At 39.8% G+C, this 142,686-nt stretch overlaps 7 protein-coding genes across 29 annotated transcripts in view; 5 read left to right on the top strand and 2 right to left on the bottom strand.

The window, feature by feature from the left end:
- The window catches only part of LOC116064701 (serine/threonine-protein phosphatase 2B catalytic subunit alpha isoform-like), a 31,336-nt gene extending 1,646 nt beyond the window's left edge, over positions 1–29,690 (top strand). Inside the window, exons 2-14 of one of the 2 annotated variants that reach the window (XM_031319884.2) lie at positions 5,547–5,747; positions 13,234–13,358; positions 13,494–13,605; positions 14,011–14,156; positions 14,247–14,386; positions 21,866–21,943; positions 22,064–22,158; positions 23,479–23,604; positions 23,703–23,783; positions 24,333–24,417; positions 24,589–24,686; positions 25,219–25,269; positions 26,306–29,690. In XM_031319884.2, the coding sequence (XP_031175744.1) occupies positions 5,547–5,747; positions 13,234–13,358; positions 13,494–13,605; positions 14,011–14,156; positions 14,247–14,386; positions 21,866–21,943; positions 22,064–22,158; positions 23,479–23,604; positions 23,703–23,783; positions 24,333–24,417; positions 24,589–24,686; positions 25,219–25,269; positions 26,306–26,481 (1,514 nt within the window). In that variant the 3' untranslated portion in view covers positions 26,482–29,690. The remainder of the gene's footprint in view (positions 1–5,546; positions 5,748–13,233; positions 13,359–13,493; positions 13,606–14,010; positions 14,157–14,246; positions 14,387–21,865; positions 21,944–22,063; positions 22,159–23,478; positions 23,605–23,702; positions 23,784–24,332; positions 24,418–24,588; positions 24,687–25,218; positions 25,270–26,305) is intronic. The other variant, XM_031319885.2, reaches the window with a different exon arrangement.
- A 559-nt stretch (positions 29,691–30,249) lies between these two features.
- On the top strand, positions 30,250–36,160 carry dnajc18 (DnaJ (Hsp40) homolog, subfamily C, member 18). The gene is made up of 8 exons (XM_031319886.2): positions 30,250–30,960; positions 31,953–32,121; positions 32,433–32,578; positions 32,891–33,097; positions 33,354–33,466; positions 33,807–33,916; positions 34,034–34,206; positions 35,490–36,160. Exons 1-8 carry the CDS (start codon positions 30,834–30,836, stop codon positions 35,612–35,614), a joined length of 1,170 nt encoding a protein of 389 aa, XP_031175746.1. The 5' UTR covers positions 30,250–30,833; the 3' UTR covers positions 35,615–36,160.
- A 4,380-nt stretch (positions 36,161–40,540) lies between these two features.
- LOC116064699 (bromodomain-containing protein 8-like) lies at positions 40,541–57,317 on the bottom strand. 9 transcript variants are annotated; one of them, XR_004108589.2, is made up of 21 exons: positions 56,838–57,316; positions 56,327–56,423; positions 52,348–52,417; positions 52,168–52,217; positions 51,894–52,016; positions 51,706–51,786; positions 51,507–51,571; positions 50,439–50,581; positions 49,882–49,971; positions 48,050–48,241; positions 46,734–46,824; positions 46,229–46,372; positions 45,796–45,956; positions 45,084–45,564; positions 44,921–44,964; positions 44,518–44,786; positions 44,257–44,349; positions 43,265–43,333; positions 42,717–43,051; positions 41,375–41,419; positions 40,541–41,105 (listed from the first exon to the last, which is right to left on the bottom strand). XR_004108589.2 is itself a non-coding variant. In XM_031319876.2 (21 exons), exons 1-21 carry the CDS (start codon positions 56,878–56,880, stop codon positions 41,046–41,048), a joined length of 2,694 nt encoding a protein of 897 aa, XP_031175736.1. In that variant the 5' UTR covers positions 56,881–57,316; the 3' UTR covers positions 40,541–41,045. The 9 variants fall into 9 exon arrangements, 7 of the variants coding, with proteins under 7 accessions (XP_031175736.1, XP_031175737.1, XP_031175742.1 ...); XM_031319876.2 differs by having other exon boundaries at positions 42,769–43,051; XM_031319877.2 differs by having other exon boundaries at positions 42,769–43,051; positions 57,229–57,305.
- Positions 57,318–60,793: 3,476 nt separating this feature from the next.
- Positions 60,794–62,833, top strand: gng8 (guanine nucleotide binding protein (G protein), gamma 8). The gene is made up of 3 exons (XM_031320262.1): positions 60,794–61,124; positions 61,790–61,900; positions 62,353–62,833. Exons 2-3 carry the CDS (start codon positions 61,817–61,819, stop codon positions 62,479–62,481), a joined length of 213 nt encoding a protein of 70 aa, XP_031176122.1. The 5' UTR covers positions 60,794–61,124; positions 61,790–61,816; the 3' UTR covers positions 62,482–62,833.
- A 205-nt stretch (positions 62,834–63,038) lies between these two features.
- On the top strand, positions 63,039–67,257 carry tmem45b (transmembrane protein 45B). Of its 2 annotated transcripts, none has more exons than XM_031319971.2 (6): positions 63,039–63,188; positions 63,866–64,063; positions 64,151–64,363; positions 64,464–64,648; positions 65,102–65,244; positions 66,348–67,257. In XM_031319971.2, exons 2-6 carry the CDS (start codon positions 63,874–63,876, stop codon positions 66,457–66,459), a joined length of 843 nt encoding a protein of 280 aa, XP_031175831.1. In that variant the 5' UTR covers positions 63,039–63,188; positions 63,866–63,873; the 3' UTR covers positions 66,460–67,257. The 2 variants fall into 2 exon arrangements, with proteins under 2 accessions (XP_031175831.1, XP_031175830.1); XM_031319970.2 differs by having other exon boundaries at positions 63,083–63,188; positions 63,858–64,063.
- A 64-nt stretch (positions 67,258–67,321) lies between these two features.
- nfrkb (nuclear factor related to kappaB binding protein) lies at positions 67,322–81,400 on the bottom strand. 4 transcript variants are annotated; one of them, XM_035990892.1, is made up of 27 exons: positions 81,197–81,400; positions 80,627–80,725; positions 76,677–76,829; positions 76,350–76,551; positions 76,116–76,243; positions 75,873–76,044; positions 75,653–75,757; positions 75,488–75,561; positions 75,324–75,405; positions 75,040–75,235; positions 74,364–74,475; positions 74,137–74,263; positions 73,972–74,049; positions 73,803–73,879; positions 73,610–73,656; positions 73,234–73,294; positions 72,953–73,127; positions 72,741–72,847; positions 72,496–72,619; positions 72,014–72,093; positions 71,644–71,840; positions 71,255–71,525; positions 70,992–71,168; positions 69,811–70,539; positions 68,985–69,091; positions 68,448–68,586; positions 67,322–68,302 (listed from the first exon to the last, which is right to left on the bottom strand). In XM_035990892.1, the coding sequence occupies exons 3-27, from the start codon at positions 76,800–76,802 to the stop codon at positions 68,162–68,164; spliced, it is 3,834 nt and encodes a 1,277-aa protein (XP_035846785.1). In that variant the 5' UTR covers positions 76,803–76,829; positions 80,627–80,725; positions 81,197–81,400; the 3' UTR covers positions 67,322–68,161. The 4 variants fall into 4 exon arrangements, with proteins under 4 accessions (XP_035846785.1, XP_035846786.1, XP_031175828.1 ...); XM_035990893.1 differs by lacking the exons at positions 80,627–80,725; positions 81,197–81,400 and adding an exon at positions 78,361–78,379; XM_031319968.2 differs by lacking the exons at positions 80,627–80,725; positions 81,197–81,400 and adding an exon at positions 77,210–77,327.
- On the top strand, positions 78,439–131,908 carry ryr1a (ryanodine receptor 1a (skeletal)). Of its 10 annotated transcripts, none has more exons than XM_035990886.1 (108): positions 78,439–78,664; positions 83,080–83,199; positions 83,296–83,394; positions 83,538–83,558; positions 83,834–83,908; positions 84,053–84,131; positions 84,214–84,326; positions 84,414–84,513; positions 84,599–84,695; positions 85,246–85,320; positions 85,405–85,561; positions 85,658–85,822; positions 85,982–86,103; positions 86,209–86,395; positions 86,515–86,650; positions 86,787–86,882; positions 87,326–87,444; positions 87,607–87,740; positions 87,848–88,089; positions 88,251–88,443; positions 88,549–88,765; positions 88,833–88,937; positions 89,036–89,139; positions 89,223–89,306; positions 89,436–89,595; positions 89,699–89,846; positions 90,000–90,199; positions 90,280–90,454; positions 90,568–90,776; positions 90,889–91,247; positions 91,357–91,483; positions 91,752–91,912; positions 92,010–92,172; positions 92,258–92,344; positions 92,440–92,666; positions 92,771–93,209; positions 93,284–93,841; positions 93,926–94,126; positions 94,510–94,621; positions 94,723–94,866; positions 95,522–95,795; positions 95,939–96,053; positions 96,214–96,346; positions 96,441–96,535; positions 96,611–96,746; positions 96,850–97,036; positions 97,161–97,272; positions 97,394–97,514; positions 97,660–97,829; positions 97,947–98,167; positions 98,261–98,351; positions 98,440–98,580; positions 98,663–98,826; positions 98,922–99,000; positions 100,613–100,702; positions 100,797–100,937; positions 101,035–101,112; positions 101,195–101,270; positions 101,378–101,501; positions 101,854–101,969; positions 102,105–102,172; positions 102,295–102,416; positions 102,542–102,591; positions 102,793–102,853; positions 102,961–103,087; positions 103,217–103,328; positions 103,427–103,508; positions 103,594–103,724; positions 103,815–104,135; positions 104,276–104,516; positions 104,685–104,772; positions 104,867–104,959; positions 105,379–105,393; positions 108,131–108,301; positions 108,461–108,520; positions 108,644–108,778; positions 109,421–109,533; positions 109,659–109,755; positions 109,838–109,947; positions 110,057–110,108; positions 110,206–110,280; positions 113,811–113,910; positions 113,982–114,061; positions 114,148–114,224; positions 114,333–114,406; positions 117,427–117,444; positions 120,309–120,389; positions 120,509–120,597; positions 120,886–121,014; positions 121,091–121,195; positions 123,801–123,806; positions 125,931–126,012; positions 126,110–127,431; positions 127,702–127,784; positions 128,215–128,374; positions 128,488–128,574; positions 128,723–128,992; positions 129,503–129,633; positions 129,776–129,818; positions 129,900–130,033; positions 130,118–130,178; positions 130,303–130,449; positions 130,532–130,666; positions 130,773–130,929; positions 131,157–131,221; positions 131,300–131,400; positions 131,534–131,585; positions 131,739–131,908. In XM_035990886.1, exons 1-108 carry the CDS (start codon positions 78,617–78,619, stop codon positions 131,832–131,834), a joined length of 15,231 nt encoding a protein of 5,076 aa, XP_035846779.1. In that variant the 5' UTR covers positions 78,439–78,616; the 3' UTR covers positions 131,835–131,908. The 10 variants fall into 10 exon arrangements, with proteins under 10 accessions (XP_035846779.1, XP_035846776.1, XP_035846780.1 ...); XM_035990883.1 differs by having other exon boundaries at positions 110,206–110,298; XM_035990887.1 differs by lacking the exon at positions 105,379–105,393.
- Positions 131,909–142,686: the final 10,778 nt, after the last annotated feature.

Raw genomic sequence — 142,686 nt, 5'->3', positions numbered from 1 at the left:
CAAGATATAACTGTTGTTGTTTTTTTGGCAAAGCTTTACTGACATCCAGGCATTCAAAAATATGTCAAACAAAAGGTTTATATCAGCAAACGCTGCACAGACAAAAATTCTGACTCAGACTTTTGCTTTTGTAACATGGTCATGTAACATTTAGCATTTTCGTACACAGTTCTAAACACTCAAAGCATATTTTTCTGGTTCAGTAAAATAATATGCATTTGTTTAATTTTTGCTATTCTCGTAGCCTTAGGTCATTTAAAAACCTTTCTCAATAGCTTCACCTGTCTTCAAATCCCCATTCATTTGCTCTTTTGGACAATTGAAAATGGATAATTTCTCCGCACATGAATGTTCCTTGTCACTTCTATCCGCTCTACTATTCTTGTATTCCACTTTGAAAAAGTAGTAAAACCCAAGTTTTTTATAATCCCCAAAAGGCTGAAAAGTTAAAAAAAACTAGATGCAAGAAAATGAATCATGCATCCTTCAGGTGATCAAAGGCAGTTATCAAGACAATGGCGATTTTGATAAGTCAAGACTGACATTTCTGACAGTTATTGTATGTCGTATGTTGAAAACTTCCGAGCACTGATTCTTCAAGGTACTACTACAAGTTATTTTTAACTCTGTATAGATTTAGAACTTAAACCACAGCAAGTTTCTTAGCGCTTCTCTTTTATCTTACATGTTTTAACCTGACAGGATATATCTTAAAGGTCCCATGACATGGTGCTCTTTGGATGCTTTTATATAGGCCTTAGTGTCCCCTAATACTGTATCTGAAGTCTCTTTCCCGAAATTCAGCCTTGGTGCAGAATTACAGCCACTAGAGCCAGTCCCACAATGAGCTTTACTTAGGATGTGTCATTTCTGTGTCTGTAGCTATTGAGGAGGAGAGAGGGGGGGGCAAGGTGGAGGGTGGGGGTATGGCCTTGACCAACTGCCACTTTGCTCGTTTGAAAGCCATGATGTCTCTCTCTCTCATGGGTGGGCCAAATTATCTGGGCGGGCAAAGCAGAGAAAGGGGAGGTAACCTTGCTCCTTATGACCTCATAAAGGGAAGATTCCAGATTGGCCCATTTGAGCTTTCATTTTCTCAAAGGCAGAGCAGGATACCCAGGGTTCGGTTTACACCTATCGCCATTTCTAGCCACTGGGGGACCATAGGCAGGCTGGGGGAACACATATTAATGTTAAAAAACCTCATAAAGTGAAATTTTCATGCCATGGGACCTTTAAGAGATACAGTAAGTGCTGGTCTGTGCAGTTTGTTTTCCACGGCACTGTCACCGCCGTGCTGTGGGCATTGAGAGGCATATTCAGGTCAGTTATTTCAGGGAATGGGGCCTTTAGTACACCTGTGAACTATCTTACTTTATTATAGCACTGTAGAAAATAATTTTCTTCATGTCACAGTCACTGTATCTTAAAGAAATGCAGTATGTGAATTTGTAACTGTTTTTTCATTGTCTGAAGCTATAAAAGCAGTTTCTTTAAATAAGCAATTATGCAACAATATGAGAAGCACTGCACTGAGGCATGATATGTCAGCTTTAAACTCAACAGGCCTTGCATCAGGCTAAAACATTCACTCTAGCTTTCAGTAGCAAACATGCAAATTGGTTCACACTTATGTTGATAATAGTTTATCAATGGTTACGATGGCGCAATAGTTGGGTTTAGCAGAACAGGTCTGCTTCGATCTAAACATTTAACATTGGTCGGGAGGTACATAACCCTTCAAACATCTGCATAAAGCAGCTGGTGGAGCTGTAGGGGGTGGGTGGAAAGAAAGCAACACAACATATGCTAAAAGCTTGACACTTGGGTCTGTAGACTGTATGTTAATTGGACCTCTTATAAATGCACACTGTCTAGTTAGTCCAATCAGATGAAGCCATTTCCTGACTGAACCCAAGGTTGCTCATTAGCAACATAAAATGCGCTTTCATTTTTTTCGAGCTTGCAGTATGGAGATACCATTCCTAGGAAAATGTGTTTTGGCATAAAAAAGTGTACATTACAGGCTCATATTCATCAATGTGATCGGAAAAAATTGATGTGTGTCTACCGCATGAGCATTTCCAACAGCATCTCTGTGAATCTCTAATGCAAATTGCAGTTTTCCGTGGGGGCACTGGCTGTACTCCAACAGTCAGCTGCTGCTGCTGCTGCTGTTGCCCAGCAACATACTGTATTTCGTAGTTCAACTCTGCTCTGGTGCTGAGCAGAAGTCAGCTTTTCATCTCATCTCATCTCACCATACATCTATTTCAGTGGACTTGTACATTTGAGTCTACATATGTATGTGTCTGCAAAATGCATTGTTGAAGATCATTTGTCTAGTATCTGGGTTGCTTTTTGGATTGTTTTGTTATTAGTGGGCTTAATCCTTTGTTGCTCCATTCTGCATAAAGAAGCTAAGTGTTATGTCCTTTTCAAAGCATCTGGATGTGGCTCTATTTCAGTTCATGTTACTGGTAAAAAAGTGCCAGCAGTTTGAATAAAAAGTATAATCAGTTCATGTTGAATTAAGTTTCTGCATTTTACATTCATGTAATGTCAATTACAGTACATATAGCAATACATTTTGGCCTTCCAGTTCTGACTGTTTTAAGATACTTATTTTAGGCAGTGTTTTTATAGCTCACTGGCTCATCTACTTCCTCTCAATTTAAGGTAATTCATCACTGCATTTGAGATGTATTTTGCCAAGTTGTATCGCCATGCTGTCAGGCAGCCAAACATTGCCATTAACCTAACTAAAACTTGAATGGTGACAGTGCTGAGTTGATACTAGCTGGTGGTAAAGTGTCAAAGCACACATCGCCATCACAGATACACACTGCACACCGTGAACATTCTTTATACACTTGCTGGGGTCCGCCTCATTATCCCAGGAGCAGCGACTTTGAGGAGATTTCTCTAGTCAAGCATTCATTATTAAAGAGCATGTTGATCATGTTCGGTTTAAGCCTGAGCTTTGAGACTCTTCCTTTGTCTTCTCTTCATTTGGCACTGCTGAGTGGCCCTGTTTGCTATGCACTGCACAAATCTTGCAAGCATACCATTAGCCTACTCCTGAATATACTGCTGCTGATGTCTTGTTTCATGTGTACATAATATGTGCAGGGATGTACTAGTAAAGTACTAGAATATTTTACTAAAACTACTCAAATTAAAGTAAAAAGTCAGAGTAAACATTTCTGAGTTACGTTTTAAAAGGGGAGGGGGTGGTATAAGATGACGATAATGTTATATGATAGAACTATTAAATTAAAGACCACCTTTAGGCTACAAAATAAAGTGCATTAACATGCACAATATTGTCTCACAGTAGGGAAACAACCTCATGCCACCAAGCCCTTATATCTAAACAATAAATTCCTTACAGACAGAAATTTGCATCCTATGCATAGAACTCATTATCAATTTTAAATATACAACCACCTTTCTCAGTATAGCCTTAAAAGAGTTAACCAGAAAAGAGGACAAAATATCAGACAATTACACAAAAATGACCAACAATAAATAAAAAGAGCTATGGACACTGCGGCGGTTGCAACAAGCATTATAAGGCTTAATAGGATATTAAGTAACCTGCCACTTTAATAACAGAATAAAGCTTCAGCAAGGCAGCCAACACAGAGATGTAAACACAATATATTACAAAGTGCAACACACACAACAACACGTTTCTAGGCAACGCAGTGGTTGTTGACGTCCTCCTCTGAAGTGTTGTTGTTGTACCCTACTCACCTGGCTGAACATCATTCTGCAAGTCTTGTGCACTGCAAAGTCCTCCTCAATTTGCTCTCGGTGAAACTTCTCTGCTTGGTCATTCTCAAAGCATAATATTACAAGTCCACTCAGCGTCTCTGGTCCCATTGTGCTTCTCAAATTCAAAATGTTTTGATCTAAAGCAGTCACAGCTTTGACGGGGATTATTGTCACAAACAGCAGAAAGGCCTCAAACACCTAAATGAAGGTAAGAATTCCTAAGCAAATATAGAAGTCACCGCTGGAGGATCCACCATAAGTATTTTAGCATTTAGCATTTTAAGGTAGTCCCAGAATGCACCTGTTGGAAACACAACATATTCGTTTTATTTAGGCCACTTAGCGTGCTCGCTGGATGGTAAATCGGTATTTAAGGAAGATGCAACCTTTTTTTTAACTAAGCCGAGGTACAATAATGCTAACCTTAACCATAATCAATAATGATGTCATCCTTTGTTTTATTTCAATTTGGTGCATTTTTGTACTGTTTACTAACTGCAAACCCTGGCCTAGGTGCGACCACACCCCCCACGCACCCTTGACACTTGACTAGTGAATGTTTCAACATGTATGTTTACAGAGTGTCAGCTGACTACTGAGCATCTTCTGCTCTGCTGCAGCTGCTGATTTGGCACCATTCTTTTGTTCCTTTTCTCACACAGTTTATCGTGTGTGTGTTTGTGTGTGTGTGTGTGTGTGTGTGTGTGTCTTCTTATTCTAATGAATTTTGAAACTGGACTTTATGTGACTTATTTTTCCTTTCATCTGAATTATTTATAATTAGAAAGAGTTTTCTGTGTTAAGCCAGATGATCTGTAGATTAATGCCAATACATGGTCCTTCAAAGCTTGTAGTCACAGTACACAGAGATCAGCACCAGATCTAATAAATAACCTTTTCTGCCACTGAAGTAATGATCTGTGGTTGGATTTCACAGTTTCACAGGCAGTCTGTCGGGAAGGTAGCTGGTGCATTTTAATGGCCACGGGCTTTAGCAATCCAGGGAGAGTGCTGGATGAATAGAGTGCTTAGATGTTAGCTGAGTTTTATCCAGCACTCAGAAAATACTTAGCAAGTAACCACACATCTGTACTGGAATAACTGTTAGTAGCTGACAGTTTGTTGTGCGTCAATTCCAGTTACTGATCCAGCTGCTGTTTATATACAATTTAAATTTATATTTTAAGTAAGGTATGTTGTATTTAATTGTTTTCTTTACAAATAGATATTATTGACATAAAATAATATAAGAATTGACATGCAACACATGTAAAACACACTGCACAAATAACTGCGGAGTGATTAGCATCTCTGACCCACCATTTTAAAAAAAATAACTAATTTGTACATATAATCATCTGTAAGGAATAATAGTGTTTGACATATATTTCTGAATAAATTAAGGTATTCCTGCTAATATAAATTTGCAAATGGCTTCTCATACTTTATGCATATTAAGCAAAGCCATGTTTATGATAAAGGTTTTCATGCCAAAGACGTTTACTGTAAGTCAACAGAGATGGATGCAGCAGCAGCACAATAATGCCTGCAGGCAAAACATAGATGTGGTTTTCTCAAATAGAATTTCTGCATGAATTCCTTGATATGTTGTCTGTATCATTCCGGAGTGGTTTTTGCCATTATTCTTTCACATCAGTGCAAAACAACTATAATCAAGAATTGTATTCTTGATGGCATTAACAGCCATAGTTACCGTGATGTCCCCTCTGTTTAAATGTCACCATGTGCCTGTGCTCTGTCCTCAGCTGTCCCCTTCCCCCTGAGCCACCGCCTTACAATTAAGGAAGTGTTTGACTGCGAAGGGAAACCTCGTGTGGATCTCCTGAAGGCCCACCTCACCAAGGAGGGCCGTGTAGAAGAAGCTGTGGCACTTCGAATCGTCAGCGAGGGAGCAGCTATCCTGCGTCAGGAGAAAACTATACTGGACATTGAGGCACCAGTCACAGGTATTAACCCTATTACCAATATTTACCTGGCGCATCCGGGTGACGTAGCAGCGACAGTGGCATCAATGGGTTGCTGTGCTTTGGTGGCCGTCATGTTGAATGTAAACAAAAAGCTGCTCTGCCGTCGCTGCGCTATTGTCATCGTGTAAAGTCCACCTCAACGGTTGTGATTGGTGCCTCGATTTGGAAAAATTGGAAATGGTTATGAATGGGCTCTTGGCCAGACTGACTTGTGGAGCAAATCTCAAATTTGCCGAAAGTTCGTCAGGGTTTTCCCAGGCTAGGACTTTTATGCTAATGTAACTGACCATCTTAGAACATATAAACGTCAATATAAACTTAACACACCCAAATACATATCTATATTTCTACCAGTCTACTCACATTTATGAACGCACACATGGATGGACGACTCACAGACTAAAGCTAATACAATTTACAATATCTACGATGTATTCCTCTTAACCACTTTAACTGCTAACACCATAAACGCGTGTCAGCACGTTTATGTTTATTCTACAAATACATATATACATTATATACTATACTATAAAAAATTCACACCTAGCTAATATTAATGCAGCCTAATACAGCAGCCCTTATATGTATTCTACAAATATATATATATATATATATATATATATATATATATATATATATATATATATATATATATATACAGTATATATTATCTAAGGAAAACAAATTCACACCTAGCTAATATTAATGCAGCCTAATACAGCAGCCCTGTAATAAGTAATCTAATTTCTGATGTTTTTAATGTTCAGTTTGTTGTTTCGGAGAGGTGTTGATTCAACTCACAGGTCATTTTGAAGGCTGTGGTTTGTGGTGCTGTTGAATTGTATTGCATTATACTGAAAGGCGTTTCTGATATTTTCTCCACCCCATTTATATCAATGAGGATATAGAGTCTGGTCTGTGGTTGTGTGACCTTGCCTTACTGTTTGTCTGTTTGTTTTTTATGTTTGGACAATTGATAGAGACATACAGGAAACAAGTGAAGAGTATGACATAGACACAGACTAGACCTGAATAGAACTGGGGACATTGCGGTTATCAGCAAAATTCAGCATGTAGCACTGGTTGAAAAAAGTTTAGCAGCTACCTTGATACTGAAGTAGTCCCCAAGAGTGATATTTCAAAGATTTTTTTTTCAGAAGTGAATATTCAGAATGTTCAGAGACACGTCTCCAAATTAATGTTTGTGTTGCTCCATGTCTGCTGGATGTGTAAGAAGGTAATTGTTTGCCAACACTTTAGTCAGACTTTGATTGTGTCTCAAATCATGCACTTTTGTACTATCTACTTTTGCTACTTGCTATTATGAGTATATAGTGTAGGGCTGTCCTCGACTAAAGAAATTCTTAGTCGACTAACACTTATATGATTTTGTCGATTAATCGATTAGTTGATGTAATCGACAGAGCTGTGCTCTTTGAGAGATGATTAAGACTAGAAAAGCACAATATAAATGTAGTTAATTAACCATCTGTAAAACTGAGTTTCTCCACAATTAATCCTGCAAAAGCACCACTTTAAATCTTGTGTTTACCAGAAATGTGCTCATAAGTTTCTTGGAAATGAGTAATTAAGCATGAATAAGCATAAAAAATGCGTCATCAACTAAAGAAATCTTAGTCGACTAAGACCAAAACGACCGATTAGTCGACTAATCGACTAAGAGGTGGCAGCCCTAATATAGTGCGTGCACACTAACAAAGTATGGCCAAATGGAGTGTACTACGAGTACCTGGATGCTGCACTCAAAACATTGAGTGTGGAATGCTGGACACTACTCTCCCTCAACGGTCACCGTCTTTGCTATGTAGCAGAAGCTACGGCACCACCAACATATTTTTTAACTTGTGAATATGGCATGCAAGAAAGCTGCAGCGTTTACAATTGAAACGGCGAAAACCGAACTATACAAATGTAATTAATACTTGTGTTCTTTTCAAGAAGTCACCACTATTTTGTAGTCATATAGTGAGTAAACAAGCCGGTATATATTTTGTCTGGCAACAATAGGTGATATAATAGGTAATATAATGCTCCGCCTGGCTGCAATTTACCATTAAAGAGAAGAAGAAGAAGAAGAAGAAGAAGAAGAAGAGTGATTTCCAGTCATTGCATAACGGCCATGCGTGATTTGAGACAACACTACCATGTCAAAATGTACACACTACACAAGTGAGTACATAGTGTACACAGTGTACTCACAAAAGTATCCAAATTGATACAAAACCTTGTGGGTTTGTTAGCTTGTTGTGGAGTTTGTTTGCTCCTAAGTGGCCAACAAATCAAGTACTGCAGCTTTAAAATAATAGTTTAGTTTTCTACGTTGAATTTGCAGCTGACTTTATTGGACTAATGTGACCCTTTAATCTGTGAGTAAATGCTCTTTATTATTACAAAATGTTGACTTTTGTGTAACAAGGTGGGACAGTAAAGCCCTGCTTAGAGAAAAGTCATGGTCATGTGTATAATTGCTTTGTATCATTTACCTTAATAAGTGAGTCTACAGCCATGCTTGCAGCAATGATAATGTTAACATGATGACGTAAAACAGGTATGATTATAATATTTACCATCTCAATTTAGCGTGTTGCATGCTAACATTTGCTAATTAGCACTAACCAAAGGTGGAGCAGGTGAAGGTAAAGATAATGTTCTTAGTTTTGCAGGTATTTGGTCATAAACTAAAGTATTAGACAACTTAAAATGTTGACCTGATGGTGGCACTAGATGAAAAAGTTAGGGTATAGTCAGGATAAAATACAATTTATCCTAAGGGGGAAATGAATGCCTGAACCAAATGATGCTTTTGTTTGTACCTGTAGTACAAAAATAAACAGGGCACCTGACTGGAGCACAAGCAAAGATGAAATCACATAAGAGATACTGTATCCATATGAATGTAAGTTCTTACAGCAGGAAACTGTCACTTTCAGGTAGAATCATCATTATCTTGTCATATAAGTGAAATAGACCAACAGCATTTCAGTATACTGAATCTCTTATACTGAATCTCTCATTATAAGTCCTCTCATCAAACACTAAATCACTGGTTCCTTTTTGGGTGAGGCTTTTCAAGTAGAGTGTACTACTGTGGTGCTTTGACTCCGAGGAGAGCATTATTGGGTCTTTCTTTTTAAGTTAACTAAAGAAACCACATTCTGGCTAATCCTGCTCAACACTTGTGTAACTTAGTAAAAGACCCAGTTTTATTTTAGTGAACCAGCAACATAAACATAAATCAAGGTAAAAGGTAAGTAAAAAGAAAAATATGAATTAAAATTATGAATGAAGATTCTGCACTGTTATCCCAAATTAGTTGCCTTTACTAGAAATTTGCGTGGAAACCCGTTACCTTAAAGTTTTTACACAAGGTGAAACTTAACAGGTCAAGTTGTATTAACACAGAGCGGTTAGTTGATGCACTAGACAAATCAAGTTTACATTAGTAGTCATTACTAAAAATCATTAGTAAACATACATTATTTTTTTCTGGAGCCATGTTGTCTAAAATAAGCATGTTAAAGCTTTAGTGTGTAAATTTTTTATATTAATAAACGTCCGTTACATTCAAGCTATTGCCAAATGAGTTGCTACAAAGCTAATTAAGACCTCAGCTCAACAAAACTCTCTCTGTATTTCTCAGTATGTCTATGTTCAGAAACTGGTGTCGTCTGGCAACTTTTGCGCTCAGAAAACCGAGTGAAGATAATGACCTCTTCTGAAGAGTCCATCATGTTTTTTTAATCCTCTGTGTCCTCCTTGGCTACTAGCAGCTGCGTGGAGGAGGGGTGATGCGCGATCACAGAAGGCTTGTACCATGTGGATGCGCCGACAGTTTTGTTCTCATTACTTAGAATTTCTCATGGGGGAGACCAAAACTACACACTATAGCTTTAAACATGCAAAGAAACATAACAATTAAAAACCTTAGGCTCATTAAGTCATCACTAACTAAGGAATATATAACTATTGTTTTTCCTTTATGACAGCCTGATTTTAAAAACAATGTATCCAATTCATTTGTTCCATTAAATAAAAGGACACAATATGGAAGAACTATTGTAGTTTTTCACTGCAATGTCTTGAATAGACAATTCCACTCAAGATACAAGTTACAATCTGTATATAATCTCTACCATGTCTCACTGCCCAGACCTCATCAGCCCCCATCTGGGTCTCAGTCATGGTGCAACAATAAATGTAGCTAAACATGAACACTAAATCAAACATACAAAACTAAAACCCAGATAACATAAATGAACACCCAAAACATTAACAGAACCTTATTAAAACACACTTTAAATAGGACAAAAACATTCAGAACATTCTTTTACCCATGAGCCTTTGCTTCGCTTTAGCGCAGAACAGTTAAAATGATTCCGCCCCTCCCATACAGAAACGTAAAGCCTCTGAACACCCACACAGGTGTTTTCAGATATTCTGGCTGATGTGACTCTGCTCAGGTTGAAGGTGGGCCTGAGCTTTGATGGGAACTTCAAAGATAAATTCTTTCTACCAATAAGAATTATACAGCTGTCATTTGTCCCACCCTAACAGGTGCAACAGCACTAACAGGGGACTCATGAAGATGTCACTCAATCAGTCTAACCACACCCACACAGTCCTGGGAAGAGGCCCAATCAGCCACATTAACTGAAAACACCTGTATGGGTGTTCAGGGCCTTTAACATCCTTAGTTATCTCTGTTTTTTATGACCTGTGCCTTGCTCAGTGTGTTTTAGTTATGTTCTTAAACCAGACACAAAATAATTCTATCCCGAGTATTTAAAAACTTTAAAAACAAAAATACATATTTAGCCAATACTAAGCTAATGAATTGAGAAAATTGGCAAACTAAAAGGTGCTAGTAGGTATTGGTATAAAATGTTAATAAATTTTTTTTTTTATACCGAGTGAAATGCTTATCTATTTGAGTGTCAAAAACTCAAATTGATTTTATTCAAATTGAAGCTTTGTCAATTTTAGGTTGCACACTTTTATGGCTGCTTGTGTTTCAGCAACATTTAGGCTTACACGCTTCTTTTGTTAAATTAATGAAAGAGTTTCATTGGGGTGTCCTGTGGTAAAAGTAAGAAGAAAAAAAACTGGGTTGTCCTGGCAGTGGTTGGACTTTATACAATGTAGCCACGATGTTCCATGGTTTGATTCCAACATGGACTTTTGGTGAATGTCGAAACTCTTTCCCTCCCATGTTTATTGGCTGTCGGTCTCACTGTTGCTAATCAAGAAATCTTAAAAAAGAATTCAAAATATATACAATCCTGGCCATTTTGCTCAAATCAAAGTAACATATTTCTATTCTTTGATACATTCATGAAATTCCCATAAATACTTTGCACTGTGGACATTTGATTTTGGTGCATTATGAGGCCACAATCATATGTTCTGTTTATTTTTATCATGTCATTCAGCTTCACCCAAAACTGTGTGATATTAAATATACATGTAATTAGCTTCCCATCAGCTTAATTGTCTTGATTGAAAGCAAGTACAGTGTTTAGCTAAAAGAAAGGTGATAAATGGATGAAATGCACATTGACCTGAAGAGACGTCTCAGGCTTCTCATCTTGACTGGTATCGGGAAAATGAAGGCTATATGTATTAAGCATGAAATATGGATGATGAACTGAGTATTGTGTACGGGCATTTGTGAGTGTAGAGGTCTGTTTCATGTCTTTGTGAGCTTGAGTTGTGTTTGAATGTCTCTGCAGCTGTGTGTGTGTGTGTGTGTGTGTGTGTGTGTGTGTGTAGTCATATATTATGAAGAATTTATGCACTTGTGAATCTTTACTTGCATGGATGTGTTCCATGGGTGTTTGCGTGTGTGTGTGTGTGTGTGTGTGTGTGTGTGTGTGTGTGTGTGTGTGTTTGTGTGTGTGTGCGTGTGTGTGTGTGCGCATGTGTGTTTGATTGCTTTAGTCACACAAGCAGTCTCCCACTCACATTGCTCTAAGCTTTGAGTGGGCGAAGGCCACTGTGGAGCTGATAGGGGAGACAGAAAAGAGAGAGGAGATGGAGGATGAGTAGGAGAGAAGGAGACAGAGGAAGATGATAATGAAAAATTGAAGGCAGTAAGGAAATGAGATGTAGTTTGCACTCCAGGGCCATGGTGTTCACTGCGAAAAAAGTATGTATCTCCCCTGCGGGCTTGAGCTTTTTCTACCTCTTTGAGGTGAGAGCTTCTCAGTTCTCTGTGGAGGACAAAGGCCTTTCAGCCAAAGACCGTAGCAATATCTCAATAAGATGAGGACAAGAAATATTCATACCATTATATTCCTCTTTAGATGTTTTAATACTGGCAGTGTGGCTGTAATTGTAGATTAAATATATATTCTTGCTGTAGGAATATGAATATGCAGGAATATTATTTTCATAGTCTTTTCTGTTGCTCTGCTGACTGTTAAAAGTGAAGTCCATCTTGGTCCTACTTGACACAATGTATAGACATATTGGAGGGGCCAAAGACTCAGCAGATAATAGAATAACAAATGCTTTTCTTAATAGTGACAATGTTACCTTCTCCATTAAAGGAGTTGTGAAGTGTGTTGGGGCAGGGTTAGCCTGTTATTACAATAATCCAGAGTAATAATGAAGAAATGTTGACATGCAAATAGCTGTAACGTGTTTAAACTAGCATACAATATGCTCTTTTTTATTGTGTATAACATATGTAGCTTTTGTTATTTATGGCATGCGTTTATGGTTACATAACATCTACAATTCACTGGACATTGTACTTGATTGTAAGTTTACTACTTTGATATCCTGATAGTAGCAACAGCAGTTATGATCACAATATGTCACCTTTAAACAATATAAATTAACTGACTGTTGAGATACAGATATTAACACAAACATCTCCATGTAGTTGCACTGCCTGCCCACCTGTCTATTTATAAAGCTAACCTGTGAGCATGAGAAGAAGATAGACACCTCTGATAGAAAGTGATACCTCTGATACTACTCTGTACTGCCATGCCATCCTGCCAGAATATTCTCTACTGTCTCTTTTGTTTTCTGTCTTCGAACCAATAGATAAAAGAAATGGATCTCTGGCTCTCCTTACAAATGCAGGCGCCTTTTATTGGAAGAAAAACATTGTTGATTTTTAGCTTCATAACAATACAACTGTATCCAATTATTTGTGAGTGTGTTTCATAAGCTACAAGAGGTTTGAGAGTTGTATCAACCCATAGTGAGGCTATTGTAATTGTTTCACTGAATGGAATAGGTCAAAATAGCCAAATGATACTACAGACCTGTGCTGAACATGAGAAATGTGTTGGGGGTTTTTTCCGCCATCACACATGCAAAAAACAAGAAGATGGATGTGCACACTTACATGCAAAACACCGAGATGCAGACAAAGATGGTGAATCAAATTCTTTGATTCCGTAACGTTTGCTGTCCTTTCGTTGTTTTCCAGTCTGTGGTGACATCCATGGGCAATTCTTTGATCTGATGAAGCTGTTTGAAGTGGGAGGATCACCAGCCACAACACGGTACCTGTTCCTTGGGGACTACGTGGACCGTGGCTACTTCAGTATTGAGGTAAAACCATCAGAATATCATTAAGTATGTCATGGGGGAAATAAACTGCAGAAAGCTTTATATACTATCACTATAACATAAGTTATACAGCTTGTTGCATGGAATAATACTTTGTTCATGTGTGTGTTTTGACAGTGTGTTTTATACCTCTGGTCGCTGAAAATCCTCTATCCAAAGACACTATTTTTACTTCGTGGAAATCATGAATGTAGACATTTGACAGAGTATTTCACCTTCAAACAAGAATGTGAGTACATATAAGTGTTTATCATATTGTTTTTTATTGTTTATATATCTTTCTCTCTGTGTCTTGCTAATTTCATGTGTAGCCTGGAGCACTTTTGGTAATGCACCTTTCTGTTGACTGTCAAGTTAATTCTGTATGATGGCACAAAAAAAGTTGAATGGATTTGTCTGTGAACAATTGAAAATTTAGATCTAGCAAAATGCATCTACTTTCTCCTTACTGTACTAGTTTTGTAATTTTGTGTAGTTCTATAAAGATGTCTCACAAGAACAAACCAACATGCAATATTTAATTTTATGTGCAAACATATTTGTCCAGTAAAACTGTTTCTGATTCTTTTGATGTACATATTGTGTTATATCTGAGAGAATTGATGCCGCTGATTACACGTCTGTCTTCTGTCAGGTAAAATCAAGTACTCAGAGCAGGTGTACGACTCGTGTATGGATGCATTTGACTGCCTTCCCCTGGCTGCACTCATGAACCAACAGTTTCTGTGTGTCCATGGTGGGCTCTCACCTGAAATACACACCTTAGATGACATTAAAAAGGTAACAACATACTGCCACCAAGCCTTACTGTACGTTGGTTGTTTTAAAAAAAAGTTGTTAAAACTGGCATTTCTGCTTTTTTATGTTAAGTTGGATCGGTTCAAGGAGCCGCCGGCTTTTGGGCCCATGTGTGACCTGCTATGGTCTGATCCTCTGGAGGATTTTGGCAATGAGAAAACCCAGGAATATTTCAGCCACAACACAGTGCGAGGCTGCTCTTACTTCTACAGGTGAGCAGTTTCTTTTTCTACTTCTTTCCTGCAGCAACTTCAGTCATTCTGGATTATAATAACTTTATAACACTGTTATTGTCCATACTTAGATACTTAACTGCATTAAAATCCAAATTTACTAAATGATACATTGCAGAGTTGCTTTAATGCATTCAGTGGTCTGAAATTTTGTGTTTATGCCATCTTGCATTGCGAGCAATCACCCACATCAAGTGCCTATCATACACTGCACTGATCCCATTAGCTTGACCCATGTGGCTCGTTACAGGTCTAGTAGTAGTAGGAAAATAAATGAAAGCTTGCTACTCACACTGTGTATACTTTAACAATAAATGCTCATATATACGGTAAGCTAAAAAAAATGAATCCTGTATTGGTTGATCATGAACTAGGTGGTTTCTTCTTCACACCTCTTCTGCTTCATTAAGCTGTGTATTTAAGAGAAAGGAGAAGATAGGGGAACGGGAATGACATGCATTACAGTAAAAGGTCTCGATGAGATCTAATTTAATCCTTCAAGAGAATTGCTGGAGTACAGGGTGAAATGTGGCTGTTACACAGAAGCCTCGCAACCAAAACTCTTAATATCAAAAATAGATGTTAAGATTAGAAATTATTAATAGATATCAAACATGTTTTGCTACCTGAGCAAAACCACAAAGAACAAAACAAACAATAGACACACACTTAACCCTGCATAATGGGATAGCATGGGAAAGGAGGATGTGATTAAACCCCTTGTTGCAGGGTTTATTTTCTAATGAATTTGTGCAATTTGCTTGTTGGTAATAAACATTTAAACTGTTACCCAACAACATCAAATACAATGGATATCACAAAACGGAATAAAATACGAAAAAGTAGTACTATTGTTAGTAGTACTAACAGCGGTTTGCAATGATTCTCTTTTCCCCCACAATGCATTGCACTACGTCACGTTGGGGAGACGACAGACGAAAGTCTATGCGAAAGCCCCGTCTCTGTTCACTGTCTATGTGCCACTGGGGTTGCAAAATATGGCTTTTGGTCTCGACCGAGTCCATGTGTCTTTATTATGTGTTACATACAAAGCTAACTGGCTATAGTTAGCCTGTATGCTAGCGGAATTAGCTAACGTTGCGTAACCAGCCAGCAACTTCGGCAATCGGTAGTAGTTTCGGTAAGCTAACCACGACAGTATTGTCGCCCACAATCAACCTCTGCTGCTAAAAGCAGTCAATCTGCAGTGATGTTTGAAATAGAGACGCTTGTGGATGTGTTAGCTGTCGTGGTTAGCTCGCCGGAACTACTGCCGAAGCTGCTGGCTGGCTACGCAACGTTAGCTAATTCCGCTAGCACAGGCTAACTATAGCCAGTTAACTTTGTGTGTAACGTAGCTAACAAAAACCCACCCATCTCGTAGGAGCGAAGCTTAACATTTCTTTCAATACAATTATGGTACAAAAGGAGCACTAACGCCACATGTCTTATGTTGACAACGTGGACGCAGATATAGGAAACAATGAAGGCAGTCGTAATATTTACCTAGCCGTCTAGGCTAACGCTGTTGCGCTAACGTTAGCAAAACGTCGGCGTAGCTTTAGCTAGCTGTCTAAACTTTTGAAAAGCCGAACAGCATCCCCATCCAAGTAATAAATGAACACTAGGCAAATATGTTGTTACTGGAGCTAGTATGGTCCATCAAAACGTGAGATATCTAATCAAAAATGTGGTTACAACGTCGGGGGATTTCACAGGTAGGACTGACTGGCAAGTTAGCCCATAGCTAGCATGATGCCTTCTATTTCTAGATCTAGCTAGATTACCAGTACTTATCTGAACTAGCTAACGACATGATCACTGTCACTAAATATAAAGAAAACATTGACTTTCACTCGGTGCTATTCACTGACAGTAAAAACACCTCTTCCACCTCTTCCTCCTCCCAGTCAGTCACCATAGTTCTAGTACTAGGCTGAGGCACGTCCCCCCAACGTGACGTCATCACCGAATTGCGTTAAAAAACCCACTAAACGACTAAAACGGCGAAAACTGGCCTTTAACACTATTTGGTGACATTTTTAACAATGATATACATATGTTGAGTACTTTATGTACCCATTAATCAACAGTGGTGGTTAACCTGCAACATGGGCTTTAAGAAGACTGAATGATTCAATGAATGAATAGATAAACATATCTTTAAAGCCTATAGATAGTGTGTGTGTGTGTGTGTGTGTGTGTGTGTGTGTGTGTGTGTGTGTGTGTGTGTGTGTGTGTGTGTGTGTGTATAAATAAATGGGCCACATTGCCTTGTGGTTAACAACGTTTTTTGAGAAGAGGTTATCTTTTTGACTTACAGAGCAGATTGTTACAGACAAAGGATTAGCTGGGTGAACCTGGAGTCAAATAAAAATAGAGGCAGAGAGAGAGGAGTAAAATATAATAGCGAGACAAATTGGGAACGGGTTTGTGATGCAACTATTCAAGCTCCATGAGCATGTAAAAGAAGGAGGAGCACTGTCCTAATATTGCTGGGAGATGGAAGAGAGGCTGTGGAAGTAGGTGGTGGTAGTGAGGAGAAGATAAATTATTAGCTGGCAGTTGTTGTGAGAGTTTTCTTAATGAAGTTTCAGAACAATACAGACCCCTCTGCGTGGGAGCTGCAGTTCTGCTCATATCACGAAAAAGTAAAGTCAGGAAGATTTACTCCTCCACCAAAGACAAAATGACTGACAGTATGTGCAGAATAATTGCAGTTCAGATTTACATTATAACACATGTAGTTCTCATTTCGGTGTGTTTGTGGGTGCACAGAAGTGTCAAAGGTGACCTTTGCTTCAACTAATATCAGAAATAGTTACACTAAAGTGCAGACGTTTCTGTTTTCATGATATATTTCCACAGATAAGATCACCTTGTTACTTTGAGTTTACAAGCACCCGTGGAGAGTATCTGACACAGAAAAATAAAAGCAGGTGATGGGTCTTAACTTCCCTTTCACTGCTGTTAAATGGTCACCGGTGAGAAACCATCTTCTAACAGTGAGAGAGGAGCTTAGTGAGGATTATTCTGTAGATGTGTGGAGGATGCTGCTATAATAGTCATCTAACTCCCCATGGCTTTGTTCTGCCTTCACTCTCAAATTTACCTCTCCATCATTATGACTCTTGCCGACTATACAGTATGTATGCAGCACAGAGAACCACATTCTCCTGGGAAATGCAAGAAAATCTCTATCTGAAATAGAAGTATGTATAAGCAGGTTAAGAAAAAAATGGTGTACATTAAAATGCAATCACATATAGTGCAGTTATTTGACTTTAAGCCAGTTATTTGACTTTAAGCTACATACTGACAATGACTGATTGTTTTCAATACATGAACTGTGCACACAAACACACATTGGGCTGCATTATGTGACTCCCTATACAGGTGTTCCATAAAATCAATACTGAGCATTTTCCTCTCAAGTAGTCATGCAATTGCTTGCTCCTTAGAGCTAAGAAGAATTTTTGTAATAGATGTAACTTATTGTAGAAGATCCCATGTGTACAGAGTTTTGAACAGTAAATGCCATGCATGCCTGCTCTTGGTTCTCCTTTGATATTAAATCAAACTTTTATGTTAACAACGACCAAATGGATGCATTGTAGAACACCGATTCCCTCTTGTCAGAATGTAAAATGTTCGTGCCCCCTCTTTTGATTAAAAAAAATCAAATCCTCCAGAATTTTAAAGAGGTTTTACAAAAAGCTTCATATATCCTTTTTATCTGGAGACAGCGACACAACTGATCCATTTCAATAATGTGATGTTGTAATGCTTTAACACAAGGGTTTGTATTAAGTCAATTGTCATATAATACTAGCTACACGTTCTGTTACATTTTGCAACCTTGTCAGAACTATACTATTATCAATATCGAAGCACCAACTAACCAAGTTTAATTTTTTGTGCAGTGATTGTAATTAGGAAAATGTGATTCTGCCCAGTGATTAGGAATATGGTTATAAACTGTTTTTATATTGGGGGATTATGAATGTGATGCCCGACAGATGGATTTTTTTTAAGGGAAAGAAAAAAAAAACTCTCAGTTTCACACTCACAACACAGCACTTCCATCTCTCTCTCTCTCTCTCTCTCTCTCTCTCTCTCTCACACTCACAGGCTCACCAACACATACTTGTGTGTTTTCACAAAGGGGAGAGAAGGAATGTGAGCCGCAGGCAAGCAATGTGTGTGTACTGTGTTCCATCGCAGTAATCAATAAATATCGTTGGAGCGGACAAAAGATAAATTAGTACATAGTGTACTGTTGGATCTTTACTTTTATGTTATTATGTGACATTTGTGCCAGTACTGTACACAAGAAACAAAAAAAAAATCTTTAACGAGTGTGATGCAAAAAAATATATTTCTAAGTTAGAAATGTATTGTACATGTGTTTTTAATAGAAAGACTTACATAACATTTTACAGTTCTATTAGGATGTACTGTCAGCCATAGTGGAAAGAGTTACAGCATATCCATGTTAGTGTGTAACACAGCTATTCCTGTAATTTATATATTGGCCACCAAGGGAATGTTAGCCATGTGTCCTAGATATACTAGGATGACACAGTTTCGCCAGGTGCTCAGGATACAGCAGTCTCCTTGTTTTTCTTCCGGCACAAACCTTTGAGCACTTAAATATTTTAAACACTTCTGAAAGTTTGATGGGTGCATCGATGGCAGTGACTGTAAGAAAAATGCCGGAAGAGAGGATTGTAGCTTAGGGAGGATGTACTGTAGGTTACTGGTCTGGAAAAAATTGTTGATGGTCACAAAACTCAACCATTATGATTGATCATTTAAAAAGAGTTGGTTTCTCAGATTCGATTATCACTGTAAATTTAATATCTGACTGTTGGTCAGACAAACCAGGAATTTGAAGACGTCACCTTGGGCCCTGGGAAATTGTGATGGACGTTTTAAATATTGTCTGACATTTTAACAGCTAAAGCGTAATAGATTAATCCAAAATAATAATAATTGGCAGATTAATTGATAACAAAAATAGTTGTTAGTTACAGCGCTGTACGAATAGGTTACTCTCAGTGTATCTCTGTTTTTTACTGCGTCAGTCTTCAAAAGGGGATTACACAATGTGGAGTCTAAGTTTGAAAATACAGTCCATGTGGATCATTGCAAACAGTAATTAGCAGATTTAGACTATAAGAAAGTTTTTAAATATCTAAATGCCTGTGCAGAAACTTGGCTTGCACCAACAACCAACAAAATCTGGGGTGTTTGCAGTGAAGTCAAGGATGTGTCTGATTTATATTTTACATTTGGTACTTTTGGCTAATGCTTTCACCAAGAGCATCTGTGAGTGCTGTCTTCATTAGTGCTTTATTCAGCAAATATTTTGTTCATTCGACTTCATTAGCAATTATCAAAGTCATTAAAGAATACATTTCTTAGAAAGATAGCTAAAACAGATTAAAAACCAATCAAGGTAATGTTTGATAGCAACATAATTTAACAGGTCTGTACTTACGACTGATGGATCTAAGGATAATCTATATATATATATATATATATATATATATATATATATATATATATATATATATATATATATTATACACACACACTGTATATCTGGAATACAGCAGCTTGAAGAAACAAAGGAATCACAAAGGACTTTTCAAAACTAAGACTGATTGAGGTGTTGCTAAATTGAGGCCATTAAAATTTGAAAAGAGCTAATTAAACTGTAATCTATAATCTTTTTTTCTAACCCAGGAGACACAGTTTGGAGGGATGATACAGTCTCTGAATGACATAACACAACCTTCTAGGTATTACATAACAACTGTGGCGAGAGCTACTAAATGGAAAGCTACATTCACACTGCAGCTGAAGTGTCCCAATTCTGATAACACGTCTCTCCTGTGTGACACAGGTCTGATGTTTTCTGGGCAGTCTTATGTTTTCATTTTTTCTTTGGAGACAAATTCAGGTCCTACATCTGCTAACCCTAATCCTAACCTTAACCCTAACCCTTGGCTGCAATCTGCCATCTCTCCAGGACCTGTACGCCTCCCGGACGCTGAGGCGGGCAGGAAAGATTGCAGCTGATCCCTCTCACCCAGACACAAACTGTTTGAACCTCTCCCCTCTGGCATGAGGCTGCGGCCCATCAGGACCAAAACCTCACACCATAAAAACAGTTTCTTCCCCTCTGCAGTCAGCCTCACAAACAAGGCCCTGTTCCCCCCCCAGCCGCTACACTTTGCACTAACCTCCATCCTGTCTATACATCTGCCCATTGCACACAGTGCTTAAACTACTTAAACAAATATTTTGTATTTATTTGTCTCTGTTTCGGTATTTATTGTTTATTCTTATTAATTTTTAATGTGTTTGTTTGTTTATATGTATGCACCCAATCACCAAGGCAAATGCCATGTAGTTCCACTATTGTGGCAATAAACTGCTTTCTGAATCTGATTCTGCTCCATATCTGCTCCATGACTATGCAACTATAGTCTGAACTGTCAGATAGGAGTTCATGTGGTTTTTATCATCTTTCCCCATGGGGCAGCTCATTGTCCATCTGGCCAGAACAACACGGAGGAAGACTTCAGAATGCAGCCAGTGGAGAAATAACAATCCCAATCCAAAAACAAATCTCGATAAAAAAAATTCACAAAAGAAGATTTTATGAAACTCAAAAGATCAAAATCATAAACTGAGAGGATCAAAATCATAGGAAGACCCAAAACAATTGCAACAACATAGGGTGAAATATGAATTTCAAAAAACAATTCAGCCCCTAACAGTCAAATTAGTAGTATTTATATTTCACCATAAACAGTACCAATCATCAACTAAAAGAAAAATGGCAGCTGAAGGGAGCTGTGAAATTTGGGCAGCAGCAGCAGGAAAAGTGGGACAAACAATATTATTTCTCCAAAACGTTGTCCTGAGGCAACATCAGACTTGACAGCTTAAAGTGACTGTCTTGTTGCAAAGGGTGCATTGGATTTTATAGAGCATATCTTATGCCATGTGTGAGTGAAGCATCACACTCAGTTTGCTTGAGCTACCTCGCAGCTTCCTTTCCTTTCAGGCACATTTCCTGTCAGGTTAGAGCTGGGGGCCAGGAAGCTCTGACTGCCGCTTATACTGGGTTAGTTTGTTTTTAACTGCAACAGGTAGCTGTTGGATTAGTTTTTCACACCATTGCATCATCCTCAGCAAGGCTTCCATAAATGCATTTATGAGTGATAACTCTTTGTTCATTTTCTGGTGAGTGAAACTGTATGTGAAATTAGTAACCTGCAGCTTAAATGAAGTTCGGTTGTGTGATTGGAAAAAAATTGAAAGTGATGGTGAGATTGTGTGCTTAACTGAATTGATTTGTACTTTGTCATAACTTTTATTTTATAGCCCGATAAGCATTTTCAGAGACGTCTCTAAACCCAATTTTGATTTACTCTTTTCCAGTTATCCAGCTGTATGTGAGTTCCTACAGAGCAATAACCTATTATCAATTATCCGAGCGCATGAAGCACAAGATGCAGGGTATGTTATCCCCACAACACACATTAAAAGACACACATATCCACACAAACACAAAAAAAACATATTTACATATATAAGAACAAGCTCTGCCTTTTTTACCTCCCCCTGACCGCCTTGAAGCTACCGGATGTACCGTAAAAGTCAGACCACTGGATTCCCATCCCTCATTACCATCTTCTCAGCACCAAACTACCTGGATGTTTACAACAACAAAGGTCAGAAAATATCTCTGTTCCTTTTATACCCATCTTTGATTCAGTTTCTGTTTGCATCTGTATCATATTTTTGCACAGTAACAATGTTGTTTTTTTTATCGCAGAAATGGGTCTGAGACTAGGTCCAAGTATATGGCTGGACCGTGTATGATCAATGTGCTAAATTGTGGCGGTAGTAAACATCCACAGTCACTCTCTCCCTCTCGATCGACCACACACTTGCTAAGCCCACACTACGCACTGAGCTTTTCCTTAAAGCAGCTTCGCTACTCTTATAACATTATGCATCCAACTGTGTCAACACCCTACAAATATAGGATTGAAACTAAACTATGAATATAAATATATACAGAAAATTACAGTGGCTGCTGCGGTCCAGCCAATACATATATTCCTGTTTAAAACCCCATATATTATATCATTTCTATGGCTATGTTAAGTGGGCAGGCAAGCCTTGAGACATGAATTTACTGTTTAATTAAATGTTACGTACGTACGTACGTACGTACGTATGTTAGTAAAACCTGGTGTCATGAAAGAGAGGTGCCCCAATTCCATTTTAACTGCATCTGGGTTAGATTTGAAGAAAAACACTTCACTTCTGACAAAATGACTACCATGGGCTACAACAGCTCCATGACTTCCCTATTAAAATGGTTTCAACAGCACAAACTGGAGTGTATGGGTTAATGTATCTGCATTTAGCTTGTGAGAATGCATCAGGGAGCCCCCGTTTGTTTGTGTTCTCAGATCTGTGTCTTGGTTGCTATGGGCTATGGGAGATGGGGAGCGTGGGAGGGACTGTCGGCATCGCTGACTATCTCCATGTGGCTTTATCCCTCTTGATGTAACAGTGTCAGCAATCCCTAGCCTCAGCTAGGCCATCTAGTGGTTAAATGTCTCATTTTTTGCTGTCTCTGTTCTCAAACATACAGTACTGTATGTACAAAAAATATTAAACTGCGTAGCATCACGGAACATGAGTACTAGTAATTTGAAGAGAGTATATAAAACATTGTTGTGCATATGGCTATGACAGTATGCAATGAAAATATTCTGCACAGTGCACCCGATAAAACAAAATGACAGTTTGAGTACTGTGCTGCGATTGCTCTGAAGGTTTTTTGTTATGTAAGCATAGATTTGTGTAGCACATTATAACTTTTCTTTTAAGCAAATGTCATAAATACAACCTAACCCTTAAACCCTAATCTGATTCTATTCAATATTTCTTTAAGTAGCATAATCATCTTGGAGCAAACTATTAACAGGACAGGATGGGTTAAATTTTACTCTGTCTCTCTTCTGCTTCCCCAACAGCTGCTGTACTGAAATATGAAAATAATGTCATGAACATCCGACAGTTCAACTGTTCACCCCATCCCTACTGGCTGCCCAACTTCATGGATGTCTTCACCTGGTCTCTGCCATTTGTTGGCGAGAAAGGTATTAAGTGTTTCAAGAGCAAAGTATTCTAATCTGTCGTCTTCGTGGCTTGTTGCTCAATGACTTCACCTCGTTTCTACACTCTGTTTCTTCCCCAGTCACAGAAATGCTGGTGAATGTGCTGAGCATCTGCTCTGATGATGAACTCATGATGAATGATGAAGATGAGATATTTGATGGTAAGACATTTTGTAAATAGTGATTTAATAATGTATTTATATTTATCAATAGTGAATTGTGGGTTAAATTCAGACTCCATACAGAGAACCAGGTCTTTCATGGAAGGAGATCTGCACACTTGATAAATGCAGTTAATTATCATGTGATTTTGTTAATTATGTAAAACTATAACAGTTCATCAGAAAAAAAAGATAAAGATGTGTGCTGTATTGCATTTCAAAACAAAGACAATGATTTTCTGCATCAGATAGACAATAAACACAATTTCTGATTTCTCATCACTACATACAAGCTATGACGACAGAATCTATAGTATAGAGTCACATTGCAGAGCATTACAGTATCTAATGCATTACAATGGCCTCTGATAACAGTGTGTATTGCAATATGGGGGACTTTTATCACAGTATCCTATGCATCAAGAAACATATTGTATGTGTCATAGAACCCTACAGCAAGTTTCTCATGCAATACATGGGCTTATAATGACAGCATCTATTGTATCAGAGAAGCCTATTATGACAGGGTGTGTATGTATTTTTTTGCAGCCAATGCAGCTGCAGCACGCAAGGAGGTGATCAGAAACAAGATCCGTGCTATTGGGAAAATGGCCAAAATGTTCTCAGTTCTCAGGTAGACTTTGTTTGTAAAGTACAAAACAGTATCAAGTGTTTCTGTGTACGTGTGTAGAGTGAGTCTATGTATACACTGTTGTCAAAATGGGGGCATCAAGTTTTTTCTTCAGTTTGATCAGGGTTCAGTGAAGTTTTGTGACCTCAATGCCTGCCTCTGTGTTTCCTGCAGAGAGGAGAGTGAAAATGTGTTGACGCTTAAAGGCCTGACGCCCACTGGCATGCTGCCAAGCGGGGTTCTCTCTGGAGGCAAACAGACACTGCAGAGTGGTGAGTTAATACGAAGCTCAGCATAAGCCTTTTTCTCTACCCTTTACTCCATCTTTTTTTTTTATTTCTTCATCAACAAACTCAGTCCCACCATTCTCTCTCTCTCTCTCTCTCTCTCTCTCTCTGACTTAAATATAGAGCAGCCAGCCAGCTTTGTTTTTTGGCCTCTTAGCGATGCTCTGAACACATCTAAGCTAGGACAGAAGAACCTAAGTCCCGACCAAAACTGCTTTTCAATATTTCTGTCCTCTTACCTAAAATCTATTACAGTTTCAGCTCAACCTCTTTCTGTTTCAATATATCTGTCCCGCTCTCTCTCTATGGATCCATCTTTTTTATTTTTTACATATCTAACCAGAGATTGACACCAATTATCTCAGTATTGATGCATGGCATTCCTTGGAGTTTGGCTGCATTGCCAGTGAACATGTATATCTCATCTGGCCTAACATGAGCCACCTTTCCGCTGGGGCTGCATTTTACATTTGCATGGCTTTATCAGGAGTAACCTGCTCCCCTCCTCCCCCCTCAGCCACCATTGAAGCCATCGAAGCCATCGAGACGACTGATGAGGACGGAGAAGGTAAACCTGTGTCCCATCTTCAACCCCTCTCAACATATTGTCAGGGCTTCCTGCTGCAGAGGCCACCTGCCACTAACATGGCATGCACACAACAGCTCACACAATAATAACTCCATCAAGTGACATTTCAGAGGAAGGTTTAAGGCACTTTACTTTGCAGTACCATTGATTCAAGCAGGAATACAACTGGATGATTGCATTTTAAGAGGGGAAAACATTGTTATTTGTAATGTAGGGTGAGGATTTTTTTAATTAATTGTTTTCTAATGTGTGCCTGAGTGGTGAAGAGAAAAAAACATCTCACAATTACCAGTATTTGCAGGGTGGGAAGCTAGTGATGGATTGTGTTCTTGTCACTGTTTGGTCAGGGTACATGTACCAAGGGGGAGGGAATCTGTTCATGGAGATAGCATGAATTGTTGCACACTTAATGCACTCCTGTCCCAGGATTCTCTATGTGTATCAATCTACCAACATAGAGAGGCTTAGCACCAGCAATGACTGTAGAACACATTTGGAATTGGTCATCACAAACTGGGAGAAAAGGGGGGGGAAATAGCTAAATAAAAAAAGGAACATCTTTTTCTGGCAAGTCCATGGTCATTTAAAACACTGGGACTGCAAAGGCAAGTGCTGCTAAGAGATGCATGACTACAATACTTCATTGTTTTTGGTTTGGCTTATAAATGGCCACCATCTGGTACTAAAAAAAGTGCTGCATGCTCAAGAAACAGACCAGAGCATCGACATGAAATATACATCCTGAAGCCTCAATTCCTCGTGATATGTCAAAGGTAATCATTGCTCCCTAACCAAGAAGCTTCGGTACAAACAGCAATGTACAGTACAGAAATCTTTTTATTTACATGTACAGTTTATCTTATTTGAAATAACTAGCAGGGCGGTAGACATTTGTAGACATTGATTGTTTAGAAATTTGTTTTGATAAATTACATTTTGGGGGAAATACATAATATGACATGACATGCCATTACAAGGTGAGCCTGATATGTTTATATGTGTTTTCTCTTTTTAGCTATCCGTGGGTTCTCCCCCCAGCACAAGATTGCCAGCTTTGAGGAGGCCAAGGGCCTCGACCGCATCAACGAGCGCATGCCACCTCGCAAGGACGGGGTGAACCATGTGGGTCACTCCATGGGAAAGATGAATATGTCAGAGGCAAACGGAACGGATGACAACAGCAACATTTAGTGATGTGCTGTCGGAGCCTCAGAACCGTTCTGCTGTTGCTCTGTGCAGCAAGACATTGCCAAATTGGGAATTCAGGCCTCAGAACAGAGAAATAAACCAGGCCCACTGACAGAACATGAAAATCTGCAGCAAAACTAAAACGGGCGAAAAAGGTCATTTTTTTCATGACAGTATGTCATCGCACAGTTGGGGGGGGGGGGGGGGGGGGGGCTGGGGTTCACAGCAGAGTGCAGGGATAAGAAGAGGCCAGAAGGCTGCAGCCTGACAGAAAAAGTGTGGTTGAAAGTTGTTTCTGTCTGTTGTTCCCTTTCTCAGTTCAATTACAGACTGATATGTTGGGGGTTGTGTTGTTCTGAGTGCTGACAAATGTCTGCTCCTTCATTACAGGGCCTGACAGAAGACATAATTGCAGTATCCATGCCACACAAATCATGTTACTGTTTCATAAAGTGTTTATTATGAATGACTCACAAATTCACTTCATGAGGAAAACAATCTTGTTTACCTACATGTTTTGTTAGTATTACCAAGTCACACCACTAAATGTGAACCTCTTAAAACTTGCAGTGTGATCTTAGCAGTGGACTTAAATTTATTAATTTACCTTGTAGAAGATGCCGTCATCCTGCAGGGAAAAGAGGACAGGGTACTCACCAAATCCACTGCAGTCTGAGATCAAACTCCTCTTGGGCACGTTTCAATACTATCCTGCACTGCTCCTTTCCTCACCTCCCTCATTATCAGTCATCTCCTAGCAAGAAGTAACTTGGAGGGGATGAGGGAAGAAAGGGAGGGGATGAAAAGAGCATTTGTAAAATTTGGTTCCACTGTAGGTACTTCAGCATCACAGATTAAACACCAAGATTTGACATCGGGAAATGCAAAAGGAGCACACTATCCCATATAAAACTGAAACTTCATCAACGTCCGTAGGGGAATCTCAAAGGGTTATATTTTTGTCCAGACCATCCCTACAATATTTTTCTTCCTCTAGTAAATGTTTAAGTAGTTCACGTCAGAGAAGCATGACTTTTTGATCAAGCTATACCTCACACACTTTCTGAAAAGTATACACTTGAGCATCCTCCACTGAAAGAGGCTTTTCTCATCTCTTCTGCATTTACTATGACTGGCAACAAAGCTGCATTATCACCTGTTTCTGGACCACAAAAGAAGAAGAAGAGAAGAAGTAATTTTGAACTTTGGGACATACTCTGCTGTCACACACTACCCGATTATTTCTCACCTGCTTGTTGCTAAAGAGAAAGTAAAACAATACGTGCAGTAACTCAAGTATACATTAGCGCCCTTTGAGTTTTTGCACTTTTTGCTGTGCTGCAAATTCACGCATAAGAGCTGCACAAAGTACTATATCAAAATGAGAAGGAAATTCTACAAATTTGTGAATGCATACAATTGAAACATCTTTGTTTAAAGAGTATTTAACAACCACACACCATTGTGTCATTAGGAATAAGCTGGCTTAGATGTATTTAAGGTATTTGAAGAATGTATCCTGGCCAGAATTGAGTTAATTAATTCTTATTTTTAGGACAAATTTCTTTTTCATTAAAATTAATCTTAGATTAATTTAAAAATGTAATGTAAAAGTAGTTCCTTTATTAAAACTGAGCACAGTGTAGGCCAGGCATTTGGTTTATGAATCCACCCATCTTGCATCAAAGTGTGTTAATCACATATTTCTTGTTTTTCAAACCTTTTTTCCTGATCTAATCTGATTTTACTGTGCAGTACAGTGGAGAAACAGGCTTAGAGAAACTTCACTGACAAGTGCACACACACTGTGATCCAAATTAAACATCAATTCCCATGTCCAAATTAGGGCTGGGTATCGTTAAAAAAATTCCGATACCGGTACCGATAACAATACCGTGAATTTGATACCAGTTCCTGAACGATACTTTTTTTCAATGCCAATTTTATAAAATCCATTTAAAAAACAACATTACACATAATGGCACAAATCTTTTTATTTTTTCAGCTCCTACTACATGAGCCCCATCTCTGTGTGTAACGTAGAGCTTTTCCTGCGAGTCTCTACAACGAGTAACAGCCAATCACCAGCATTATTAGATCTTGGTAGAAGCATGCTGCGTGCTTATTGGCTCACTGACGCTGATGAGATTTACTCCTTAGGTAGTGGAATTTGGTATTGAATGACGTGGCATTTTTCGAGGAGGCAATTCGGTTGGCGACTAAAAAGTATTGAATTCGGTACCCAGCCCTAGTCCAAATGGCCGATAGAAGAAGAGAAACTAAACAAAATTCAAACTAAAACAGGAAACATTCTGGGTTTTTCAAAATAAATAATTTACGAAAGTCGATACCAGTGAAGCCACAACCTCAAGCGATACTTAGTATCACATACATTTCTAGAATTTCCTGTCATACATTAATATTTTTTCTACTTTATATTTCATCTTTCTATTTAATGATAAAAGTATGTGAATTAAGGATGGACAAAAAGTGATTTTTAACACAGCATCTATGGTATGGAACGCATCAATGCATGCAATTAAGTTCCTAATTGTTATGTGAGATTATAATTGTGATAGTTGTGTTTCAAATAGTAAACTTGAATTTTTTTATTTTTGAATTACATTTATAGTTTTATTTGTCTTGTTTTATAAATTTTATAAATAGGCTTCCTTTGATAGTTTTTGTCCATTTTTTCATTATGTTACTTATTACCACTGCTTTTAATTTTATATTGATTTATTGTATGCAGAGATGCCCTTCTAAGGTGTGAAGCCTTGTTTATTTTTTTTCTGTTGTACTGATGTACAGAAAATGTTCAATTGTGTGAATGAATATAATCTCAGTGAAAAGCAACTTTCAGGCTGCCAAAGCATGATAGCATGGTTTTCAAATGTTAAATTAAATGAACACAAAGAAAATCATGTGTCGCACTTCAATTTAACAGGAAACATTGTACTCTGGTTATATTTACTGCTGATATTATTATTGTTACAATTTAGCTTATGGTTATTTTTCTTCCTCTGTTTCTGGTTCTTGTAGGGTTTACATGCATATTTCAACAAACAAATATAATGGATTTTATCTTGCAACATTTTTTATTATCTATGGAAATATGTTTTGGCATTTGACTTCTTAAATGATACACATATTGTAAGCATGCCCTATGGGACAAATCACATTTTTTTACTCTTGAATAAAATATGCATGAATAAAAATGTGTTGCATAGTCTCTAACTCACTGATGGAAATATTCATGCTATTTTAAACTTTGACCCTGACTTACATCCAGATAGGCTACAACTCCAAAATAAATATGTCGTAGGCCTACATGTATTAGCCATGTATGTAGCCAACCATGAATATTAACTACACTTAAAGTTGATTTCTGTATCAGAATCATCACACTACAGTAACTTACATCTAACTACATCTGCCTTAAATGTGCCTAAACATGTCAATGACCGATTGTTACAGAGATGTAGACAGTTTGCCATTTTATGTAATGTTACCATACTCCATATTAGCTAGGCTAAATACATTTTTGACGGTTGATTGGTTGGTTAATTAAAAATATCCAATACCTGCTGAACTTCTTATTCTGCCACTGCAGGCAAAGGCAGCAATGTACCACTCGATGGATAACACCTAAAAAAGCATTCACCAAAAAAATAAATAAAATCGTAGCTCCATTTTCCTCCTTCACGGGCACTTGAATGCACCACAAGTAGGTTTCGGATGTAGCTACGTCTTTAAATGAAGTGCTGCAGCAGCATCATGCTACACCTGCTGATGTTACTCAACCGTCTGTTGTTGTTTTTTTTAAGTACAGTTAGTTAATTGACAGGGAAAGCAATGGGATGGACAACACTAATTGCACAAGTTGCGAACATAAAGATAACAAAGTAAATAATATTTTGACTCAAGATCAGGGCGATTTTCTACAGATTGCAGAACTCACTCCACAGGATATGACGTATTGCCTCATCTTGTCCATCACAGCTCAGGGAGTCCAGTTTATTAACAGGGCGGCCCGTTAAACACCGCTAAAACAAACAGACAGCAAAAACAGTCCATCTTTAGGCCTTCAGCTTAAAAAAAATGGCCCGGCTGCAGGCCTGTTTGCAGCATGACAACAACCGCCCTTGTCTGTTTATCGGATAGTGCGAAGGACTTTGGGTGGCTACAGGCTTGCACCTAGCTAACGTTACGCAGCTGTCTGAAACCAAAGCTAATCGGCTATCTAACGTTAGCTGCAGCGGCTCGCTTTGCCATATGATATTGACGCACATTGCAAAGGCACAGACCTCTACAGAAAGCGATTGGATCAGCAAAACAACATCCGCAACGTTGAAATGGACAAAGAAGAAGCAGACCGGCTGATAGAGAAGGCGAAGCTGTGTTTACGGTCAGGAAGGAAAGATCGGGCGCTGCAGCTGCTATATGAAGCCCAGAATATTTATCCCAGCACCCGGGCCAGAGGTAAAATTAGCCGACGCACATTCTGCAATTGCAGTCTGACTAGCTAGCTAACGTTGCTCAACTAATGTTAGCTATTTTACCCGACTGTATTAACTGTAGGAAATGTATTAACAGATTTCAGGATGGGTGCACTAAATTGCTATTTTTAGAAGCAGAAAGCATCTAGCTATCTGGCTTTAATACTTAATGTCTGTGTAGGCTGCATGCTGAAATGTAGGGCTGTTAAGGGCTCCCTCCCCCCTTGCAGTTCACAGACAGCACTGTGATTGTGTGAGGCGCAGTGCTGTTTTAAAATCTGACTGTGTCTCCAGTTGCCTAATAGCTTTTGCAGTAATGGCATCATCAGGGAATAATGAAGTTGTCATAGAGCTCTTTGGGCACAACGTGCATGGGGCAGTTAAATCCCACAGGGTCCATTTTACAGCAGTTTTCACATGTAGTGCAAGTAGTGAAAAACTTTTGGTGCACAGTCAATATCACTCTGCAGTGATAAATGAAAGGAAAAGTCTGAATAAATCAGTGGAGAAACATGATCAACCGCTTATACACACAGCAAAAGGAATCGTTGAATGGTTTGAGTATGAAAATTATGTGAATCAAATACTTTGGCCTTCAAATTCACGTGATCTTAACACTAAAAACATTTTGAGAGCAATATATGTTTGACAGCGCCCTCCACCAGCAGCATCAAAACACCAAAAGGTGTTCATCCATCCATCCATCTATGTCAAGGGACATCTGGCAGCTGTTCTGGAGGCTTTAGTGGTGGTCATACACCTTACTAAAAGTCTTAGTTTGTTTTCCCTTTTAATTATTTAACCCATCTGTATTCATCATGGCCAACAATATAGATTTTTGTTGGCCGGTAACCATAATTTCTATTGTGATTTTTACTGATACCAATACTTGTCGTGTTTAAGCTTTCTCGATAATATTTCCCCATTTATATCTGAATTGTCAGTTGACCTCAGACACTGTGTTCTTGTTCGTAGTGCTGATAGATGCCATAGTAAGGAATGGAGGCACCACTGCTCCACAAGCAAACAACGTGCCCCCTCCAACAGGCTGGAGAGATGAAGACATTAGAAACAATGAAACAAGTAATGCGAGTAGTGATGACAAGAAGAGCTACACCGAGGATCAACGCCAGGGGGTTCTCAGGTGCACAGTGACTCGACTTTTACATTTGTTTTTCACATTGTTACGCAGCAACAGACTGACCACAGCAATTGTTCCTTACTCTATAACTTTGGCTGTGTTAAATGCTCTGAATAACCTGTATTTAGGTCAAACACTGGTTAAAATCAACGTTTGCTTGTATCTATGTAGACATAACATTGACTGTCGGATGGAGCTCCCTGTAAATGTACATGTAGCTAACTGTTGTGGAAGAGTATACATACTTAACCTCATATGAGTTTGAGATAGAGTTCAGGCTTGTGTTGACATCCATTATGTTTTTTATATTGCAGGATAAAGAATTGCAAGGACTTCTATGAAATTCTCGGTGTTTCCAAAGATGCCAGCGATGAAGATTTGAAGAAGGCGTACAGGAAGTTGGCCCTCAAGTTTCATCCTGACAAGAACTTTGCTCCAGGAGCCACGGATGCTTTCAAAGGTACAACTTTTAACAGAGGTGAAAGGAAAATCAGTTTTTTTCCCCCAGTGAGAATGGTGACAATATATGTTTATTGTCCATTGTTATTGTATCTTCAAAAAGAAATAACATAACCTCCTTGGCGGAGGTAATGATACAAGGATGCTCCTTATAGCTCCAGAACCACCCTCTGGTTCTCAAACCAAGCCCCCATGGACTGAGCTACAGCCGCCCCCAATTTTATTTAATTTTAAGGGATGCGTCCCAGCATATTATATTTTTGTTTGAACTTAAATTATGTCGCAACCAAATGTTTACCTCCTCTCCCAACAGCAATAGGCAATGCGTATGCAGTACTGAGCAATCCAGAGAAGAGGCAGCAGTACGATCAATACGGCGATCAGTCTGCAGCTTCGAACGCACCCCAACCATCCAGCCACAGTCGCCATGGATATTACAGAAGCTTTAACAGGGACTTCGAGGCTGACATTTCCCCTGAGGAACTCTTCAACATTTTCTTTGGAGGAAGGTTTCCCACCGGTGAGCGGTTGTGTTTGAGTGTTTGGTTGGATGAAGTGTTAGGTCAACAAAGACCACATTGCATGAGCTCCATAGACGGTATGTTAAAAGAAGAAGACCAAAACCACTGCCAGGTGGTTTCAAACAGCTCGCATGTTAGAATTAATTTCATGGAAAAATCAAATGAAAGCCCAGTGGGTCATTGGTGATGAAATAGACATGTTACAGCTTTTTTAATTTCGTCTTAAATTCTCTAAAATGGTGTCTCTCTCTACAGGAAATATCCACGTGTACACCAACCAGGGAGCCTCCTACTCTCAGTTCTATCAGCCTCGTCGTCGACGTGCTTATGAGAGGCGCGAGGAGGTGGTGGAGGACAACCAGACTCAGGTCAGTGACTCACAAAACATAAAGACAAATCCCTGTTAAACAACCACAGTCTTATGTTGTGATCTTCTTGTAGCGATATGGTATCATTCGAATCATTAACATGCACTGGAGAAATGACACTTTTTGGAGATGCATTTTTAACATGGCTGCAGCCCTCCATCCTCAGTTTCTCATAATGATTGATTTTGATGTCATTCATTTACTTTCCTCACAACTGAAGTGCCTTCATTGCTTCATGGTTTGCTTCTAAGACACAGAAGTAGTGTGCTGGCATGAATCGGTGCAGCCTACATACAGTATTATATGCTTTGTAATCTGTGCTGATTTTATCTTCCCACAGAACACCTTCACAGCGTTCCTGCAGCTTCTCCCTGTGCTGGTGCTAATCCTCATATCAGTGTTTACTCAGATGATGGCTACTAACCCGCCCTACAGTCTCTTCTATAAGCCGTGAGTCTGTCGTGCCATTAACCTTCCTACAGTGACATTTTAGCCAATCCCTGGGTTCCACCATGGTTGACGCCATAGTTTCACTGAATACATATTAATCATGTGTTTGGGTTTCAGGGCCATGGGGCTGGTGGTGTCCAGGGAAACGCAGCACATGGGTGTACCATACTATGTGGATAAAAGTTTTGAGAAGGAGTACCGTGGAGGTGCGCTGGATGAACTAGAGAAAACAATTGAGAGCGACTATATCGAACACCTGCAGAGCAGCTGCTGGAAAGAGAAACAGCAAAGTAAGGGAGCAGCTCATTCGGCTTAGATGGAGGGGAGTCTGTTTTAGTTACGGTGCAGAGGTGACTTAGATAACTCTAAAATCTTCATTCATATGAAGTATTTTATATTGTTTTCTGTCCAGACCCTCAAATTCACATTGCATTCAGTTGGTCACTGTTAAAGGATAAGTGCAACATTTTGGAAAATTTGAGATTTGGATGATAAGATTGATACTACATTAAATATAAGGCTACAGCTGTTTCCAGTCTTTATGCTAAGCTAAGCTAACTGGCTGCTGGCTGTAGCTTCATATGTACCATAGAGACATGAGGGTGGCATTGATCGTTTCATCTAACTCTGCCAGAAAGCTAAAAAGTGTATTCCCCTAACATGTTGCACTCTTCAAATCAAATCAACTTTATTTATATAGCACTTTACACACAACACAGTTGATCCAAAGTGCTTTACAGAACACACAGAAAAACAAAAAGAAGGAAACAAACACAATAGAAGAGAAGTAAAACAGAGTGATGATAAGGAGTAATGATGATAATAATAATAGTAAAGGCACAGGTCACACAGAAGCTATAGTAACACAACACAGACTTTTAAGAGAATTACCTGAGCTGGTTAGGCACAGTTTAAAGCTAATGAGTAGAGGTGTGTTTTTAAGATGGCTCTTGGAAGTTCTCAATACGGGGGGAAAGATTTCCACAGTTTGGGGCAGCGATAGAGAAAGCCCTATCCCCATAACAGTTAGTCCTGGATCTCGGGACAGACAGAAGTCTTTGGTCAGACGATCTCAGATCTCTGACAGTGAGTTATGGGGACTGGAGTTCTGTAATGTAAGAGGGGGGCGAAACCATTTAACTCCTTCAAAACAAACATTAGGATTTTAAAAACAATTCTGTAGCTAACAGGCAGCCAGTGTAGGGAGACAAGAATGGGAGAAATATACTCCCTCTCATTTGACCTTGTCAAAACTCTTGCTGCTGCATTTGGAACTATTTGGAGACAGGATAAACAAGACTGGGTGATACCAAAATAACGAGTTGCAATAATAATACAGGCGGGAGGATATGAAGACATGGATGACTTTCTCCAGGTCAGTACAGAGAATTGACCTGAGTTTGGAGTTGATGCGGAGCTGCATGAAGCTTCATTTTACTACCTGATTGGTCACATGCTGTGGTCCAAATAAAATAACTTCAGTTTTATAATCATATTCCTTTAAGTATAATATACTATATACAGTATATAACATGTTGTAATGCATCTTACTTTTGTCATCCTGTCTTTTCAGAATCTGACTTGGCAAACCTTGGACAACTGTACCGAGATGAACGGTTAAAGCAGAAGGCAGAGTCAATGAGGCTGGACAACTGTGAGAAACTGCATCGATTGGTGGGGCGTCAGAGAGGCAAATGAGGACTGTTTGAGAGGAGAACATGTTTCTTTACAGACTTCACAATAATGCATTTGATTGGAGTGTCTAATTTATCCAATCTGGCCACTTTGTAAAGAAATCTTTTTTTTAAGGTACAGCGCAGTCAGTGGGAGATTATGCCACTGGAAACAATGTGCCTTCTCTCCTCTTTGATGGTAGAAAATAGAGTTGCATGTTAGCTGCCAACCCTGGCTGTGGTGGTAGCAGCATCAAGTGCAAACTCACTGTGGCAGTGTGTTCGATGTCTCAAGAGCCTTTAAACTTTCTTATAGAAATGGCATGACATAAAGGATCTCCCTTTGGGGTTATGAAGGCAGTAGTATGTTCACACATACAATTTTGTTTGTTCAGGTTTTGTAGTTTACCTGTATTTATTTTTGAATGTTTTTGTGTCCTCGCTGAAATTTTAGGTGTATTTATATAGTTAATAGAGTGAATGTTACTTGAGATTCCTGGCTCCTTATTGTTTTGTTTTTTTTCTGTAGGAAGTAATAAAACACAGTGGCTTGAATCATACTGTAGTCTTTTGACAAATCTGAGAACTTCTGTACTGAAATGTCAGAGGGCCTTTTATTTATTATTAAAACAAAGACGAATCGGGCGCCTGGTTAGCTCACCTGGTAGAGCGGGCGCCCACATATGGAGGTTTACTCCGCGATGCAGCGGCTGCAGGTTTGACTCCGACCTGCGGCCCTTTGCTGCATGTCATTCCCCTTCTCTCTCCCCTTTCATGTCTAAGCTGTCCTATACAAATAAAGGCCTGAAAAAAATCCCCAAAAATTATCTTAAAAAAACAAACGAAGACAAATCAGACACTAGAAAGGACTGCAACATTTATACTGTGGTTAATTAGGCAATTTGACCTCTGGCACTATAGCAATAGGAGGCACAGTAAATCTATTACAAACCGTGTCCACTTTTTCTGATTGTGTTATCATAAAAGTAGAGCAGAGCTCCAGTAGAGCTTTTCTCAGTAATTTTGAATTGTCACCAGCAGTGAGTCCAGTTCAATCAAAAAGCCCATTAACAGTCCTGCACTGTGTTCTGCTGTACCTGCACAATCATTTTTTTTTTGGCCCATGTTTTATAACTGTTTTATAAAGAAGACACATTTTGTTTTGAAAATCTCATCTTCAAGAGAATTAACAATTACAATTGTGTTTAGAAATTCTATTAAATATCCGTGGACCTGAACAACTTTCTCCCACAGCTAGGAACCAGAATTTGACTTTTGTCTTGTCAGTTCTAGTCATGAGTAGGATGCTAACTTTATGGAGTTAACTTTAATTGTTTTTACCATTCACAGATGATTCAAACTCTACAGACATCAACATTTGTTCCTGTGCACTAAGACTGCCAAACTGCCTTAGCTGTTCTCATACTTGCGAAATATTCAGATTCATCTCAAGCACTTTTAAGTTAATATTTAATCCTGTGTTCCCTGTTACTGTTGCATGCACCCTAGTGAGAGAGTGTTTTATTAGTTGCATATTTATTTTTCAGCGGACACATCTTCATGACTACTGACACACTAAAAATGATAACTGATTAGAATATTGAAGTCCACACTGTAACTCACCAACATGTAAAACTTTTAATGTGACATGCAAAAATCAGGTTTGGGTATCATTTGGTGTGGTAGTACACTTGAGCAACACTGCGGAATTCAGTTTTCAGCCAAATGTACCTAGAAATTAAAGATGTAACCAGAATAGGTTTTGGCCTGTCTGATTTGTTCATTCATGATTTGATGTTGGTTTGACTGAACGCTTCGTTTTGTCACATTATTAGGAAAGCAAATGCAGGTGACAGATATGTGATGTGCAACATATTTAGTGATTATTGTTCAATATATTAGAAGACTACATTATCCCACTTAGGGCATAAGAATCAAATTGTCTTTATTTCAAGTTGATCAGGCAGTAGTCTTGCATTGCCAGACCTATCTCCACAGCACTGTGGAGTAAAGTCAGTAAATCGGACAGTGAGACGCATAAATATTTGGGTTATTTATCTTCAAAAAATGTAATTAAATAATGTAAAATATCACACAAAAGCTGAACCAAACATTTACACTGTTGAAACCACTCACTAGTGCCTTTGGAAAAACATCACACATACAGTAGTGTGCTCGAAGGCTTTAATGTTTCTGTACATTCACGCTGTCACCTTCATGTGATCTGTCCAGCTGCTTCCTCGAATATAAGAGTAGGTTTGACTTACTTCACACACTGCATGTACAACTTGACGTAGTATCTTACCATTTCTGTTTGACAGTACATTTGAGCTATCAAGCTAATATATGTTTATATTGTTTCTGATGATGCCAGTTAGAGATGTCTGGATTTAACAAAAATTTAAGAAAAAAAAACTTTGTTTACTTAAGTCAGTGGACACGGTCATAATGAAAACATAAACACGATGTATTTGCATGCTCAACAGAAATGTGCAAGGACAAAGTGGTAGTTGACAACAGCAACAATGTGGTATCCTGTACACAAGTGAGCTCTGGTTTAATAAACAAATATGAATATGTTTTATTAATCAGGCCAATTGACATAACAATAAACATGACTAAACAAAAGCCAAATGCAAAACCCTTCCTTATCACCGGTCCTATACCAGAGTGGGAGCTTTGTAAAAGATGGTGTTTCCTGTCTGTGTGTAGCCATCGCTATGTAAAACAGTTACAGAGGTTAGGAAACACAACACTGTTTAACATATTATTTATCTTGTAATGCTTGCGTTATTCTTAACAGCTTCATGCCATGTTGCCACTGCTGCTTAAACTCATTCCTGAAAAGATCTGCATGCTTTTCACTACTGACACACATTACATTAAACATCAATTTAATGAATTAGGAAAAGCAGACAGATTTTGAAAAATAAGGATATGAAATGCTATTTAAATTTCCCATGGGAAAGTCAAGCCATGAACGTTTTTGATTTGACAGCTCTTCAGCAGCAAGATTTCAGCAAACTGTCATGGTTACTGCTGTGCTGTGTTTTGTGTTGGAATCGTAGAAAACTTGCAAATTCAAGCTGAACATGGTGGGTTGGTGGTTCTATGAAGATTTATTGTTTAAACATTTCCACCAAACAGTTTAATAACATGACGTTTTCTCAAAAATACTGAAATTGACTAAGAATATGCATGTCGGTACTGGTTCACAGGAAGTCTAGCCTAGGTAAAATCAATTAGGCACAAACAATACAGTGCCTGACAAAAGTCTTGTCTCTTATCTAAGTTGTAGGAACAACAAATAATAACTTGACTTGTAGTTGATCAATTGGAATCAGAAATGGTTTATATGAAAGGCAAAGGCTTCTGGATTATGCTTATTATACCAAAATAAAGTTTTGTATCATTCATTGAGTTTTATCATTGAATTAGGACAGAAAGGTCAGATTTGGCTTGGACAAAAGTCTTGTCGTGTCTTTATATGATTCAACCAATCACAGATTAGAGTTTCACCTGTGACAAATACTGTAATTAACACATTCCTGGGTGTGTATAAAAAGAACTCCAGCACACCAGACCTTCATGTGAAGTGCAACCTGACCTCTCACAACATGCCAAAGATTCAACCACAGACCAAAGTGCTGATCATCAAGAGCCTGAAGACCAAGTCTGCTGCTGAGGTGGCAGACATCTTCAATGTATCCAAACGTCAAGTGGAAAGGATAAGAAAAAGATTTGAAGAAACTGCTGAAGTTCATGACAAGTCCAGGTCAGGCAGACCCCGTAAGACAACTGTTCGAGAGGACCGTTTGTTGCTTCGACAGTCCAGGGCCAGCCCTTTTTCAGGGCTGGCCACCAGAAACCCCTGTATCTATAACAACAGTTTGTCGAATTCTCTCACGCAGTGGCCTCCATGGCCGAATTAGTGCTCACAAACCAGCATTAAACAGAAGACAACTAAAAAAGTGTGTTGCATTTGCAAAGGCCCACAGCTTGGTGAAAGGATGGACAGTGGAAAGTGGCAGAAGGTTGATTTTTCTGATGAATCATCCATTGAACTGCACCCCAATTGCTGCAAATACTGCAGAAGACCTGTTGGAACCCGCATGGACCCAAGATTCACCCAGAAAACAGTCAAGTTTGGTGGAGGAAAAATCATGGTTTGGGGTTACATGCAGTATGGGGGTGTGCGAGAGATCTGCAGAGTGGATGGCAACATCAACAGCCTGAAGTATCAACAAATTATTGCTGCCCATTACATTCCAAACCACAAGAGAGGGCAAATTCTTCAGCAGGATGGCGCTCCTTGTCATACTTCAGCCTCCACATCAAAGTTCCTGAAAGCGAAGAAGGTCAAGGTGCTCCAGGATTGGCCAGCCCAGTCACCAGACATGAACATTATTGAGCATGTCTGGGGTAAGATAAAGGAGGAGGCTTGGAAGATGAAACCAACGAATCTTGATGAACTCTGGGAGTCCTGCAAGACTGCTTTCTTTGCTATTCCAGATGACTTCATCAATACGTTATTTGAGTCATTGCCGAGACATATGGATGTAGTCCTCCAAGCTCATTTTCTTTTTTCCAAGGCACCATGACTTTACGTATGCTCTGATGTTATTGTAGCATGTTTGTGTATTCACAATAAAGTATAATTTCTACCGTACATTACTGTATTTTTGTATGCGACAAGACTTTTGTTCAAGCCAAATCTGACCTTTCTGTCCTAATTCAATGATAAAACTCAATGAATGATACAAACCTTTATTTTGGTATAATAAGCATAATCCAGAAGCCTTTGCCTTTCATATAAACCATTTCTGATTCCAATTGATCAACTACAAGTCAAGTTATTATTTGTTGTTCCTACAACTTAGATAAGCGACAAGACTTTTGTCAGGCACTGTACAGCCATATTTAAAAATGATCTGAACGTTTTTAAAATTAGAAAACTAAAAAACAAAACTCAAATGATCCCATACAAAAAAATTAAATGTTTCTGTTTGAAATTAGTATGACCATTTACAACTTCTAAATTAATCAGACTCTTTGGCCTCTGGTTTAACATATCATCACCAACATGGTATGTTTTCACGAAATCAACCAGACTTATCTGAAGTTCAACCAGAAGATCATGCAGGTTTAATTTCAGAGTAACTTTTATCTTCATTTATATAACCTGATGTAATTCAGAGCAGGCTAAGCCTAAGTGATCTGCACCATTGTAATCTGGGATTATACAGTTTGTAATCCATGTCTGTATGGCTGTCTCAGAGGAAATAGGCTTCTCCATATCACAGTCTACCTATTTAATTTAGAGTGCAAATAAGGTTATACTGCATTTTATGCAGAGTGAGAAATGGTGCAACTGACAGAATAAGTTCAGTCTTGTGGCTTCACACCTTTTACTTCAACCCAGCGACACTTTTGGATACTGTCCACATACTGTTTGTTCATTTCTTCATCTTGAGGTCAGCTTCTATGGCACAACGGCGCCCTCTGGTGCCTCCATCCTGCAGTCAAAGAGAGGAAGAAGCAACCTATTAGACCACATCTTCACTCAAAGTATGTGACTGAAGCAACACCAGCGCTTCACAAACAAGTTGTGCTTCAAGATGTTAAATTCACGTATGACTTAGCCAATTATCATATTTAGCTCTATATGAATGAGTTACCCTTTGTTTTGATATATACAACAACTGTAGTTTATATTCTGTCTGCTTCTGGAAAAAAAGAAAAGAAAGAAAGGGGGAGTTGGAAAGGCTGTAGGACAGGTACTTACAAAAAGAGAAAGAAGGAAGGCAGGAGAGGACATGGAGACAATGTCCTGTAGGAGGAAAGTAAAGCATATCAGAGCTGCGACACAAAAGTGCATTTAAGACTCAAGAAGAAGCAAAATAATGCCAAGAATGAGAACAGAGAATATATTCAGCAGAAGGAAAGGTTGAAATAAGCTTTGAGAGAAGTACTGTTGCATAGACATACATAAAGTGGTATTTGCCACGTGGCCATTTTATCCATTTACTAATTATTTCCTCACTGCACTGCAATTGCACTACTTATTCACGTCAGATATTTTTTAAGGAACATGTCAGCATGTTTAGCTCAATAACTACATACAACATACACTACAGACATATTCATGTCAACCATTTTTCAAAGCATAGCATGACGTTTTACAATCATCTCCTACCTTCCAGTCAACTACTGGTTTCAATTAACATCAGTACTCTATGAAACATCAATATTCAACAATTAAAACTTGCATCATTTGTCATCAAAACATTTAGTTTGGCTGGTGTTGCTTCATCACCAGCCAACTAGGTGCTTAAGTAACAAAGGAACAAATCACAGGGTGAATTATAGAATATGTAAAAATAAAAGTAAGGTTGTTTTGTCAATGTTAATGTAGCTCTTATGTAGGTGTTTTGAAAATGCTCATGTGTTACTGTAATCAGGTTCTAGTACAAATGTAGTCTAATCAATCAATCTCACTAATCAATCTCACTAATGCCAGTTCTTTTTAATACCGTTGTGAAATTAATGGAAAACAATAGCTTTCTTGAAGGTAGAATATCAATGTAAAAACTTAATGTATGCTTTGGTAAATAGTTGTCAGTAATGTTCTTTTTGCATTATTACATGATTGCTTACCATTTTCCAAAGCATAAATGTTATGTCTTCTTTCCAGTCAACCATTGGTTTGAAACTTGTTTGAGATATATAGTTATCACCACAGTGAAAAATGTATTGTCTTTTTATAGTAATATAGTAATGAATTTAAAGATAATCCGCTATCCATGATTGGAGTTGAGTAAAAAAGGTATTGCATTAACTGATATCTGTAAAATCAGAGCAATAAGATGAATAACAAACAAATTGTGACAGGTGGATTGTTGCAAAAAAAAAAACTAAAGTTGACTTCTGACAAAAAAATTCACTTATGATGGATTACTCATTACTTGAATGTTTCAAGTCTCTGCAAGTTGATTTTTAAAGCATACGAAACCAATGGCTACCTGAAAGGATAGCATTCCAAAAACTAATGTCATGCTTTGGAAAATGTCAGGCAGATCTACTTTAGCATCACTTTCTTCTACCTTTAAGTCAGCCTGTTGTCTCACCCTTGTCTCTTCTTCTGTACTCTCTGCTTTTGTCAAAATTCTAGTGAAGCACCTTGTCAGTAGAGTCCTGTTTGCGTGTGCTCTCACGGCCCCTCAGGCTCTTGGCGCTGATACCAGACTCTGACGTCTCCATGATAAGCTGGGTAGCCAGAAACTGCTGGATCTGCTCCAGGACATCACGCTGCATCTCCAGAGCCATGTGGTACACGTCATGATCCAGACTGTTGTACATGACCGCATTCTGAAACATCAGCATGATGTCCCTCTGGAACTCAGCGGTGGTCCGAATCACACCAGTCTCAATGTTCTTTTTTATGGCGGCAAGGTCCATGGGCCTGTGGAAGTAAAGAAGGGGGTTCGAGTGATGTCAATAACGTCAATAATCCAATGTCATCTAGCATAAACAAGGTTGTTTTTCTTAGTGTCTGAAAAGTTTATATTTGTGTGATGTATGATCACCACGAGCAGTAGCCACTACTGTATAAAAACTATTAGTGAAATGAAAATAGCCATAAAATATGACCACAGCAAACATATTCTGTGCTTACCTCTGCACAATACTGTGGTACCCAGGTGCAATTTCATCTGTTACTGGCTGCAGGAAGACATTTGCATACCTACAACAGGTTCACATAAATTACAACTGTTTCAGAAATGAACAACAAATAATTGCATATCACATCAGAGGCTGAGCATCAGTAGCTAGTGTTACTGTTAAAAGAATAGTTCGGATTTTTAAGTGGGGTTGTATGAGATACTTCTCCATAGTCAGTGTATTCCCTACAGTAGATGCCGGTTGGCACGCCCCCAGTTTGGAGAAGCAGACAGGAGTCCCGACACAGAAGCTAAGCAATATACAGTACTTCTGTTGACAAAGGCTGCAGCAAAACATATTGTAGCCACCTCAAAAAGCCCACCTAAAAAAACCAATATCAGTTTATTTGTACGCTATATTTTGAATATTTTCCCTGCTTTACCTTGCCGTCAGACAGCTGTTTCCTTTGGCACTAAATTTTCTCAACCATAGAACATCCGTATTCCTACGCCTGTTCAGTCTCCCTCTGTAAAAGTTCTTCTGTATACTCTGGCTCATAAAGTCTTGTCCACAGTGAACGGCATGTTGTCATCGCTGTCATAATCATCATTTTTTATTTTCTTGCATTTGCCTATTCCATAAACCGCTTAAAGTCTGAACCAAACAGTGAACTGTGACGTTATACAGTGTGTGGCACAGCTGCACTTGCGGTTGACAAAATGTAGTGCCAAAGGAAACGGCTCTCTGACAGCACAAATATTCTAAATATAGTGTACACTTAAACTGATAGTTTTTGTAGGTAGGCCTTATTTTACGTGGCTAAAGTGTGTTTTGCAGCTGCCCCCATTAACAGCAGTATATTGCTTTGCTTCCGTGCCTGGACTCACAGCTGCCGCCAAACTGGGCGATGCCAATCACCATCTACTGTAGGTAATACATTGACTACTGATGAAGTACCTTATACAACCCCACTTCAAAAGATCCCTTTAAGAGTCACATCTTGACCTGTGATTGGCCGCTGCACGCCACACCAGCATAATGGCTTTCTTCCAGATCTTGTGAGCCTGTAGAGCTTCCAGGTCCTCACTGCACACAGAACTGCACAACAATGATATGTAAAAAAAAAAGTACAAACAGAAAGGTCATGAGGAAAGTATTATCAAGCAGAACCTGATCTGCAGCATCACACAGTGAAACATGTTGCTAGGTGACAGAATTGAAATACAATCTTTCCTTGCAGTGTGTGCCTGTGTGTGTTTCACTTACAACTGTGATGAGGCAGGGCTGCTGGGGATGGAGTCTGCGGTTGTGTGGAGCTGTAGAGACGAGGAGGCCGTATGGAGGCTGTATCCATCCTCACTCTCGCTGGCCGCAGGTTCTAGCTCCATCTCGCCGTCTGGCTCTGACAAGAATCCCTCCACCCCATCACCGTCTTCTTCTCCACACACTTCTGGCCCATTGTGCTCATTGTACACTTTAGTCCCTGAGGCATTCTCTCCTCCCCCGACACTTATTCCATCCTCAGCTTTCATCTTCTGCAAAGACATAGAAAGATGCAGAGATTCAAACCCAGCTTACAGTGCAGGAATAGTGTGGAACTACGCACTTCTGCATTTCAGTACAGCAATTACAAGCATCATGTTCGCTCTGTCCTCGTTGGGTGCTATACCTTGGGATGCCTTTCTGTCAGTGGGCTATCTTCTAACACTGAGTCTGCCAAGATAGTAAAGATGAATAATAAGAAGGAAATGGTTATGCAAAATGCATAGTTGCATGCAAACTGCATGTTATGAAGCAAGTGAATACTAGTATTCATGCATGAGTGTGCATACCTCCATGGGGTTTTTCAGGTCTTTGCTGTGTCCACTTCTTACTCTCACATTTTATAGTAATACCCCTTGAAATTTGGCTTCTCTGGTGTGCCAACCCTCCAGTCTCTCTCATGGCCTCAGGTTGTGGAGGTGCTCCAGTGTGGCAGTGCTCCAAACTCTTTGAGCTGCGTGAGGATGAGGAGGTGGGAGGAAGGCCCCTTAGTCCCATTGGGAATGCTGCAAGACCGTTATCTTGACTGTTGCAAACAGAGGAGAGTGAAGCTGAAGTCCCACGCTGAACTTCTAACAATTCTGTCTTCCCCTCCAGACAACTGTGAAAAGACAAGGACTGTGGGTCCCCTGTGGGCACTGCGGGGTGAGACTCATGGGGCTGGAAAGGCCCAGCCTCCCAGGCACCAGACAAAGCATGGCCGTTCTCCTCACACAGTGACAGCGCAGCCTCAACTGCAGCTGCATCCAAAGCCTCTACAATCTCATCTGCCTGTAGAGGAAGAGATATAACTCTAGATCTTACAGAATAATTGAGTTTCATTTTGCCATGTCCTGACCTGTAAATCTCAACAGTGATGTTGGTGAGTAAACTAATGTCATAACTGTCTAGATTAATGACCAACATATATTTTAAAAGAATGTTTAAAACCTCAAGCAGATATTTCTTTCACAATTTGTCCACAATTGATCTGTGCTGTAAAAAATATATAGTACTTTTCACCTTGTCCTCAATGATGGCAATAATGTCCCCCACTGTCTTCAGGTCCAGCTCATCCCCCATGTAGGACCCAGACACATCCTCCTCACTGAGCTCTGACACTTTATCCTCTGCAGAGACAGGTTGGCATCCAGGTGGCAAAGATGGCACCATAACATCCATCTCTGCACACAAAGGACTGATTTTCAACTTTTTTTTGTTTTCTAAGATACAAACTAGCAGTAGTAGCTATAGCAGTTTGTAACCACAATAAATCTGAACAATTGTTTGCTTTAGGTTTACAAAGATATTTAGATACCTCTAGATATCCACAAAAGGGAAAACTGAATTGAAGTGAAATTAAATTTCTAGCTACAAAGCAGGTTTAAGGACATTAAGGATGTGAGGTTTAGCCTGTTGATTAAGCACGGAGTGGTTTGGGTCAAAGTGGACGGACCTGTACTTGCAGCAGAGTCAACAGGCACAGGAGTGGCAGCAGAGAGAGGAGCACTGGAGGCTGAGTCAGCACTGACCATGAAACCTAACGGAGCAGAAAACTGGGTGGGACTTGCCTCCAGGAGACGGGATAACATCGGGGCACCTGCCATGCAAGCATTCATACACATTAACACATAAAGTGCAGAGTGCAGACAAAGGAGCAAAGGCTTTGAGCTGGCCAAATGTATGAGCAAACAGCTAATAGGAGCACTTTTCTATAGAAAGCATATATACATTAAGGATGCAAGGAGTAAAACTAACCAATATAAAACATGTTCCTACTTGTTTTTTTGTGCCAAAGGGGATTCTACTAGATATTGTCTTGGTTGGAATTAAATCTTATTTCAATCAATTACTTTGTAAGATGTTTTTCTTTACTTACTTTAACTTTTTTACATGGAATTTCTCTTGATCAGTGTCAAGAAAATTATGAACAAAAATACAAAAAAAGACTTTATCTGTACCTGTTGCCTGAGAGAGAGGTTGGCTAGGCGGAGCCAGCTGCAAGTCATTTGCTGCTGTCATATTACCGGTGGTCACGTCACCCTCCCCAATCTGGGATATAAACGCATACATGCATGTCAAACATTTTCCAGTTTTCTTGTGCATAAAGTGCAAATCAAGAGAAAAGAAATAAACTTGTCAAATCAGAAATGTTGTTGTTTGTCACATAGTAATCCATTATGTGAAAGTGAATTTTATATGTACACTACATAATTTTATAAATACTACAAATCTAAACTGAATGTCTTTGTGATATTTCTACAATTTGACTGGAATCCCTGCGTGTATGTTTATACAAAGGGCCATACAGGCAGCACTGCATGTCAGAGCAGAAACGTTACCAAAAGAATGTGAGGAGGCAAAGATCTAGTAAAGAATATACTTATTCTGACATGTAGGGATTTCACATTAGCAGAGTAGGCTTCATAAAAATGGAAATGGAAAAAACATGAAACAAGCTGGACAATTCCAGGAGTTAACTGCGACTAGCTGAATAACACTTCCTTAGCTGCAATGGGAAATGATGCCGTACAGAAAACACTGATGACATCTGACAAAAGGCTTGGAAGTACAAAAAATGTACATGACAGTAACCTGAAAACAAAAGCCAGCCATCTGCAGTTTGCGAAAAGATGCCTGTGCATTAAAACAAACCATTGAACTATTCAGCTATGATGCAGACGTATGATGGCAATTTTAGCATAAAAACAAATGCAAAAAAGATTTAGTGTTGTGTTAACTGTGAAATGATACATTTTTATTTCTTAAAAAAAAAAAAAAAAAACAGAAAACGTGTTAAGGATAGGTGTGTTTAGAGTGCATATGACCATAGATAGGAGTAATACCCGGGACAAAAACCAGGCATATACAGAACACTTCAATGGTTTCAAACAGTACTATTAATGATCTTGTGTAGCACAGCCTAAGACAAACCCCATTCAAAAAGGAGTGGAATTAAGTTGTTGTTCACACATGCACACCATCCAACTTTACAAATATACTGAGAGAAAATCCTGACACTGAGATGTCCTAAGGTGAAAACTCCAGCACATTACAATGCAATACATTTGCAAAGATGACTAAATGCTTAATGCAATTGGCAAAACAAACCACAGCTACCAAAACCACAAGAAAAAGAAAGACAAAATGATTAAATACTTCCTAAACACTAGTAACTCTACAAATAATGAGATGAAGATGGGATGCCCTGCAGACTTGAAGATTAATTACAGAGCTTGGCACTGTTAGCATAATACAGTAAGTCTCCTCCACATACCAGTCTGGAATTTGTGGCCAAGATACTGCCTTTCTTCAATAACTCTGACAGGAGCGGAGATGGTGGTGGTGTGGCTTTCTGGCCCAGAAGCTTCTTTTGGGTGGGGTCATCCAGAAGTGACCCGTGGCCGACGTCATCATTACCAAGTCCAGAAGACTCAGCAATTGACATTAATTTGGCTGATCCTGAAGCCTAGCGGCAGAGAGAGAAATGTGATGTCATATTTTTTTCATACCAATCAAAGGTTTTCTTCATTGATCAACTCTGATTAAGTGTCTCTATTGTAGAGACTGTGGGAATGGTCAAGAATATTAGACCCCTTTCTGAAATATAAATAAAGTCATATTTTCATATATATTAGGGCTGCAGCTATCGATTATTTTAGTAATCGAGTCTTCTACCAATTATTCCATCGATTAATCGAGTAATGTGAGTAAGAAATTACTTTTGTTTTATAGTAAACAGCAATAGTAAATATACAAAAGAGAGGTTTCCTTTTTAGAAAAAGCAACATTTGTTTTGCCTAAATTGCATACAATAACAGGGATAGATGCTTATATTTGTAAGCACTGGCTGCACGGACCACCAAGCCCCTTATTCTGTTGGCCAAGGTACATTTTTGGTGGCCCAAATGTAAATCTTTCTCGCCCCATTCCCCTTCATGCCTGCACTGAGTCTTTACATTGGATATGCAAAAGAGCTTTTCACTAAGCCCAGGTAAATGTGACTGTACAAAGCTTACAGCAGGGCTATTCAACTATACTGTTCTGGTGGACACATTCTCAGAACGGTAATACTGAGTGAGGAGAAAGAATGAAGAATGCGGACATCACCGGCATGGTCTGATGACGTCATTCACGTGCATATTAAGTAGCCATGAGGATTTACGGCTCCAGCGGAGAGGGGCTGGTTTGTCTCCGGCAGCAGCTAAGTTTACAAGAATTTGTCCAAATTTCAAGATCTGTAGCAAACAGGGTTCGTTCCGTGGAAATGATGAGTAGACTGATGTTTTCTACTGAGAGGATGTAGCATTGACACCCTGCTAGTGGTAAGCTAGTTCGACTTTACAATAGACACACTGTACAGAGTTTTTGTTTTTTTGTAGCTTAAAATGATCCCAAACTTTCTGTCGTTTTCTCTTGCCTGTCTCTTCTCTTAGCTCGATGGTGTTTTAAGCCCCCAACGTCTCTACCAGGCAGCACTGCGACCGTTGACTTCAAGGCACCTAACCCTAACCTTAACCCTAACCATAACTATTGCCTAATCCTAGTGCCTTCTAGTCAGCGCTGCCTGGAAGGAGACGTTGGGGGCTTAAAACACTGATAAACCTTCTCTTAGCCCCTCACTATTTTCGCTCTCTTCCTTTAGTTGTAATCTGCGCAGTCTTGTGTCCACAGAAGCGTCAGCCCTTTGTGCGCTAGTAATAATCATCTGTGCGGAAACACAGTGAGCGGTAAAACATTAGTTACATTAATTAAATGAAGCCTCGAGGCAAAAAATTTAGCATTGAGGATTTTTAGTAATCACATTATTCTAGTTACTTGAGGAATCGTTTCAGCCCTAATATATATATATATATATACATATACATATATATATATATATATATATATATATATACATATATATATATATATATATATATATATATATATATATATACATTTTATCATTTGCCAAGTGCCATGGCCATAGCACAAGGTTTCACTCAGATTTATAACATAAGCATTACCCCTACTAAAAATACAGTTTTTAAATGTTCCATGCAAAAGTATGATTATTAAAAAGTAGGGCAGACCTTAAAGGTATAATATGTAGGAGGTATCGCTTACTGTTTTTAAACACACAGCGTTCAAGTTGGCCCCTCCTCCCCGGCTTAACAAGCCAGAAAAAGAACGTGAGAGCAGCGGTGGTCGAGTGAGCTGGAGAATAAAGGCAGAGAGGTAGCGCCGAACAAAGTAAATCGAGGAATAAAACGTTATTTTCGGATTGTCTCACAGCGGTTACGCTCTAAAGCATAAATAATCACACCCACACCTCCGCAGGATGGTCTGTGTGTGTGTGTTTGTCAGTTAAACTTGTGCATTGGTATGAGATGCCGAGGGGCGTGACAAAACAGTGGTACCTGGGAATGACAATGGGCTGCACACCCTGCACAATGTTATTGGCTGGGGGTTACACACCCATGTGGAGCCCAAAGGCTCTTTGCTGATGCCCATAAATGTCCCGCACACAGAAAAATAATAAGAAAAAAGAAAATACACGCAGAGGGCAGGGTCTCTGTAGATACAGACACCGCCACACACATGATTTAAAAGGATTATTTTTGTATTAGTCTATACATTGTTTTAATATACCTTTAAATTCTTTTGAACCTTCAGTAACTTACATTTTTTGTTGATGCAAGATCCAGTGTCAAGCACTCGAGTGGGTCACCTGGTGAGAACTCCTTGCTTGGGGAGCTACAGTCTGAGGGTGAATGCATGGTGATGCTTGGCACTCGCTTAGGTGTGTTCTTTGCCACCTGTCTGGCTGGAAGAGGGAGGGGCAGCATAGAGAGGATTCTCTTATCAGTCACACGAAAGCTGATGTTCAACTTGCCTTTTTTCACAAGAAAAAGGTGCCATGAGCCATGACTATCATTTAGTTGGTCTATTGGTCCAATACTTGACAACTATTAAACACATTGCTATGAAATTTGGTACGAAAATTGGTGGTCCCTGGAGGATAGATCCTACTGACTTTGGTGTTCCCCAAACTTTCTAGTGCTATCAACAGGTCAAATTACTGATATTACCAAGCTGTCATCAGCCTACTGTGAGATCATTGATGACGCAGGTTACAGTTATCGTGTTTACATACATGTTAGCATGCTGAACATAGCATGTTATGAATTTAACAAGCTAATATGCTAAACTTTAGCATGTTATTAACATGCTAACTGTGGCATGTTGACATGCTAATGTTGAGGCTGAAGAAGTGCTGAACCTGACAAACTAAAGTCTAAGAGCTAAGACTGAGCCAAAACTAGCAATGTTGAGCTGAGCCTGAACAGTTAAATCTGAGTTGTTCCAAAATGGCCATTGTATCAAATGTACCCATTAGATTTAGGTAGTACTAATGTACAAGAGGATAAGCTCAAAGTGAGTGTTCAGTTCCAACGAAATAAGAAATATCCTGTGTTTTTCCTGTGTATTTTTTTTCCAACTCTACAGTAATACAGTAAAACAGCTTACCTATATAATGTTATCAATCAATCCGCCACCTCTAAAATCTGTTACACTTTAAGCTAAGATTAAATAAGGGATAATGTCAGCATACGGGCCAAGTGATTGAAGAACAGCTGAGGATGTTTCAGAAGTAAACATACAATTTATGGAGCATCAATACAATTACTGAAAAATAATTCTGCATTGGTGTTTTCCCCCTAAAATACCCCTTAAAGTGAAGAAGATACCCTGATAAGAAGCATTTGTGTTTTTTCTTTTCAACTCTGTTTCTTCCTCCTCCAGTTTCTCCTTCCTGAAAGATAATATTAAGATAATATATTGTGTGGGTTAGTAGATAGTTTCTAATGTCTAAGCTTTACAAACAGAAAAAAAGATGTACTGTATCATTGTATAAACAGGACAGATAGAAGGTTTGATGCCTCTTACTGCAGAACTTCTTCCCATAACTCTTCTAGTTTGGAATCTAGACGTCCTGCTTGAATCAGTTCAGCCTCTCTCTTCAGCTTCCTATAACAGAAACATATCAACAGCAGTTTATAATGCAACTACTTTGTTTTTTTTGTTTTCACAACGATGGTGATGTGTTCATGCTGTTAAAAGCTATGTTTGTGCACCTGTGCTTCTCCTGTGTTTCTTTGATCAACCTTTTTAGTTCATCAATCCTGTCAGCTGTCAGCCTGCGTACTATCACGTCCTCCACTGTCTCCACCACTTCACTTTTCTCACCACGCTTCCGCCTTAAGGTAATAAATGCATTATTAGTTTAAGACATTTCATACATTTCTGGTATAAGACATGCGTGTGTCAAACAGTATAAAGCTATGTGATATATTTTTGTTTGCAAGTCTACAAAAACATGCTAGAGATAAAAGTCACTTATGCGCTCACTTTGGGGCCTCTGTTGTTTCCAGGAGCTCAGAGTACTTGGAGGCACAGTGCTTTGAAGAGCCAAAGGAGAATCAAGAACAACTTTGTGACAGGACAAGATATCATTTGCCAAACATACTGCAGAGGTCATGAATTTGGTCACTGTGTTCTGCGGTAGAGTGAGTTTGGATTTTGTCATACCTTTTGAGAGAACCAATCAGGTGGTCGCCCGGGTTCTGCAAATGGCTTGATGGCTCGACTGACAGATACCCTGTTGAGATTAAGAAATTTTGTAAGACAATCAAAGATGAAAACACAAAGCAGGCTACTCTTTCTGTTCCGGTTCATTGTATTTTTTAAACATTTATTTCTCCAAAGTCTAAATTATTCTATAGCCTATATAGTCTATTGTGTCCATTTGTTTGTTATTACTACCTTTTGGAAGGCTTTTAGTTGTAAATTCATGCAAAATGTATGCAAAATTAAAGCCAGCATGCACTGGGCACCACCATCGAAAGCATGCAACTACAGGCAACCACATGCCTACCTATGGTTCATTCTTTTATTTGCATGTCTTTGGATTGTGAAAGCCACAGCAACCACCCTTTCAAGCACACATAGGGGCAACAATGCTGACAAAACAGCCACCCGTATTGACAATATCTAATCTAATCTTAAAGGCATATTATGTAGTAAACATCGCTTACTGTTTGTACACAGTGTTAAAAGTTGGCCCCTCCTCCCTGCCTCAATAAGCCAGAGAGATTCATTATCATTCATCATAAGCCATTCATTATTTGTACTGTTTTCATTTTTAATTTGAGGAAACTAAAGTAGTTCAGTTAGAAAGTCACACACAGCTTCAATTAGAAGTTAGAAGCTCAGGCCGCAGTTATTAGGTCTGAAGAGTTTAGTTATACAGGAGCAAAGTCAGTTATTTGAGTTTGTGGCAAAACCTTTCACAGTGCACATTTTTCATTTTGTGACTTTCGATAGAATAAAAGACTATTTTTCCATTCATATTTCATTTTCTTTAAAATAGCGTTGAAGTCTTGTTTTGTTCCCGCGAACCCAATATGGTGTGTCATCTTGTCTCGTCACACCCCTACTAAAATGTCCATTGGGAAAAATGCCAAATACATACATTCAATAATAGCATATTCAATAGCCTAATATTGTGTGACCTATAAGATATGTTGCAAAGACAACTTGCATATAAATTATAATTTATACAAAAGTTGGGTTTTGCCTCTGTTAAGACATTGAGAGATTCACTGAGTGCTGAGTCAAACATTCACTTACTCTGTGAATTAAGGATTTATTTAGTTTTTTTACTGTTGTACAGTAGCCTATATGCTTCGTTTGCAAAGTTAGTGACGAGTTCATTCTGCTGACTTCTTTTAATAAAATACATTTGTTAGAAATTGGATCATAGCGTTTGTGTGTTCTGCGTTTTATTGCTGTTTAAATGTAGGCTATTAGGCTATATGGCTATTTAAAACATATGTCCGGTAGTTGTTAGTGTTAACCCAAGACATATTGCCGGATTTTGTGCGAATGCAGAGTTCCATCCTGTCTGTGAGTCGGTTAAACTTCAGAATCAGAATCAGAAAAGGTTTTATGTGGCCGGGTTGGCTCAGTGGGTAGAGCAGGCGCACATATAATTAGAAGTTTATGCCTCGACGCAGTGGTCCAGGGTTCCAATCCGACCTGTGACGATTTCCTGCATGTCTCCCCCCTATCTCCCCTTTCTCACCTAGCTGTCCTGTCGAATAAAGATGGAAAAGCCAAAAAAAAAGAAAAGGGTTTTATTGCCAAGTACGTTTTTTAACACATACAAGGAATTTGTTTTGTTGTTGTTGGTGCATGTTACACATTCTCTAAATGGAATATTAAACAATATAAGTATAGGTATTAACAATATAAGTATAAGTATATGTACACAGTATGTATTAAATTAAAAATAAAGATAGAAATAAAATAAAAAGAGCATTACAGCAGAGAGAGAACAGTGGCATGAAGAGCCAGGGGTGGAGTGTCAGGGTGGTTTCCGGGCCTTGTTAATAAGGCTAGTGGCGGATGGGAAAAAGCTGTTCATGTGGCGTGTGGTTTTGGTCCTGATGGACCTCAGCCTCCTGCCAGAGGGGAGTGTCTCAAACAGTTTATGCCCAGGGTGGGAGGGATCGGCCACAATCTTTCCAGCTCGCTTCAGAGTCCTGGTGACATACAGGTCCTGGAGCGGCGGCAGATTGCAGCCAATCACCTTCTCTGCTGACCGAATGACACGCTGCAGCCTGCCCTTGTCCTTGGCAGTGCTAGCAGCGTACCAGATGGTGATGGAGGATGTGAGGATGGACTCAATGATGGCTGTGTAGAAGTGCACCATCATTGTCTTTGGCAGGTTGAATTTCTTCAGCTGCCGCAGGAAGTACATCCTCTGTTGTGCTTTCTTGACGAGGGAGCTAATGTTCAGCTCCCACTTGAGATCTTGGGAGATGGTAGTTCCCAGCAAGCGGAAAGACTCCACAGTGTCAATTGTGGAGCCACAGAGGGTGATTGGGGCAGGTGGGGCTGAGTTCCTCCTGAAGTCCACAACCATCTCCACTGTCTTTAGAGCGTTGAGCTCTAGATTGTTTTGATTGCACCAGGTCACCAGGTGGTCAGCCTCCCACCTGTAGGCGGACTCGTCTCCATCAGAGATGAGTCCGATGAGGGAGGTGCCGTCCGCGAACTTCAGAAACTTGACGGACTGGTGACTGGAGGTGCAGCTGTTGGTGTACAGGGAGAAGAGCAGAGGAGAAAGAACACAGCCCTGGGGGGATCCGGTGCTGGTGCTTGTGTGTCGGTGTGGCCAGGTTGGATCAGTGGATAGAGCAAGCGCACATATACTGAGAGGCTTATGCCTCGACGCAGAGGTCCAGGGTTCGAGTCTGACCTGTGACGATTTCCTGCATGTCTTCCCCCTTTCTCACCTAGCTGTCCTATCAATTAAAAGCCCAAAAAATAATCTTTAAAAAAAAACAAAAAAAAAACTTGTGTGTCGGTATCAGACGCTGAGGGGCGTGACAAAGCGGCAGTACCTAGGAATGAGAACGGCTGCACAACCTGCACGCTGTTGCTGGCTGGCTGTTACACACCCACGTGGAGCCCAAAGGGTCACACAGCAAAATAAAAAGAAAAGAGAAAATACAGGCAGAGGGCAGGATCTGCAGCTACAGACACTGCTACACCCCCCTAATGGTTCATAATTGAGAGGGATTATTTTTGTATTAGATACATTTTTCTTTGGTAAAATACTGCATATTATACCTTTAAGTAAAAGATTGAATGTATAAAAAAACTAGTGCTGTCACTTAAACGCGTTATTAACGGCGTTAACGCAAACCCATTTTAATGGCGTCAATTTTTTTATCACGAGATTAACATTCTTTTTGGCCTAGCAAACGTTGTAGTTTTTTTTCACATGCTGTTGCAACAACTAGTAACATTAGAAAAACTGCAACACCACACCAGATCTAGCTAGACCGGAAACAAAACAACAGGCACGCCACACACACTTGTTTGGGCTTGCGAGCCGATCACTTTGGTCTTGTCAAATGGTTCCATTGACAAGACCAAAGTGATCTGTGTGTTTTGTCGTTGTGAACTGAGCTATCATCGCAGCACGTCCAGTCTGAAATACCACTTGATGGCCAAGCACACAGCTGATGCAAATTCTCCGCCCACTCGTCAAAGCCGTTACATTGTGTGAGAGATTATTTGTTCCAATTGAGAATGTTAGTGTGAAATTGAACACTACACTATGCCAATGTTGTTTTCAATAAAAAAAACATTTGCACAAAGCAATCCGATCTACTTTTCCATGTTGATAAGAGCATTAAAATGAGAAAAAAATAATGGGACAAAAAGAAATCAAGGGACATTTAGAATAGATAAAAATGTGCGATTAATTGCGAGTTAACTATGGCATTAATGCGATTAATCGCAATTCAATATTTTAATCGTTTGACAGCACTAAAAAAATCGGAACTCTTTATACACTGCCATAAAGCAAGTAACCTCTGAAAACTTTAACATATTCATACATGTTCAAATTACAAATGTCTATGTATGACTGTATAATAGACCATTGATGCCAGTTTTAGACTAAAGTGGCAAGAATAGAGCAGTAGTACAGTACCAGTTCTGGTCTCCACTCTTCATGACAGATGTGGCCAAACACAGCTTCTCCCTCACTGACCATGGCTCTATTGGTCCAATGACAAGTAGCTTGTGTTCTGCAGATGTGGAAGAAGATTAACAAAACATGACACATGCAATATAGTTTATGTTCAACTGATTGTCCGCTACAGTTCTCAGGCCTGGTAAGGAAACTATTCATCTCGTAAGATCGGCTTCATGTTTCTGCTACCTAAAGCTGCCCACCATACCGGCCGGCAGTTCACTATGGACACATAAGTGCTAAAATCAGTGCACCAAAAGCATGTCGTTTATACTGTTGGTGGATCCACCATTAGTGTAAATAGAGTTGTCAACTCGTAATGACAACCATTAATCCTTGCTGGCTCCCCTGCAGGGAGCGGAGGCTGCCGTGCAGGAAGTTAGTAGTGATAACATCAACAGTACGACACGTTCAACGCTAACGGATAGCATGTCACGTCATTTGCTATATCAACGTTAACGTTACTCACTTCCAACCCCGTTTGCCATTTTCCTGTCATCCCGACATCCCATACATCTTGGTAGATCGAAACGCAGCAATAAATATAACACTGGCGAGATCCGAAAACGATATACATCAAATTATGGACCTTAACATCAATGAATGTTACGTTATGGGTGTTGAGGGTTTCAAGATTTCTCTTTCTAGCTAGCAAGCTGAATCACCGTTGTCCGTTAAAGTCACTTGTCTCGTGTGTCTTAGCTTATTGGTAACTTAAAAATTAACTAGCTAGCTCAAACGCTATAACGTTATAGGGCTTTCTATGTAGCTAAACACTCGCAAAAACGGTTTAATTTCGCGTTAACCTCGACAGAGTCTGTGCTACCAAGAAACAGCCAGACGATAAAAATGTAGCTTACTATAGTCACTAATGTTATTTGTCATTGTAGCTTGCAGCTAGAAGCGAACTGTTCGTACACGCCCACCACCACAGAAGGTGAATGATGGTAACGTTACACCCCCGGGGTGCTTTTCCTAACTTAGCTAGCTAGCTAAATCGCTTGTTTTTGAGTTTTACACAAATATACAATTTTTCTTGTGGCTGTAGAATATCAATACAACAACAACAACAATAATAATAATAATAATAATAATAATACATGTACAAATGTGAGACTAACAGCCATTTTTTTTTTTACCTTTGAGCCTAAATGTAGGGAAGATATTTGATGCCACTTGAAAACCCTTAACCAGTTAAATACTTATTGTCATACAGTGAAGTTATGAATCATGTTGAATCATGCTGTACAGGTATTGCGAGTGCACTGTAGCAAATTACATGTAGACTATTAGCTAGATGAAAGATTTAAAATGCCAAAAAAAGAAATAAAGTGAAATACAATACACATTATATGTATATATAATACAATACCCCCCAATGATTTTACTGTATCATAATATGTTAAAAGACATTTATTTATTTCTCTTTAATAACAAAATGAATTGCTTTAATTGGGACATGACTTTTCCAAGCCACATTAAAAAAGAAATCAGAGCACAGAAAACAAAATGAAGCTAATATTTCTAGTAGGGGACCTTTGGTATTTATGGAATGGACCACCGGAGAAAAATAGGGGAGGGTCATGTCTTTTTATTCTTTGTTGAGTGGAGGGTCATCCAATTTCTTTTAGTCTAGGGGGGAGGGTCACTAAACTATTTTATTCGTGAAAACAGCAACATTTCAAAGTGGCTTGTTTGGTGCATATTTATCCATGTAGCTCCATGTAGCTCTCTCAGTCTTGGCCCCTATCGCTAGCAGATGGGTCCCTCCCTATTTAGTCAGCCAGACAATTTGAACTGTAGCTTTAGAGACCGTGGGATTTCCCAAACTGAATAAATCCTGCTGACACATATAAACACAAAACTGCTTTGCTAGCTCCATCATGTTGTAACTAAGACATCTGATGAAAAAAATATTTTATTCATTAGCATGATTGCCGTACTGTTTAGTTCAAAAACATCCAAAACACCGTATGATACCCGACTCAAATATAGTTTCGGTCCCGGTGATATTATATATATAAACGACAGCCTTTTCAAGGCATTTGAGAAGGAAGGAGTGGTAGCATGCAAGCTCCCAAATTGACGCTCGTCTGAGAAATGGAGTTTTGGATAATGTTCAGCTTCGGCAAGCTTACCTATGCTAAAATATACAATGACTGAGGAAGCCTAGTGACGAGTCCATAGCAACCAGTGTTGAATTACCCAGTGTGCTTTGCTGAATGGTCTCAATGTTTTATTGTTTTATTTCATGTGAATACTAGTTTACTAGATGAGTAACTTAGTATTTGAAGTAATGCAGTAATGCACGAAGTGTGCATTTAGTTTCCATGCTTATTGTGTTTCCACAACAATGTTAGTGAGTAAATCTACTGAAATGGCCACCACACCATAACAGAGGAGTGTGATGCGTAAGATGAGAATGCAGAGGTTTAATCACAAATGTCTTGGCTGTGAAAAAACAATGGCTATCTGTATGACTTTGCCAAGCACAAACCAGTACAGAAGGCATCAATAAATTGTTGGGGAGGGTCATCCCTTTTCTCCTTGTCATTTTGGAGGGTCACCCAAAATGTATTGTTGGTAAAAGTCAGGTCTATTTTGTCTAAAGGTCCCAAAACTCCTCTGGTGGCCCCTGAAATAAATAATAAACAGCCCCTAACCACCTGTAAATTCTGTTCTAACTTCGGGAAATGCTAAGTGGGCGGCTGTCCCACATTGAGCAGCAGAGCAACAGACTAGAAAAAAACTGGTTTACATCCATTTTCACAGTCTATGTTTACAACCAGTATGATCAGCAAAAAACAACAACCAGCATCATTTTGAAATGAATAATTTGGGCTTAGCTTTACATGTAATGTCAGTATGAAATACGTCTAGTTGCAACCTTTACGGTTTTATGAAACTGGGACACAAATCCCTTGATAGTAAAATAAAATGTAAGCCTATTTTGATTGCACCATAGCATGTTACACCATTTTGTGATTGTTGCATTTTGCCACTTCCTGCATGTTGCTAGATCTCCCTTTTATGAACAACTGCTGTAGAGGTTTCTATTTTGTAATCCCACATAAAAGCTTTACCTGAGTTGTAGTCAATGGTCTACACAAGAGGGAGTATTTGCTTTTCCTCAATTATGCCCGAATACGTCATTTCTATTTATAAACCACTTACACCAGAGTATTTCTTTAGTGTTGTGTAGATCAACTCATAAGGAAATAAAGTATACCCAAAGACAAATCTGTAAATGTCAACGTTAAATGTTAAACATGTGTACACAAGTATTGATGGGATATGCAGGCACTTGGCCCTCCTCTCTGGTTTCATCGATCCTATGATGTAGCTTGTGTCATTAATGAACAATATGAGAGAGGAGACATGCTGGTTGGCTGACTGGATGAATGTAAAGAGTTTATACTTGTCCGGCATAGGAAACAATATTGAGTTCTTACTAAGTAGGACCACAGAATCTGAACAGTCCCTGCTTGGGTTATGCACCATAACACTGGACAAATTAGTAACTGACTTTGTGACAGAGGTTGGTTAGATGAAACAGCGGCTCTTTCTAATCATATGGTCCAGTATCTTCCACAGAGAGAGACCAATTACTACAGGGAAACAAATGTTAATGAGGCACTTGACATTTAACTCCATAGCACTGCCTCTTCACCCCCTGCTGCTGTGTGGAATAACTGTCAGCTCTACAGGAAAGACTGGAAGCCTTGTAGAGGATAGGCATGAGTCACATAAGTCTGAGAAAACTCACACTTTGACAAAAACTCAATCACTTACTTTGCAAACTTAGTGTTGGCTAAAGGCTATTGCATGCTATCCAGTGATCTTGTGCATTTATTGTAGGAAAGAATTAGATTTTTTTTTTTTCGAGCTTGATAAGACCCTCTTGAAATGTTGCATTATTACCTGTGAATCATTGTGCATTTAGAGTCATTCCTTACTACTGCTATACTGTAAATCTGCACAATGCTCCATGTAACTTTGTCAGAGAAAGACCCACAGGTTACATCTGACCTACAGATAAAATCATAACATACAAAATCAACCTGTTTGCTGAAGGCGTAATAATGTGTTACACTGTAAAAGCACTTGAAACAGAAATTAATGTTGATGACATTTGGAGGACTTTTTTTTTTATTCTAAGATTAAATTGTGCCAGACAATGAATACTGATTACTCAGTATTGATTGCTCCTTCCCAATGCGCCTAAAATGAATGCACTTGGTAAATATATGTATTACCGATTTTGTCTGAGAATGAATTACAAATAGGAAAAACAATTAAAGTCATAGGAAACAACATATTCTCTTGAGAGCTTCTTCATTATAATCTAATGCATTTTATGTTGCTGTCAAGTCAGGTGTTATGAAGAAAAACAGGTGTTTCTTTCATCTCATTGTAATAAACTATTAGCTATTTAAATATAATCCCCATTTAGGCTCTTTAAAACAAAACCTATATTTAATGTTCCATCTTGCAACACATGCTCCTCTATCATCTCAGGTAAGCAAGTGATAGAGACTCTAGAGATGAAGGTCACACCACATGTTGCCTTTAACTGCTGCACTGAGCCCATCCTGGGGGCAGAACCACAGCTAGTTATGTGAAGGAGGGAACGTATTGAAGTCTTTCTCCTCATCTTTGCCATTCATTTCACTTCATTTGTTACTCGAAATTGGAGTGGGGGACCCCGTTGAAGACAAGCAGACCTTCATTTCAGGAGCCGGTTGCTGTTGGTCTGGTGAGTGATGTGATTATTACGAGTTAGGATAAATCTTGAAAAAAGTCTATTTTTGTACAGATTAATGGAAACAGCTCATGCCAGACCATATACCTCTACATGTGTGTGTCTACAAGTATTAATTATATCAGTATGTAGAAATTATTTGTATTGATAAAATTGACAAATTTATTTCACACCCACAGACACTGACACAATAAATAAAGTGCCTTTTGTTGTTGACCAATGATGGTTTTCATTTACTGCTCTTTAAAAGCAATGATCTCTTGCATCAGTCTACAGCAGCACCTGAGCAACACATTAGCAGCATTAAAAACACTGATTATAACTCTCTACATCTGCAGTTTATGATAAACCTATTTTGAAAGAGCAAAACGTTAATGTTAATGTTAGGTGTATTTACAGCAAGCGGATGCCCTCCCCCGGGGAAGCTGCCCTCCTCCTTTGAGACCCTTCCTGTGCCACTTGCAGCTGAGACCCAGGGAGCAGAATTAACAAGCTAATTGAAACTGACTCTAACCATGGCACACCTATTGTCACCATTGTGTTTGCTCTGTGTGCACTTGAGAAGTGTATAACCATGTTTGTTATTCACCTAAATTTTTTTTAGCGGTGCATACTGCTATTTCATGTCTGATAACTTAACATTTGATGGTTTCCTGCAGGCTTGCTGACTTTAGTGGGAAACTAGGATGTCAAACAACATGGCCAAAATCGCAGATGCCAGAAAGACGGTAGAACAACTGAAACTGGAGGTCAACATAGAGAGGATGATGGTGAGTCAGCACATTATTGAAGTACACAACCAATGATAACGTAAAAGTTTACAACTCGCTTTAGATTGTTAAGTATGGCAACATGTCTTGTGTTTTAATGAATGAATAAAAATGCTCTTTTCACTTTTCTGTGTCTCAAAAAATATTTAATTTTATGTTGTTGTTTTTTTTTTTAATTTACATCTGTTTTTAAACTTTAACTTGTTGAAAACAAGTCCATTTTAACAGATAGAATTTTTTAGGATAAATCTGACCACAACCTCCAATTAAATTAAATTTGCTCCCTTTTAATAACTGATATCAGTTTCACACTTATAATTGATGCAGGAAGAAAGGCATTCTTTCAGTCTTTGATTCAACAGTAAAAAATAAATAAGGAATAACTGCATTTAAAATATTTTTTATCCTACCCTTTCATTTTTGACATGCACTAACACAACCTTTTTGTACAGATATCCAAAGCAGCAGCTGAGCTGATGGCCTACTGTGAAGCTCATGCCAAAGAGGACCCTCTGGTGACATCAGTACCTTCTTCTGAGAACCCGTTTCGAGAGAAAAAATTATTCTGTGTAATACTATAACCCCCACATGTACAAGACAAATGTCTACGCATTAACACTTTACATTTGCTATTTTAATGTGTGAATTTCATTTCAGTTTTAATGACAAAGAAAATGTTTTTTTTTATTATTTTTTTTGAGAAACCTGAGAAATGATCATCATTTGGACATGATAATGACGGCAATACAAATTTATCAAAAGTGGGTTCAAAGTTCATTTGAACAGGCCAGCACTGCTGCCTCTCCTTCTGTACACAGATTGTATCTGAGCTTATATATTAACTCAATTGTAGCCGAGTTCTCATTTTGGCAATACTGTTTTAGACTGATTAATTTTAAGGTATTTAAAGGCAAAATAAATGATAAGATTTGTTGTTCACACAGTTTGCTCTAGATCACATTTTCTCAGCATGAAGAAAATAGCCTCACATTAATGTGACAAGGACACGTGTTAAAGTAAATCTTTTTTTTAATTTCCCGAATAAACAACATGATCTTTAGTCAGCTATTGTTTTTCTGCCTGAATGTCACAGCCGTTTCCTAGGAGGATGTCCCTTGGTCACAGAAACTAATGCAAATGATGGGTGGGGCTATGTGATGACTCAACACAGGTTAGAAGTACACACAACAGGTGTGCACAGTTTGCTCAGACCAGAGTGCTCTCATTTTACCAGCTGCCAGGATTCACAGGTTTCCAAAGTCTTTGGGAGTTAGCAGCAGAGAATAAGGTATGTACATTCTGTTAGCCATATATTACAAGTGTGATAGGAAAGGCTAATTTTCACATTTAGTAACTATAGAGGGACTGTTTTGTGACAACTAACTTACAGTATCATCAAATCCAGTCCAGAAAAACTTGTCTAACTAAACGTGTAGGTCTCAAACAACCTGGTGCCTTATGCCTTTTGACATCTAGGATAACTAGAAGAAGTTACAAACGGTCAACTTTAAAAGCATTGATGAAGTCAAGAACACAAAAAAGCCCTAATTTTCCACCTTAAGAGTGACCATGCTACATTTTTAATTCACAGAAATAGGCCAGTGGCAACATATTGAAAGCACATTAATCAGCTTTTCATATTTGATCAGCTTCTCTTGAGCTGTGAGTGCGACCAATATTAATAAAGAGATACAAATTGCTTTAGTGCCTTTATGAACTTAGGTTGTTAATTTAACAATATGATGTTTACTTTGCAATAACCTACTATCCCGTGATTATGGGTTATCTTATTGTGGGTATATTTTTCCGTTTATTGACACTGTATTGCAAATTCTCAAAACACCATAAAACAATGCTACAAGCTTGTACTTTAACCTCAAAGTTAATTCAAAGGAATAAGAGCATTGAGATAAAAAATAAAACTGTGTACTAAGTACTAAGGTGTGTTATTTTTTAGGTTTTCAGGCCTAACGATGGCCAACTTTGGAGGACATGCCATTCCTGGCTCTTTTTTCCTGTTCCTTGGCTTTTGGCTAACCGTGAAACATGTTCTCCAACACTACTGGAGGAGAAGTCAGCCTAAAGGAAGACACATTATGCCATCTTTCTTTAAAAAAATGGACTTCTTGGAGGGAGGATTTCTAATCTTTGGTTCATTTGTTGGTTAGTTTTCCTCTCAATCATCTCCACACTCCAAACTCCCTAAACCTGCTCTTGACTCATCTCATTTGTCTGTTGTCCTGTCCCCAGGTATTATGATTGAACAGTTTGTGGTGGATGGGCCACATGCCCATCTCTACGACAAAGAGAACAATTCATGGGTCAAGCTGATGAACTGGCAGCACGGCACAATGTATCTGTTCTTTGGGATCTGTGGAATAGCACTGGTTGCCAGTAGTGCATCCAAACTGGTGCCAGCTGGTGTTGACCGCCTTGCTCTCTCCGTGGCTCTTTTTGTTGAAGGTAAGCTTTAGGTTTTAGTTTTACACTTTTCCTTTTCATCACAAATACGTCCCCCTTGTGTGTATTTGAGTTTTGAGTTTGATTCTCCCATATCATCCAGGGTTTCTGTTTTATCACCACCTGCACAATCGGCCCCCTCTGGATGCTCACATCCACTCACTGCTGCTCGTGCCTGTGTTCAGTGGATCAGCCAGCACCATGTTGGAGGTGTTCATAAGAGACAACATTATTTTGGAGCTGTTAAGAGCATGCCTGTTCATCCTGCAAGGCTCATGGTTCTATGAGGTGATTAGCAAAATGAGACATTGAGAATGTCGTAAAGTGTGGAACAGTGTGAATATGCCCATAAACATTTCTTGAGCTTTCAGAGCCACCAACAATTGGTACCACACAGTACCAATGTACTGTATACACTATACTCGATACAAAACCAAGGAATACTTAAAGGACCATGGCAGTGTTTTTGACAGTTTAAGTCTATTTACTGCAACTTGTGGATACTTTAGACTTTCCTCTTGGCAGCCAATTGATTTAAATAATTCCTGTATGCTTTTCAGTAACAAATTAGTTCCACCTTGGTCCATTTGTAGAGACATGCAAATCCATTACACTGACTTCAGACTTGTCTCCTTTTTCTGTTTTGTAAATACCTTTTCATTTAACAGAACATTTTGCTTAACATCACAGGCAGTTGGCTCCTTTATTTAATATATACTATTATACTATTTGTCATTTCAGATTGGATTTGTACTTTATCCATTAAGTGGACCGGAGTGGGACCTGAAACTGCATGACAACCTCATGTTCATTACTATGTGCTTCTGCTGGCACATAGCTGTGGCCCTGCTTTTAGTCACCTGCATCTCCTCTGTGGTTTGGTTGTAAGTATACTTTGCCTATACAGGTTTCAGGCAACTTCCAAGGAAATGTAACAAAAACATGTTAAACCACTATTGGAATGCAGCAACAATGAGCTTGTCTGCCTGCCAACGCAGAGACAATCAGCCAAAACAAAGGATGAAACGGGCTATATTGCCTTTATAAACTTGTTGCCTTTATAATAAGTCTCTGAAAATCCTTTGCGGTGCTACCAGCCAGTGAGCATGCAACACATACTAAATAGACAAATTGATAAATAAATTGAAGTGTCTACTTCCCAAAAGATTTGGGAACCTCTGGTCTAGGTTTTCTAAGTGCTTTCCTGCATTACTGTACTGTATTAAACACATTCAAGATGAAATCGGATCAAATAATGATTTCTTAAGCAGTGTTAGAGACTTTTAGTTATAGCTTTCTTTGAACAGAAAATAGCAGGAGTTTTTAAATGTTTTATTCCAATCTCTGAACCTGCATTGTAAGGTACATGCATGAAGATTATTTTTTTGGGGGCTTTTCCACCTTTAATTTGACAGGACAGCTAAGTGAGAAAGGGGAGAGAGAGGGGGAAGACATGCTGGAAATGTCACAGGTCGGATTCGAACCCTGAACCTCTGCGTCGAGGCATAAACCTCAGTATATGTGTGCCTGCTCTACCCACTGATGCAACCTGGCCACACCCCTGTGGAGTTTTTGTAAACATGGTTTTATTTGCATTCAACATTTAACGTCTCACTATAACGCGCTGTATCCCTAAGACCTGTTAAACAAGTTGAGTGTTTTATAGCCCTCGGCAGTCAGCAGAAATATTTCACATTACTGTTATACTGTACATTATTTAGCTTGCTTGTGCACACACTGGTAGAACAGGAGATGCACACATAAGTTTAAAAAAATGGCTCTGCAGTACCAATAGTGGGCAAAACTGAGGACTTGGTTTGGGTGTTCTGAAAACACTTGGAAATGTGGCTTTCCCTTTAAGATACTGCTTGTAGGAACCCTTGAAATGAACATATCAACACCATCAGTTAACTCGGAGTAGGCTAGAGATGTGTAATCTTTGTTGTTGAATGCATTTGCTAAAGTCTTGTTCTTCTTGTTCCAATAGCACAGTGAAGCGGTTCTCAGGAAGGGGACGGGACATAGAGATTGGAATGCGAAGTACATCCTCCAAAACAAGCTCCCAGAAAGCTTTGCTTGAAGAGTCGGATGAAGAGTGAACGCATGATTATGGTTCTTTAAAATTTTTACTTACGTTTGATTAGTTTTGGTCCATAAGACCAAGGGCGTTTTTTTAACCTGCCTTGTTTAGTTTGGTTGAATCGAACACTGGAGCTTTTACCCCCTTGGTGCAGTTCGTTTGGGCAGGTGTGAACACAGCAATCGCATGCGGGTGCGGACCAAAACTACGTGGTCTCAGTCCAGTTACAAACCAACTCTGGTACGCTTTGATACGATTCGTTTGTGGTGAGAATGTGATCCAACGCACTCACCAGGTACTCCTTAAGTTTGAGTAAAACGGTTCCTGTAGTCAGGCGTGCTTTGCAATCTGTGATGTGGCAGAGCATAGAGTAGCAGCTTGCAATGTTTCTCTCACCGAAATATACTGCAGTCAAGCTCATGTCTCTGTGGTCAAACCAGCAGCTGCTAAAGTTGGAGACAGACACCGGCAGAGCAGAGTGAAGTCCCGGTGAGCAGAGCAGATGTAGTAACGCTGTTCACGAAACAATGTCTGGAAAATAATTTAAATGAAATGAGCTGGTTTGACCAAGTGGATGTGAGAAATATGCTCTTTTTTTGCTCCCACCCCAGACACATTTGACCAATAAAAGGAGTGAACATAATGGATTAGTTTGTAGTGATGCGTTTTGGTTCGCTTTGATTTTTCTCTGTGTGAAACCAAACCAAGGGGAAAACGCTCCATGTTAACAAAACTCATCATCTGATTCGGACCAGAGCTAATGAACTATAGGTGTGAAAACGCCCTAAGTCTGCTGTTTTGTACAATTCATTTTTGTCAAAAAAAAAAAAAAAATCTGTTAAAATATGATCTGTTGTAATGGTCTGTTAACGTATTTTAAAAATAACAAAAGTACATGTTACATAAATTGTAATCTGAAATGTCTGGCTCGAGAGTATGGCTTGCTATTAAATGAAATAAAACACCTAATAAGAGAACAAAATATATTAAAACAAATTAACAAGTCACAACATTCAAATAAATCAGACTTAAGTTCCACTCATTTCACGTTTGCTAATCATACATTACATCAAACATTTAAAGATGTGAAAAAGAGAATATCCTATTGACAGTCACAGAAAGTTGACCAGTCATATAGAAAGTTGAATTTGTAGTTTAATATGAATTAATGAGTTATGATTTGAGGTTGTATTTAGAGGAAATATCAACAGAGCAAATGGTCTTTCGAAAGTTTATAAACCACTGAAGGAAAAAAGTAAATCTGAATTTCTATAGTAAGACTGCAACCTGCCAGAATATGGTTGTAGTTGTCAACAGCCTGGTGAGCTGTTTTATATTTTGACTATAACGATGTGGAGAATATAATTCAGGAGATGGAATGTAGTTGAGAAATAATGACAATTTTCAACATACTGGTGATACTGGTAACTTTGCACAGACCAACACCCTCCAACAGAGTGTCACTCTGAACACAAGCCCATAGCATTTACAGAAAAGTATTAGGTTTCTGGCTATGTGGGTATCATCCGAATAGAAAAGAAATAAAGGCATGTTGTACACTGTAATAACAATGTTATAAATACACATGCAAGAGTAGTAACAAGCCAAATGATCCTAAAAAAGCTTGAGAACAAAAAGTACTCCAATAGTTGAATACAGGCATGTACTGTATATATATAGTACAGTGGACCTACGATTCATTGCTGACTGACAAGATAGGATCACTGTTTAGGAGCAGGTGGGGGATCGGGGGCACATTTGGGTGAAGGTGCTGTTGTGACTACGACTGTGGACACAGATTTCGGGGAGCCTGTTGCCATGTGCTGCTGGAGCTGCTGCGCCTGGACCGTCTGGATGCGAACCTAAAAGGGAGAAAGACAGATAGCTAGCCTTAAGATGCTCGGTGTTTATTTAACTGGACCATAAAGCAGCTGGTTTGATTGAACGGGTGTCACTATAAAATACTTTCTCATTTGCAACACCAAAAAAAGTGTAATTTAAGCTAACCTGCGTGGCCTGTCCTTGCTGCTGAAGCTGCTGGAACTGCTGTGCTGTGACAAAGCTGACCGGTTTGTTCCCTGCGATCAGCTTGGTGCCAGCAGGCATGGTGGTTAGGATGATGTTCCTGCCCAGACTGCTGATACTACTCAGAAAAGAGAGGAAATGAACAAAAACATATCACCAGCCCAACTGACAGCTGTAGAGAAGGACCATGAAAGAAAAAAAGACATTACATAATATAATAAATAAATATATTTAAGAGGATCCAAAATGTATACTTCTGCCACTACAATGTAAACAAAATATAAACAATAGTTGCAAGGTAGTTGCCGTCACATGATGATGAAGGCCCAATAGAGGTTAAACCTCAAAGCATTGAATCTGACAGCACATTCAAATAAAATATATAATGAAAATACCTAAATAAGACAATCTTTACAACTCATTTTACATTTTATCTTTACAATCAAATTTTCTATTCATTTGATCTGGAAAATGTCTAAAAAAAAAAAAAAAAAAAAGTGTGCAGATGATGAGCCTTACTTTGTGTTGAGGCTTCCTTTCACAATCGGTGTGGTCACAACACTTTTGCTCTTCAGTGGTTGGTTCAGAACAGAGAGAGGCACAGTTATCCGTGCAGGTAACTTTCCCTACAGTGTTGTCAAAACAAGAGGATTGTTCCTGAGTCATGGGACTTTCAGAATTGATTTCCTAGACTTAAGTTGAGTTCCTTATTGATGGATTCTTTCATGAGAAAACTATGCAAATTAATAAATCAACTATTAACAGAGGCATTTTTCAAGAAGAATACAGTAATTTAAATCAATCTTTCAATTTTTTATATAGCACTTTTAGTACATGTAAATGTAGCACATCCAACTGCAACTCAAATGACCACTTATAAACACATTTCATTTCCCTTTTGTCTTTGGGAGCAAAATAAAAAGATCTGTGCTCAGCCGTTTATCTGTTATCTCATCTCAGATCACATAAAAAGCATATCTTGAGTTGTTTGACATAGGCAAATGTGAGCTGTTTGTTGGAGGTTTGCTTTATATACAGGATCATAGCTGACTGTGGTCTGGGGTTGCATGCATCCCCTTACTGTAGGGGCTGGTGCTATTGACTTTCTACTACTTTATATCCCATGACCTAGGCGAGTGAAAAACACTTGGTTGAACCTGCATTACAATATAACACTTATTATATGATATGATATAATGGTTTAGGACTATTTAGGATTTCTGGCGTTAGATATCTGTAATCATATAAAATAACATACCTTATCCGAAGGGAATGATGGCCAAATTAACAAAAAAAAACTTGCAATTTCCTTCAAATATATAGAGAAACAGAATCATTTCCTTACCGTTTGTGTAGTAACCACTGTAGCTGGGACCTGCCGCACAGTGGCTGTAGCTGTTCCTAGAGTCAGAGGTGAGCACGAGACTCCAGGAGCCACTGTGATCCCCTTAGCACCAGCCACAACACTGGCAGCCATGGTCACTACATTAGCACATGTAGACGCTGTGAGTGTTTTACTGCCGGTGGTGGTTGTCATCGTGATGGTCTGACCCTGTTTCTGTGGAATAACACCAAGGCCTGGCATTATACGAATGGTGGCACCACTCTTGTCAGGGGAGGTCACGCTAGAGAAGGTCCTAGATTTTTGGTCAGCCATGGTGACAGCCAACGTGGGCATCAGACGTATTGCTGTGTCTCCTGCAGCCTTCAACAAGTTAGCGGTAACAGGGCCTGCTTTGGTGGTCTGTACTTCCCCTGTGCAGGATGTAGCACTGGAGGCAGAGGAAGGTGAAGGGTGGGGTGGCGTCACATGGAGAGTTGCCGATATGCTCTTGCTGCCTGTAGTGGCACTGCTAAGGAAGTCAGGGGTGAGTTTGACAGTTGCAACTGGGGATTTGGCAAGAGTTGCCATCATATCTGGGGTGATCCGCAGCACCGTCTGGCCTTTTGCGTCTGTGGTGATGGAGGACGGTGGAAGACGTAGGACATCTTTACCCTGGATGCGCAGATTTGTAGCCGTTATTGGAATTCCTGCTCCTCCAGTCTTCATTCCCAATTGGCCTGTGATGGACACCTTAAAAGAAAAAAAATGTAACATAACAAAAAGATAAATCTTGTGATCATTAACATGGCAAATGACATTTGTTACTTATTTAAAGGATAGAGATTTTTACTATTATAGTCAGCTCCATAACCTGAAGACTTTTTTGTGTTGATACCAGATAAGGCCAGATTTCCTATGCAGGACAGAGGCTGAACTAAACTGAACGACTTTTTTCTGCACTTGTACTTTTAAGTATGTCTAAGTTACTTATTCATTAAAATTTGGCATTGAGTATTTAAGGAGTACAATGTGTCTGTTATCTACCTGTAAATAGCTTTAATAGCTTTTTTAGCTGTAGTTTGAGGGCATGGCTACCTCTACACATTTTAAATCTGTGCAACAACCAACTTCCAGCCTGGTGGAGACATTCTTACAGGTCAAGACTGTTCAGGAAAGCCTAACTGGCCAAATATCTGGTTCACCTGTTTGATATTCGGGCTGGTGACTCCTTGCAGCATAGCAGGGGAAACAGGGTTGTTAGCCGGGCTACCAGGTGATCTAGCTTGAGGTTTGGCCACAGCTACAGCAGACACAGACAGGGTGGTCGGCACCTGGACTGGACTGGCAGACTGACTCCTCAGAGGCACAGAAACCACTGCCTATTGATATAGATAATAAACACAGACAGAATTATTATGCATTTGCAATATGCAAAAACAACAAACACAGCTCTTCATCTAATTACCTGTGAAATGCTCTTGGCTGACATTGACACCGGCATCCTGATCTGGTGAGGGGTCTGATGTACCAGTGTGGCCTGCTGACCTCCTACCGAAGACCCCAGACCAGGCTGAGTGGAAACAACCCGCACCTGAGGGAGGGAGCCCGTCGCCAGGTGACTCACTATCCGAGCCGCGTGTTGGGATGTGACTGGCTGTGAAACTGGTGGACAAGCCTGACTGGTGGGTAAGATGGTTCCCAGCTGGGGCAATGAGGGAGGGGACACAAGAAGAACACTGGGAGAGCGAGATAGGGCAAGAGAGGAGAAAAGCCTATTTCAAATTACACAGATGAAACATGGATGCATGTATCGTACTATATTAAAAAGAACAAAATCTCTTGTGTCACACTGACCCTGTGCTGGTTTTGATTGTATCCGGGACTCCGGTCTTTGTTGGTGTGGTGGTTGTGCAGGGTAAGGGTGACATAGGGGTTCCAGGTGTGTTTGGGGTAGGTGTTGTTGGGGTTGGTGACATGGGATTGGAGCCTATATCCTGTCCTGCCTCCAGACATCCCGTGGTTTTACTGCTTCCGTCTTTACTTCCGGACTTCTAAAACATTAACAGGAGATTCTTAACCAACACGTTGCTCTCAGACAGTCATAAACAACAATTTAGAACTCCAAGTGGGAAAACAATAACTTCCACTACAGTAAATAGTGTATGTTTTACATTGTGTGCAGCTAGGTGCAGTTTCTGCAGTAAAATGGAGGCAGTGGACTCACAGGCTTAGATGCAGGTTTAGGTTTCTGCTGTAGGGCTTTTCTTGCTTTTGCAGCAGCAGCTTGAGCCTGGTGGATCCTCTCTGGATGAAAGAAACAAACATGGAAATTAACATTTTTCCAAATCCTAAATACAGGAGCATATATTATGAGACACTTTGCTCATCTCCATGTGAGTGCAATTCCACTATGATGAAGAACAAGGTGATAGAAGGATAAAGGAATAAAAGGTTGAACATTTTCTAATTCTACACATCCATGGTTTAAAACCACACAAATTATTAGAATTATATCTATCAAGCAGATATATCTAGGAAATTAAGTAAATCTTCTATTCAGACAATAGTGGATACTCAAACTAGAAAAAAAAGGCTCTTTGTTGGCTGTTTCCAATCAAAAACTACAGGATTAGAGATCTTTACACTTCTGAACAAACTTCAAAAGATGAACAGCTAAACCCTAAAGTCGGGAAAATGGTTTCTTACCAAACTCCTCTTGACTGCGACTGCGGTGCAGGTAAATCCAGAGCTTGCGTCCTATGTCATACTTTACACAAGGGTCTTTCTCATAGTGAAGTCTATCCAGAGCCCCACTGACAACTGTGTTCACCTAAATGACAAAGAAGACAATAACTTAAAGACTGCAGGCCAATGTAAGGTACACACAAGTCACTCTGCCAGAGTAAGCTGAATGACAACAGAAAAAAAAAAATAAAAAAAATATAGCACACCTGTGCACTAGTGACATCTGGAGCGAGAAACTGTGAGTCTTTCAAAAGTTCACAGATCTCTGCCCTCGTTCCTTCTCCATTGGGTAACCTGGCTGCTGCATCCCGCACTATGGAAGAAAGTGGTTGGAAGTCAGAAGGGTTTCCTTTTCACACACTGAAAACTGATTCTCTACAGCCTGACAAAGGAGTCAGAGTAAAACAGAAGGCCTAACCCAGAGAGAGAATGGTGACATATGGTGGTCGGTCCGAGCGGAGCAATGTGTGCTCCCTGGCTTTGTTGAGAGACATCTCCTTATCAAACACCCCTTTAACAGGCCCCACCACAGATTCAAAGCCGTGCATCCTAAAGGTGAAGGCTTTATGTGGCTGGTTGTATCGCTGCTGCTCCTAATAGAACAAAAAAAGTATGTATGTAAAACTTAGTATGTTCATGTCCAGGCAAAAGAGGCAAAATGTTGTAAATAACAAAAAGATTCCAGCAGCACAAACAAACCTGGATTTGAAACACTTGTCTCTCATCTCCAGTACTGGGCCGCACCACATAATCAGTTGAGCTGCTTGGTTAAAGATATTACACTGTTAACTTCAACAACCATGATATTGTAACTCAAACTGCTTTATTATGTTAATGTCAGGCTACAAATAACTATTATCTTTATCAATAGTTAAACTACTGATTTTTTGATTGAGCAATTAACTATTTGCCATCTAAAATACACAAAATTAGGTTAGTAAAAAAGGCATCCTTAGTCCTACTGACAATGCAAAAAACAATAATCCATTAATTTACGGTCAATCAGCTAGTTAATTAGTTACGTTGTTTGTGATTTTATCATGTTTGCAATGCCTTATAGATCGCTGAATCTTACACTCTCGGTGTGGGAGAAGTCATCTCTAGCATGTCTTCATTTTCTGTCTGTGGAAGACAGAAAAAACCTGTTTACATTTTGTCACAAATAAAAAACAGTGTTAAACATGGTAAACAAAAATAAAGTAGCATAGCATAGTATAAACTGCAGAGTCATTGCTGAAACTGTACCTGTAATATAATAATTGTACTACCTTAATAACTAAATCTTTGGAGTCCAGCCACAGCTGACAGAGTGCACTGAGATCCTTCTCTGTATCCTGAGTGGGGCCTAAAAAATAAATGATTGACTTTAATCCTCAAGAATAGTCTGAATACCAAGCACTGTATTAATCAGGGATTTTAATAGCTGCTTCCTCTTACCAATCCACTTCCACTGCTGAGATTCATCAGCAAATTCCAGAAATGGAGAAAAGCCACTGGGGAGTGCCATCATCCCATCTGATTAACAAAGATAACATACAGTACATGAGTAACATGGGGTGGATAATAAAGCCTGACCATTTCAGTGTGACCACGGCTAGTTACCTTTAGTCTCTCCTGCAAGAAACTGCAAGGCTTGAAGAACCAAGTCAGACCAACATGGGACAGATGAAAACCACACGTTGAGACAGCTGGCTGGAGAAGACTGCCACATTTGAACTTTCTCCTCTAACTGACACACAATGACAAACATCACAATGTAGGCCTTATGTGTAGTCGGAACTGTGATTGATTTTATATTATGTATGTGAGACTCTGTAATAAGAGCATACCAGTGAAGTGCTGTTAAGGGTTTCTGCCTTTAAGATGCTCTCCAACAAGCTGAAGAAACTGATAGCTATTTCTTCAACTGGAACCGGGCTGCTCTGAGACTCTTCCACAATTCTGCAATAATGTGGTAATAATGGTACATTAGTCTTTGATTACAGGAGACCCACTGAAAATATACATATTGTCATGGCACGATCTTCCTATGGGCTGTTCTGCATGGCTGTCAGGCTGGGTAGGAGGGACTTACATGGTCACAGAGACTGGGAGTTTACAAAGGGGAAGATTGGGAGCAGCTGCGGGAGACGACAGTTTGAGGATCGGAGTTTCAGGAAGAGATGCTGTTGCTGATTGTCTTAACGTTTGTCCGCGTCTTTAAATGTCTACAAGTGAACTGTCAATGGAGCGCCGAGGCTAACCAGTGTTGGAGGACGGAGAGCGGGCTGACCGGGTGACGGAGTGGAGCAGCACCGGGCAACGAACGACAGGTAGGCCCATTTCACCTTACCTTTAGCCTAGCGCTTATCTGTGGAAATTCATAAATGCACGGACGGCCAAACTCTGGAAGACCCTAGACAAGTAACGATAGTATCAAGTAGTCCCAGGGTTGTGATTATGCCGTGACAATATACACACACTATTCTGTAGGTATTTTTGACACCAGTGCGGCACTAGACTCACTCCTCCTTGATGTTGGGCAGTGGAGTAGATGGTGTGTCTGGCAGGGAGTTGATGATACTCGTTGGTGGAGCTGATGGGGTGTCTGAAGGTGCGAGAATTTCACAGGGATCCTCAGATTCCACTTTTATTGTCCTTATTTTCTTCTTCCTTCTCTCATCCTTTATCTTCTTCTTAGGCAGAGACAGATCAAAAAGTGCTGCAAGAAAAAAAGGAATGAAACCTATCAACTGTATGTCATGAAATCAGCGAAGGCTTTGGCTTAAGATAATAATTCTTTTACTTACGCACAGTCCCCTTCCGACCAATATTTGCTCTTGAAAGTATGTCTCCAAGGTGGAGATCAGAGGTCATCAAGTCTGGATGATCCTGAGTGAATCAATCGTTAATGATATACTGTACAAATTAAGACAAAACCATATCTGTGTCTTTATCTCCTGACACCACTTACTGGCTGTCGCTTCCTCTTCTCCCGATGGTTTTGCAGCATGGCTTTCAAGTCCCACTCCCCTAGCTCTATTTTTTCTGTGACAAAAATAAAAACGCCTTTAGACATTATATTTGCTGTGTTTAAACATTTGAGGAACATCATCCTTATGTGGCAGAAATAACTGACCAGTAGTCTTCATGTCTTGGGTGGAGAGGCTAGGAAGAACTCTGAGCGAGACAGTGGGTGTAGGAGAGGGGGGTGATTGGGGTGCTGGAGTCCATGATGATATGTCTACAAGCATTATGCAGTAAGACTCTTATTAGTGTTCCCAAGCTTATTATTAGAGAAATGCTTAGAAAAAAAGGTATCGTTATCAGCAGTTAAGCTAATGAAAGAACAGACTGACCGTCATCATCAGATGAAGCATTGCTGTCTCCACACTCAGTTTTGACCTCCTTTAATATGCGGCTCAATCGTCTTCTCACCCTTGGCTCCCGCATTTCAACATGAGTCTTGGTCGGTAACTTTCTTTTTGGTGGAAAGTCCAGACCATTGTGAACCGCAAACTCCAGCAGCTCCTACAAAAAGAATACGCATTAAGACTAACGGCAAGAGGCCACGTGCCTTGTACCTCAAACTTTAAAAATACCTTTCTGGAGACGAGGATGTGCTTCAACAGTTTGTGGTAATATTGCTGAAGGGAGTACAACTGTCGCTTCCTCTGGGACTTGGCACACAATTGTCTGTACTTGACCACCTCAGGATTGAAGTAACCATCTGGGTTGAGATAATGAGGGTCATGATCAGGAAGTGCTTCAAAAATGGACTCAGCATGATAAAGTTGTGTGTTGGTGGGTAAATAAGTGGATAACTAGGAAATCACCTCTGAATTGTTTTTGTGCAAGATAAAGGGGATTTCCAAAGTTAAAGTCTTTGTTGTTGAATAGGTCACTGATGGTGCTGTCCTGCTCAGCAACATTGTTGTCAGGAAACTGTGGCAAAAACTGCCGAAGGTGCTGCCTCTGGGAATCTGACAGTACTTCGCTCCAGGTGCTTTCACTCATCACAGAGAAGAAAATGTCAGGCTAATGAAAACAAAAAGGTAAACAGCAAAAATGAATGCATCGTCTGCATTGTGTTTGACACGTGAACAATCGTAAAAAAAAGCAGAAAAGAGCAGCATTTCATCACTGAGCGCCTGATAACTCACGTCCTCAAGTAGGTCCTCTGGGAGGTTCAATCTACAGTTCCCCAGCATGCATTCCTCTGTGATTTGTCCATCGTTTTCTTCTTTAGGATCGAGAGGGTCTGTAAGCATGTGGGTGAGGGCATCCATTCTTCTCCTGTGTACCAAGCTTTAAGCCTTACACACAGAAAAAAACATGGCTAACGTTACACACAAAACCTCGTTTTAATCTGTGGACGGACGCCAACTCATACGTTTGCTTTCAGTGATTCTTGCAAACCATGTTGTGCTTTATAGTTTGGGAATAATCTGCTAGTTCAGTGCTACAAACGGCATGAACATTAGCAAGCATTTACCAATGTCAAAACATTAGCCACTTTGTACAGTACCGTAGCGCTGCTTTGTGAGCTAAACTACCAGCTAAGTTAGCAAAAGAGCCAGGTAACAATGGGATTCTGGTTTCAACACAAACATACTATTACTGTTCGATATTTTCGCAAATTTGCTTGTTATGAATACGTTGATACTGCTGGTTAAAAACTGCTATTAGCTCTTACCTGACACTGCTTTGTGTTTTGGAAATGAAGGGGGAACTATTTTACCGACGGACCATTTTCTTCTTCTACTGAAATTGGATGACACAAACCCGCCGCGCGTTTCACTTCATATGCGTTTACTGCCCTCCACAGGAAGTCTATAAGTATGTATACATACAACTATAAAATGATGCACTAAACGTATTAACTTCGTTTCTTTTAACAGTTTGCTTTTTATTTATTGTACTTAGTATGTTCAGAGACGGGTTAGAGCTAGTAATAGAGCATATTTGGTGTTATTATTCATAACTTTGGGCCAGAGAAGACCATAATTCTTATTTAACACATTAAATCATTCACACACTAGCTAGCTAGCTAAACGTTGAACATTGTTAAGCTAACGTTAGAGCTAACGGTAGCAAGATAACGTTATTGCTAGTGTTTTTTTCTACATCTCTACATTCTTTAACTTATTTTCACGTTTTCTATACTCAGAAACTCACAGAATGCACAGGAGAGACAAGAGCTTATTTTACAGTCTATGGGCAAGAGCAGGAGCAGTTAAAAAAGACGATGTTGTGCACATCCATGTAGTTGAGTGTGCGAACTTTCTCACTTTCTTTGAACAAGAGCAGGAGCAGAACATGGATGTAGCTAGCAGACAGCTGACAGCTGTCATTAATCCATGCTGACAGTGTTCCCAGGGATGATGGCTAGGTAGTTTTAGCCATTTAGCATTAGCGTTAGCATTAGTTTGTTTTTTATTCTCATACACACATGCATTTTATGCTGAAAAAGAATGCAATATCTCATTTATTATTTAGTCTTATTCCAATATATTTAAAATAAAAACAATACATATAATAACAACTAATAAATTAAAGTAGATAACAATGAAAATAAAAGTATTTGTCATTGAACAACACTGTATATATATATATATATAATTTATCAATGTACGTTTGTATGTATTTTTATAGTATATTTAATGTATATACTCCCACATGTCCTGGAAGTTTCACACTGGAAAAAACACTGTAATACAGTCCCTTATTTAACATATGTATGGCATTATGAGAGTTATTTGTTATATTATATCTCTATTCAATTATCTTACTCTAGTGCCGTAATTTATAATGTAACAACTTAGTGCAACACAATGGTCTAGATACCTTAACAGGAACATTTAAATTGCTGGTTCAGCTTTGTCAGCTTGCTCCACCTCTTTATGATGCTGTAATGAACAGGAATGAACAGTCAAGCCCTCTGCCTCATACCACAGCCAGAGAGAGGCACAGGACTGCCCTTCAGAAACCTTCACCAACATTGTCCTGCCTTATGTGGTGGGCATAGGCACCAGGAGTTACAGAACTAAGAGATAAACATTTTCCCATTTTCCTGAAGGTTTCCTTTTAATGCCTTGGGAGAATGGCAGAAGGTGCAGATGGAGAGGAAGAGATTCAGTTCCTGCGCACGGTAAGTGATGCTGTCTGCCTTTTCTCAGAAAGTATTAAAAAATGGATTCAGTCACTAATGAACAGTAATTGACCTTTTGCGTAATGAATTGTTGCTGCGTAATAGATGATAGACATTTACTGTTGGGTAACTTTCTTGACTGAGCACAGATTGCCAAGGACAGGTGGCTGGTTTGGTCTGCATTGTTATCTATTTATATCCTTTTAGGGTTCTTGATATATTACTGCTTTGTCTCAAATAAGAAATCTTCTGGTGCCAGGTGACAGTTAATACATAGACATAACAGATTACCAAAAACATTTAGATACAAAACGTGAAAGTATTATGACAATTTGACTTGGATCAATTTACTTTGATAACAGTTAGGACAATTTAACATTTCTTTAAAACACGAATTGGTTGAATCATTAGAATAAAAATCCACCGAAAGACAGAGTTCAGTTCTGATTTCTATGAGTAGGTTGTGTAAAAGGCAGTTTAGTCTATTTGTGAATTCAAACAGATCCATCCTAAAGCAAGATTGGAGGCAGCCAGACTCATTTGATGACAAAATAATGCTGTAACTAATAATTAATTAATAGTGAATGGTAGTATGAACTGGTGGGCTTAATTGTGCAAGAGACACAACGTCCTGTCTGTATAACCATGTTTGTTGCTTGATGTTATTCCAGATTAAATATGTGGTTGTGTTGTTTTTTGCTTTTGTAGAGAATGAAAATACGAATGATTTAAGTATTCTGGGTAGTTTGCTATCATTTGTATTTGTATCAATAGTTCCCTAGACTTGTCCTTTATCTCAGAAGGTATAACCACCCATTTCCATAACTTTTTAGAAAAAATGTCATTTGACAGACATCATGTAATATGTACTCACTTTGTTGCTCCTTGGAAATAAATGGCTGGTACAGATGGTGGTCATCTCTTGCATATAACTTATTATCTGCTGTTTACGATAAAGTTCTGTATGTAACTATTTGTAAACCAACATGACCTAACATTGGTAAACCGCTTACTGTGCATGTCCCACACCAAAATTGAATAATGGCACATTTGTTCTCAGGTCTTTGTTCTACTGTAGGCCCAATTTGTGATTTAGGTAACATGAATTTGTAATATAAATATCTTGCTTAGGGAGGTTTCAGTACATTTCAAAGTTTTAATTTAAAGTTTAACATTTTGATTTTACATTACATGTTATAACATATTAAGTTTAAATGTAGTTTATTTTTGCTGCATTACTCACTGCTGAGCTATCAGATTCCCAGTTTAGATCTCTGGGCCAAAGTTTACAGAAGGGCATTGTAGCCTTGTAAGCTGTCTTCTGTATGTATCACTCTTTATTTGGATAGTCAGTGTTGATACTCAGCTATTGTAGATATTCCACATAATGTCACTTGAGTTTCTCTAGACCCTGGTAACTCTATCCCTGCCATTAGCATAAGCCAGGCACTGATTATCTATAGACTGCATTATAAGTATCACTTCAAACTCAGATCCTTGTAGCCACTTGATTATAAGTTGTGCATCCTGAAGTGTGACTGTGCTCTGTGTTTTTGCTTAAAGAGACTTTTACTTAATATGTTGACAAGTATGAACTCATTCAAATTCTAATGTTTTCTTTTACACATTTAATCTAGCAGCTAGATCTAAAAAGCACATTTCAGTTGGCATTGCCTTATGGCTTGTAACACGGCACTAAAGTAAAATATGTTAACAATGTGTCATAAAGTTACTGTCAGTCTATAGCTGTTCACCCTGAACTCAGAGTTCTATATATACTGTGTGAGGATTAGCAGGTTCAAAGCTTGGCCCATTTCAGCACCTGCTTACTTCAGTCCATGTGGGAACTTTACTCCTAAAGTAGTACTAGAAATGATGTTGGTTTCAAAACATGTTGTTGGTTTTCTATAGAAGTTCTTACATGGCAAATCTAGCAAAAACATTGGAATTTGAGATAAATACCCAGCTACTAGCCTCATGTTGTCATGTTGGATCTGTCTTTCAGTCTGTCTGCCTGTCCGTCTGTTGGTGTGTCTGCCTGTCGACACATTCTTGTCCACACTATAAATTAGGAACAGAACATGACAGAAACTTGATACTTACTTCTGTCATATGCTATGGTAGAATTTTACTCTAATAGTTTGTTGTCAGATGCATTTAACTTCAATATAATGGCTGAAAATTATTAGGAAACTACTGACTTGACTTTCATGTCTACTGTACAGGATAGGTATTTCATTGTTATTGTTTAGTCAGATATTTGAGTAGTCCATGTGTTCAGAACATGAGATAGATGATGAAAGATGCATCAACACCCCTTTTACAATATTTCAAACTTGCATACATTTACTAATGGACAATACACATTCTCTTAAATATATTTTATATTTATTTTTGCCCAATTTGTTGCCAGTTTACAGCTTCAGAAACACATATAAGGCACAAATTACATTAAATGACACAATAGTTTAACCCAAACACACAATTGACAACTATGTTGAAATCTTCACTAAAATAGCATTTGTTACTTACTGGTATGTGCCTTGATTATGGGTATGCATGAACCAGAAGCATTTGCAGATAAAAAACACAAACAGTTGAGCATGAAGTTTTGAGCTGAGTTGAATTTTGAATATTCCTCTTCTCAGCAAGCTGACTAATTCTATCGAATCTGTGCAATGTGGGCCATTTTTTTTCCTGGCAGTCAAATCCTAAATATCTGTTGCTTTCCAGAAGGGGATGTGAGAACAGCAGGTGCAACAGCCTAAAATAGAGATCTGAGGGGGAGTGGCTGGTGTCTTGGAGCCAGAGAGGTGGGGAGATTAGAGCTCTGCCAGTGACAGGCACAGAGAAATACAGCTGTTTTTGCAGGTTATTTTATTTATGCATAGTCTCAAGTTTCTGTTATTTATGTTGGCCTCAATGTTGTCTCTCTGATTCAAGGTTTGGTGGCCAAAACTGAATAATGTATGTGGTGAGATTTTTAAGATTTAGAGATAAGTCAGACATCTACAGTCTCTGTGTTCCTTTGTTAACTGCTTCCTTGGTATGTAGCCACCTCTAAATTAGTTTTACTTGTAATGTCACCCCTCACAAATATAGTACAGTTTGCGTCGTATGGATTTAACCTTTTGATTCCATCAGAGTCATGAATGGCACGTTTAATAGGCTAACCCATGAAATGTAAGGCATAATGCAATTTAAGATTTGCAGAATGCATTAAAGGGGAACTCCATATATTTTACACATCAAAGTCTATTTATATGTCCTGGAGATTACTACAGTACTAGTTTGGCTATCACCAGACCAAGCTCAATCTTTTAAGATTGAACATTAGTCTGGGGAGTCTGCTCTGGATTTTCTACTGCACACAAGGCGTGATCAACGGGCATAGTTCAAATGACTCTGTACACAATTGGATAGTCCTTCAACCAATCAGACCAACAATCCGGGTGACATAGCAGCGACAGCGGCATCAACGGGTTGCTGCGCTTCGGTGGCCGCTATGTTGAATGAAAACAAGAAGCTGCTTGGTCGCTTCTCTATCGTCATCGTGTTAAACCCGCCAATAGCGCTCCAGGTGGATAAGCCAGTTTGTGATTGGTCCCCGCAAAATTGTAATGGAAGCAGGATAGATAAACGTACAGGTTTCCAGCCTGAGCTGCAGGGCGAAATCAAATCGCCGGCAGATCGGGCTGGGTTTACCCAGTCTACTACAGTACAGCATATGTGAAAAAAGTTGTCAAAAGCCTTTTGTGGCTCCAGAGGGAGCTGCTCAAAGTCTGACAAATTGCATCAAGTGATGTCCTTTGAGGCACTACTAGCATAAAACACCTGAATCCAAAGTTGGTAGTCTAGTTGCATTGTGGGTAATGTAGGCGTCAGGTTTTGACAAGGAAGAAGAATGAATAGACAAAAATAGCAATATGCTAAAGACATTGTACATTTATCCTTGTTTTTTAAAGGTTATTGTTCTTTTTGCATTGTCCCTGTTCACATAAAGAAACATAACATAACAAAAGATGATGTCTCTGGTTCTGCTGCATCTATTTTTTATACTTTTGTTTTAGCTGTTAATTGTAAGTCTGACAATGTTATAGGAGTGCAGTGTTAATTGGTGTAGCATTCCTTTAAGATTTAAGTTGTGTAGCATTAGAATATATGTAGTTCTCTTTTTGACAATTTTAATATGGTCAATCAGAGTTGTTATAGAAAACCTTTTTATGTTAAGTTTAAGTTTATGTGTTTTTTAATTAAGTAATTGTTCCAGGTCTCCATCTCAGGTTTCCCTCAGACAATTCCTGCTGGGGACCTTTGTTGCATGTCAATCCCTCTTGCTCTGTCCCCATGTGTTCCTGCAAAAATCCCCCTGAAAACTCATCCTACTTCACACTAGACTTGTTTTGTTTTTGTAGGATGATCAGGTGGTGCTGCAGTGCACTGCGTCTATTCTTAAGGAGCAGATCAAGCTGTGTCTGTCATGTGAAGGATTTGGGAATCGTCTGTGTTTCCTTGAGACCACCTCGAACGCTCAGGTAGTAAAAACATGGGTCTCAACGCATTTTATCTAATTCTTCTGAGAATTTGAGTTTCTACTATTCACTAGGTTTACTAGTTGTCCTGTGTTTCAGATTGTCCCTCCAGACCTTGCAATCTGCTGCTTCATTTTGGAGCAGTCCCTGTCTGTGCGGGCTTTACAGGAGATGTTGTCCAACTCTTCTGTCGATGAGGTAAGTCACAATTAGGGGGGAATTAGTCCTCTAGTATTAGTAATTAGTACTAAATGTGTATTGTTCATTCAACTGAAACTCACTTTGTTTCTTTTCTGACTTGACGGCACATGGTCCTTCACTCTCCCACCTGCCAACCTTAGGCTGTTGATTTGGACAAATGGGTATGTTTGCTTATTTTCCCCTGTCACTGACTGAAACTAAAAGACCATGTCATATCTGCATTGGAGCAAATTTTCACAACCTCATTAGTGCTATTATGCATACAGTTTTCATCATGCAACTTAGTTATTGTTTTGCACATTTCAATTACATTACAATTAACCAAAAGACATGGTCGTGGTTTTTTTTTGTTTTTTTTACCCTCCTACTGCTCTAAGCACATGCTTGGACTTGCCCTACCGTTATTTTAATATTAACAAGATATTAAATCTTCCAGTCATCACAAGGTGGGGGTCACCGAACTCTGCTGTACGGACATGCCATCCTCCTGAAGCACACTCACTCCAGCATGGTGAGCACATTTTCAATCAAGTATGTGTCTACTGCTGCCACTGCTCATGTCCTCTCCTCTAAGCAGCAGTTGTCCTCACAATCTATTATTCTCTACATTTTTCTCTCACGACACTACGTTATTATACCTCTCTTTATGTTGCAGTACTTGAGCTGTTTGACTACTTCTCGCTCACTGACAGACAAATTGGCTTTTGATGTGGGCTTGCAGGAAGACTCCACAGGTGGCTATCAACTTTACTGTCCATTATGTCCAACACACACCGATGTAGATTTCTGTATTCTAAATCTATTTGTCCGTCACAGGAGAGGCCTGCTGGTGGACCATCCATCCTGCCTCTAAGCAAAGGTCTGAAGGCGAGAAGGTCAGGGTGGGAGATGACCTCATTCTTGTCAGTGTTTCTTCAGAGCGATACCTGGTAACCATGATTTTATTTACTTTCACTGTAACTGACAATTTGTTGTCAATAAATCCTACCAATATTATCACCTGCACTTGTTTTTAGCATCTGTCCTACGCCAGTGGTGACTTAATGGTAGATGCCTCTTTCATGCAAACGCTGTGGACCATGACCCCTGTGATGTCAGGATGTGAGCTGGCTGAAGGTTGGAAATTTTGTTGTTACAAAAAAAAAGTCTCTTTGTCCATAATACTGGACTCTCTCTTAGCAATATGACTCTTTTCCTCTAGGTTTTCTGACCGGAGGGTATGTGCTCAGGCTGTTCCATGGTCACATGGACGAGTGTTTAGCAATCCCAGGTGCTGACCAAGGGGACGACCAGCGCAGGTGACCAAAATCTTTAATGGCTGTACATGCCATCAAGTATTAAAACACTGAACTGATACATTTTGGTTGTTTTAGCTTTACACTTTGCCATTCTCAACCATTTTCCGAAGCCTACCATACGTTTTTCAGTATGTGCTCTACATCATAAAGCACGCCTCTGGTGTTGCATTTTAGGTGATGCATGGTGTAGGAACTGCCTTGAAAGCTCTTCCACACCTGAGACTTAAGTTTGGCTGACAAACAGCCACATTTTTAATGAATATGACAGCCCCTTATTCTTATTATAAAATGCAAATATTTTTTTCTGCTTACGTTGCTTGTTTCTCAGCCCGAGTAGTTTCCAGAGTACCACATAATGATGGAATAACTGAAAAATGTTCATTGTAATGTGCTACCTCTCTGAAGACATTTTCAAGTGTCTGCAAGTTGATTGTCATAGTGTACTGACATAAACTGTAACCACTGGAAATTAATCAAAATATTTTGGAATTTTTCTACTTCAAATTTCCTGATACATATAGCATGCCATTAACTGGCATGTTTTTTTCAGAGTTGCTCATTATGAAGGAGGGGCTGTATGCAGCCATGCTCGATCATTATGGAGACTTGAGCCACTGCGTATTGCGTAAGTGTCTCGATTCCTTGTGTAAAAAAACTTGTATTACAATCATTCACTTTTAGTGACTTTACAGTGTGTCCCTGTTGGCAGTTGGAGCGGAGGTCACATTAAATGGGGCCAGTCTTTCCGGATACGTCACATAACAACAGGCAGATACCTTTGTCTGGATGAAGAGAAAGGACTGCTTTTGGTGGACCCAGAGAAGGCAAATTCCAAGATGGCAGCCTTCTGCTTCCGAATTTCAAAGGTAATTGTCATGCAAAGTCAGTTGTGTCAGAAAGTGTGTGACACTCTATTGTGCAGTGTAGAGATTCTTACCAGAACACACTTTTTATTACTACAGGAAAAAATTGAAGTGATCCAGAAGCGAGATGTGGAAGGCATGGGCACGCCGGAGATCAAGTATGGAGAGTCCATGTGTTTTGTACAGCATGCTTCAACTGCCCTCTGGCTTACATATGCTGCTGTTGATGCCAAATCTGCCCGTCTGGGTCCTCTAAAGAGAAAGGTAAAGAAGAATTCAAGATGATCAGCAAAATATAAATCACCAAAGAGTGCTGGAGCAACAACAACTGAAACACATTTAAGTCATCATGCACTGTATGTATGTATGTACGAGTGTTGAGTATATACTTCTGTTTTAAGAGCACCTGTGTTCAATTATTAGGCAATACTCCATAAAGAAGGTCATATGGATGATGCACTCACAGTGGCTCGATCTCAGACCGAAGAGTCCCAAGCTGCCAGAATGATTTTCAGCACAACAGGCCTCTTCAACCAGTTCATTAAGTAACACTACTTCAGTTTATTAAAATCTTTGCTAATAGCCATGTTTTTATTTTTGAGTCACAGCATATTTGTGATGGTATTCTCATGTTATTTTGATGTTTCCAGAGGTCTAGATGCTCTGAGTGGGAAAAACAAATCTGCCAACTCCACGTCTCTGCCTATGGACACAGTGGTGCTCTCCCTGCAGGACCTCATTTTCTACTTCCGACCCCCTGAGGAGGAGCTGGAGCATGAAGACAAACAGTTTAAGCTTCGCTCCCTTAAGAACAGACAGAACCTCTTCCAGGAAGAGGTTGGTCTACCTACTGAGGAATGACTATTCATGAAAATGTATAACAGCAGCATGTCTGGATGTAAATTTAGTTTGGTTGATTTATATCTATTCAACACGTTTTTTATTGTTATTAACAGGGAATGATTACTCTTGTCCTGGACTGTGTTGATCGGCTCAACGTCTACAACACAGCAGCCCACTTCTCAGAGTATGCTGGGGAAGAAGCCGCAGAGTCATGGAAAGAGATAGTAAATTTACTGTATGAATTGCTAGGTATGCCCATCTGTTGATTTGTTCTATGTGTTTGTGGTGATTTTAGATTAGTCATTATTATGTCCCCCATATCAAGCCACCTTTTATGTTTTTGAATGTGATGCACAATCTTTTTTGCTTCTCTTCTTTTGTGAAGCTTCCTTGATCAGAGGAAATCGTGCTAACTGTGCCCTGTTCTGTGATAACCTTGACTGGCTGGTCAGTAAATTGGATCGTTTGGAGGCATCTTCAGGTATCTAAGACATACAGAAGCTCATTTATATGTACATTGTACATTTTGTTTCTTGTTTGTTCTCTGCAAAAGTCAACAAATGTTAGACTGATCACTTAACTGTGAATGATAAAAGCTTGTGTGCTGCTCTCTAGTATAAATGAACACCCGCCATTTTTCCTGTCACTCAAAACTGAATTTAATTAGTTACAAACAGCAAACGGGGGGCTACAATAACGAGAACATCTGACAACATGATGCAATTTAAAAAAAACAACATTCCTGCAATGCTTGCATCACTGTGTAAAAACTGTGGTAATTTTTAAAGCTGTAGATTGGTGTGTTGCATTCAATTGCATTATATTTTTTACGTGTTCCTGTTATTGTTTCCAAGGGTGTATTATATTGTATTGTACAATATAAAATAAAATATGTATTTATATCTTGTCACATTTTTATGTCAGGAATCCTGGAGGTGTTGTATTGTGTTCTGATTGAGAGTCCAGAGGTGCTGAATATTATCCAGGAGAATCACATCAAATCAATCATCTCTCTGCTGGATAAGCATGGGCGCAATCATAAGGTCAGGAACATGTAACACTGTTTGCTGACCTGTTTGTTGAGCAAACCAAATTAATTGATTGCAGTTCATATACTATATATAAAATATTGTAATATATGAAATGACGAGCTACAAAGCAGCACTAGAACTGTCTTCATCGATTTCTATCTCCCCTTTTTGCAGGTCTTGGATGTGCTCTGTTCTCTCTGTGTGTGTAACGGGGTGGCTGTAAGGTCAAATCAGAATCTCATCACAGAGAATCTGCTTCCAGGTCGGGACCTCCTTCTTCAAACCAACATTATCAATTATGTAACCAGGTGGGTCAATTTGTATTAGCACACTTCGGAACAGGCTTAAAAAGCTTTATGCTCTTCTCCTGTACTGAAGCCCAGTTATCAACAATTGTTTTGTTATCTTCCTTAAGCATGAGACCCAACATTTTCCTTGGAACTTGTGAAGGATCCACACAGTATAAGAAGTGGTATTTTGAGGTGATGGTGGACCAAGTGGAGCCTTTTCTTACGGCTCAGCCATGTCACCTGCGTGTGGGTTGGGCTCTGACGGAGGGCTACAGTCCTTACCCTGGTGGAGGGGAAGGCTGGGGGGGCAACGGGGTTGGGGATGACCTCTACTCCTACGGTTTTGACGGGCTTCACCTCTGGTCAGGTAAAGTAAACATGGTATGACTTTTGCATGCATTTGATCTTGTGCTTTTGTGACCATACCTTACTTTTTCTGACATTATGCCTACAAGTTACATAGATAAACTCCTTAAGATTTCAGGTATATTGACAACATATTAGTTAATTTTCTTTATATGTCCACAGGACGTGTTCCGCGTCATGTTGCCACACCTAATCAGCACATCCTTGCATCAGAGGACGTGGTCAGCTGTTGTTTGGATCTGAGTGTGCCCAGTATTTCCTTCCGTATCAATGGACATCCTGTTCAGGGCATGTTTGAGAACTTCAACCTGGATGGCTTGTTCTTCCCTGTTGTCAGCTTCTCTGCAGGCGTTAAGTAGGGCATTGTGAATTATAAAATTAAGTATTATGAATGTCTTTAATAAATGCAGTATAGTTATTATATATGAGACTAATGTCAATTTTCCACTCTAACTGCAAGGTTGCGATTTCTTCTCGGAGGGCGTCATGGGGATTTCAAGTTTCTCCCACCTCCAGGCTATGCTCCGTGCTATGAAGCAGTGCTGCCAAGGGACCGTTTGCGGATTGAGCCCATCAAGGAGTATAAACATGATTTTGATGACATCCGCAACCTGTTGGGTCCAACTCAGTCCCTCTCACATACAGCCTTCACTCCTTGCCCTGTAGACACTATACAGGTAAAATCTTATTATACTCTTTTTCATCCTCATCTTTTCCATTAAACTGATTTTATTATTCTTTCAGATCGTACTTCCTCCTCATTTAGAACGCATTCGAGAGAAGCTTGCAGAAAATAGCCATGAGTTATGGGCTATTACTCGCATTGAACAAGGGTGGACCTATGGACCGGTAAGTGTTTTCAGTGTTCCCCATAGTAAATGTTGCTGTGCACACTAACAATTCCCTTAAAAAATGTTGGCACTTTACTTTTTAAAATCAATGTCAAGTTCCGTGATGACAACAAGAAGCTGCACCCCTGCCTGGTAGATTTCCAGAGTCTGCCTGAACCAGAGAAGAACTACAATTTAGCAATGTCAGGAGAGACACTCAAGTAAGTCAGCGCCCTCACTTAATTAACAGCACTGTGCTTTCGTCTTCTTGTATTCCTAACGCCTTATGTGATTAATTTCAAAGGACTCTGCTGGCACTAGGCTGTCATGTAGGAATGGGCGATGAGAAAGCCGAGGAGAATCTGAAAAAGACCAAACTCCCCAAAACGTAAGCTGCATTGGCATTCATTTATTTTGATTCAATTTGTGACATTGTTTCTCTTTTATCATGTATACTGTTAATAGCCTTATAAAGGCTTTCTCTGACCCATTCTGATCACAAAACATTGTTCGTTAGTTACATGCAGAGTAGCGGATATAAGCCAGCCCCTCTGGACCTCAACCATGTCAAGTTAACTCCTAATCAGAACACTCTAGTGGAGAGACTGGCAGAAAACGGACACAATGTGTGGGCAAGAGACCGGGTTCGCCAGGGCTGGACATACAGTATTGGGCAGGTACCACCATTTGTTTTTCCAGCACTTGTACATGCTACATGAAAGTTCTTTTATTTATTCTATTACATTTTCATGTGCGCATTTTCATTGTTTTTTTTAATAGGATATAATGAACAAGCGCAATCCCCGTCTGGTTCCTTACAACCTACTGGATGAAAAGACTAAAAAGACCAACAGAGAAACAGTTTGCGCAGCTGTTCGCACTCTCATCGGATATGGTTACAACATAGAACCACCTGACCAGGAGAGCAGTAAGGTTGCACTGCTATCTACAAGCAGGATGGCAGGAATATTTGTTTATTTTTTTAATTTAGTCCTACAAGATTCATCATTAAAGATACAGGCGTTTCATTACAACTACAATTTCTATTAAGTGTTCATTACTGTGTTTGTGTTTAATTTAGGCGGGCATGGACCAGCAGCTGGTGATAAGATCAGAGTGTTCAGAGCAGAGAAATCTTATGCTGTCACACAAGGAAAGTGGTACTTTGAGTTTGAGGCTGTGACAGTTGGGGAAATGAGAGTGGGCTGGGCCAGGCCCAGTGTTCGTGCAGACACTGAACTTGGTGCAGATGAGTTGGCATATGTCTTCAATGGCTTCAAGGTAGGAGAGAGACCTAGTATACATGCTTCTAAAGGATTTCAAAGCCTCTGTAATACTTAACTCTAACATTTCCTATTCAGGCCCAACGTTGGCATGTAGGAAATGAGCCATTTGGTCGTCAGTGGCTATCTGGTGATGTGGTGGGGTGTATGATTGACCTCACAGAGATGAACATCATGTTTACACTCAACGGAGAAATGTTGATCAGCGACTCAGGCTCTGAGATGGCTTTTAAGGATATCGAGATAGGAGAGGGTAAGTACAGTAACAACTAATAGCAAATTAAGTTCTCAGGTAGAGACATTGGATATCAGCACTTGTGGATTTGTGTTTCTGATGCTGATCATGTATGTATCAAACATCCCTAGGCTTTATACCTGTGTGCTGTCTGGGCCTGTCCCAGGTCGGCAGGATCAACTTGGGTCAAAATGTCAGCAGTCTTCGTTATTTTACCATCTGTGGCCTGCAGGAGGGATTTGAACCCTTTGCTATCAACATGAAAAGAGACATTACCATGTGGTTCAGCAAAAGCCTTCCCCAGTTTATCAATGTGCCTACTGATCATCATCACATTGAGGTATGTGTGCATTACTTGCTGCAGTGTTTTGATGAGATATTTCTTTGTTCCCATTATGAATAAGTTAGTATTTTCTAGATCACCACCTGGCCCCCTTTCATTTATGCTCTAGGTTTCCCGTGTTGATGGGACAGTGGAAAGTGCCCCTTGTCTCAAAGTGACACACAAAACATTTGGATCTCAGAACGCCAACACAGATCTGCTATTCTTCAGACTCAGCATGCCAGTTGAGTTTCATGAGACCTTCAAAGTCCCAGCAGGGACCACCCTTCTTACTCGTGCCCTGACAATCCCTGAGGATGAGGTGCTAGAGGTGGACCCAGACTCTGACTTTGAAATACTCAAGAAGTCAGCAACTCGCAAAGAGCAGGAAGAGGAAAAGAAAGAACCCTCTGTTCCTAAAGAGATCCCTGCCATCAAAAACGGAGAAAATGAGAAGGATGCATCAACTGAGAAAAGCAAGAAGAAAGGGTTCGTATAGATTCATGTAGTGACTTGAGATGGGGTGTATGGGGAAGAAGGCTGGGATACTGTGTGTACATTTTCATATATAGGGAGTAATTGCTGCTGTTATTTACAGATTCCTTTTCAAGGCTAAGAAGGCTGCATTAGTAACTCCACCACCTGTTATCAACATTCCCCGCTTAGTGGAAGATGTGGTGCCAGATGACAGGGATGACGTAGACATCATCCTCAACACTACAACAGTATGACTATAGCTTTTATTTATTGTATATGGTTATCATATCATATTCATAGCCATATCAAATCCATGCCCATTTGCTCATTTTTGCTTATACTGTTAACTGTAGACGCAATAAATAACATACAATATAAACAATGTTACCTTTATTACAGTATTTTTCAAATTGAACTTGTCTGTCAGTACTGTAATGACTTTAACATTTGTGTTAAATCATCTTTACCTGAAACTGTACTGATGTTAATTTCCCATTCACCTCATTCCTTTACCAGTACTATTATTCTGTGCGAGTGTTTGCGGGGCAGGAGCCCGGTGGCGTGTGGGTGGGCTGGATCACGCCTGACTATCACCAGTATGACCCACATTTTGACATCAGCAAAGTGAGAAATGTAACAGTCACTGTAGGTGATGATAAAGGAAACATTCATGACAGGTATGTTACTCTTCTCTAGACAGAAACCAAAAAAGTGTGTGTTTTCTTTGAAAATGACAAAAATGCACCGTTTCTGATTTTTGTCTGTCTTCCTCAGTGTAAAACGCAGTAACTGCTACATGGTATGGGGAGGAGAGTTCAGCAACTCCCAGCAGACCCGAGTCAGTCAAGAGGATTTTGTGATTGGCTGTCTTATTGATTTGGACACAGGACTCATGACTTTTACTGCTAATGGAAAAGAGATCAACACATTTTACCAGGTCAGATAAGCTTCATTCTGGTATTCACACAGTTCCTTATTTATAGTCTTGGTCATTTAATGCAACTATGTTAACCTTTTTGCAGGTGGAGCCCAACACAAAACTGTTCCCAGCTGTCTTTGTCCTTCCTTCCAGTCAGAATATGATTCAGTTCGAACTAGGCAAGCTCAAGGTCAGTCACAAAAATAACCAAATTACAATTACCAACTTTGTTATGTAACTGTCCTCTCTAATATATCATTTGTTTTCCTTTACTTGTCTTTTTAGAACATTATGCCAATCTCAGCCGCCATGTTCCGGAGTGAACGCAAGAACCCTGTACCCCAGTGCCCTCCTAGACTGGATGTCCAGATGTTAACCCCAGTCATCTGGAGCCGCATGCCCAACCACTTCCTGGCTCCAGATACAGGACGTGTTAGTGAGAGACTGGGCTGGATTGTGCAGTGTCAGGAGCCACTCACCATGATGGCCCTCCATATCCCAGAGGAGAACAGGTCAGAGCTACATCACTCAGCATGTATCTGTTGCATTGTTAGGAGTTACAAAAATGTATTGCTTTCTTTTTTTTAGGTAAAATTAACCCTTTTGTATCCTCTAGGTGTATTGACATCCTTGAGCTGTCTGAACGTATGGACTTGCTGAAGTTCCACTATCATACTCTGAAGCTGTATGGCTTAGTGTGTGCTTTGGGAAACAACCGTGTGGCTCACGCTCTGTGCAGCCATGTGGATGAGTCCCAGCTTTTCTACGCCATAGAGAACACCTACCTACCTGGACCAATGAGGAGCGGCTTCTATGACCTGCTTATCAGCATGCACCTGGAGTCTGCTAAGAGGAACCGGCTGGGAACCAACAAGGAATTTATAGTTCCAATGACAGACGAAACACGCAGTATCACTCTGTACTCTGACAAATCTCATGCCTTACCTGGGGTTGGCCTCACTACATGTCTGCGTCCCAAACTCCATTTCTCCTCCATTGGGTTTGTTGGAACAGATCCAGACATCTACACACTGAGTCCAGTCATACCCTTACAGGTAAGGTTGAACAGGTTTTGCATTTTAAGGAACTCTTGAGTCAGTTATACTCATAAATTTGCTTGTATTTCCAGGTGCTAAAGACCAAGGCCCTGAACATGCTTACTGAGGCTGTGCAAGATGGAGGTCAAGCCATGAGAGATCCTGTGGGAGGTAGTGTTGAGTTTCATTTTGTTCCAATCTTGAAGCTCATCAGTACCCTCCTCATCATGGGTGTGTTTGATGATGAAGATGTCACACACATCCTAAAGATGCTTGAGCCCACAGTCTTCAGTGGCAAGAAAGCAGAGGAGCCTGCTGAGGAGAATGCCAATTTGAAGGAAGAGAAGGAACAAAAAGCACCCCTAAAAGTAGGAGCGGTGAAGGAAGAGGAGCACGAAGCCATGGGGGAAGAAGAAGAGGAATTTGAGGATGGTGGCTTGGGTGAAGAGGAAGAGGAAGAAATGGAGGAAGAAGAAGAATTAGAGACAGAATCCATCATGCCACATGAAGAAATGGTGGATCAGACAGAGCAATTAAATGGTGAGAAAGGAGCCGAGGAAACAGAGAAAGAGATTAGAGAGGAGAATAAAGAAGAACATCTAGAACAAGGACTCTTCCAGATGAAGCTACCAGAGTCTGTCAAATTGCAGGTATGTCTTTTTAGAACATCCAGTCCATACAGTGATACTGTTAGTAGTATAGTATTAGTGATTCACTTTACTTTTGTTCTTTAGATGTGTACTCTACTGCAGTATTTCTGTGACTGTGAACTACGTCACAGAGTGGAGGCCATCACTGCCTTTTCAGACCAGTTTGTGAGCCAGATACAGTCCAACCAGAGGCAGCGCTACAATGAACTTATGCTGGCCTTCACCATGAGTGCAGCTGAGACTGCTCGCAAGACCCGTGAATTTCGCTCCCCACCACAGGAGCAGGTACACCCACACAAATGCACACAAAGGGAGTAGAGTGCATTTGTTGATTGTTTAATTTATCTCCATCCTAGAAACATGGTTTAAAAAAGCTAGTGGGAATTTACCCTGCATTTGTGCACTACTTTCTTTGTTCATGTGTATTTTAATTTATTCTTGTAGAATACTGGGCAAATGTAGATGACATAATAACAAAATGAGAACTTTTCAGTACAGCTGGTTTAAAAAAGTGCTCACTTGGGAAACATTCACAGAAGAGTAAGCGTGTCCACTATATCCTACCAAAGAAACTCCTTAAATAACACATCACTTCTTAAGATGAACCATTTTTGGCTTTTGAAAAATAAAATTAGAATGAGCATACTTCCTTTCTTGCTGTTGTGTAGGTCAACATGCTCATGAACTTTAAGAACTGTGCTGAGGATGAAGAGTGCCCTGTTCCTGATGAAGTCCGCGAATCTCTGCTGACTTTTCATAATGTTCTGCTGGCTCACTGTGGTCAGTCTTCATCTACAGTATCAATCAGCATTTGAAATAAACACTGCAGATAGCAGATTCAAATTTAAGTTACAGTATCTAATTTAAGACTTCACTCTTAGGTGTTCATATTGAAGAAGAAGAACAAGAGGAAGAAGTGGATAACTCTCTCCGGGGACGACTGGTCCGTTTGTTGGAAAAGGTGAAAAAAGTTCGCGAGAAGAAGGTAGAGGTGGAGCCTGAGCCACAGGAAGATAAAAAACCAAGTGAGCCATTCATCTTTTGCATGTCATGTACAACTGAAATAAAACTATCTTTTGTTTGTATTAGGGCTGTCAATCGATTAAAATATTTTATCGCTATTAATTGCATGATTGTCCATAGTTAACTCGCGATTAAGCGCAAATGAATCGCACATTTTTTATCTGTTCTAAATGTACTTTAAAAGGGATATTTTTCAAGTTCCGACGTTCACACTGGGGGTCAAAATAATGTGCTGTGACCGCGAGGTAACTGTGATTAGTCTCCGGTGAGTGTAGCGGTGCTGCATCGCTTCCAGATCTCCAATACTACGCAGCGGCCCGATGCCCAAATCACAGAACGCACATCAAAAATATTAGTGCCGTTAATAGGAATTTGCATTAATTCGTTAATATCACATTCATTTTGACAGCTGTAGTGTGTATGAATATTTGCCTGGAGAAAAGCAGCTCTGTTTCATCTTTGTATGGGCTGTGTGTTTAGTTGAACAGTGTTTGGCTTCCCTCTGTGGTGCAAGTGCATGGAGCGGAGCAGTGGAGGTCCGCTGAGATCTGAGGCACTGGTTGCCAGGGAGGGAAGTTAAACACTGCCCACACTGCCATGACACAGAGCTGGATATAATTCAGTAAAATATCTCTTTTACTCTTTGTACTTTACCAGGCACATTGCAGGAGCTGATTTCACATACTATGATCCACTGGGCCCAGGAGTCATTTATCCAGAACCCTGAGCTAGTGCGTATGATGTTCAGCCTCCTTCACAGACAGTATGATGGGCTGGGTGAGCTCATGCGTGCCCTTCCCAAGGCCTACACCATCAACGCAGTGTCAATTAACGACACCATGGACCTGTTGGAGTGCTTGGGCCAGATCCGCTCATTGCTTATTGTCCAGATGGGTCCAGAAGAAGAGAGGCTTATGATTCAAAGCATTGGGTTAATTTTATTTTATTCTAAATATCTGACCTAACAAATGTCTCTCTGGGACAATAAATCTAATATCTTGCCTTAAAGTAAATTCTTGGATAATTGACAATGTGACAGAAACTATACGCCAACTTAATTTTTATCTTCCTTAGGAACATCATGAGTAACAAAGTTTTCTATCAGCACCCCAACTTGATGCGAGCTCTGGGGATGCATGAAACTGTCATGGAGGTCATGGTTAATGTACTTGGCGGTGGGGACTCAAAGGTATGTTTTTTTATTCCACTCAACTGCATTCTAGTTTTGCTTAATACAGTATACATATAGACCTTGCTTTATATTACCACCAAGTAATAGACAGAAATAGACAATTAAATCAATGTAATGCTACTTAACTTTACATTTGTAACATGCTCCCTTCCAATAGGAGATCCGATTCCCTCGAGTGGTAACAAACTGCTGCCGTTTTCTCTGCTATTTCTGTCGCATCAGTCGTCAAAATCAGCGCTCTATGTTTGACCACCTCAGCTACCTTCTCCAAAACAGTGGCATCGGTCTTGGTGATTTTCTTTGTTGAGTTCCAGCATTATTCTTAATGATTTATTGTGGATTTGTGAACAGTGATTAAGCTGGGCATTATGTGCTGTTCTTTAGGAATGCGGGGCTCCACCCCCTTGGACGTAGCTGCAGCCTCTTGTATTGACAACAATGAGCTGGCATTGGCTCTCCAAGAGCAGGACCTCGAAATGGTAAAATATAATCGATACGTACAAAACAAGCATTGTGCAAAATTATTTATCATGGAATTACACTTATCTTTCCAGGTGGTGAAATATTTAGCTGGATGTGGACTTCAGAGCTGTCCAATGCTACTGTCTAAAGGCTACCCAGACATTGGCTGGAATCCTTGTGGTGGAGAGAAATACCTTGACTTTCTTCGTTTTGCTGTATTTGTCAATGGTCAGATTTTTTATTTGCTACACAATGCAATATTTAATTATAATGCCCATAATGTGTTTTCTCCCTTATTATTAGATAATGCTTTGTTTTTTCCCTTCTGTAGGAGAGAGCGTAGAAGAGAATGCCAATGTGGTGGTACGTCTCCTCATTCGCAGGCCTGAGTGCTTTGGTCCAGCCCTTAGAGGTGAGGGGGGTAATGGTCTGCTGGCTGCAATCGAGGAGGCCATCAAAATATCAGAGGACCCTGCAAGGGATGGCCCTAGTGTTAAGAAAGACAGACGCTTTCCCATGTAAGAGCTCTTAGCTTTGGTTTGAAGATCTTCTAATGGTATTTAATGAGGTGCCAAAGTGTGCGTTATCTCCTCTGTGTTGCTGTAGCAGAAAGATATAGACCCACTTTATTTTTTCTGGTAGGTTTGGGGGAGAGGAGCAGCACGAGGAGAACAGGGTGCATCTGGGAAATGCCATTATGTCCTTCTACTCTGCCCTTATTGACTTGCTTGGACGCTGTGCTCCAGAGATGCACGTAAGCTGTTTAGTAGCTAGCATACCAGACTTATCAAACAGGTTGAGAAAAAAGAAAGATACAGATATAAGAATCTATTTGAAAATGTCTTTATTGAAAAACCAAGCTTTTGTCTCTACAGTTGATCCAGGCTGGTAAGGGTGAGGCTCTGAGAATCAGGGCCATCCTGAGGTCTCTGGTCCCTATTGAAGATCTGGTGGGAGTCATCAGCCTTTCTGTTCAGATTCCTTCATTTGGAAAAGGTAAATACTTGGGAAAACATATAGAATGAATTAAGTTAAGTGGCTTTAATTAGTATTGAAAGTGTCCACTGCCATCAGATCACTTCTGTCCAACTTGAATATTGTTAATGATTTTTCCAAAATGTTTTCTTTGTGTCATGCTTAGACAACAGCATCATAGAACCAAAGATGTCAGCTAGTTTTGTGCCAGATCACAAGGCTCCCATGGTTCTGTTTCTGGATAGAGTGTATGGTATTGACAACCAGGATTTCCTGCTCCATGTGCTGGAGGTGGGCTTTCTGCCTGACATGAGGGCTGCTGCCTCTCTGGACACGGTATGACTCAAACAATTTACAAACATACAGTTGTGTATGGTCCTTGGGGAGGAGTGCAGAGCAGGATTAAAAACATACTGTTGGACTTAATTCACTGCTAGAATTTCTGTTCAACAGGTTGCTTTCAGCACCACAGAGATGGCCCTCGCTTTGAACCGCTACCTGTGTTCTGCTGTGTTACCACTAATCACCAAGTGTGCCCCGCTCTTTGCTGGCAGTGACCACCGAGCCATAATGATTGACTCAATGTTGCACACAATCTACCGGCTGTCTCGTGGACGAGCCTTCACAAAGGCCCAAAGAGACATCATTGAAGAGTGCCTCATGGCTTTGTGCAAGTGAGTTTAACCTCATGGCAAACATGTTTTTCTAATGTAATTTAATATAGCCAGGTTTATAGTTGAACTTATCTTTGTTCATCTTTCTTTCAGACATCTACGCCCATCCATGCTTCAGCACCTGCTAAGACGGCTGGTGTTTGATGTGCCCATTCTCAATGAGTATGCCAAAATGCCACTGAAGGTATGAGGACCTTTAAACATTTAAAATTATTAAAACACATGCTCTTCTAGTATTTATTTTTCACTTTCATTTTATATGCATCATGCAGCTTTTGACCAATCACTATGAGCGTTGTTGGAAATATTATTGCCTCCCTAATGGTTGGGCCAACTTTGGAGTCGCTTCAGAAGAGGAGCTGCATCTGACCCGCAAACTGTTTTGGGGGATCTTTGAATCGTTAGCACACAAGGTGAAGCTCCTGCAATATTATAATTATTAGTATATTGGATGGTATATGGGCATATTGTAATACATTGTTATTGTGATTTCAGAAATTTGATGCTGAGATTTTCAAAATTTCAATGCCATGCATCTGCGCCATTGCTGGAGCCATTCCTCCCGACTATGTAGATGCCAGCTACTCCTCCAAAACAGAGAAAAAAGCATCAGTAGATGCAGAGGGAAACTTTGATCCTAAACCAGTAGAGACCACAAAGTAAGATGAGTTTTGTCATTATGCCTTTCAAGGCATAAAGTATCTCTCTGTAAAATAATTAAAGCTAAATGCACGGATTATTTCTCCAACCACAGCACTATTATCCCTGAGAGACTGGATCCCCTCATCAACAAATATGCTGAATATACACATGATAGATGGGCCTTTGAAAAGGTAGAACTTGTTTTCACTCACTGCAATCATTCACGATAATTTAATACTATTCCTCAGCTAATTCAGGAGCAACATGTTGGGATAGTTTAATTAGAACAGCTATACATTATGTGCTTAACTTAAAGTGTAACTCTCGCCAAAATGCAACCTAGGGTCTTTTTGGGAATGTACCAGAGTCAAACTTTCGTTTAAAAGCATATTTAGGATGGAATTGCCACTTTTAAGATTTACCGTATTTTGTTTTTTGGTCAAATGGCCTTTTGAATGGGAGTGCTAGGGGCACTTTTATGCTAGCCTCAAAATAGCTATTTTTAAAACACTAAGAAGGCTCGACACAACATGAAACTTTGCTCGAAGTATGACCAGGGTCTCTACACCTTAACGAAAGCATTGACAACACTGTTTGTGTACACAGAGTTTACTAAAAAGAAAGGTTTTGAGCAACTCACTGTAGCTGTTGTTCTTCCGGTCGCTGTCTATCGAGCCAGTCCAAAATAGTCGAGGGAGGAGAGTAAAGATGGAAAGCTCCAAAAGCTTAGTTTCATATAAATGCACGGATAATTCGTTGTTTTGTCGTTAGTGAAACACAATGTTGGCCTTGTAGTTGAAAAAGGAGCCTCATATAGGAATGACATTTCCTCCTATAGAGTCCGTTCATTCGCATTCGGAGATCGCCTATTTTTGACTGGGAAAATGGCGGATAGTGTAAACAACAACTGCTAACATGAGTTGCTCAAAACCTTTCTTTTTAGTAAACTCTGGGTACACAAACAATGTTGTCAATGCTTTCGTTAAGGTGTAGAGCCCCTGGCGATACTTTGAGCAAAGTTTCATGTTGTGTCGAGCCTTCTTAGCGTTTTAAAAATAGCTATTTTGAGGCTAGCATAAAAGTGCCCCTAGGACTCCCGTTCAAAAGGCCATTTGACCGAAAAACGAAAATACGGTGAATCTTGTGGCAATTCCGTCCTAAATATGCTTTTAAACGAAAGTTTGACTCGGGTACATTCACAAAAAGACCCTAGGTTGCATTTTGGTGAGAGTTACACTTTAAAGTGCTCATATTATGTTTTTTGGCTTTTTCCCTTTCCTTTATTGTGTTATATATCTTTTTTGTGCACGTTATAGTTTTACAAAGTGAAAAAGCCCAAAGTCCACCCCAAAGGGACTTACCATCTTCCAGAGAAAACACTGTTCACAAATTGCTCCAAACAGCTCAATTGTAGTCCAGCCTTTACTTCCGTAACACACATTATAATACTTGCCTAGCTGCTAGCATGGCACTCCCTCATGTTCTGCAACTGACAAGCTAGCAGTACTTACTGCACATGTGCGACTCCCAACAAAGATGGTACAGATGTGGGATGCCTCACTCTGTAGCTAAAACAGAGAGCTTAACACACAGGATGAAAAGAGGAGCTGCAGCAATGTGCAGTACAACAAAAATATGGTGTTTTCTGAAAATTAAACCACATAAACCTATTCTGGTACAACCTCTAAATACAATTATGAACCTGAAAATTAGCTTAATATGAGCACTTTAAGAAGAAAGCCATTATATTTGTAAGCATAAACGACAGCTGTAACACATATTGTTTATGTATGTATGTTTCAGATCCAGAATAACTGGTCATATGGCGAGGTGCTGGATGAAAATGCAAAAACTCATCCCATGCTCAGACCATACAAAACCTTCTCAGAGAAGGTAGGTTCACGGTCACGCTGTGCATTCAATCTCCCTGTACTTTTACTTCATCTGTCCCTGCTTTTGATCACACAGACATTTGTTTTTCTGGTAGGACAAAGAGATCTATCGTTGGCCAATCAAAGAGTCAGTCAAAGCCATGCTTGCATGGGAATGGAACCTAGATAAAGCTAGAGAGGAAGAAGAGTCAGAGAAGAAGAAGGCAGTATCACGAAAAATCTCACAGACTGCTCAGGTATATAGCCGTTCTATTAATGTACTAATACTTAATAATGTTGTCACAGCAGTGTTATTGTTTGTACAGTATATAATGATAATTCTTTCTGTTCTAGGCAACCTATGACCCAAGCCATGGCTACAGTCCGCAGCCCATTGATATCACACACATGGCTCTTTCAAGAGACCTGCAGGTACATGTTTGAACCTTCTGTGCTGTAATCATATAGCATATATAGCATTTGATCAGTATTCATAGTTTATATCTGTCCACAGTCTATGGCAGAGCAACTGGCAGAGAATTACCATAACACCTGGGGACGGAAGAAAAAGTTGGAGCTGCAGGGCAAAGGTTAGATATGTTTTTTTTGGAGGAGGGAACCTAGACATATGGAAAATGAAATATTTGGCTCATGTCCATTTTCTTCAGAAGTTTTGATTGTTCCCCCATTTGTTTAGGAGGTGGAACACATCCTCTGCTGGTGCCTTATGATACTCTGACAGCAAAAGAAAAAGCACGGGATAGAGAGAAGGCTTATGAGCTGCTCAAGTTCCTGCAGCTCAATGGATATGCTGTCACAAGGTAATAATGCAGAAGAGCAATTTATAGAGTTAGCAGGGAATTCTATTTGTTTCATACTATTAAAATCAATTTTCATTTAATCTGCTAAAATGTCATAGAAGTGCTTTAAAAATGCATGAATGTATTATTTATAAAGTACTTTATGTACTATATTTCAAAATACTCACAGAACAACAAAGAAAAACAGAAACAGCAAGAAAAGTATTTTTAGTTTTAGGTAATACTTTATGGTTTTGTTTATGATCAGATATTGTGATAATTTAACTATAAGGGAACCAGTATTGAAGTTGGGAGAAATCTTTCATTAAATGTAAATACAAAGTACAAAGCTTTAAACTCTGTTTCACTTTAGGGGCCTGAAAGATATGGAGTCTGACATCTCATCCATCGAGAAGAGATTTGCTTATGGTTTCCTGCAAAAGCTGTTGAAATGGATGGAAATTGCCCAGGAGTTCATCGCTCATCTTGGTACTGTGGGGCAAGAATGAAGAACATATATTATAACATCTGATAGAATTAATAACACATTTCTGTGTCACTCAACATAGTTGTTTGTTTCCGATGTTATTGTGATACTATCATATTTTGCAATGTGTTTCACAGAGGCTGTGGTAAGCAGTGGACGAGTGGAAAAGTCTCCTCATGAACAGGAAATCAAATTCTTTGCCAAGGTGAGACTATTGTGTAAAACTAGAGTGGTCACACTTTTGAAGACCCAAATTGTCCTCTCTGGACTAAGTGTGTAATCTCTGGACTAAGTGTGAAAACCCTCTTTGAAAACTCTCTCGCTCAGATCTTGATGCCTCTAATCAACCAGTATTTCAAAAACCACTGCCTCTACTTCTTGTCGACACCTGCAAAAGTTCTGGGTAGTGGTGGGCATTCTTCCAATAAGGAGAAGGAGATGATTGCAAGGTGATCTTTCTTTTATATACATATGTATAACCCACACATTTTCAAATATTACTTTCCCCCTTTTATCAGTGTCTCCTTTTTCTTGCTTTTTCCTTTCTTTCTCTGTCCTTTTCTTCTCATCATAGTATCTTCTGTAAAATGTCTGCTCTGGTGAGGCACAGAGTTTCTCTCTTTGGTAAGATGTCACTTTCTCAACATCAATCTTTCTGAATCTTTTCACTCTTTTCTGTGTTTCTCATATGTGACTGTAATGTATTTTTCCATTACTCAGGTAAGGGCGAGTGCAAATGCTCTTGTTTTATATGTGTATACAGCATGCGGTGATCTGAATTGTATGAAAGACCTCATATCAGCAGAACTGTATTTGTATGTGCAGGAACGGACGCTTCAGCAATTGTTAACTGTCTTCACATTCTGGCACGGTCATTGGATGCAAGGTTTAGTATTTTAGAAATTTCTCACAAGGTGCATAATGCCATTGAGATTAATACTTGCTATAAATGTTTTTGTTTTTCATTATAATCTTTTTTATTTGCTTGATTAGGACAGTAATGAAGTCAGGGCCTGAGATTGTGAAAGCAGGACTGCGGTCATTCTTTGAGAGTGCTGCTGATGATATAGAGAAGATGGTAGAGAACCTCAAACTGGGCAAAGTATCCAAGGGTAATCAGGTAATAGAAATACACAATATCTGAAATGGTCTTGCACATATTAATCCCTGACTGTTGCAAATGATCTGTTAAACATAGGACCTTAAATATTCTGAGTCCATGATCATGTGCTGCTTCTCTCCTTTAAAGCAAGTAAAAGGTGTGTCCCAGAACATTAACTACACGACCATTGCCCTGCTCCCAGTGCTGACCTCCCTGTTTGATCACATTGCTCAGCACCAGTTTGGAGATGATGTCATGCGTGAGTGTTTTCACATTAGTACTATTTTTGATTTCACATATGGTTATTTATTAATGTATCCTGAAACTACTGTACCTGTCTCTGTTGCTTGCATAAAGTGGATGATCTACAGATGTCATGCTATCGCATCATGTGTAGCATCTACTCCCTTGGTACTGTCAAGAATCCACATGTTGAGAGGTAACTCCATATCTGCATGCATTAAAATCTATATTTAGAAGTAGTACTTGGGAGCATCTTTTTGCACTCTCCTTTACATTTACAGACAGAGGCCAGCTCTTGGAGAGTGTTTGGCTCACCTTGCAGCAGCTATGCCAGTGGCCTACTTAGAGCCCCATCTAAATGAATTCAACGCTTTCTCTGTCTACACCACAAAGACACCCAGGGAGAGGGCCAGTGAGTGCATTACCCTTTCCTCAGATTTGTTTTCTGTCTGAAAATGTCTTGTTTCCGAATTTAATTTTTTTCACTATCTTTCTTGTGAAGTCTTGGGCCTTCCCAATGAGGTCCAGGAATTATGTCCAGACATTCCAGAGCTGGATGCTCTGCTAAAGGAGATTGGGGACTTGGCAGAGTCAGGGGCTCGTTATACTGAGATGCCTCATGTGATTGAAATCACCCTGCCCATGCTGTGTAACTACCTGCCTCGCTGGTGGGAGAGAGGAACTGAGAACTTCCCTGAGATGGAGGGCCAGATCTGCACTGATGTCACATCAGAACACCTTAATCAGCTGCTGGGCAGCATCATGAAAATTGTTGTCAACAACTTGGGTATCGATGAGGCCTCTTGGATGAAGAGGTTGGCTGGTAAGCCCCTTTTTAACTCTTTCAATGGCTGGTAAGCACCTTTTAACTCTTTTAATTCTTAAGTCTTCTCTATTAATGAGTCACAGTCTACACCTGAGTGAGGTTTTGTGTGTGATGACACAATTTGTTTTCTCTTTTAGTGTTTTCACAGCCCATTGTCAGCAGGGCAAAGCCAGAAATGCTCAAGTCCCACTTTATCCCAACAATGGAGAAGCTGAAGAAACGCACTTCAAAGGTGGTGGCTGAAGAGGATCATTTGCGGATGGAGGGAAAATCAGAGGGGGATGAGGAAGACGGCACTATACGTGATGAGTTTGCTGTCCTCTGCAGAGACTTGTATGCTCTTTATCCTCTACTTATTCGCTACGTGGACAACAACAGGTACAATGCAATTACAAACCTATTTTTTACCAACATATTAAGTTTTGAACTGTTAATCTGGCCTGGTACTGACAGAATTTGCATAATGCACTCGTCTTTTCATTTATTGTTCATTAGCCAAGCTTGTTGTGACTTTGGGAAGCTTTAAAGTAATGTGTTCTGCTACAGGGCAAGATGGCTGACGTGCCCAGACCCAGATGCAGAAGAGCTCTTCCGAATGGTTGGAGAGGTCTTTATTTTCTGGTCCAAATCCCATGTGAGTATGTTCATTTGGCCTTTGAATGCAGCCATTTGTTGCAGCCCACATCCTTTACTGTATGTATGTATGTATGTTTCTCTCTCTATTGTAGAACTTCAAACGAGAGGAACAGAACTTTGTGGTGATGAATGAGATCAATAACATGTCATTCCTCACCGCTGACAGCAAGAGCAAAATGAGCAAGGTGAGTTAATGAAAGGCAGAACCAGTGCTGCAGTGAGGCTGGTATCGTGTCAAATCTCAATTCAGGCGATTGTGTAACAACGTTATGTGTTTCTTTTTCTGTGCCCTCGTTGTTTTTTATTTTTATTTCAAGATTTTGTTAATTTACCAAGCATTGTCAGCCAGGTATAAATGGTAATTTATTAAACAATTACCCATAGTATAGCTGTAGGAAATTCAAAATATTGTATTACAGTCTATAATCCAACAAATCAATCGAAAGCAGAAAGGCACTTAAACAACATTAAACATAGCACAGCCTTCAACTTTTGGAGGTTTGATTTTAATTCACAATTTTTAGAACGATAGCAGTTGTGTTAACAATATTCTCTCTTTGGCTGTCCCTTGTCCTCTTCTTTTGGGTTGCGGCTGGGTTTCCAGGGCGGGGACTCAGAGGTTAGACTTTGTTCCTGCACGACCGCTGTGCTGACCGCATGGCACCTCACTTTGGGGGAGCTTTTCATCAACCTCTCCAGCACACTGGCACAACTGATCCACATACACTCTAACACATCTACCAACACACAAGTACACTTACTCACTCGTGCGCAAAGACACTCACAAAGACGTGCACATTCTCATTCAGAGAGACATGACCCGAGACAACTAATTCAATGCCAGTGACAAATGCCTTTTCTGTACATGCATGTACAGCACATGTATCTGATTAGTTATACATACTTTGCAGTCTTGTAAGAGTGGAACAAAACTCAGTTGAGAATTTGTCATTGCTATTAATATATAGTTACATATATTAATAGAATATGAAAATCCTAGCCAGAAGTCTCTTCTAAGGAGCAACAGATGGAGTTCGGATCCACTTACACTGACATTAGTATTGCTATACCCCAGTGTACAAGCCTCTGCACTTGTGTACCGACACACGCTTAGATTAGATCACTCCATGTCTTACACAAAACTATATACAGTACATCTACTTAGACTTTAACTGGTGCAAAAGTATAAGGAAAACTGTAATGAATATGCACTAGGAAAAAACACACGTTATTCTCATAAAGGATCACTGGACAAAAGGGCAGGCGCCTTCTGCGGGCCATCCCCAGTCCTGCCAGTGTGTGAGGGGGGGAGTCTGGAGGCGCTTGATGAAAGTACTCAGCAGTAGAGTTGGGCTCATGGCACTGGGCTTTACACCAAGCCCAATGTGGCAGTGAGAGCGCAGTGCCATCATCCTGTCACTGAGTTTGCTCTTTTCTGATCATAGTTGAGTTGGAGTCTTCTTGTCTTTTGTTTCTTTTCGTTGAAGGATGGTTGATCTGTAGCTTTTGTAATGCAGCTTTCTGCCACTAGGGGATGATGTTAGTCTTCTCTGTGCTCTTTCTTCTCTCCTCCCTGGAAATGCCATGGCACATCATGGTTTAGTTTCCTTTACACTCCCTAGTATCCACACTAACACATGACTTGATGCTTAACGTCACTGAAGCAGATTTCTTGAAACATTTGTTGGGTTCCCTCTTAAAAATGTGCTCAAAATGACCATGAACCTAACCAATACATTAATTCAGTCTTATTATCTATATTATTATCCAAAATGCTTTGCACCCTGTTTCCTCTAAACTAGTTCTTTATAACACACTTGCATCTGGCACTTAATTGAAGCCGTGGCTAGTTAGTACAACAGGCGCTGATAGTGTTTGTTATTAAACTTAGATAGGAGGGTGTAGGGCCTCTGGGAATGACTTAATTTTACATGTCTGACAATGACACCCCAACAAACACTTACAATGAAAAGATTGCTGAGAGAAAGCCCGTAACCGGCCTCTTCTGTTCGCTTTTCCATTGTCTGGATTTCAATTTTAATAAATTAACAGACCTACCTGTAAAATCTAGCCATTTTACAAGGCAAGCTAAGGGTTTACACCCTTGAGCCACTGTTAACAACACCATTATAACCGACTTTGGATTTAGTTAGATTTACCTATTTGACTCTCAAAAATTGTCCAGAACATTTGCACTCTACACTTTTCTGTGAGGTGGCTATTACTGTGTGATCCTATTATCTACACTTCTATGGCTCAAATAGAAATACCCTGTGACCTATTCATAGAGCATGCATTTAATAGACTAAACATTCATATTACAAAATGCTTTCATATATTTTATGCTCTTATACACATTTGCACATCTTAGATGACTCCAGAAAGAGCAGATAACAGAAGGACTGAACCCTCACAGTAACAGAGCAGGAGTTAAGGAGCACAGGGACATATCCCATAGACAGTTTGTTTTACAGTAGGTGTGTGATTTTAACAGCCTGCTACTAATAGGTCTAACTCTAATTTCAAGAGTTTTGTTCTGTAACTTCATCTAATATTTTAATATTTCACCAAGGGCTGCTGTTGTTGCAAACTTTAATTCACAATTAGAGAAAAACATGAGTTTGTTTTAGCTATTTATCCTGTTCATGGAATGCTGAATGGGTTGTCACTTGAATGAAAGTTTTCTGTTGCTTGTTTTGTAATTGCAATTTCACTGATTTACTTTTTTGTAAGACCCATTCCTTTCAGCTTCCCTTTCCCATGACATCTATATCCCCACTTTGCCCACACATTTTCACTATACCCTCTACTTACCAGTCTGAGCTCAGAGAAACAATGATTTTTATATTTGGGGAATAACAGAAAATAGACATTCAAATGTAGGCACTTACTTTTTCTTTACATACTTGTTGACAGTAACATGTTTAATAAGAATCCCCAGCTGGGTATTTCTACATGGAGAGACCTACTGTTTGCATACTTGTATAATGAGCAGCTTGCAGTACTGTATAGTGCTTAGTCATTACTAAAAGGTAGGATGATGTTCAATAATTAGTATTAAAACAATCACCTAGGTTTGTAATCAATTTAAATTGTATATTTACTTTGTATGATGTACAGTAGCATATACATAGAATAAGTTGCATTTTTGCTCTTGTGGTGTTGCAGTCATTCCTATCAGTATAGGGAAAACATGTTAATTACTAATGAGGGCTTATATCCATGAAAGTGACGGCCTGGCATTGAATCAAGGCTGTAAAAGTGTTCGATACAAAGCAGTGGTAACTGTCTTGTCATACCTCTGGCATTTTATGAGATACTGTGAATGCTTTTTTGGTTATTGTCCCTTTTCTCAGGGTGGAGGCTCAGATACCGAACGTACCAAGAAGAAAAAACGTGGAGATCGTTACTCTGTGCAGACTTCACTTATAGTGGCTGCCTTGAAAAAGATGCTCCCCATAGGCCTCAACATGTGTTCTCCTGCTGATCAGGAGCTTATCAACTTGGCCAAGATCCGATACTCTTTGGTAGTTTTTTCTGACTTTGAATGAACTTGATTCTGGTAAACATCTGTTGTCTGATTTGTATCATGTTAAATACTGTAGTATAGTAACAATTCCATAACAGTTTTACCTCCCAAACCATTCTTAGGGGGACAATGGTTGATACAACTGTTTACTTTATAGAGAGACACTGATGAAGAAGTAAGAGAGTTCCTGCAGAACAACCTTCATCTTCAGGGCAAGGTATAATTCTTGGACTGTTAGTCTAATTGTGTTGTATTTACTTCCAAGGAATCGGATTTGTGCTAATAAATAATCAGTCACAAATACATATCAGAAAGCTCTGTATCCCTGTGTTTTGAAAAGGTGGACAACCCATCGATGCGCTGGCAGATGGCCCTGTACAAGGAGATGGCAGGGAAGGCGGAAGATGCTGACGCTCCATTGAAAGTTGTCAAGAGAGTGCAGGAGGTTTCTGCTGTCCTCTATCACCTTGAAGTGGTAAGTTGCCATTCTCAACCATGCCTGTGCTAACTGTAGTAAACGCATACTGTCGCTCCAGCACATATGAGTAAGAGAAAGGATCTCTGACAGAGATGGAAATAGCTTTGCAAAAATAAGGTTGTACTTTACTAGTTGCGTACATATTATTTGAATTAGATGTAAACATTCTACTATTATGTGTATGTGAAAATGATAAGCAAATTGCTCAATATTTTAGAGTTTGGTAGAAGCACAATATGAAGCTATGATGTTAAAAAAAAGTTTTGCTGCTTTACAAGCACATTAACAATACAGAAAAAAACTAATAATTTGTTTAGAAATCTCAGTAATTAATGCGATAAGAAACAATCCACTTTTTTCCAGACAGCAAAAAAAAAAAAGAACAAATCAGAGGAAAACATCAACAAGGCTTAACCTTAAGCTTTACTCAACTACAGGTTTCAAAGATATGGTTAGGACCCCTGTGTTTAAAATATTAGACTAATGTGGTGCATATGTTGGAGGGAAAACCGTAGAAAAAAATTAACAACTATTTTTTTTTCCACATCTATGACTTTACCTGCTGGACATAAAAAAAGTTACCATACATAGATACTATTATTTTGGCCACTCTGCCAATGTCTACCTTCTCTGGTACAGACGGAGCATCCATTTAAATCCAAGAAGATGGTGTGGCACAAACTGTTGTCCAAGCAGAGACGCAGGGCTGTGGTCGCTTGCTTTAGGATGACACCACTATACAACATTCCAAGGTGAGGAAGCTACATCAAGGTCAGAACTGACATATACAGTATGGGGTGTTCACAAAATAACTACGGCAGATGTATGAAAGTTTTTTTGTTTTGATTTTTTTGCTTTGATTTTTTTTGCATTGCAGGCACAGAGCTTCAAACATGTTCCTTGAGGGATACAAACGCAATTGGCTTCACTCTGAGGGCTACTCATTTGAAGACAGGATGATAGATGACTTATCTGTGAGTGACATCTCACATCTGTTTCATCTTGAAAGGGTTTTTCTGGGCCATTACTTACCCTTCCTCTCCTTGTGCATCCCAGAAAGCAATGGAGCAAGAGGAAGGAGATGAAGAGGAGGAAAGAGAAACAAAGCCAGACCCCCTCCACCAGCTTATTCTGCATTTCAGTCGTACCGCTTTGACAGAAAAGAGGTTAGATAGGTCCTAGCTGCTACAACACTGAAAATGCAGGAATGTGGTATCAACACATGGTTGCATGTTATTCCTTGTTTACCAATTGTTTTCTCTGTCTCCATTTCAGTAAACTTGATACAGATCATCTTTATATGGCATATGCAGATATTATGGCAAAGGTGAGTCATTGCAAAGGGTTTTGACTATGTGTTGAGGTTTGTGCATAATGTACTTTGAAACGCTTATATTATTTTCTTTTTCTCTCCATGTATTTAGAGTTGCCATATTGGTGAGGAAGAAGAAGGGGGAGAGGAAATGGAGGAAAGTCCTGAGGATGAGATGCCCTTTGAGGTGCGACAGTCAGAACTGGTAATGGGCGGCCAGGGGCTAGGGACAAGGAACACAGTGGAGCGGTAGCTCTCAACGCATTGAGTGACGTCATCATCAGAACATTACTTCACAAGCACATCTCTCTCTCTCTCTCTCTCTCTCTCTCTCTCTCTCTCTCTCTCTCTCTCTCTCTCTCTCTTTGTTTTGTCTCAATTCCCCTGTCTGTTCTGTCTGTGTTCTGTCTCCTCTGTTAGTATGTTCTGTTTCATTCATTGTGAGTTGCTTGATTTAGAAACATAAAGCTCCAATCCAGATGTTTTTTTACTGTATCACTTACTATATGTACCCTAATCTTTTCAAACTCACTACAATTTGGGACAAAATGTTATTGTAATCCAATTTTAACAAGCACTGTAATTATTGAAATGTACCATTTACTGTTTTTAGAAGACTTTTTAGTCCTGTTTACACTTTTGTGTGCTTTAATCTGGATTGGGTCTAATTAGATTAAATTAATTTAATTTAACTTCAACAATATTAATTAAGATAATCTCAAAATAACAGTCATCACACTAATAATAATTCACTTCAAAATCAGTTATCAACTCAGCTTGATGGACAGTGTTAACCACTTTGGATAAAGTTATGAAAATCAAGCAATGTCTAAGAAAATTGTAGCTCAAAGGTTTTCTTGTTACACCATAGGCGACCATCCATTCCTCTAGTTTTACTCTGTACAGCTCATAGAATTGATGTGGACTGACAGGGTTTTTCATTCTTGATGATTTACCTTAATAGGAAACACCAGCTGCCACTGTGCCGACCTTTTCTACATTCCATGTGACAGGTTTAGTAGTCTGACGCTGCACTCTTTGGGACACCCAGTGCTGACTCTAATGTTAGAAGTAGCTGGAGCTGAACAATTATAAAAGATTTTGGTTTGTTTGACCATAAACAATTTTCGTGCTTTTTCCACACGTATTGTTGCTTTAAACTACTAAAAAATATTTAGAAATTCAAAAATGCCTTCAAAACGTATGAGGGCTTATATCAAACTGGGGAGTTAGACATGCTAAAAGACTTTACAAAACGGCCGGAGATGATATTGGATGTGTTATTAAAGGCCATTCAAATTTCTATTAAAAATGATTGTGAATGTGATTTAACATAAACTCATTGACTAGTGATGTCATTCCTCCCAGTTTATATATCTGTCCGATGTCTTTCTGTCTCTTTCCCCACTGCTCCATGTAATCCCTCTCACCTTCATAACACCAGTCTTCATTAACTGAATGCTACTGATCAATGTTCCCTTCCCCCACTCACATAGCGTACTGACAGACTACAGTGAAAGCCAGTGTAGAACAATGTTAAAAGCTATATATTCATACACATACTCATAGTTTTAAAAGTTACATATATCATACACTGCATAGTTCAGAATCAGGTTTCATTTTGAGGTCCAACTCCACGACACATAGTGGGTAGAGCATAACCAGGCATATGTGGGTGGGTGGGAGGGGGGTTGGACGTGGGAAGGGAGGGAGGGGAGGGGGGTGTTTTAGGGTCAGAATGTGGGATGCTGCAAATTGATTTGTGATGTGGCTGAACAAAGAATGTCAATTTGTCCTCCGAATTCAGAGATATTTATTTGATGGCCATTTTCTTTCTAAAAAAGAGCATTTCATTCCCAGTTGGCTCAATACGTTAAAGAATTGTGCATTAGCACAAGTAGAGATTAATGATCATTTAGAGCCAAAGTAATGTTTTTTTTTTGTTTTTTTTTGCATGAATATTTCAAAACCATTTCTCAAAGCAAAGGCACACTGCTATGAAATACCCAAGAAATATCTCTGATACAGAGGGATTACAGCTCTTGTTCAACGTTTCTTATTTGCAGGGCTGCTGCAGTTAAGACACTTTGACAAACTATATGGCTAAAATGCTAAAGCAAATGGGGCTGTTTCCTGTAGTCTAACGCTTGCTCCAGCCAGCAAACGTGAAGAAGTAGAGTAACAACTCCATGACTAATAAAGTGGGGTGATAGAGTGTGTGCAAGAGTCAGACAGGTATTTTAAATAGACAGTAACAACCCATAATGCAAATGCTTGTTAAAAGACAATGTTACTGCACATAGAATATAAAAGAAATTAAGCAATAAGTGTCAGAATATTTTGATCTAAAATAAATTGAAAAAGCATGACATAACATTGATTTCATCAATAGTTAATACACATAATTAATTAACTTACCAATTGATGAGATCAGATGCGTGATGCTACAGTTATGGACCATTTGAGAAAAAAAGGTAAGTAGATTAGACCATAATAAAGTGAAAAGTTAGGGAATTGTGTGAAAGAAGAGTGAATGTGAATTGAAATTGAGAATATGAATGGATAGAATGGACAACCTTTCTTTACATTTAAACACCTGAAGCCTGTTGCACCAGCTGTTCGTTAGTTCAAACTTAGCCTAGTTCTTACATATGTATTTATTAAGTGGAGTGTCAATACTTTTTCTAAAACCAAAACAACTTAAGTTTCATTGCTTGCCCCACCAATTGTACACTGGATTTACAAAGATAAGAGTCTCAACAAAAGATTCATCTTAACAAGTTTCGAAAAGGTTGTTAGGTTTAATACATTAGATTGGACACCAGATAGTGCTTCACGGGGACACCTGTCATCTGAAGGCATGTGCTATGGTTAGGAAGTCAGTTTGACACCTTCACATTTACGTCCTTGCTCCTAAATACATCTCTGATTTATTGACCTGGTGTGTGCCCTCTCGACCATTAGGATCTGTGGATGGAGCCCTGCTGGTTAATCCCAGGTCACAGTTTGTGACAAAGGGTGATGGGGCTTTTGCTATTAGAGCCCCCACACTATGGAACTCTTTGCCTACTGAACTCAGACACACTAAGCCTCTAGCCTTTTTTAAATCTCTGCTTAAAACATTTATCTTTGTTAAAGCATTTGTAAATGTTTAATATATGTTTTTATTAATACAGTTTTAATTCCTTTTATTTGATCTTCCTCTGTGCTCATGCCCTTTGGCCTTATTCTCATTTTATTTGGCGTGTCTGGTTTTATTTCCTTTGGTAAAGCAATTTATAACATTGTTAAGAAAAGTGCTATATAAATAAAGAGTTTTGTTATTATTATTATTATTATTATTAGTATATACTGCTGACCTCACACAAACTACCTTGTGATGAGACAGTGACTTCCTGTTTACATAGTTCATTGCTCTTGATTAAACAGTGCTATAGATGTTTCTTAGCATCTGATTTACACATTACTTTACTAGCTAAGACTAGCTAAGAAATCACTAGTTTAAAACTAGTAGGTAATAAGAACTTCGGAAGGACTTTACGTTCAAACTTAGTAATGGATTTATGAATAGCTGATGCAACACAGTCCTGGTGTATTTTAGACTGTAACTGAATATTTCATTAAATATCTGACCTGAAAGAGTCCACTCTATCTATTTAAATTCTCTGTGTGAAATATAACAGGACCAAATGCTCATAATGTTTGTGTCCACCACAGGAAAAAGAAATGGAGAAACAAAGGCTCTTGTACCAGCAGTCCAGACTTCATAATCGTGGCGCTGCAGAGATGGTCCTGCAAATGATCAGTGCCTGCAAAGGTAGTTTTTCTCCCTATCTTCAGTCAACACTTGACTTTATCCTTGCCAAGTTTAACATTTTTTTCATGTAGGTGAGACTGGACCAATGGTGACTACAACCCTTAAGCTGGGTATCTCTATCCTTAACGGTGGAAACTGTGAGGTTCAACGGGTATGTGTTCTGAAAACATTTTGTCATTTTGAATTTGAAGTTACCTTTATGGTTTCCCCCCCCCCCCCCCCCCCCTTTTCTGTCAGAAAATGCTGGAGTACTTGAAGGATAAGAAGGACGTAGGTTTCTTTTTGAGTATCCAGGCATTGATGCAGACATGCAGGTCAGTTTTTAATCGATAAACACAATTTTCAACTTTTCAATAGTAAAGTAAATTTATATGAAGAGTGGAGAGTGCATATCTAAAAATGTTTTTTTATGATCTCCGCAGTGTCCTGGATCTAAATGCCTTTGAGAGGCAGAACAAGGCAGAAGGGCTGGGCATGGTTTCCGAGGAGGGCACAAGTAAGTATTCATACTCTTTTCATCCAAATCACTTTTTCACAACTAATAGGGCCTAAGATATAGCAGGCAAGACATCACACCACAGCCATTGTTTAATATTATCATGTAATAGATTATCTGCATCATTTCAAGGTGCATATTACATTGTTAAATACACTTACCTCACCCATTTCATTTCACAATAAAGTACACAGTCACCAGCGAGGGGACACAAGTGAAGATGGCACACATTTTGTCTGAATGAGGAATCAAATGCATATACTGTAGACCACAACAACAAACACATTCAAAGTAAATCTGAAAGGGGCAATTTCAACCCAGCAGCACAAGTAATGATAGCAGCACTCAAGTGAACAACATTTGCAACGTGGACTACATTTAACACCCTTCATCATCTAAACAGATGACCTAAAAGTAATTCATGCAATTGTATTTAAAAATGTCTTATCACTTTGCAGCACACATTTTGCTGACTGGATTTGCAGCTGTGCAAAGCATTAACTAATTCAAAACCATGCTTATGGTTAAAAAAATAGGTTCTACATGTGTAAGAGGATTGTAGATCAGAGACAACCTGTGCTAAAAACAGTAATATTTTTGAGCAACATTATATACATTTTAGAGGGATAATTTTGGAGCAGACAACTCTGCTCTATCCAGTATCAGATCATACAGTATAGTGAGTCAGAATGGTCAAAATGAAGAACCCATCAAGAAATGGCTGGTCAAGAGATATTTTTGTTAGTTACTGTAAATATGGAATATGCCTTATCACCATTAATATATAAAATAAATGAATAAATCAAGATAAGACATGAATTAATAAATTTACATTCTGAGCATTGATTAATAATTTTCCTCTAAATGTTTTCCATCTGCAACATTCATTGTACAAATGATTTTGTTTTAATTGAATGTAACATTAAATATTAACACACACGCCAGAGAGAGAGAGAGAGAGAGAGAGAGAGAGAGAGAGAGAGAGAGAGAGAGAGAGAGAGAGAGAGAGAGAGAGAGAGAGAGAGGCGGTGGTGGAGCGAGCTAGAGAGTAAATGAAGAGAGGGAGTGCCGTCAGCGAGAAGAAAGCAGGGAATCAGAGGAATAAAACCTTATTTTCTGATTGTTTCCTGGCGGTAATTTTCAAAGCACAAATAAACACAACCACACCTCTGCACAACACATCGCTTCCCCTGCTCCTAATGGCCCTCATTTATCAACCTAACGTAGAAACCAGCGCAGATATGAGAGCAGAAATCATCTTACGACAGGCTTCACGTGTGATTCATGAAACGTTCGTATCACACCAATCAGAGCGTAAGAATGGTCGTACATTGATAAATGCAGCGGCTGGAAACGATCGTAATATAAATATCACGCCCCAATATATTCTCGGTTCTGAGGCCTCGCCCCTACAATTTACGACATGGTGAGACGTAATCCGGCTAAGAAGCGGCACTTTTCAGAGGTGGAGATTGAAACCCTGATATCTCAGGTTCATTTGCACTAACGTTTGTAGTTTTGTCAGCCTGAAAACTGGTATTTAAGGCTGTAGAAATAATGCGGAATGGAAAGAGATCACTGATGCAGTGAACAGTGTTGCCGTGGTAAATCGTACTCCAGCTGAAGTTTATTTAATTTATACATCCTTGACATATGTATGCTATAGTCCCCATAGTAATATACAGGCTTATATTGCAATCTCTTAGGCCTACATGGTTTACGTATATTTAAATAAACACACAGTAATACAAAAATCGTATAAAATAAGTTTGTAGGAAAAAAGAAGAGGAGGAATCCGCACCAGGTTTGAGGTGGGGGGGGGTCCAGGGTGGGTTTCAGGGTGAGTTTATGCAGTGTCTTTTATTTTACTCGTGTTTTTTTCATGAGTCAGAACTGTGAGGGAGAGCGTGTGTCCTCCGCCCCCCGTGCTGTACCACCACCTTGACCCTGACTCCTCCAAAACAAGCCGAAATATATCGGTCAATGGCAGAAATAAATGTTGTGCATCGTCATGTTTCCTGTATTGAGTATCATTGCCAAACATAACACTATACCTTTTAAAAGCGAGGAATAATATCCTGTCTCCTTCGTATAGCCCCCAGTTGGGGCTGTGCTGGACACTGCTCTCTGGGAATCGGGTCATCTGGCTCCAGAACCCCACAGGCTAAAACAATGTTGCAGAATTTCTCTGCTGTGTATAGTAGGGTCCCCCCCGCTGATGCAAGACCATGAGCCATCTGCCCTTAATCAATCCGATGGGGCGCTCCACCGTGGCCCGTGTGCACTGTTGCACCGGCGAATAGAGGTCTTATAAAAGAGCCAGATCTGCCATTGCTGATAAGTGATCAACTGATGACTTCTCCTTCTCCTGATAAACTTTTTATATGCTGCACCGCAAGTCCACACTGACTCGAAAACTTGCGTACACGACTTCAGACCAGACGTGAGATTTTATCGCTGCTTACGCTCACGTTCAAATTGATAAATCCCTTGCTTTGTGTAGGAATCGGCGTACGCCCGTCCTACGCCTGTTTTTGGTCGTACGCACGTTTCATAAATGAGGGCCAATATCTCTTGTCTGATGTGAGGAGCTGCTGTGCTCTGAATGTGCATCAGTATTAGACGCTGAGGGGCGTGACAAAGATATTGTGAATATGAACGTCACACCTTGCATGCTGTTATTGGCTGGGGGTTACACACCAACTTGGGGCCCAAAGGCTCTTTGTTGACGAAAACAACCCACACACAGCAAAATAAGAAAAAAATACAGTCAGAGGGCAGGGTCTCTGCAGATACAGGCACCGCTACACACTTCTAGTGGGTCATAACCTACTTCACCACTTTTCTCATCTAATTCTTGAGTTTCATTTGAAATTCTACCTGAATGACTTTGCCATGGAATGTTGTTAATCTCCCCCTCCTCATCTCTTAGTCATCTACTGTTGTCAACACACTGATCCTCTCTCCCTTCCCCACGATCACTGCCACCTCTCCCTTGTCCCTCCTTTCATGGTCCTCAGAGTTGAACCTAGATCGGGGTAAATCATGTTTCTGTCCATCTGCCTCTCTTATTCCTCTTTATCTCCTCTGTCCTCTGTCCTCCATCACTTCTTTTTCTAACACTGAAATTCCACGAAGAGAGGATTGGATGACTGTCCATCTTTCATGTTCATAGCTCTTGCCCCTCTTCACATTTCTTGTTCATTTCAAAAATCAATGAATGGAATCTGGTCTTTTCTGCTCATTAAATACTACTGAAACTGTTGGTGAAACCTTCTTCTCTATTTTTCACATTGAAACATGGCTACAAACATTGTTGCAACTGCAGTCAATCTTAATAATGAATGAGCATAAAGTCTAATAATATTTGGCACACACAAATCTATCAGAACATTATTTTTAACCCTATTTAAATACAGAATAAAAACGAATCTTCTGGTAGATTTGAATATACCAACTATTAATTTCAACGCAAGTTGAAGCTGTTGTAAGTAATGTTGTACTTTTGATACGACTAAAGAATGTGCACTCTCTTTCTCTGATGAACTGTATGATGCACTGGATTCCCTTCAATATTTTGATGGACAATGCCCCAACCTCTCTGACATTTAACTCTGCTGCGTTAGAGCTAGTTGGTATGTGCTGCATGATTCTGTGTCCGTGTGTGTATTCATTACGGCCAGTGGTGGACTGGGATTTTAAAAAGGCAACAGGCAAGTACGTACACAGTACACAGTCCATATTTATAGAATATTTAAAACTGGTGCTGTGATTTTATATATGGGTTGATAAACTCCTTGTCTACTCTAATTCTTCATGATTAATACAAACTGTAAAATAAATGAACAGGTTCATTGATCAGCCCACCAGTAAAACTCCAGATGCACCAGTTCACCCCTGAGTACTGCATTTTTTGACTTTAATGCTGTCTTTCTATCTGTACAACAATGCAACAATTATTATTGTCTACTTAGTTTATACATGTTGTTAATGTGACTGTATGTCTGATATGTTCCTTTGTTTTCACTGCAACTTGTTTTTACATTAACTTTATGCATGTGATGCTCATGCCTCCTGTATGTTGTTTGACATTTGCTTGTATGTCAGACTATTATCAGACCACAGGCATTTGTATTTCTTCTATTAATACTATGTATATAATAGGCAGAGACAAGGAATTGGAACAAGGGATCATTTCTTAACACACTGATATCAATAGTTGAGGCTGGCAGTGAGACAGGACTGCTGGAGCTGAGCAGGGAAAGGCAAGGGAGCTGTCAGAGGTAAGCCAGGCAGGGAGAGTCCAGAGAGCTGGGGATAGCTAAGTTGATCCAGTGCGGTTTCCAGGCAAAGCAGGAGAGGGGAGGAGGCAGGAGTCGGACTCTGGAATGCTGCAGGCAGAAGGAGACAAAAATTAACAAAAGCCAAAACAAGCAAAGAGGTTCAAAGAAGCTGAAACGAGACTAACTGTGTAGATAAGTCTACGATCTGTCAGTGTGGTGAAGTTGAAGCCCGGACTGCATACCAAATCGCATACATTTCCTTTTTACTTTTAGTACATAATGCAGCTGTCCTTACATAGTACATATTCTACATACTTTGTCATAACGTTGCGTCTTGAACTTTGACCCTCTTGCTCATATATCAGTCGCAGGCTTCTGTCAATGAGCTGTTATTAGGCTGTCATCTGTCGGTGCACTCTTGCCGGCTTAGTTGATGTGAAGTATCATCGGCTGTGCAGAGGATTGTCAGAATAGCCAGAAAAACATGTTGGCTCTCTTACTGCAAAAAACGACCGGATGCAGTAGGACATTGTGGTATTTTGGCATACTGCATTGGACATACTATGTATTGGGACATACTAAATCTTCTTTGGCATACTATATAATATGGTAGTATGGGTATTGAAATGCACCCCGTGTATTTTAAGCGGCGAAGATTGGAGATGATTAGCAGCTTGCTGTCCGACACCTGCACACCTGATCCCACTCCTGTAATTACAGCACAACACAGACAGAGACAGTTCTGACCTGGTTTTAAAATCGGATCTGAGTGATCGGATCCCAGTGGACAGCTCTAAGTACAGGTGAAAACACTCTCAGGACTCATTGAGATTCGATCACTCAAACCACATTGGGATGTGGTCTGGCCACATTCTTTTTGAGGACAGGTATGTGTCCTGGGCCACATTAAGGACCGCCTAATCAACTGTGAGCGGAACTACGTATTCAGTCAAAGTATTTCTCATGTCACAGAAACCACTGAAAGTGAATTGTGTGTTTTGGATGTTATTATCATACTGTCGGTGATGATTCGCTGTTTTTGTTTCTGTGCTGCCTGCTCCCCCGGCTGTCTGGAGCTCTGTGTCCTGCTGTTGCCTGTAAAAGGCAGCTGCAGGTATACAATAACGTTGAATTCACCAACAAAAATGCCGATATAATATAGAAACTAAACTTCAAACCACAGGGATTTAGTTAAATCAGTAGACATCCTTATGTCAGTACACAGACAGTGCCTTTTCATTAACGTTAGTCATTGCACGTTTCTCATGTATGATTTATGTGAGAGTAACAACTGACATTTATAAACACACTCACACACACTCATATACAACCAGCCTATATGCAAACGGAAATGATGTATGCGTATATTTGCATACAGAGTGGGGAAGTAAGATTCGACAGTGACAAGTGGTCACTCAGGATGCATTTGGAGACACAGTCTACTGCCAGGTCAAAACAGACGTATGTAGAGCTGCGATCGGATCACTCAGGACAGATGTTAAAACGAGGTCAGAACAGGCCCAGGGAAAGGGGGAGAAGCTTCTGGTTTGGGGGGGGGGGGGGGCTTATCCTGATTTTAGGATGTAATTTAACACTTTTGTTCATTTCATTTTTTTTAGATGAGAAAGTGATGGCAGATGATGAGTTCACCTGTGACCTCTTCCGTTTCTTGCAGCTGCTTTGTGAGGGTCACAATAATGGTGAGAATGACTCATGTGTCAAATGAGAGTAAAATTAATTTCAAACCAAGTTATGAATTTTACTGAAGCAAACATTGTCAACGGTTACTACTTTTCAAATGATCTTTACTTTGCTGCAGATTTCCAGAACTACTTGCGGACACAGACAGGCAGTACAACTACCATCAACATCATCATCTGTACCGTGGATTACCTCCTCCGACTCCAGGTGCAACTTTTAATTTAGCCGAATTATTTTGTAGTTGTGCTACAACGGGATGTGCTATTGAATGTGAAGCTGTAGTATGCCTTTAATCTTGAATTTTAAGTCAATTTATAGTTCCCAGTTTATTTGGTAGCTCAGATAATCAAGAAAGTCAGATGAACAGGACACTGTAAGTACCTTGTATATATCATTTTAAATTGAGTAAAAAGGGATAGACCGTATTTGATTCTTGTTAAAAAAATGTTTTTTTTATTGGAATACTCTACTTACCTCTCATTTTTTTCAACCAAGGAGTCTATCAGTGATTTCTACTGGTATTACTCTGGCAAGGACATTATTGATGAACCAGGCAAAAAGAATTTCTCCAAAGCTATGACAGTGGCAAAACAGATTTTCAACAGCCTAACTGAATATATTCAGGTAAAATTTCAACAAATCAGGCATTTACACTAGCTGGTTGTTTATTATGTGTGTAACACATCGGTTCTTTCTTCAGGGCCCATGCACCGGCAACCAGCAGTCCCTGGCCCACAGCAGGCTGTGGGATGCTATTGTTGGGTTCCTTCATGTCTTTGCCCACATGATGATGAAGCTGGCACAGGTACGCTCAAACAATTCAATTAAGTATACTTTTCAAATTAAATGTTTTGCTGTAAACATGTAAAATAAAGGAAACACAAACTCTCTTGCTTTCCTGCCATGTGTGGACTGAGCTCCCTGACCTCAAATCTACACATATATGATCAATTTTGACAAATAAATCTGTTATACAACTTTGATCTTACGACATATTTTATTTTCAGTGACCATGACAGAAATCAATGCTCTTTAGAGCAAGGTGTCACCCGAATTGTGCAGTGATGCTCCTTTTCTGTTTCATTTTGGCTCGCTGTAGTTATCATGAGTCTCAAAAGTGAGGATCAAAATAGCACTTATTGTGCATTATGTTAGTGGAAGTTCACTAAATTGCCCCATCATTGCCAAGCCTTCAGGAATGTCTTTCTGTGGACACATCCTTACATGTGCATGCAAAAAAAACTATGTTGTCACATGCCTAATAGTAAACATGCTTGTAAACCTGAGGCCAGTACTGCATACAATCAGCCTGAATATTACATTTAGAGAGCAAAGTCACTTTTGAATTCTTGATTCTGTAAGTATTTCAACCACTTATTTGTACTTCAAGAATGGGCTGGTTTCAAAGTGGTTCTTCACATTCATATCAATTGAAGACAAAAGCCATTTTCTCATGTCACAGCAGGACAATCACAGGTGTAAATACCATGAATGATGGCTGAATTCCATTTATGTACTTCAGGTCAGGGTCCTGGAATTGTGCGTGCTGGCTCACTGTCACACTTTGATGGTTTACCTGGAAACTTGAATATAAAATCGTCATCTTTAACATTATAAGTAGGGCTGTCAAACAATTACATTTTCTTAATCGCGATTAATCGTTGAATTTCTATAGTTAATTGTGATTAATCGCATGTTTTATCACATGATTAAAATTCTATTATGTTGCATTTCAGAACTTTTTTAAGTACATATTAACAATGAAAAGCAATTCTTATATTTATTATATATTTAATCTAGTCACACATTTGAATCTAGAGTCAATATTAGGGTTGGGTATTGTTTGGTTTGGATACCGGTGCTAAAGCGGTACTTTTAAAACGGTACCGGTGCCTTAACGGTGCCTGAACCGATACTTTTTAAGAAAGTTAAAAAAAGAAGGGTACTAAACAGTTGGCAACATTAAAGAATGGCTTGTTTATTGATAAAGCCATATCGTCAAAATGAAATGTTTAATAATAATGTAATCACTATAACAAGAACTTATGTCACTAGTAAATAGCTGTTGAATGACAAAAACAACCACCAGATGGGAAAAGGGCATTTAACAACAACTTTGAATGCACCACAAGGCTGTAAATTACCAGTGAACGCACCGTCTGTGTTTTTCCGACAACAGCAGCTGCAGATTGTTACATCCCGGTGTTGAATCCTCTACAGTGAAATACAGACAAACTTCACACCGTTTAGCATTAGCTGTCAGCATTGTAACCGTGTTTAATCCAGCTACTAGCTAGCGGTAGGCTAACATTAGCTGCTGTCGAGTATAGTGTTAACTAGCGTCACGTGCAGCAATGTTCTGTTGCCTGTAACATCTGTTTCAGAGCATCAGAGAGAAGTGCAGGCATATCAGTGGCACCAGAATGAGGCACTGAAATCCGCGTTGCTATTCCTGCAGCAGCAGGATGTGTTACGAGGAAGTACGGCAAAATAGTAGCCTGTTAGGCACGACGCAAAGCCGAGTGAAGTGAAAATAAATTAATAAATGGTGGCATGCGATTAATACGATTAAAAAAAATTAACGCATTATGCTCGACCCTTAATCGCATCGCGATTAACGTGTTAATGCTGACAGCCCTAATTATTAGTTATCAACTTTTTTTTCCAGCCAGTTCTATACCGTTTAGTTTTTTGTTAATAATATAAAAACAATAAAAAATGTATTAATTATTAAAATATAAAATTCACTTAAAGGTCATTTAACAATTTAACAAACCAACCTGAGTGAAAGTGTGGAATCACATTGATTTCAGACCACATGGTGCAACTTTATTGCTACAAATAAAAGGTAATAATACTTTGATGGAAATCACCTGGCTTTTCCACTCTTTACAGTGTAGTCATCCTCGGTGGATGACGGAATCTATTGGCATACCTATATTATTAGCACGATGATCTGCATGAATAACCTTTTAATGAGTTAAGATCCGGGCCACAATGGATCCATAAATTCCCAGCTCAGTATACTCCTAAATGTATACTGAGCTGGGAATTTATGGATGACTAACACAGAATTACTTTCCTGTGCACTGTCCTTCTTGACCTGATATTTTCACATAAGTATCAGCTGTTCTGTCTTGCAGTCATCATATTTGAAATACTATAGTAAACCAGTGAACAGGGGATATTTTAAATGTGTAATTCCAAAAAGTAAACTAATCATAGAATATGTAAAAGATATGATGTATTATTTAGTGTGTAAATATATACTAGCCCAAACATTGTTTTACTGTCAAACGGAAGAAAATATTTGTCAAACACAAGAGTATTTGAAAATGTAATTTTTGTAATTGTTTAACAACTGAATAATTTATCTATTATTTAAACTGTCTTCCACATGGTCAATGCAGGGTAAAGTATGTATCCATTTTATTTATCTATTGATGTGATTATTGTGTTTACTAGTTTTTAATTTATTCAATGTTGGTTTCCCTTATCAGGTAGTTTTATTCCCACCTGCTTTTAAAGATGAAATAATAATATTTGATTTGAAATCTCTTAATTAGGGGTTTGTATATTATAGAAGGTCTAAAATGGCTGCATTAAAACAAACCATTTGGTGTGTCACAATTAAAAACAACTCATTCTGTTGTGAAAGACAAAAAGCTAAATGCATTGCCTTTAGATTTGTTTTGCATTTAATTAAGACGCATTAATGCATACTGTACATAAAAACAAAAAAAATGTGTATTGTAATTAACATTGTTTATTTGATTGATTTGTTTTAATTTATTAGCATTTGAAATCTAGCAGAGAAAACAGAACTCAGTGAGAGCCTAGCTGTATCTTTCCAAACTAAACTGAGCACAAGGTAGAAGGTGGAAGGTTTTAAAAGGCAGATGCTTCAGCGCCACGTTGAGTGATCAACACACACCCCAATTGATGTCAACCAACACAAAGCTTTTTTTAGGTCAAGTCATTTGATCAAATACACACTTCACAAGTTACTATTTGTGAGCAATCTTGTTGAAAGGCTTTCTTTTAGAATAGCTACATCAGATCATTTTTGAAAAGTCACCAAGATGATTGTATTTGCAACTTATGTAATGCTTAAATGTTTTGCAATAAATAAAACAAAATGCAATAAAAACTCAAATATGATCTTAAACTATTATATGCCACAGATAAATCATTAAACCACATATATGACCTTTTTAAATACATTTGGGAATGTATTTTTCTCCCTGAAACAATACAACTATTATAACAGAAGTTCAGGATTTTTAAAAGCAGGTCAACAATTTACTTATGTCTCATAACTCATACAGAAATATGAAAAGAATGTATTCCGTGAGACCTAAACATTCCCCATTCTGCAGTTACACATTACTGTATCTATATCTCAAAGCACACCAAATTACTGTGAAATTCTAGTACAAATGTCAAATCAAGACTTTATATAGAATACTGAATATGAATTTTCAGACACAGTAATATTCTTTTTACTACAAAGCGTTTTGCCTTGTTAAGCGATTACCGGTATTATGTACAGCGTGATCATTTTAAAATCAACAATATTGAAATTGACAACAAACATTGTTTTCTTTTGCTAAATCACATAATCCATAACAAAAAAAGCAGGTGACTACAAAACTTCCTGAGAGAGGGACTGACTTTTAACCTACACTGTTGAAATATACACTTATTTGGTGTTGGAATATACATTTTAATGTGACACCCACTCTGTGTGCACACATTTAACAGGTGTTATGATTCTGTTGCCATTTTCATTCACTAATAAATAACCTAAAGTAATATGCTTTTTATTTGTGTTGTTTTGTGGCTTCTGGTGACTTTGGTTATAACACTATTTAAGCATTAACATAACATTAGTATATATTTGTATAGTAGGCTAATTTAAAGTAGTTTAATTTTTGTTACTTCCCCCTATATGCCAAGATGTTCATTCTGTGTCACAAAAGCTTCAGCCATTAAATCTAATGCTCACTGTCATGGATATTTAAACACTATTCAGATAGGAATAGTTGACATTTACCTTGTGTTTGTATTTCAAAAACAAAAATATAGATATAGTAGTATACTACTACTACTACTACTACTACTACTACTACTACTACTTATAATAATAATAATAATAATAATAACAATACTATTATTATTATTATTATTATTATTATTAAGTTATCAACAAATGCATTGAAACCAGATTTGTAAAGCTGGAGGAGATTGATTAAGTTTAGATTCTGACATTCAAGTTTTTCTAAACCATTTTTACAAATTCTCTCAGCATGAGGGTTTGGTTATTTAACTTCTTTTTGCAGCACCGTCTTTGTTGTGAATGTAAGTTTAAGCAACACACAATATCTTTACTAAATGTTAAAATAATTTTGTGCAATAACTGTTGACACTTTGGACTTGTGTTTCCACTTCACCAATGACTATAAACCCCTAATGTTTTGAAATTATTTGAAATCTGTTGTCATTACTGTAAGATCTTGTGCATCTTTTTACGGACACAGGACTCCAGCCAGATTGGTCTGCTGAAGGAGCTTCTTGACCTACAGAAAGACATGGTTGTTATGTTGCTCTCACTATTAGAGGGTAAAAGAGTTTTATCGTATGTTTAGTTTTTCAGCAGTTTTTATCTCTGTTTTGTCCTTTTAAAATGTCTCTTTTAATTTTACTCTGTATTATTCAGGAAACGTGGTAAATGGTACAATTGCCCGCCAGATGGTAGACATGTTGGTAGAGTCCTCCAGCAACGTGGAGATGATCCTCAAGTTCTTTGACATGTTCCTCAAACTAAAAGACATAGTGGCTTCGGATGCTTTCCGTGATTACGTCACAGACCCTCGAGGGCTGATCTCCAAGAAGGACTTCCAGAAGGCTATGGACAGTCAGAAACAGTACTCGCCTTCTGAGATCCAGTTTCTTTTGTCCTGCTCAGAAGCAGATGAGAATGACATGATCCACTATGAGGAGTTTGCCAATCGCTTTCAGGAACCTGCCAAGGACATTGGATTTAACATCGCAGTGCTGCTCACCAATCTGTCTGAGCACGTCCCCCATGACACCAGGCTACAGAACTTCCTAGAACAAGCAGATAGTGTGCTGAATTACTTCCGCCCATTCTTGGGCCGTATTGAAATAATGGGCGCCAGCAGAAAGATTGAGCGCATCTACTTTGAAATTAGTGAAGTAAACCGCAAACAGTGGGAGATGCCCCAGGTCAGAGAGTCCAAACGACAGTTTATCTTTGATGTTGTCAATGAGGGCGGTGAATCAGAGAAGATGGAAATGTTTGTCAACTTCTGTGAGGACACCATCTTTGAGATGAATATAGCCTCACAAATTTCAGAGCAGGAGGAAGAGGGAAAGGGGGAAGAAGATGACGAAGGAGATGAAGGTGGAGGTGAGGGAGGACCAGGAGGGGGAGCAAGTGGAGGAGGTGATGAGGACAGTAATGGAGAGGAAGGGCAGCCTGAATCAAGCTCCGCCTTTGCAGATTTCATAAACAGCATGGTAAGCTTCTTCAGCATTTTCACCTTCCGTAACCTTCGCAGACAATATCGCAGAGTGAGAAAGATGTCCTTCAAGGAGATTGTGGTGGCTTTGTCCACATTTTTCTGGACCATCCTAATGAGTATACTGCACTTCATTTACAATGTGTGCAAAGGCTTCTTTATGATCATCTGGCAAACACTGTTTGGAGGTGGCTTAGTGGAGGGAGCTAAAAATATCACGGTGACTGAGATTCTAGCAAGCATGCCAGATCCCACGCAGGATGATGTGCATGGAGATGGACCAGGGGAGCCAAGGACAGGTGAAGAACAAGACACTGGAGGTGTAACGGACAGTGGGGAGACTGGGAGTGGAGAGGAGGAAGAGGAGGATACCCAGGAAAAAGAGGGTGGCAGGATACCAGGTATTGATGCTCCAGGTGGACTTGGAGACATGGGTGTAGAATCACCTGTTGAACCTCCAACTCCTGAAGGAACTCCCATAACAAAGAGAAAAGTGGTGAGTTGTATGCTCCTTGTGTGAATAACATATATGTATTAACTAATTCACTAGGTGGTTATCAATCCCATTCTTCAGTGGTTAGCAATCCAGTTTTAAATTCACGCTACTCTTTTTATTGACAGATCCCTGAACCTAAGACAGAAAAATATCAAGTTTTGTACCATATATTTGTTAAACAGAAAGGAAGAAAATTTGAAAGAAAGATATAAAGAGGGAAGGCTAAAGCATTGGTGATTATTATGTTATTATTTTTTTTTTGTTATACAGCCACCAGAAGAGACTGATGCTAGCCAGAAAACGCCTGAACCTGTTCCTGTAGAGGAACCTCCTCCAGAACCTGAAAAGGCTGAGTAAGAGTCTTGACTTGTTTTTTGTCTACATTAGGTTGCTCTCTACATATCTTCTCTCTGTCATGGTTCTAGATAACCGTCATGCCTTTTAAACCAAGATAATATACTGTAGATAAGAATGTTTTAATCATATGATTTTGGGATGTAATGTTTGTGTTCTGATCATTTCCATGCAGCAATTTCTTGTGCCAACTCCCAAAATACTGAACCATCAACAGTACTACCAGTATATAATGTGCAGTACACTTAGTATTACTATAAAGTATTGGGCCTCTCTGTAGGGGATGTGGAGAGGAGAGACATAAGCAGACCAATTGCAAATTCAGAGGGTTGAACATCTGCAGCAGTAACAGCCTTAGATCATGATCTGATTTTGATGTTGATGAATAACAGAAATAAAACAATGACCCCACTGTGTTCTGGTTGTCAGTGTTGAAACTGGAGAGAAAGCAGAGAAAGAATCCCAGAGCAAGGAGGAAGAACAGCCAGAAGAACCAAAGAAATCTGCCCAAAAAAAGGAAAAGAAGCCGAAAAGGGCAGGAGGTTTTCAAATCTGGACTGAACTGGAAACCCAAAGAAATAAATTTATGGTGACACATTTGCTAATATTTGTTTCAGAATTGATTTCCTCGCTTAAACTCAATGTCACTCTGCCCTTACCACCTCACCAATCAGCTGAAAAATATTCTTCTCTGATTTGTAGAACTACCTCTCCAGAAATTTCTACAACCTGCGTTTTTTGGCTCTGTTCCTCGCATTTGCCCTGAACTTCATTCTGTTGTTCTACAAGGTAAAAAGATAGTATTGTATTTAAATGATTATGTGGCACTTGAGTGCTCAATAATGCACTCCATTTTCCTTAGTGTTTGGTGCTTGTATCAAATAATTGATCCACAGTACCAAGCTGTCTTGTCTGTAAATAATTCTGTTCTGTTTAGGTGTCTGACACCCCACGTGAGGGTGAGGAGATGGAAGGATCTGGACTGTCGGAGGGAAGCGGGCTGTTCGAAGGCTCTGGGTTCTTTGAAGGCTCAGGGGAAGAGGCTGAGGGATCTGGAATGAATGAAGGAGATGAGGATGAGGAAGACGTCCCAATTTATTTCTATTTAGAGGAGAGCACTGGCTACATGCAGCCCACATTGTCCTTCCTTGCTGCCCTGCATACAGTCATCTCCTTCATCTGTATCATTGGCTACAACTGCCTCAAGGTATGATGGGCACACAGTAAAAACAACTGTTGATTTAGTGAGTAACATTTGACACTTTTGCCCAATAAAAAATATAGACAGATCTTTAAACTATGACCCATGTTCTTGCCTTATACTAGAAGTTGATTCCAAAATATACCTCAATATACCTCAGTTTATTTTTAATAATAATATAATTTATACTGTTTATTGATCCCCAGTGGGGAAATCACTACACACAGGCCTGAAAATACACACACATGCTCAGGACCTATTCATGCACAAATGGAGAGTGAGTGGGCTGCCAGTGCTGGACCAGCGCCCTGAGCGGTTGGGGGGGTACGGTGCCTTGCTCAAGAGCACCTGGCAGTGCCCAGGAGTTGAACTGGCATCTCTCCAGCTACCAATCCACACTCTGTACTTTGGTCCGTACTGGGACTTGAACCAGCGACCCTCCGGTTCCCAACCCAAGTCCCTACGGACTGAGCTACTGCCACCCAATTTTATATCATTTGCAATTATTTTTGTCAGATTCCACTGGTGATCTTTAAAAGAGAGAAAGAACTTGCAAGAAAGCTGGAGTTTGACGGCCTTTACATCACTGAGCAGCCTGAGGATGATGACATTAAGGGCCAATGGGACCGACTGGTCCTGAATACACCGTATGTGAATAAATAAATAATTTGTCTCCTATCAGATTCTTCTTAATAGTGTCAAGATTAAGTAGGCGCACAATAAATTAATTTCATACCAATAGGTTTTCTTTCTTAATTTAATCAAAAAATAATGTCCCTTTTTTCACAGCTCTTTCCCAAACAACTATTGGGATAAATTTGTCAAAAGAAAGGTGAGTTGTGTTTAATTTTGGTGGTTTTAAAATGGGCTCTGTAAAGCCTGTTAATGTGTAATGTGTAATGTCCGTGTTCAGGTTCTGGATAAGTACGGAGACATTTATGGCAGAGAAAGAATCGCTGAGCTCCTGGGTGTTGATTTGGCCTCCCTGGATGTGAGCCAACAACATGAAAAGAAACAGGAGGAACCAGACAACTCTGTGTTTGCATGGTAAAGTACACATTTAACCAACACAAATTAGATATCATTCTTCAAAATTTGAAATTGATATCCACCAATATTATATTTCTTTAGGTTGACATCTATTGACATCAAGTACCAGATCTGGAAATTTGGCGTTGTGTTCACAGATGGTGTAAGCAAACCCATATTTACATGTATATTGCACAATATACTATATGGACAGTGCTATACTATACTTCTGTGAACAGCACCTTACCTCTGAGATCCTTTGTTGATTCCTTGTTTTCTCTTTGTAGACCTTCCTATATCTCTGTTGGTACACAATAATGTCTTTGCTTGGGCATTACAACAACTTCTTCTTCGCCTGCCACTTGCTGGATATTGCCATGGGTGTGAAGACTCTGCGCACTATCCTGTCTTCAGTCACACACAATGGCAAACAGGCAAGTGCAGGATAAACTCAATATTATTCATTTTGCTTCAGTATGAATGTACCAACTCTGTTTTCCTTCTTGTCTCTGCTAGCTCATGATGACAGTGGGCTTGCTGGCTGTGGTGGTGTACCTTTACACTGTGGTTGCCTTCAATTTTTTCCGCAAGTTTTACAACAAGAGTGAGGATGAAGATGAACCAGATATGAAATGTGATGACATGATGACTGTAAGTCACTGTTGATGTAAAAAAAAAAAAAAAAAAAAAAAGTGCACTTTGATATATCCGTGTCTGCACCACTTCCCAAATGATGTGTATTTACTTCACTTTACAGTGTTACCTGTTCCACATGTACGTGGGTGTGCGTGCTGGTGGAGGCATCGGAGATGAGATAGAGGATCCCGCTGGAGATGAATACGAGCTTTATCGAGTGGTCTTTGATATAACTTTCTTCTTCTTCGTCATTGTCATTCTACTGGCCATTATTCAGGGTAAAGACAATGCTGGTCTTGAAGACACTTTAAGAAATATCATTGTCATGTCAGTGGGTACTAACATAAGAGTAAACTTACAAGCAAGGAAAAAGGAACAATGTGAGAATCTTTTGGAGATTTACTTTGACCTGTTGATATAAGGAGGGGATTTTAAAGGTATGTTTGGCACTTGACAGAGTTTTATAAACATGTCTAATTATAATGTTACTGTACAAATACTGTAGGTCTGATCATTGATGCCTTTGGGGAACTCAGAGACCAACAAGAGCAGGTCAAGGAAGACATGGAGGTATAATATTTTCAGTTGACACTTGTAACCAATGTATGCACAACGTGGCTTTAATCCTCATCACTGATTTTTGTGCAGACTAAATGCTTTATATGTGGCATCGGAAGCGACTACTTTGATACAACACCACATGGCTTTGAGACCCACACTTTGGATGAACACAACCTGGCCAATTACATGTGAGTGTACCTCCTCTGTGTGTGTGTGTGTGTGTGTGTGTGTGTGTGTGTGTGTGTGTGTGAGTGAGTGTGCGCGCGCGCGCGCGTGCGCGCAAATGAGAAAATATACATATAACATGTTGGTCCTTTTCAGGTTCTTCTTAATGTACCTCATCAACAAAGATGACACAGAGCACACTGGACAGGTCAGCCTGAATTGTTTTGTAACAGTTTTTTCTATTGGTGTTTTGTTTATTATCAGAATTCCCACTGACTGATAACACAGTCTGCTCTCTTTCAGTTTCTTGTCTCATGCTGTGTCCTCCTTTGACTTCTTGTTCTAACGTGTTCTGTTTTAGGAGTCATACGTGTGGAAGATGTACCAGGAGCGTTGCTGGGACTTCTTCCCTGCTGGAGACTGTTTCAGAAAGCAATATGAGGATCAACTTTCCTAGCCAACAAGTACTTACACAGCATGCGGAGGAAAGATTACAACTATTGAAGCACTACTTGTGTTCATCATTCCTGACAAAACTCACAACAAATTGATTTTGTCATGAAAAACAATTGTCATGAACAATTAACAGCTTGAACATTACCGGTACTACAAACTTTGGTAACTTCCAAGCAGAGCAATATTCAGTACATCAACATCATCTTTAGCAGATGTAATAAATTGCAGTGTCCTTGAGGTGGCTGGCAAGAAACTGCCTGTAAAGACTTTTTATATGCAAATGGTATTAACGCTAAATTGTTTTTTAAGTGTAATCATTTACAGTGGTGCTCATAAGTTTATGAACCTATGCTAAAGTTGACTAAAAAGAGGCATAAAAAAATCATCTTTTGGAAATTGGAAAAATCCAACCTTTAAGGACACTGATTTTCTTTGTGAATGAATAATGTATTATAAATAAATAAATGTTCTTCCTTAAAATACAGAGGGTATAAGTATACACACCCCCATGTTTAATTCCCATAGAGGCAGGCAGATTTTTATTTTTAAAGGCCAGTTATTTCATGGATCCAGGATACTATGCATCCTGATAATTAGAATTAAAATAGACCCACATCATCACGTACCCTTCACCATACCTAGAGATTGGCATAGTTTTATTTCAATTAGCCTAATAGCTGGTTTGATTTGCATTGAGAGATGATTTTATGGAAAGTACCCCATGCCAATAGGTTCATAAACTTATGAGCACCACTGTATTTAATCATATATCAAATTGCATGGAAATGTTGCCTATTTCACCAATTTAGGGAAATAATGGTTTCCATAAATATTTTTTTAATTTGTTTTCCCCTGAGAGGAAGAGAAGATAAAACCACTGTTAATGTGAGAATGTGATAAAGTGCCTAAGCAATAACACAAGCTGCATCAACTACCACATACGTAAAAGAATATAGTTTTTAGAAAGTTGGCTTTACACCCTTCTGTCTTTATATGTAATCAATCATTTTATTCACATTAATTATATATTTCCTTTGTGATTATTGTCACTTTCTCTTAGCATATTTATATTTATTTCACTGTTTAGTTTTCTTCAGATACTGTACCTTATGTTTGATGTTAAATTGTTTTATTTATTGTTTTTCAAGGCAACTTAAAGTCTGTGATGATGAATATATTCTGTAAAAGAATAAACGTCATTGTAATGTGATTTGACATTGATTTAATCTTGTACTTATCAGCCTCATACTGTATGTATATGTATGTATGTGATAGGTGGTGGTAGTGTCCAGCCTGTGAATCCTTAAAATGTGCATCCTAGTCTGTAAAATTTACAGTATGGATTCAATCATTGTTCAGTGAATACATTTTACTAAATTATATAGGTGGTGATCAAAAGGTATTTAAATTACATAGATTGTCAATTGGCACCTTTGCAAATCCACAGAAGGTTATCTACAGTTGAGCTTTATTGACAGCACTGATATGTTTTAACAAATCTGCAGTTTCTTTTCCTTTAAGTTAAGTATGTTATATATGTTTGTGTTAATAGTACTCATCGTTGTCTGACCAGATAACAGCCACACTTTAGGATTACAGTTGACAAGACACTAAATTACACAGGAAAAGACTCAACATGACTTACTTATCTTTTCATGACTGCTTGAAATGTAAATGATAGCAAACAAAAGTACATTTTGGGGCAATAGTGAAGTTCTGGCTACTTATCGTTTACAGTGATGGATTGATTTCATTTACTAATTGAAGTAGATGTTTTAGCAGTGGTTTGCTGGATTTGGATTTCAATGAGAGGAAATGAGCCCAAAAGATTTTGTGAAACTGACACAAAATCACTTTGAATTCTGTATATGTAAAACTGAGTTGATAATAAAGAGAAATATTTAAAGAAAACCGTTGAGAAATGCTGGTAAGTCATTTTACACAGTAACTCTGCACACACTGTAGCAGTTTCTCATCCTAAACTATTTGCATACCAAGCTATTGAACTGCGGCCCTGTGGAACATCCCATCTGAACAGGGATTAAGGCTGAGCATTAAAACTCAGTGAGCCCCATGTGCTTTTCACCCATCCTGTCCTCAAACATTTCTCTCTAAGCCTGGGATACAGTACATTGACTGTTAACATGAGCGTTTTGGGGTTCCACGGGTGCTTAGGATGTATGGTAAGTTGATCCTCTTCTTCACTAAGCAAACATCATTACAGCTGTGGTGACATTTTGTGAGCAAAAATGATTGCCTCTCTTATAACGACCTAGAGGAAGGCTTATCAGTAGATTTTAGAATGTCCAAATTTGAAGTCTGTTCACTATTAAGATTTTATATTCATATTTAATATTTTGTCCTGTTAGAATAAGAACTTTTTTTTTTTTAAGATTATTTTTTGGGCATTTTAGGCCTTTAAGTGACAGGACAGCTGAAGACATGAAAGGGGAGAGAGAGAGAGAGTGGGAATGACATGCAACCTTTGGCTGCAGGTCAGAGTCAAACCCGGGCCCGCCGCATTGAGGAGTAAACCTCTATATATGGGTGCCTGCTCTACCAAGTGAGCTATCTGGGCACCTGTATTTTAGAATTTTAATTGGATTCTGCATCACAGAGGTGTGATGACGTTGATAACTGTGTTTTACATTATTCCAAACTCATGAGAGCTTTGTGCCAAAATGACAAATTAGAACATATTATATTGTTTAGATTGTTAGTCTAATTTAACTATTAAAAAATAATGGTACTTAAAAATATAGAGCATTATGTAATTGTGTGGCAAACCCTGATAAAAACATAATCTAAAGATGATAATGTAGGTGAAAATACACTAAATAGATTCATACACCAGGCTAAATCTCTTGTTCCGATTTGTTTTACCAGGTCTGTTATGTGCTTTAATAAAGAGTTGTTTTACTGTATGTATATAGCATGTGGGATCTAGATGATGATGCTACTGTAGATCATGGTCAAGATTGTCTGATTGGCCAAGCCCTACATCCCCAGTCCCTTGATCCACCAACCATCTGACTGCCTCTAATCTGTGGGGATGATAATAGGACAGAGTGCTCATGCTTTAATCCAGCTGTGCCCTGCTGTCACTGCCATGATGCTGATTCTGTGACCATGCTTAATACTGCAGGGGTAATGATTAGAATTGTTTATCACGGCATCATTTCTCTAACAAGAACTATTTACTATTCAGTATTATTTCCTGATATTTCTGACCTGCCTCTCTTATCCAGGTGGATTTATTTTCAAACAGTGGAATAAGAGGTTTCTGCCTCTAACAGCTGAGGGCAGTCTTCTTGTGCGTGCTGATGCACCAACTCTCCCTGACCAGCTGGTACTGTTGCAGAACAGTTGTGAGGCAATTGTGGAAGGCAAGGAGATCTGGACCTGCCTAATTTACTCTCCGGTGGATGCAGGGATCGCTGCTTTGCCCTTATCCTCCCCTAGAATAAATACCTGCTGCTGCTGCTGCTGACTGAAACCCCTGCAGACTGCAGGTCTTGTGGTCACTTTCTCTAATTACTTTGCCGTGTTCCAGTAAAATCATATAGACTAACTGTCCAGCTATATTTGTGTGGTGCAATTTCACAAATGTACCACCAGTTAGGCGGATAATTCCAATATTTTGGGAAATAAGCCTTTTCACATTTTTGCCAAGAGTTAAATAGATTCATAATCCTATCATATTTGTCTTGTAAATATGAAGCTACAGCATGCAGCTAGCAGGGTGGGGTATCCTGAGGGCTCTATTCTTTGTATTATATGTAAATGACTTAAAGCAGCTGCCTCGTGCAATCTTTTTTCAATCTGCTGATGATGCTGTTTTATTGGTTGCGCATAAAGCTAAGACAATGGTTGAGAATACTTTCAGTGAGGATCTTCAAACTGTAAATACAACTGATAATAGATTATCCTTACACTTTTTTGGTGCTAAAATAAAATTAGCAAGGTCATCAGGTGTTATGGTTAAAGTCAGAGAGCTCCATATCACTGCTAAACAGTGTAAATTATCTTGGCTGCATTTTTGACAGGTTTTTATCAGGTGATAATGTGGCTTTAAAAGCCTTCACCAAGATAAATCAAAGAATTAAGTTCCTAGCCAGAAAAACCACCTTTCTGGACAGACCAATTCTTCACACACTAGCTGGAGTTCCGAAGTCATTTTGATAATGCTGCTTTTACCTGGTATACCGGATAATCACAACGCTTTGAAAGTTATTTCATTGGTATGCACTTGAATTGATGTCTTAATAAATGTATGATTTATATGGAGGTAATAACAGAATCATTTTTATAATGTTTTAGTCAATGGCTGAATATGCTGAAAAAAGTGAAAAAGGTGAGTTAATAAGACATATTTATTAAGGTATTTTTGTTTTGGAAAATGGGTTAACCATATAAAGTCTACAGCCTAGTGACTCTGTGAAGCTGTTCTCAGGCACAGTGGTGATGCTAAGGTCAGCATTACAGTATGCTTACAGCAATGCTACCATGGTGAAGGTATATTGTTTTACATTGCTAATTAGCACTAAACACTAAGTACAGCTAAGGCTGATGGGAATTTTTCAGGTATTTGGTCATAAACCAAAGAAGCAAATTATATATATATATAATAGACAAATTGAAATTTGACCTGATGATGTTGCTAATTAAGGGACAGGGGGACATGAATGTCTGTACTAACTTTCATGGCAATCCATCTGAAAATTGTTGAGATATTTTGGTCTGGACCAAAGCGGTGGACCTACTGACATTGCCATACCTAGAGCATTACTAAAAACTATAGAGCACTATGATGTTGTGAGCATCACCCTTAGAATGCAAAACTATAATTCAATATATCATTTTCTTTTGTGTTTTTACACTTTTATTTAGATAAATTCATCATTCATAGAATTACTGAATTAAATCTTTTTCATCCTTGGCAAACATATTTTTCCCTGAACAGTATTCTTATTTTATCTCCAACAGAGTCTCTCATCACCTCTCAGTCCTTGTAAACGACATCATGTGCCACCACCACACATCACTCTACAAGATATGGTGCCTGAGCAAATCCTGGACAAAGATCCACCAACTCTACCTGTCAGCGACTCAGAGGCACCCTCCCCAGGGCCTATGAATTGTGCTTCCCCGAGAATGAAAGGTGAGGTTGTGCTCATTTGTAATCATGGTAAAACACTTTGGGCCCTATCTTGCACCCGGCGGAGCGCGGCGCAAAGCCTGACGCAAGTGTCTTTGCTATTTTAAGACCGTCCAGCACCCACGTCGTTTAAATAGCAAATGCACCTGCGCCCATCTTTGTGCCCATGGGCGTGCTGTTCTTACAGGGAGGTGTGTTCAGGTGAATTCTTGGCGTATTGCTATCTTGAGGCAGCGGGATGTGATCACGCACATTGACCAACAAAAACCTGGTCTAAAGTCAATAGCGCATGTCATTGTTATTTTAACAGCGCAACTATGGCTTATGCACAAAGTACAAAGTGTTCCAGAGGTGGTGCACATTCAGCAGAATGTCTGCGCCATGGCACTATCAGTAATGTCAAAGCAGTGATGGGGGTGTATCTGCTGATGGGAGGGGCTGCTGCTTCCTCTGCTATGGGTTACCTAGGAGCATGCTTGCTCCCTAATCTGGAAGCCAAAGCTCCTGAACTGCCACTCAACACAGATTTCTCTGGCATGGGACAGCAGGAGCGTACCACATCGGCACTCCTGCACTCAACTCCCCTAACTTTAAAGGTCCTATGAAATGCTGCTTTTTGGATGCTTTTATATAGGCCTTAGTGGTCCCCTAATACTGTATCTGAAGTCTCTTTCCTCAAATTCAGCCTTGGTGCAGAATTACAGCCACTATGCCAGTCCCACAATGAGCTTTCCTTAGGATGTGCCATTTCTGTGTCTGTAGCTTTAAATGTTATTGAGGAGGAGGGGGGGGGGCAAGGTGGAGGGTGGGAGTGTGGCCTTGACCAACTGCCATGCTTCGCTTGTTTGAAAGCCATGATGTCTCTCTCTCTCATGGGTGGGCCAAATTCTCTGGGCGGGCAAAGCAGATAAAGAGGAGGTAACCTTCCTCCTTATGACCTCATAAAGGGAAGATTCCAGATTGGCCCATCTGAGCTTTCATTTTCTCAAAGGCAGAGCAGGATACCCAGGGCTCGGTTTACACCTAGCACCATTTCTAGCCACTGGGAGACCATAGGCAGGCTAGGGGAACTCATATTAATGTTAAAATACCTCATAAAGTGACATTTTCATGCCATGGGACCTTTAACAGCTTGTGACAGACTCTGATTTTTATGCTTTTGATTGTGGTGGTTTTACTTTCTAATGATGTGCTGCGTGGAGGCTATGAATACAGATAGCTATAATGATTTGTTATAATGACAGAACCAATTCAATATATTTTTGTTTTGGAAATTCTCCGTAATAGAGAGGACTTTTCACAAAGAGTGTCAATCATATTCAATCAATCATTTGCAAATGGATCTCCAAGCTTGTCAGGCTGAGAGATACAGAAAAAAACTTCAGCTATCATATTTGTATCTTATCTGCTTAGAGCTAAGGGTTGAAGGCCGACTCATACTGTTCTTGCTTGTTATGGGTTGGTGTGTTTTATCTTATTTTGGTAGTCTGTTTCTGTTCTGTATTTTGCTCAGTTTCCTGTTTTATTTTGATAGTTTGGTTTTCTGTCTTGTCTAGTCTGGTTTTACTTTATGTCTTGTGTTTTCCCGCCTTATTTGATTGTTTGCCCAGCCCTAATGTGTTTCACCTGTTTCCCAGCCCTTGTGTCACCTGTCTTGTGTTACCTCGTTACCCTGTGTATTTAGTCTTTGTGTTCCCCTTGTCCTGTGTCAGATCATTGCTTGAGTTTGTGTTCGTTCCAGTCAGTTTGTGTGTTTGCTTCGCTTCTGGACTTTTGTCAGTGTGTCAGTTTCCCAACCAGGTTCTCACCCGTCTTCTCGTCCGTGAGCTTTTGGTCACTAGTTTCTGTTTCTGTTTTTCCTTAATTTTATTTATTCTGTTTTTTTGTTTCTTCACTTAGACATTTGTTTTTGCCTGCTGGATTTTTGGACTGTTTTTTCCTGCTGGATTTTTGGACTCTTTTTGTTGTAAAGACTCTGTTAAATAAATCCTCGAGCTCTACCTGCTGCCTGCCTACCTGCCTTTTCTCTGCATTTTGGGTCCACTATTCTATGCGAACACAACACAATGATCTGACCACTTGGACCCAGCAGAGAGGCTTCTTTTTTCCGGTGGGTGCCCAGTTTTTGTTTTGTTTTTTCTATCTACTGTTTGCTGTTTCCACGGACTTGGAAAAAATGGAACATGTACAGTCTAGGACGGATGAACTTTACGAGTTAATTTGTGACGTGACTGAGCTTAAAACCATGTGGAAGGAGGCTGACTGTGATTACCAGAGGGAGTCAATTTTGTCATTTGCTCGTGTTAAGGTGTCAGAAAAGCCCTGGCTTAATGACTCAATTCCTGACTGGATTAAAAGATTTGTTTCCACTCCTACTCCTCCACCTGCTAGCAGTTTGACTACAGGTTTCATGTCCGTCACCCAGCCTACGCCTAGTCCTGTCAGTTCTACACCTGGAGGAGAGCCAGAGACTTTTTTGACTGTTTACCAGTATTTAGCTAAGTGTGCTAGACGGACTGAGGATGCCAAAGCTGCCAGCTTTCAAGCTGTTAATCAGAGGACCAGTACTCCCGCTAGTTACTCCCCTTATGCAACCTGGTCGGCGTACACCTCCGACCACCAGCAGTCCTTGGAGGGTACCCGTCTGGCCATCTTTCCTGGGACCCGTGGAGGCCGAAGACGGGGAAAGGGACGTCATGGCTCCCGTCGCCATGCCCTGCTTCACCCTCTCTTCAGCCCAGAGTCCTCGCTGTCCAGCGGCCCCGAGCCCGTGCTGTCCAGCGAGCCTGAGCTGACCAGTGTTACCAGTGTTCCAGAGCTGACCAGTTTTCCTGGGACTCGTGGAGGTCGAAGACGGAGGAAGGGAAAACATGGCTCCCAGCGCCATGCCCTGTATCAACCTCTTGTCGGACCTGAGCCTGAGCTGACCTGTGTTACCAGTGTTCCCGAGCTGACGTGCAACCCTTCTGTTCCCGAGCGGACGTGCAACCCTTTTGTTCCCGGGCTGACGTGCAGCTCTCCTGACCCTGGGCCGACGTGCAGCTCTCCTGACCCTGGGCTGGCTAGCGGCCCCATCCCAGAATCCCGGCTAGCTAGCAGCGCCCCTGAATCCAGGCTAGCTAGCAGCCTCCCTGATCCCTGGCTAGCTAGCAGCCTCTCTAGTTTCCCCGAGCTCTCTAGTTTCCCCGAGCGTTCTAGCTTCCCCAAGCTTTCTAGCTTCCCCGAGCTTTCTAGCGTCCCCAAGCTGGCTAGCAGCCTTCCAGAATCCAGGGTGGCTAGCAGCCTTCCAGAATCCCGGCTGGCTAGCAGACTTCCAGTCTTCCAGTCGTCCAGAGTCTCCGATGATAGCTCTTCAAGAGTCATCCAGTCGTCCAGAGTCTCTGATGACAGCTCTTCAAGAGTCCTCCAGTCGTCCAGAGTCTACATCGACTGACCTCCCAGAGTCTACGTCGACTGACCTCCCAGAGTCTACGTCGACTGACCTCCCAGAGTCCACGTCGACCGCTCTCCCAGAGTGTACGCTTACGGGCAAGCCAGTGACTATGCCGGTCTCCGGCGCCCCAGAGACTGCCCCTGAGGCTTTGTCTGTCTCCGGCGCCCCAGAACACCTCCCCAGTGACTGCCCCTGAGACTTTGCCGGTCTTCGGTACCCCAGAGACCTCCCCAGTGACTTTGCCGGTCTCTGGCGCCTCTGAAACCTCCCCAGTGACTTTGCCGGTCCCCGGTGCCCCTGACACTGTCCCTGAGACTGCCCTTGAGACTGCCCCTATGACTTTGCCCTTGTCTTGTCCCCCAGAGACCGTGCCTTTGTTTTCGGTCAGACCCACTCCTGTCCCTCGTGCTCTGTCAGCACCCCTGTCGACCTCTGTTCCCGTTGCCTGTTTGGCGGACCCCAACCCAGCTGACCCGTTGCCTGGCATCAGCCCAGCTGACCCGTCGCCTGGTCTCAACCCTGCTGACCCGTCGCCTGGTCTGAGCACAGCTGACTCGTCGCCTGTCTTCAGCCCAGCTGCCCCTTCTCCTGCTCAGACTGCCTGTCCTCCTGAGGGGTTTCGCCTTTGCTGCAGACCTGCTCGGCCTTCAGAAGGGATTCACCTTTGCGGACGGCTTCCCGAGGGGATTCGCCTTCACAGCTGGCCTTGTGATGGGTTACACCTTCGCCTCCGGCCTTCAGAGGGGATTCGCCTTCGCCGCTGGCCTTCAGAAGGGATTCGCCTTCGCCGCTGGCCTTCAGAAGGGATTCGCCTTCGCCGCTGGCCTTCAGAGGGGATTCGCCTTCGCCGCTGGCCTCCAGAAGGAATTTGCCTTCACGGACGGCCTCCAGAGGGGTTTCACCTTCACTGACGGCCTCCAGAGAGATATCGTCTTCGCCGTCGGCCTCCAGAAGGATTCTGCCTTCGCCGCTGCCCTCCAGAGGGATTTCGCCTTCACGGACGGCATCTAGAGGGGCCCCGCCCTGAGGGGCTCTACCTTTGTCGACGGCCGCCAGAGGGGTTTCACCTTCGCCGACGCCCGCCTCTGAGTCCTCGACGTCTTGTTCAGCCGCCTGAGGGGCTCTACCTTCGCCAACCTGTTCGGCCGCCTGAGAGGCTTCGCCTTTGCCACCAGCTGCCTCGGAGTCCTCAACGTCCTGCTTGGCCGCTTGAGGGGCTCTACCTTCGTCGACCTGTTCGGCCGCCTGAGGATCTTCGCCGTCCTGCTCAACCTCTTGAAGGTCCTCGATGGCCTGTTCGGCCGCCCAAAGGGTTCCGCCTTCGCTGCTGTCCGCAGCCCTGGACTAGCTGGCCGCAGCACCTTGGTGCTGAGGCCACTCTCTCCCCTGTTGCCGAGGCCTCCATGTTCCCTGTCCCGAGTGGTCCCTCTGTTCCCCGTCCCGAGTGCCTCAGTGCTCTCTGTGCCCTGTGCCTCAGTGCTCTCTGTGCCTCAGTGCTCTCTGTTCCCTGTGCCTCAGTGCTATCCGTACCCTGTGCCCCAATGCTCTCCGTACCCTGTGCCCCAGAGCCCTCTGTCCCCAGTTCCCTGGGTCCCGCTGTCCTCAATTTCCCTTGCCCCCACTGACTCTTGTGCCTTCCCTCGCCCCTCCGGGGTTGATTTATTTTGTCTTTTGGGATCTCTATTAATATAAGACATAAGAGGCTTTGTTGTCATTGCACTACTGTCTTACAGTAATACAACAAAACTGTGTTGGTAAATCCCTGAAAATTAAATTTACATATTAAAAATACAACAACAAAACAAATACTAAAAATGTAAGACACAAATTAAATTGGCAAGAAGTGGACACGTCCCAGTGAAATTGCAACCTTAATGAACATTTTTATAAATACAGCAATAGATAATTGCACTTTACAGACAAGGTATTGCACATTTCCCAGAGTACAGTACAATTAAGACAGCAGCCTTAGTAAATAAATAGATAAAAAAATAAATAAATAAATAAATGGGAGGTGGGAACATTGGTATGGTGAGTTGTCAGATGAGTTAAGTCTAGGAACCATTCAACAGTTTCACTGCTGGGGGGAAAAAAGTCTCATAGTTTGTGTGTGTATATGGTCCTGACTATTCTACCAGATGATAGGAGCCTAAAGAGGTGGTTAGCAGGGTGGGCTGGGTCACGGGTGATGTTAGTTGCCCTGCTTTGGCACTGGGCCTCAAAGATGTCGCTGACTGCTTGTAGTTGAGTTCCGATGATCTT

The sequence above is a fragment of the Sander lucioperca genome, chromosome 13 (genome assembly GCF_008315115.2).
Source record: "Sander lucioperca isolate FBNREF2018 chromosome 13, SLUC_FBN_1.2, whole genome shotgun sequence".
Lineage (NCBI taxonomy): Eukaryota > Metazoa > Chordata > Actinopteri > Perciformes > Percidae > Sander > Sander lucioperca.
The sequence above is the reverse complement of the archived record's forward strand: the minus strand, read 5'-3'. Positions and strand labels throughout refer to the sequence as shown.

Excerpts from the sequence above, each read along its gene's own strand:
- dnajc18 (XM_031319886.2), top strand. The coding sequence starts at position 30,834 with ATGGACAAAGAAGAAGCAGACCGGCTGATAGAGAAGGCGAAGCTGTGT. Across the intron at positions 33,917-34,033 it reads TACAGTCTCTTCTATAAGCC|GGCCATGGGGCTGGTGGTGT; the intron begins GTGAGTCTGTCG and ends TTTGGGTTTCAG. Across the intron at positions 34,207-35,489 it reads CTGGAAAGAGAAACAGCAAA|AATCTGACTTGGCAAACCTT; the intron begins GTAAGGGAGCAG and ends CTGTCTTTTCAG.
- LOC116064699 (XM_031319876.2), bottom strand. The coding sequence starts at position 56,880 with ATGGGATGTCGGGATGACAGGAAAATGGCAAACGGGGTTGGAA. Across the intron at positions 56,424-56,837 it reads AATGGCAAACGGGGTTGGAA|AACACAAGCTACTTGTCATT; the intron begins GTGAGTAACGTT and ends CCACATCTGCAG. Across the intron at positions 49,972-50,438 it reads ATCTTGCATCAACAAAAAAT|CTCACTCGACCACCGCTGCT; the intron begins GTAAGTTACTGA and ends TTTATTCTCCAG.
- gng8 (XM_031320262.1), top strand. The coding sequence starts at position 61,817 with ATGTCAAACAACATGGCCAAAATCGCAGATGCCAGAAAGACGGTAGAA. Across the intron at positions 61,901-62,352 it reads TCAACATAGAGAGGATGATG|ATATCCAAAGCAGCAGCTGA; the intron begins GTGAGTCAGCAC and ends CTTTTTGTACAG.
- tmem45b (XM_031319971.2), top strand. The coding sequence starts at position 63,874 with ATGGCCAACTTTGGAGGACATGCCATTCCTGGCTCTTTTTTCCTGTTC. Across the intron at positions 64,364-64,463 it reads CGTGGCTCTTTTTGTTGAAG|GGTTTCTGTTTTATCACCAC; the intron begins GTAAGCTTTAGG and ends CATATCATCCAG. Across the intron at positions 65,245-66,347 it reads ATCTCCTCTGTGGTTTGGTT|CACAGTGAAGCGGTTCTCAG; the intron begins GTAAGTATACTT and ends TTGTTCCAATAG.
- nfrkb (XM_035990892.1), bottom strand. The coding sequence starts at position 76,802 with ATGGATGCCCTCACCCACATGCTTACAGACCCTCTCGATCCTAAAGAA. Across the intron at positions 71,169-71,254 it reads CAGCCAAGAGCATTTCACAG|GCAGTGGTTTCTGTGCCTCT; the intron begins GTAATTAGATGA and ends CTATATCAATAG. Across the intron at positions 69,092-69,810 it reads CAGTGGTTACTACACAAACG|GGAAAGTTACCTGCACGGAT; the intron begins GTAAGGAAATGA and ends ACAACACTGTAG.
- ryr1a (XM_035990883.1), top strand. The coding sequence starts at position 78,617 with ATGGCAGAAGGTGCAGATGGAGAGGAAGAGATTCAGTTCCTGCGCACG. Across the intron at positions 92,173-92,257 it reads AGATCAACACATTTTACCAG|GTGGAGCCCAACACAAAACT; the intron begins GTCAGATAAGCT and ends ACCTTTTTGCAG. Across the intron at positions 97,273-97,393 it reads GCTGTGCTCCAGAGATGCAC|TTGATCCAGGCTGGTAAGGG; the intron begins GTAAGCTGTTTA and ends TTGTCTCTACAG.